General features: G+C 38.5%; 3 protein-coding genes and 3 pseudogenes across 13 annotated transcripts; 4 read left to right on the forward strand and 2 right to left on the reverse strand.

The window, feature by feature from the left end:
- Positions 1 to 1,144: 1,144 nt before the first annotated feature.
- On the reverse strand, positions 1,145 to 65,135 carry OR7D20 (olfactory receptor family 7 subfamily D member 20). Of its 11 annotated transcripts, XM_070272135.1 has the most exons (8): positions 64,923 to 65,095; positions 64,748 to 64,834; positions 62,155 to 62,328; positions 61,373 to 61,540; positions 24,619 to 24,804; positions 16,792 to 17,065; positions 4,479 to 4,588; positions 1,145 to 3,481 (listed from the first exon to the last, which is right to left on the reverse strand). In XM_070272135.1, the coding sequence occupies exon 8, from the start codon at positions 3,466 to 3,468 to the stop codon at positions 2,506 to 2,508; it is 963 nt and encodes a 320-aa protein (XP_070128236.1). In that variant the 5' UTR covers positions 3,469 to 3,481; positions 4,479 to 4,588; positions 16,792 to 17,065; positions 24,619 to 24,804; positions 61,373 to 61,540; positions 62,155 to 62,328; positions 64,748 to 64,834; positions 64,923 to 65,095; the 3' UTR covers positions 1,145 to 2,505. The 11 variants fall into 11 exon arrangements, with proteins under 11 accessions (XP_070128236.1, XP_070128238.1, XP_070128237.1 ...); XM_070272137.1 differs by lacking the exons at positions 16,792 to 17,065; positions 24,619 to 24,804 and having other exon boundaries at positions 65,095 to 65,135; XM_070272136.1 differs by lacking the exons at positions 16,792 to 17,065; positions 24,619 to 24,804 and having other exon boundaries at positions 65,039 to 65,104.
- OR7D4D (olfactory receptor family 7 subfamily D member 4D) lies at positions 16,129 to 17,049 on the reverse strand. Its single transcript, NM_001391130.1, has one exon. It carries the CDS (start codon positions 17,047 to 17,049, stop codon positions 16,129 to 16,131), a length of 921 nt encoding a protein of 306 aa, NP_001378059.1.
- OR7E244P (olfactory receptor family 7 subfamily E member 244, pseudogene) lies at positions 33,027 to 33,990 on the forward strand (annotated as a pseudogene).
- OR7E240P (olfactory receptor family 7 subfamily E member 240, pseudogene) lies at positions 115,283 to 116,212 on the forward strand (annotated as a pseudogene).
- On the forward strand, positions 125,409 to 126,296 carry OR7E227 (olfactory receptor family 7 subfamily E member 227). Its single transcript, NM_001391133.1, is given in 1 exon segment — positions 125,409 to 126,296. A coding segment is annotated over 1 exon segment (888 nt).
- On the forward strand, positions 141,000 to 142,015 carry OR7E235P (olfactory receptor family 7 subfamily E member 235, pseudogene; annotated as a pseudogene).

Below are 144,179 nucleotides of genomic sequence, written 5' to 3' on the forward strand. Positions count from 1 at the left end.
TATTGTATGTTAGGGCTGCTGCTTTTTAATCATTGGTGTATATCAGAATTGCTTGTGGATATTTGTTATAGATGCTCAGCTCACCCAAGAATTGCAAGTAGTTGAATTTAATAAGACCCACAGGAGATTTTTTTCAACACCAGAGTTTGAAAATGAACGTTGAAGGATACTCAGTCTCCTGCTAGTTTCTTGCTGTTTGAAGTATGGTCCCTGGATCAGCAGGACCAGCAGTATTAGCTTCACCTGGGAACCTCACACCAGACCTATTGAAGTAGAATCTGCACTTTAACAAGATCCACAGGTGATCTGTACGCAAATTAAATTTCAGAAGCAGTGTAATTGTGTAATTGACTCCACTTTTGAGGGTCAAAACAGAAAGCAGCAATTCAGGGCTGTAAGTTCTGGTGGGAATAGGGTACTCTCATTTGGATATCCTTCCCAGTGAAATTGAGTTTGATGCACCCTGGGAATTGGTTTTTTTAAAGGAAGAGTTATATTGGTGAATCTCTAAATCTTTTGAGAATCTATAGCGTTTCCTACTTTGGAAGGATTCTCTCCCCTCCTCTCATCCTTTCCCTTGTACCACTAGAAGGATAGCCTTAGAATAGGTTGTAGATGTGAAGCTTGAACCAGAGCTGAAGAAAACATGAGTACTTGCGTTTTGCTCCCAGACTTTTTTTTCATGCAGAATGCAAAATAAAAGTTTGCCTATTAAAAAACTGTTAAAAATAAATGTCTAAGATTTTTTCCTTAAATTACTCAAGGAGAGGTTAAATATTTTATCTTTGTTTTCCACAGTTCCTACTACACAGCAATATTATTATGCTCACCTCTCTGTATTGCAATCATTTGTACCTTTCTGGTCCCCTCCTCAGTTTGGACACGGTAGACAATAAACGTACATTGGATGAAACTTGTTGGAATCAAAGTGAATTGAAGCCACATCAAATAAGAAAATAATATCTTTTTTCTCTAAGATATTAGGACTTTTGAGTAATTTTTCAGTCCTTACTATATCTCCAATAATTAGTTCTTTTTTTCTCCAAAAGTTGCTAAATCCTTTCGTGATGTTGTCTTGAGACATCACAGTCTTTGTCATTCATGTTAGTTTAAGTTCCCACAGAAGCAGACACTGATGCAAGGATTCATGTGCAATCACTTTATTGGAAGGAGCAAAGAACATGGATGGGAGAGACGAGAAGTGGACACAAGGTGTAAAATACATCAAATTAAACTTGCATTAAGTCAGCTATGACTGTGATTGAGCAGAATTTTCATTCATTGGGGGAATTCTGGAAAATGGTACAAAATTCAAACCTCAGAATTACCCTAGTTAAAGGATAAAAGACAAGGCATACCCTAAAATGCTCCCTTAAGGGCTGCCTCTGATTGTGTATAATTCCCTGTCACTTCTCCCATGATGTATTGATTAACATAGGTTCCAGCTGGTCCTGGCCATTGGCAGTCATGGAATGGAGATGGTGAGATGATCCCAGGGAATGTGGGAGGAATGATGACAGCATCTACTACTCCATCTTTCGCTGCAGAATTAATTCTATAAACATTCTTCTCAAAAATTAAGCTAAGTTCTAAACACATTATACACATGTGTAACTAACATTTCTGATGGCAGCTCCAGAAAGTACCCCCCCAAATTAAAATTTCATGATGATGAAAATTCATCACGATCTTAAAATTTCAATGATGGTAAGTAAAGGTAAAAAAAGAAGGAAAGGAAGGAGGAGAAAAATGAAGGAAGGATGGATGAATGAATGGAAAGAAGGAAGAAAGAAAGGAAAAAGAATGGAAAGAAAGATCACAAAGAATGATGCAACATCTCAGAGTAATTCTCAATGGTATAGTTCTATGAATCATTTGAACAATACAGCTTTCAAATCTCCATTTCTGGTTTGAAGTTGAAAATCACAACACTGTTCTTATGAAAAGGAGGCTAGCAAAGTCAGTGTCAGTTAAGTAGGTTATAGTCCAACTCAATCTCAGTTTCTTCTTTTGAAAAGTGGGGTGAATGAAAGAAAATATCTCAAAGAAATGTTTTCAAGATGAAATAAAGTCATACGTGTGAAGAAACAAGCACAATCCTAAGTGGTAAGCACTTTGTTGAGATGGCAGTATGATTTTCATTACATTTCTTATAGGGAAAACAAGCACACCACCAAATGAAAGTGAAGAACATCAATGTTTGAGAGGATAATTTTGGAGAAACCACATCAGCACTTGATATGATAAGCACTTTAAATCTCAAGTAGGAAAACATAAGAATGACTAAATCAACCTGACCAAACATGAAACTTTATGGACAGCATATAGAGAAGAAAAGTCAAAAAGGAATTACTGAGGAGGTTGTTGAGGACAAATTAGTACAAAAATGAATGTGAAGTCCTGGGGTTTTTTTGGGAATTGAAAAGTTTAAGAGTGTCTTTTAGGGAGCAAAAGAAAAAGGAGATTTAAATTTGCAAGACTTACCATTGGAGCCCAAAATATCCACTAAGTTCTGAGGCCAGTGACCCACCATGGACTAGAGGCTACTGAGCCAAGGAGCCTTCCCAGGGCTCCCTTTACATCCTTGTTCCTCAAACTGTAGATGAAGGGGTTCAGCATGGGGGTGACCACGGTGTACATCACTGAGGCAATTGAGCTTCTCTGGGAAGAATGGGTCACAGCAGAACTTAAGTAGACCCCCAGGCCTGTCCCATAAAACAAGGTAACTGCAGAGAGGTGAGACCCACAGGTGGAAAATGCTTTATATTTTCCTCCTGCAGAGGACATTCTCATTAAAGAGAAGACAATCTGAGAGTAAGAAAAGATGATCCCGGTGAGAGGAAACACACCCAGCAGGGCAGTGGCCACATACAAGAAGATGTTATTGATGAGGGTGTCAGAACAGGCCACCCTGAGAACCTGAACCAGTTCACAGAAGAAATTTGGAATTTCAGTGCCTATGCAGAAGGTTAGCTGCATCATCAGTAGGATATCAATCAAGGAGACAGATAAAATGATGAACCAAGACATCAGGAGCAGGAGGCCACAAAGGCGTGGGTTCATGATGACCATGTAATGCAGGGGATGGCAGATGGCCACAAACCGGTCATATGCCATCACACTCAGAAGGCAATTATCCATTCCAGCAAAAATTGTAGAAAAACACACCTGAGCGAGGCATCCTATGTAGGAGATGTCTGTGCTCTGTGCCTGAATGTTCACTAGCATCTTCGGGATGGTGGTAGAAATGAAGCAGATGTCTACAAAGGACAGGTTGGAGAGGAAGAAGTACATAGGGGTGTGGAGGCGGGAGTCAGAGCTGACGGCCAGGATGATGAGCAGGTTCCCAAGCACAGTGACCAAGTACATGGACAGGGACACTCCAAAGAGCAGGGACTGCAGTTCAGGATCCTCTGAGAGACCCAGGAGGAGGAATTCTGATACTTCTGTGTGGTTTCCTGCTTCCATGTAGCTGGTATGCCTACCAAGGAAGGAGGAAAAAGCAGTGTTCCATGAACATTCAACTGATACCTCAGCAAATCTGCACCTCTTGATTCTACCTTTAGGTGGACAAACTTCACCTTTTGTTGAGTCTTTCCAAGGACAGTGATTCACTCATTCAAGTGATAGCCCATTTCCATCTCAAATATGTGTACCATTCAGACTTTCTTTAATTTTACAGAAATCTCTCTTCTTTGATCTCCTACTCATTGGTTCTTATTCTTCTATTTGAATCTTTGGACTTAAACCAATTTCTTCTTTGATATGACTCTTTCAAAATAATTACAGACAGTTAAGGTATTTTCTTTGATAATCCCCATACTTCTTCCATTCTAATAACCCTATGATAGTGATTAAGACATGGGTTTTCAGCCCAAACAATCTCAATTCTGTGACCTGATGCTTCCTATTATGTCACAGTTAACTCTCATGTGTCTTATATTTTTTTATTTCTAAAAATGTGGTTACTGCTATTATATTCTTTGTGAGGTTTAGAAATGCCTTTGATCACAGTAGAATCTCAATAAACTATAGCTATTATCATTATTAGTCTGTTCCTTTTATGGCAACTATTTTTGATACATAACTCTCCAAAGGTACAGAATAGAGCTGTGAATTAGAAAATTGGATCTTAAGTCAGACTTCCTAGAATAGAATTTTGGTCCATCAGCATACCATCTGTGTGAGCTTGAGAAAGTTATTTAGTCTGTCTTAACTGCAGATACCTCACCTCTACAATGGGAGTGGTAAATATTCCCTACAATGTAAGACTGATGAGTGAATTAAATGAGATGATGCATGTAATTTTTATAGTGCTATTCCTGTGACATATAGTGGACACTTGATTAATGTGAGCTTCTGTAGTTAAGGTCACAATAATTCAGTTTTCCATGGCTATCATTATTAATATTCCCCTTAAACTAAGGTAGCCATCAAAGATAGAATTATGTTCACTATAAACACAATGGGTCTGTTACCTCTTTTGACCGCCATGCAGCACTTCTAATTAATGAAGATCCCTTTGGCTCCCTCTTTCAGAGACTGCTTGCCAGGTGGATTCTTCCAAGAAGAGGGAAAAGCATGTGGACTACATAGGTAAGAGGAGGGAATAAAATCACAATACCGTTAGAATAAAATACACAGTATTTGTGCTCATGTGTACATGCTCGGAACTGGGAATATATAGTATTAACCAGTGGAGTTCATTGCTAAAACTATGCCTGATATATCTGACAAAAGTATTCAAAGCTTCTATAAATTAAATCATCTTAAAATTTAAAGGCAAATTTAAGATTTGATTATAATATTCTCCATAATAAAATAAAGATCCACGTCATTAATGCCTAGAGAATCCTACTTGAAGAGAGAAAAAATCACTGAGGACCAATTTATTCTGGGGAGATCGGTGAAAAAGCCTTCTCTAAAATATGGATATTTGAATTGTGTGAGGAAGGATGGTAATTGTAAATCAAGGGAAATAATAAAAGGGAAGCATTTTGGCTGAGAGAAGACAATTCATGGTCACCCTGAGTAGATGAGCTTGGGAATGGAAGGGATTTGAGAGGCCAGTTAGGTGGTGAGCAGAGAGTGGGGGTCAGGAGGACAGAATGGGTGAGACTCCCAAGTCCAACATCCTGTACTATTCACTGATGTGCTTCTAACATTAGAAATCTTAGGTTTGTTTGTGGGTCAGAGGATGCAAGTGTGTTTGCTCACCACTCTCTTTCCAGGGATTACATGGTGCCTACCACATACTAGGTAGGTGCTCAATACATGCGAGTATTAGGTGTATAATAAAGATTGAGACCCAGAGCATCAACTATAGCACAAAGTGATATCTTCAAGCTCCCATTTGCCTGCATGTAGACACAAAATAGAGTAATGAAGTTAAATCAAATGGATTCATATCTATTTTAAGAGAATGATACATCATGAATAAGTAATACCTAACCTAGGAATCAGAACCTGGTTTAATGCTAGGATGTTTGCTAATGTAATTCATCACAAAAATAGGTCAAAGAAGAGAAATCATAAGCATAATCACAATTAAAAATACTTTGAGAAAAGGTAACAGTCATTACTGTGGTTTGCAGCCCAGGCAGAGCCTCTCGCTAAATGAGGAAACCAAAGACAATTTCTAAACACAATAAACAGTTGTTGTTCTATAACTGCAGCCAACAGAATATTCTAAATTAAAAACACTAAAATATCTGTGTTAAATTCATGAACAGACCAAGTCATTCCAATCCAAGTTCAATCATTAGATATTCTCTTGAACATTTAAGGAGACTGGAAAGTGGAGAAAAGGAAACAGGTCTGAGTACCAAACATCAGAACTACATTACTTGTAGATGATGTTGTGAACACTAAAATGAATCAAAAATGATGGTAAATACAGAAAGATTAAGTGCTATCAGTAAGTCAAATCTGCTGTAAAAATAGCTAGGGAATATAATAGAAAAATCCAATCACATGAATAAAATAAACAATACCTCTTGCATGATAGATCTCCAGTAAGTAGTTAGTGATTGGACACAGGAAATCAAACAGGAGCCTGCAATTCTGAGAAAGAGTAGAGAAGAGGTGGAGACTCTCCAGAAAATAACTCTCATCACAGAAAGGCTCTAGTTTCCAAAAAGAGAGAGAGGAAAACGGAAAGAGAGCTGGAAAGGACTGGGTTCAGTAGGAACTAAAGCACCTTAAAAGTACAGAGACTTCACCATCGTAGACTAAATATATATGGGACTGTCCCAGTCTCATTACTCTAGTGGTGAAGCCCAGTTCCCAGTTTCTCTCCTCTTTTCCTTCCAAATCCACCAGTCCTCACTGGAGACACTGACTCTCTCTGATGGTTATCACTGCAGCTTTCTGTTCTCTGACATCTATGCCTGGGAAGCCGAATGGGGTTGCAATTGGCTAAGATCTGAGAATTATAGGTAAGGGGCAACAGAAATGTGTTTAATGTTTCCAGAGTCTCAAGAGTTGAATACTCAGAGCGTCCCATTAAATAAATTGTTCTATTGACTTTCTTCTCTCCAAACAATTCAGATCCCTTGTGGTACAAAGATAAGAGATGAAAACTTTTCAGGCAATGTAGTGTTTGTGCAAGCAGCAAATGTGGGGAATGGATTTATTTCCTTAAAGGAGAACCTTTTATTTCTTTGACTTGAGTTAAAACTTACAGGGTGTCTCCTAAAGAAAGTTTAATTTCTATAGGAATCTGTGCAATGCACCACAACATTCACTAGAGTCTATCACTTGAGACATTTGAATCACTTTTTTTTGGGTGGGTGAAGAATATTGGCCCTAAGCTAACATCTATTGCTAATCTTCCTCTTTTTGCTTGAGGAAGACTGTCTCTGGGTTAACATCTGTTGCAATCTTCCTCTGTTTTGTATGTGGGATATCACCACAGCATGGCTTGATGAACGATGCTATGTCTGAACCCTGGATCTGAACCTGTGAACCCTGGGCAGCCAAAGTAGAGTGCACTAAATTAACTACTGCGCCACCAGGCAGGCCCCCTGCATCATTTCCAGGAAGGTCCCCTGCATCATTTTTTTTAAAGTGAGATATAATCTATTTATAACACTAGAGTATAGTACAACATGATTCTATATTTATATATGTTTGGAAATGATCACCATAATCAGTCTAGTTAACATCATCACCACAAGTAGTTGGAATTTTTTTTCTTGTGATGAGAACTTTTTGTTTTTTGAGGAAGATTAGCCCTGAGTTAACATCTGCCGTCAATCTTCCTCTTTTTTTGCTGAGGAAGACTGTCCCTAAGCTAACATCCATGCCCATCTTCCTCTACTTTATATGTGGGATGCCTGCTACAGCACGGCTTGACAAGTGGTGCATAGGTCTGCACCCAGGATCCAAAGCATTGAACCCCAGGCTGCCAAAGCAGAAGGTGCAAACTTAACTGCTGTGCCACTGGGCTGGCCCTTGTAATGAGAACTTTTAACATCTGCTCACTTAGCAACTTTCAAATATACATTACATTGTTATTAACTATGGTTACATGCTGTACATTATATCCTCAGGATTTATTTATTTTATGACTGGAAGATTTTACCTTTTTTACCCATTCCTCACCCCCTCTGGCAACTACCATCTGTTCTCTGAATCCATGAGTCTGTTTTTTCATACTTTTGTTTTTAAGGCTGTCTTTATCAGTATGTTAAAGAACAATACAACATGGATCAATAATGCTTACCCCAGGAATCTAATTATGCTTCAACTTTAGGAAATCTATTTAGATTAATTTATTGCATAAATATATCAAAAGAAAACTGTCCAGTTCTATATGGGTCAAAATGTATTTGATAATTTTTAACAGCCATTGCTGCAAATGGTGGGCTGAATGCATGTGTGTAGGGGGGGTGGGAGGCTTGCAGGCTCTCAAAGTAGGAAAATAAGGATATGTCTTTCAAATTAAAAAAGTGTGTATTTCTCAATGAGAGATATTCTTTCAACATGGAAATGTTAACAAATGACAAAGAGCATGCAAGAATTGCTGCTAAGAACCTTAAGATTTAATATTATATTATTTGGATAATTCAAACAAATACAGAAGATGAAAAAAGAAAGTGGGCATGAGCTTTGTAAAGTCAAACATAAATGTACGATTATTAGTAGATAAAATTTTGGAGGTGAAAGGCCCTCATATCTGAAGATGCAGCCCCATGTGAGTCCTTCATCGTCCATTTTAACAAGGCCACTAGGGTAGTTGCTTTAAAATTTTAACCATGGTAAGTTCTGGATGGTTTATTGAGCACAGATGTCTGGCCCTGACCCTGGAATTTCTGATTGAGTAGATCTAGGATGAAGGACAAGAAGTTGAGTGTTTAACAAGCTTCCAGGGTTCACTGATCTGTTGGTCTGGAGAAAATCTGAGAGACACTTGTTTGTGCCCTTTGTACTCTGGTGTAATAAACGTTTCCTTCCACTTTTTACATTTTCCACCCACCCCCACCCCATACCCAGCTTTTACCAGGATACATTGGCTTTTTCAGATGGCATCATGGAAACACCTGATGACCCTAGCACTTTCTCCTACTACAACTTTTCCCAACGAAGCACAGAGAGCTGATACAGGCAGGAAATTCATCACCCATATCTCTGGGAAGACTAAGATTGTCTGCCTTGGGCACACTGTAATCTTATTTAAAGTTTCCAGGACCCTGGGGGCTGAATTCTCAGAGCATCTCTGAGAATTAAATAAATTGTTCAATTTTTTCTACTCTTTAAACAATCAAGCTCCCTTTGGGTAGAAAGAGAATAATAGAAAAAGAACTTTCTATCACTTCCATTTCCCTGAAGATAGTGATGGAGAGAGAGGAATTTTTTACTTCCTATTATTCCTTCTTTATCTGGTACGTTAAAACATTTACAGTCAACAAGATCATTCTCCTAGAGATTAAAAAAGTTTTTTTAAATAGATTTGACTCTCAGAATCCCATTGTCACAAAAATGAAATGCACCAGAAAGATCTTTATTTAAAGAAGAAGAATGCAGCAATTAGTGAGGTTGCTACAGAAAAATCAAGCATTTTGAAGAGTGGAAATATCCCTTAAGAACTTATTGGACACGTGAGGTTACTGCAGACCTCAATGAGAGCAATTTATGATGGAGGTAGGATGACACTGGATGAGTTGGTTGAAGAGAGAGTGAGCAGAGTGGAAATGGAAGTTGCAAACATAGACCAAATTCTCCAAAAGTTTGGAACAATACTCAAAGGGGAGTATGAATCTATATGTGAGTTTCATTTTCACTGAAAGAAATGTGAATGTGAAGCATTCCCATGACATTGGAAATTATAGGATTGCATGCAGACATTAGAATATAATGGATAAAGAAATGATAAGGGATATCATAAGTTCCCCCCAAAAGTTAGGAAGGGATGGGATTCAAAATTCAGATGGAAGTTTTTAAGAGGTAGTTATTAATAAAATAATTATGCAAATAATTATTTGATTATATGGTGGCTAATGTTGTGACGGATGGTATAGCGTCCAATAAGAGCATATATCCAGGGGCGTCCTATAAGAGAGAACTAAAGGACCATGCGTAGGATCCAGCGTAGCATCAGCTTTTTTTCCTAAGTGTCAAGTCTCAACAGGAACTTCTGTCTCTTTCTGTAAAATCACTTGATGTAGACTGCCACCTGTGCAGACTGATAATTGCTAGACCAATACATTTGATCTCTGATGTAATAGCATCAATGGGGAGTTCTGTTTGTCCCTCACCTCAGTGTTTCCAAGATTAAACTGATGTCTTATCCTCGCTAAAATGTTGCTTTCCCTGTTATTTCCATACTGTGAATGCTAACTCCATCAACTTTGGCACTCATGGAATTGTTCTACTCCAGTGGTTCTCAATCAGGCAGATTTTGCCCCCCATAGGACAACTGGCAATGTCTGGAGACATTTTTGGTTATCACAACTCAGTACTGGCATATAGTGGGTAGACCACAAGGTTCTGTTAAAAATCTGACTATACGCAGGACAGATCCTCACAACAAATACTTATATAGGCCAAAATGCCAATATTGTACTGGATTAGAAAACTCAGCAAAGACTGAGACTAATGTTAAAACTTTTATCTAAAAAATATCACATCAATTCTCTATTATTTATAATGATATTGAAAATATTTTCAGAAAGATCTCACAATCATTCTCCATTATTTTGTGCTACTTCATCTTTTTTTATTGTAGTTAAATTTATATAACATATGTAGAGGAGTAAGACAAATCCTCTACACACTCTAGGTCCTTCTGGCTGGGCTACAGATTAAATTCACATGAGACAGAATAACAGGAGAAAATCAAACAAAGCTTTATGACACGCCTACATGGGAGAATCTCAGGAAAACTGACAACTCAACAAAATGATGGAGTTGCCAGCTTAAATACTACCTTCAGCTAAAGGCAGAGGAGGATGTTGGGGGTAATGGTTTGGCTATTTCAGATGGGAGGAAGACCATTTATGTGGACATCGAAATGCATATGCTTGTTAAACAAGTTTGCTGGGCATAAAAAGGGCTTGTTGATGCATTTCTATCACATTTATTTTATGTTATACTACAGCTATTTTATGGTATTAGCTATTTCCTGGAATAGGCCTTCTGTGTTAAATTCTTTTAGGCAGTTTTGGGGAAAGGCAAATGTTCTTTCTGAGTCTTCTGAGCCTTTATTATCTTCAGCTTGAAATTATCTGTGTACCAGAGAGATGCATCTTGGGATGGCCTGCTGTGAACCCCATCACATACAATGTGCCATTTTAACCATCTCAAGTGTACAATTCCGTATCCTTGGCATTAAGTGTATTCGCACTGTTGGGCAACCATCAGCACCATCCACCTCCGTAACTTTTCCATCTTCCCACACTGAAACTCTGTCCACATTAAACACTAACTCACAATCCCCCTCTTCCAGCCCCTGGTACCCACCATTCTACTTTTTCCGTCTAAGAATTTGTCTACTCTTGATACCCCATATAAGTATAATAATACTATATTTATCCATTTGGGATATGTCAATATTGATTTCTCAAAACCTGAATTTCTGTTTCCCTCTTTCCTTCCTATGGAATTGAAAAAGATAATCTGTCATATTAAGGCGCTAAGATGGAGCTGGGTGGACATAAAGAGAAGAGGGACAAATTCTTCCTTCAGGATGAACTCTTGAACTCGTTATTGGCCTGAAATGTATCTGAACGTGTTCTCAGGGAAGGTAAAATGGTTGGGACAGTAACCTCATTCTTATTTTAATGGATTATGTCAACCTACTCTCGCCTCATGACTACTTTGTGCCTGTAATTTATTGGGAAACATTCTTTTTTCTTTTTTTCTTTGCCTTTGTTAGCTATTACTATAAAACCTTCCCTCTCTCTTCAATGGCCTGGAAACCATTGAAGTCCTATTTGAATCTGTGTTCCTGGGCTGTGGTCCTAACACACCCCAAATAAACTTCTTTTTGTTTAAAATCTATCAGAGTCTACCTCATAATTGGTCAACATCCCCAAATTTGCTCCACTCACAGCCCTACCTATTTCAATGGATGCGATTTCATTCTTTCAGTTGTTCAGGCTCCAAACCTTGGAGTCATGCTTATTTCCTCTCTCTCTTACACTGTATTTTGGCTGGCAACCAGTCCTCTGTGCTCTACCTTCAAAATATAGCCAAACTGACCACTTCCCAACCCTTACTCTACACTTCCCACCAAGATCCTAGCTACCTATATCTCAGCTGGCTTGCCGCAGTCAGCTCCAAGCTGGCTTCCTCACACCCTACAATCCATTCCCTACTTAGCAGCCAGAATGATCTTTTAAAATTCTCATCATGTCATGTGTCTGCTCCAAACCCTACGAAGTCTTCCCACTTCACTCAGAGTAAGTGAAATAAAAATCCTTCAATAGCAGGGAAAGCCTCACATTGCTAGCTCCTTATACATGTCCTTTTCTTCTATTGTGCTTATTCTCACTCTCTTTGCTCCAGCTACATTCCCCCCAGGCCAACTCTCACCTCAGGGTCTTTGTATTAACTTTACCATCTTCTTGGGGCACTCTTTCCCCAGATATGCACACACCTAAGTCATTTTCTGCCTTCGCAAATGCAACATTCTCAATGAGTTTGCTTAGATTGTCCTTTATTACATGACAACCTGCCTTCCCCACACTCTTGATCCTCCTTATCCTGTAGGGTTGAGCCTAAAATAATAACTACTGCATAGTAAACACTCAGTAAAATTAGGTTTGATAAATTGAATAAACAAATGTGGTTCTGAAGGGGCTGACAGTGACAATGTCTTCTGACAACAGTTGATTGGCACAAGGTGGAAAGAGAACTTGATTTTGTCAATAAAAATACTTTGCTGAGATTTTTTTTTTATATGCTGAAACAAAACAAGTTCCTCTTTAGAAGTGAACCTACCAGGTGTGAGTTGTGAGATCTGCTGTCTTCTGTGTCTGTTTCCATATGGGACTAGCAAGTCTGAGAAAATAAGGCTGATATTATGATTTGACACCTTCATAGTTTTTAAGCCACCTGTTTCCAATGTCCAGCTGAGCCTCTGCTCAGCTATCATCAGATGGACCAGGAAATTCTCTTCTATCACTTGCCACCAAAGCAGACCTGTCTGGTACAGCCTTATCTTTACATGAGCCAGGACCATGTGATGACCATGCCCAGTGAAAGTCAATAAGGAATGCCATGACAGACTCTCAATCTCAGTTCAGGGCCTTACTGATCAATTGTTTGAAAATTCTAACTGACACACATCTCTTCTAGTAGATTAAATAATAGCCTACCAAAGATGTACGTGTACTAATTTCCAGAATCTGTGACTATGTTACTATGGATGGAAAAAAACACTTTGCAGATGTGATTAAGTTAAGGATCTTGAGATGGGAAATTTTCCAGAATTATTTGGGTCATCTCAATGTAATCACAAGTGTCCTTAGAAGAAGAAAGGAGGTCTAGAGAAAGAGGAAGATGCTATACTGTTGACTTTGAAGATGTGGGAAGGGGTCATGAGTCAATGAATGCAAGGACCCTCTATAATTTGGAAAAGGTAAGGAAGCAAATAGTCTTATACAGGCTCCAGAAGGAAAGTAGCCCTTCTTAGACGTTTTAGACTTCTGACCTCCAGAATTGTAATATAATAAATTCATGTAATTTTTAGCCACTAGAGTTATGGCAATATTTTACAGTAGAAATTGGAAAGTAATACATCTTTCTTCCAAAATCTACCCATCCCATTGCCACTGGCTTAGGTCAGACCCCCATCATTTCTTCTCTGGACTATTTCCACAGCCTCCTAACTATTCCCTCTGCCTCACATTTCTCCCACACAGGAAAAACCTAAGAAGTCCTCATTTTATGAATATGATTCCAGCATGATTCTGGTTCTCAATTGTTTATAAAATTCTCCATATGTCAAAATAGACTCTCAATGGTCTGTCTTCCGTCTACATACTCAAGCTTATTTCTAATATTCCATAAGTTCCATATATCTTCCTGTTATTCCTCACTCTTGAATGTCTTGCAAACCTACTCCCTAGTTAAATTTCTACTCACTTTTTGTTATTCAACACTCAAGCATATTGTCTTTTTAGATGTTTTTCCTGAATGAAAAGTGTTGGCAAAGATGTAGAAAAATTGGAAATGTGATGGATTACGGATGGGAATGTAAAATGGTGCAGTCCCTTTGGCAAATAGTTTGGCAGTTTTCCTAAAAAGTTAAGCATAAATTAACATATAACAAAGTAATTGCATTCCAAGGTATCTACCCAAGAGAAATGAAAATTCATGTCAACACAGAGTGTTCCTGGCAGCATTATTCGAAATAAACTCAAACTGGAAATATCTGGATGTCCATAAACTGGTAATTGGGTTAGCAAAATGTGGTATATACATACAATAGAGTACAATTCTGTAATTGAAAGGAAGAAAACATTGATACATATTTCCATATGGACGAGCCTCAAAAACATTGTTAAGTAGAAGGAGATCAATAGAAAAGTCCATACGCTGTTTGATTCTCTTTATATAAAATATCTAGAAAAGGCAAATTTGTAGAGAGAGAAAGTGGTGAGTGGTTTCCTAGAGCTGAAGTGGGAGTGGGAATTCACTACAAATGAACACAAGGGTACTTCTTGAGGTGATAGTTATATTCTAAAACAATTGTGGTAACATTCATGTAATTCTATGTTTACTAAAATCATTGAATTTACATTATCATGGTTGAATTTCATGTATGTACATTACACCTCAATAAAAATATTAAAAAATAAATGTTTAAAGAGTTTTTCCTGGAATTACTCAAGGTAAGTTGAAAAGTTTTACCATTGCTTTCCACAGGACCTACCATGCACTAACATTATCATTCTAACCCTTCTGTATTGCAATCATTTGCAACTGTCTGGCCTCATCCTCAATTTGTACACAGTAGAAAATAAATGCACACTGGATTAAACTTAATGGAATCAAAGTGAATTGAAGCCATATCAAATACATCTTTCACTTGTAACAAATTACGATTTTTGAGCAATTTTGCAGTCCTTACTCACTATGTCCCCAATAATTAGTTCCATTTTTCTACCAAAGTCCTTTGTTCTTTGATGATATTGTCTTAAACGTCTCAGTCTTATCACCTGTGTTAGTTTTGTTTCCCACAGAAGCAGATGCTGAGCCAAGAATTCATGTACAAGCACTTTATTGGAAAGAGAAAGGAACATGGATGGGAGAGAGGAGTATGTATACAGGGAAGAAAATACATCCAATAAAGCTTGCATTAAGTCAGTTATCACTGTGATTGAGCAGAGTTTTCATTCAATGAAGAAATTCTGGAAAATGGCACAAAATCCAAACCTCAGAATTATCCTAATTAAAGGATAAATGAGAAGGTATACCTCACACCTCTCGCTCAGGGATTTCTCTCATAGGGCGTAATTCCCTATCACTTCTGCCACCATGTATTGGGCAAAGTAGGCTCCAGCTAGTGCTGCCCATGCATTCATGCAATGGAGATGATGAGATGATCCCAGAGAATGTGGGAAGAATGCAGACATCATCACCGACTCCATCCTTCACTGTAGAGTCAATTCTATCAGCATTCTTCTAAAAAGGTGATCTAAGTTCTGAACATGTTCCACAAATGTTTAACTATGATTCCTGATGACACCTCCAGAGAGTCTTAGAAAAAAAAAAGTAAACCATGTAAAAACCCCCCAAAAACTATGTTCTATTGTATTCATGACCACATGTTTAGGATCTTAGAGGGTGTATCTCTAAATTGAAATTATAGGAAATAAAGGTCAAATGAAAAAAGGAAAGGAAGGAAGGAAGAAATGAAGAAAAGAAAGAACAATGGAAGAAAGGAAGGATCACAAAGAATGAAACATCATCTCAGAGTTATTCTAGGTGGCATATTGCTATGAATAATCTGAAGAAACTAGTTTTCAAATATACATTCCTACTTTGAAGTTGAAAATCACGTCACCGTTCTTATGAAATGTAGGACAGCAAGTCAGTGTCAGCTAGCTAGGTTAGAATCCAACTCAATCTCAATCTCCTCTTTTGAAAAGTAGAGTGAATGAGGGAAAATACCACAAAGATTTGTTTTCAGGATGAAATAAAATCATACACATGAAGAAAAAAAGCACAGTTCTGATTGGTAAGCATTTTGTTGTGCTGACTGTATGATTTTAATTCCATTTCTTCTGGAGAAAACAAGCACTCAAACAAATGAAGGCAAATAACATCAGTGTTTGACAGGATAATTTTTGTGGAAACCATATCAGCACTTGACATGAAAAATGCTTTAAATATAAAGTTAGAAATCTTAAGATTTGCTATAAGAAAGCTGATCAAACATGGAACTTTAAGGACAGCGTGTAAACAAGAAAAGTCAAAGAGGGATTACTGAGGATCTTGTTGAGGAGAAACTAATATAAACAAAGTGAAATCATGGGCATTTTGGAAATTGAAGAAATCAAGCATGTCTTGTCTGTAATAAAAAGAACCAGAAGATTTAATTCACAATATTAGCATTTGGGGCCCACAATGCCCACCACTTAGTTCTGAGGTCAGTGGCCCATCATGGACAAGAGGCGATCACTTGAAGAGCCTTCCCAGGGACCCCTTCACATCCTTGTTTCTTAGGCTGTAGATGAAGGGGTTCAGCATGGGAGTGACCACAGTGTACATCACTGAGGCAACTGAGCTTCTCTTGGGAGAATGGGTCACAGTAGAACCGAGGTAGACCCCCAGGCTTGTCCCATAGAACAAGAAGACTGCAGAGAGATGAGACCCACAGGTTGATAATGCTTTATATTTTCCTCCTGCAGAGGACATCCTCATTAAGGAGGAGACAATCTGAGAGTAAGAAAAGAGGATCCCAGTGAGAGGAAACACACCAAGGAGGGCAGTGGCCACATACAGAGAGATGTTATTGACGAAAGTGTCAGAGCAGGCCACTTTGAGAACCTGAGCCAGTTCACAGAAGAAATGTGGAATTTCAGTGCCTAAACAGAAGGTCAGCTGCCATAACAGTAGAATATGAAGCAAAGAGACCCAGAACATGATGAACCAAGACATCAGGACCAGAAGGCCACAAAGGCGTGGGTTCATGATGATCATGTAATGAAGGGGATGGCAGATAGCTACAAACCGGTCATACGCCATCACAGTCAGAAGGAAATTATCCATTCCAGAAAACATTATAAAAAAATACACCTGAGTGAGACATCCTATGTAGGAAATATCTTTGTTCTGTACCTGAATGTTCACTAGCATCTTTGGGATAGTGGTGGAAATGAAGCAGATGTCTATAAATGACAGGTTGGAGATGAAGAAATACATAGGGGTGTGGAGGTGGGAGTCAGAGCTGATGGCCAGAATGATGAGCAGGTTCCCAAGCACGGTGACCAAGTACATGGACAGGAACACTCCGAAGAGGAGGGGCTGCAGTTCAGGATCCTCTGAGAGACCCAGAAGGAGGAATTCTGATACTTCTGTGTGGTTTCCTGCTTCCATTTAGTTAGTGTGTCTGCTGGAGAAGGAGGCAAAAGCAATGTTTGGTGAACATCCAACTGGCACCTGAGGTAGTCAGCACCTCTTGATTCCACCTTTAGGTGAACAAACTTCAACCTCTGTTGAGAGTTTCCAAGGATGATGATTCATTCAGTCAAGTGGTAGCTCATTTCTATTTTAAGTGTAATTATTCAGCCTTTCAAAAATTTAGTAGACATCTCTTTTATCATCTACTCACTGGTTCTAATTCTATTTGAGACTATGAATATAAACCAATTTTTCTTTGATATGACTCTTCTGAAATGATTTAAGATATTTAATATCTTTGATAATCTCCATGCTTACTTCTTTCAAATAGCTCTATGATGGTTAGTAAGATGTGGATTCTCAACTCAAAAAACCTTAATTCTATGACTTGATACTTCCTATTGATGTCATACAACTCAAGGACCTTGTTTTGTTTATTTCTAAAAATGTGGCTACTGCTATTACCTTCTTTGTGAGGTTTAGAAATAACTTTGTACACAGTAGGGTCTCCATAAATGATAGCTGTTACTGTCATTATTAATCTGCTCCTTTTATGACAATTAGTTTTGATATGTAACTCTCCCAAGGTGCAGTACAGAGATGTGATTTAGAAACTGGGATATAGAGTCAGACTTCCTAGAATAGACTTTAGCTTCACCAACTTATAATTTGTGCGACCTTGACAAAGTTATTTAATCTCTCTTAGCTGCCAACCCCTCACCTCTACAATGGGAGTAGTAAATATGCCCTACATTGTTAAGACTGATGAGTGAATTAAATTAGATGATGCAAGTAGTTTTTCTTGCGATTTCTGTGAAATACAGTGGGCACTTAATAAATGTCAGCTTATGTTCTTAACATCACAATAAATCTGTATTGTATGGCTATCATTTACTAATTTCCTTTAAACTGGAGCAGCCACCAAGGATGGAATTCTAATCTTTATAAACAAGTCTGGTGCCTCATTTCATCAGCAATCAGCACTTCTGAGAAATGAAGATTCCTATGACTTCCTCTTTCAGAGATTGAGTGCCAGGTGAATTCTCCCAAGAGGATAGAAAAGCATGTGAGCTACATAGGTAAGAGGAGGGAAAAAGTCAGAAAACATTTAAAATAAAATACAAGATATGTTTGAAAGTGTGTGCTAATGTGTACCTGCTCAAAAGTGGGGATGTGTTGTATTAACAATCAGTGCAGTTAATGGTAAAAGAATGATAGTTTTGATGAAAGTGTAAAATGTTACTATGAATCAAATCACCCTTTAAAAAAATCAAAGGGAAATTAAGATGTCAATAAATGTTTATATTCTCCATGATAGAAAAAATGTGTTATTAATGCCTAGAGATAGCAATTAATTTGAGAAAAAAATAATTGAAGACACATTTAGTCTAGGGAGGTTGGTAGAAAACACCTCTTTAAAATACACATTTTTGAGCTATCAGAGGAAGGATGAGTAATTGTTAACCAGGGGAAATTTTAAAAAGGCAAGTATTTTGGGCTGAGGGAACAGAATTCATGATTGCCCTGTGGATCAGTGAGTTTGGAAATGGAACAGATTTCAGGGGCCAGTGACATGGAGTGAGGGTCAGGAAGGATAGAGTGTGTGAGGCTCACAAGTGCAGCATCCTGTACTATTTCTTGATGTGCCCTCACACTGGTAATTTTTTGTTGATTTGTGGGACAGACTGCATGAGTGTTTTTGCTCACCATTGTCTTTCCAGGGACTTACATGGTGCCTGGTCCATAGTAGGTGCTCAGCACGTGCAAACATTAGATATATAATAAAGGCTGAGACCCAAAGGGTCAACTGTAACGCAAAAAATAAATCTTTAAGCTCACATATGCCTGAATGCAGAAACAGAATAGAATAATAAAGTTAAATAAAAAGCATTCATACCTACTTTCAGAGAATAATACGTCATGCATAATTAATGTGTAATCCAGGAATAGGAAACTGATTTAATACTGTGATATTTGTTAACATAATTCTTCACAAAAAATAGGTCAATGAAGAGAAATCATAACCATGATCACAAGAGAAAATGCATTTGAGAAAAGGTAACAGCCATTACTGTGGTTATCAATCACAACAGAACCTCTTGCTAAATGAGGAAATGAAGGAGAATTTCTATACTCAATGAAGAATGGTAAATTTAAAACTGAAGCCAACAGGATATTATACATTACAACACTAAAATATTTGTGTTAAATTCCTTGAGACAAAGCAGTCCACTCCAACTTCAATCACTCTATAGTCTCCTGAACATTTGAAGAGACTGGAAAGATGAGAAAAGGAAATTCAGCTGACTATCAAACGTCAGAAATAATTATATTATTTGTGGATGATACTAAAGTGAAACAATATCAAAAATCCACACAGAAACTACTAAGTGCTATCAATGAGTTGACATGGCTGCAAAAATAGTTAGGGTGTATAATAGAGAAACCCTATCACATGAAGAATAAAGTAGGTACTACCTGGTACATAATATATTTCCAGTAAGTAGTTATTGAATAAATGATTTGACACAGGAAATCCAATGGGAGTCTACAATTGTGGGAAAGAGTAGAAAAGAAGTGGAGAGTCTCCAGAAAATAACTCTCATTGGAGACAGCTCTACATTACAAAAAGAGAGAGAAGGAAACAGAACCAGAGATGAAAAAGACTTTCACTTCAGTGAAAATCAAGTACCTTCAAAGCACAGAGACTTCACCTTTCTTCGAGTAAATAAATATGAGTGTCCCAGTCTTCTTATTCTTGAGGTAAACCCCAGTACCCATTTTCTCTCCTCTTTGTCTTCTTACTCCACCAGCCCTCACTAAGACACAATGATCCTCTTTGATGGTTATCACTGAAGCTTTCTGTTCTCTGAGGTCTGCACATGGGATGCACAATTGAGTCTGCATTTGGCTGAGATTAGAGAATTAAAAGTAAGGAGCATGTTCAAAGTTTCTAGCATCTCAAGGGTTTAATTCTCAGAACTTCTCATTAAATAATTTGTTCTTTTGACTCTCTTCTCTCCAAACAATCCAGCTCCCTTGGGTTACAAAGATAAGAACATGGGTAATTTTCAGGCAATGTTATCTCTGTACAAGCAGCAAAGCAAAAGGATAAATTCTTCGTTCTTTGATTTGACTTGAAAATTACAGAGTGTCCCATGGGGAAAGTTTAATTTCTGTAAGAACCAAAACCCAGGAACCAACTTTCTGTGATGTTCTACTCTTGAAGAGTCTTGGAGATTTTATGGATCACTTGGTGTCCACAATGTCTTGAAGACAAAGAGATCCTTTCTGAAGAAAAGCAGAGTGCTTAATAGTTTTGGTTTTGTTGAAAAGACTAATCAAATGAGAACTTAAAAATATCCCTTGACATTTTCTGGTGACATGGAGTCCTTTGTTGATATTAGGGAGGGCTCCATTTATTACCTCTAACAGAAGGGCGGGGCAGAAATGATCCAAGTAGAGTGTGTTGAAGGATGAGTACTGAAGAAATACAGGTGGCAAATATAAATCATATATAAAGTTTGTCAGAGAAGGGGAGGACAGAGGTAAAATACAGCCTAAAGTGAGTATCGAATATGTAAGAGTTAAAAAAAAATAATGGAAGATATAGGAAGACATTTAATTTCAAAGAGAATGATTATATTTAGTGCAGGCATTTGAATACACAGAAAGTGCTGACTACAAAATTCACAAAATGCAGTATACACTCTAAATCAATGACAATCATCATGTGCTGTATCTCCAGCTTAGAGAATAAATGGGTCCATACGTCAAGGGTTGGAAGTGGAAGCAACCTCATCCAATCTCTCTTCGAGTGAGTCACTTGGATATTTATGCTTCAGTTCTTCACAGCTCCGGCCTCTGCATATTTAGAGATCTTGAATCCTAAAGGGATGATACTTCCATAGACATGGCAAAAGTCCCGTGAAACTTCAAGCTATGCTGCTGCTTGGAATTTTAGGTCTCTTATGCCAAGAAGAAGATTCACTGTCCTAGTAGGTGTAGTTGACCCTGGTCATCAAGGTCATTGTGTGACCATGACAATGGGCATGCACTGTTACCCTGCTGTGTTCAATCCAGTGGCTGGGAGGAACCTCAGTGCAAACACAGTGATGGATGCAAATGGCTTTCAGTCAGTTATGCTCCCACAGCAAGTGATCTGAGTTGTGTGACTTTGGGTGAGGCAGCTTCTTTTACCTGAGAATAATTCTCAAGGAGGGCTGAAGGGTGAGGGCTGTCAGATGGCTGCATTCCCCTGAACCTGAAGAACAAGCCCTTAAGTCCAAAGGAGGATCTGGGTAATGCAGCAAAGCATTTACTAGAGTCCATCCTTTGTGACATATGGATCACTTTCTTTTTTTTAAAATTTTTTAAATTGTTTTTTACTGTTTTTTTGAGGAAGATTAGCCCTGAGCTAACTGTTGCCAATCCTCCTCTATTTGCTGAGGAAGACTGGCCCTGAGCTAACATCCGTGCCCATGTTCCTCTACTTTATCTGTGGGATACCTGCCACAGCATGGCTTACCAAGTGGTGCCATGTCCACACCTGGGATCTGAACCAGCGAACCCCGGGCCACTGAAGCAGAACGTGTGCACTTAACCACTGCATCACTGGGCCAGCCCCTGGATCGCTTTCTTTTTAATTGAGATACAATTAACATATAACACTATATTAGTTTTAGGTGTACAACATGATGATTCAATATTTGTATATACTGGGAAATGATGACCACAATAAATCTAGTTAACATCCATTGCCAAACAGAGTTACAAATTATTTTTCTTGTGATGAGAACTTTTAAGATCTACTCTCTTAGCAACTTTCAAACATACAATACAATATTATTAAGTATAGTCATATGCTGTACCTTACATCCCAGGACTTATTTATTTCATAACTGGAAGTCTTTATCTTTTTATCGCCTTCATCCATTCCTCCTCCACTCAGGCAAACACCAGACTATTCTCTGTGTCTATAATTTTGTTTTTTGTTTGTTTATTTTTAAGACTGTCTTTACTAGAATGTTAAAGAAAAATACACCATGGGTCAATAAGGCTTATCCTAGGAAATTAAATATGCTTCAACTTTAGGCAATCTATTTATGTTCATTTATTTCAGAAATATACCAATACAAAAGCTGGCAAGGACAATACGAATCAAAATGTAGCTGATAATCTTTAACAGCCATTTCTCAAATGGCAGTGTTTACTTGTGTGAGGGGAGGATGCAGTCTCTCAAAGCAGGAAAATAAGGATATATCTTTCAAATGATAAATAACGTGGATTTTTCAATGAGAGATAACACTCAATTGAACATAGAAGTATTTAGAAATGACAATTAATAAACATGAAGAATTGCTGCTATTAACCATAAATATTTAAAATTATTCTAATTCAAATAAATGTACAAGATGGAAAAAGGAAACACAAGCATTGACAAATGTATCATTTGTCACAAGAGACAATGCAAGAGACAAATGTATCGTTATTAGTAGATAAGACTTTGGGTGTGGTGTTACCACACAAAAATAGGGTTCTTCTATCCATGTGCATAAATAAGTCAATTAATTATGGCATCCGCTTTTGGGAAGAGAAGTCAACTCTATTCTGCAAGATTGATATGCAGGGAGACAGGGAGCCTGTACCCTCAGATCTCTTTCCAAAATTAAGGATTTGAAGCAATCTTTAAGAGGTTAGGGACAGCAGACTGGCATGTGGAAATGCTGGTGGGACAGGTTTTCATTGGTGGGCTTCAATCATTGATGGTAAGATTCTAAACATTCATGATTAGGTTCTAAGCTTTTATGGTAAGGTTTTAAACATTTATGGTAAGGTGGGGAAGGAATTTTAACACCAGATCTTTCTGAATCATGGACCCTGGCTTCTGATAAGAGTTCTGACTTTTAAATTCCCCACTGTCCTTTGGTTCTGTGGGGAGGAGAATCTTTGGTTCTATGGCTATTTCAAGTCAATATTTCTTCTTCTGTGCTTACTCTGGCTATGTGATTTCTCAAATTTTCTGAAAGACAATTTCTTATTCACTGTGGGTAAAAGATGAGGTCTATTGAACAGGTCCTGGAGGGCCCATGGTTACAAATCCCTCCCTGCTTTTTGTTGTTCATTCCTCAATTCTGAGGGATATAAGGTAATGGCTGCTCTATCTTCTTCCTGCTGATAAGAGATGTAGGTTGTTTCATCTCATTGAATCAGTCTCTTAGCAAGTCAGTGATACAGCTGTTCTCTCAAAGTTAGGCTTATATTTTATAAATAAGTAACTAGGTATTTATTAGGAAGAATTTCTACAGAAACAGCAATAACAACAACAACAAACAAAGATAATAGGTTGAGAAAATTATAAGCCAGTGTCTGAGCCAAAGGGGCAGTCCATCAAGAAGATTTCTATAAGTCAGGGTCAAAGCATCTTTGGAAGCTTTAAATGTCTCTGATGATGTTGTTAGGTGTTCAGGTATATTTCTGAGTGTCTGACAAGCAACAGGCATGAATCTTTCTTGTTTATATTGAGTTGTCCAGGATCAGTTTGCAGGGCTTCAGGAAAAAGTGGTTTCAGTTCTCAATGATTCCAAAAGAAAAAGACGGAAAAAATGTAAAGCATGGATATTTCAGGAGGCTAGAATTCAGGACCCAGTCCAGTTTACAGATAGAAAACAAAAACCTCAAATACAATTGACAGAATGGGAATCCATGAATGTGTATTATAGTTTTTATTGAAATATATTTTTTCTCTAAAGTCACCCTCATTTTTACCAAACAGAGCAAAATTAAGACTCATTAGTTTGCAAAATGTCCAGTTTCAATAAACTTGGCCTAATTATTTACATAAGTACAAGAATAGCAATAGACAATATAGGCCGTTTTAAATCTGCTTTGCTGGAACTCTTGATAAGGAAACTCAGATGGAACTTTAAAGGCCACTGGAGCCAGGAAAACCAAGCCAAGGACTTGTCATCAGACTCAATCTGCAATACCTAGAGATTTGGGTGAATTCTTCTCTTCTCTTGAGGTTCCCCAAAATATCCTGAGGTTCTTTACAGCTTCCAGGGAATGCAGCTTCTTTACTAATCTAGTAAAATTTCTGGGAACCATCTAAGCAAGGTACCAGGCCAATATTTCCAAATGGCTTTATTTCATAAAGTCAGTCCTTGTCCCTTAAGTCTGTTTTGGTCATATCATATCTGAGTCTATGCATATTTTTCTCAAGTATGACATTCTAGTCAAAGCTTTGGTAATCTAATCAATTGTGTCCCATCATAAGGAGAACAGATTTTTATTGAACTTATGCAAATAAAGATATAGCCTGAAAATAGCAATAATTGCTAAGAGTTTCCAAATTCTGGAGGGATAAGGTAGGCATAAAAAGATAAATGTTTCAATTCTGATACAATCACCTAAAATAATTCTTACAAAGGTATAATTTGCCAAATGCTATAAGTCATAATTAGCTTAAGAGAAAAAGATTTCCTTAAATCTGGAAAAAGAAAACATTAAAAAATCAGCAGTACTTCAAGTGAAAATCATCCTCACCAGTTCATTCAGTTTCATGTAAACAACACTTGATCTTGATCTTTTGTTGGAAGTATCATGAAGTTGTAATTTTCTGTTAGAGTTCTGTAATTCCTTATCCACTTCATAAGAAAGTTTATCAGAAACCTGTATTCTAGAGTAAGTGTCAAAGTCCTTTCCATGAATCTCTCTTAAGATGAAAGACACCTAAAAAAACAGAGTAAAACAACTATCTGCAAATGACAAAAGACTCAAAAAGAGCAATTGACAGAGAAACTTAGCTATTTCTGTGACATACAACACTTCAAGATAATAACTACAATTAGGATTGATTACTGGGACAGATAAGAATTTTAGGAATGTTATATAATTTTTTAAAACACTTACATTAGTAACATTCACCCACAAAATATAACCTAAGATGGTTTATCATCACTTATTTGACAATGCTTCCCATGTAATTTAAGATAGCAAACAAGCCTAATTCATTTGATATCACCGTCTTTATAGAAAGAGAGAACAGATTTCTTTGAGAAGTCCTCTGAAAATTCTCAAAGTAAAAAAAATTCAGGGCTAAAGAAAGACTTCATTTGGGATTTGGATTTTGGGGGAAGCTTGTCAAAAATATCAAAAAGTTTTAAAACACTTGCTGAAGTAGGAAGCATGCTCACTGTGGAAGAATGCTTAATTATCCATTTAACCAAAGTGAGACTCACTCAAAAGTAAAGAAAACCTTTTATAACATCTTTATCAAGAGCAGATTGAAAGTTCCAGAAAATTATCCCTTTTAAGAGAAAGAAAACTGGTCTTTCTTCCAAGATGGTGGCATAAGTAGACTCTGAATTCATCTCCTCCCACGAACACAGCCAGGTTACAACTATTTTGGGGGAAATTACCCTGGAGAGAAAACTGAAAACTGGATAAAGAACCTCCACAACAAGGGACAGTCCTGACTAAGGACTGACTGCACGCTTAACTGCTGCACCACTGGGCTGGCCCCTCAATTGTTTTCTATACACTAACAAGGAAGTAGCAGAAAGAGAAATTAAGAATACAGTCCCATTCACAATTGCAACAAAAAAGAATAAAATACCTAGAAATAAACTTAATCAAAGAGAGGAAAGATCTGTACATTGAAAACTACAAACCATTGTTGAAAGAAATTGGAGAAGACGCAAAGAAATGGAAAGATATTCTGTGCACTTGGATTGGAAGAATTAACATAGGTAAAATTTCTGTACTTCCTAAAGCAATCTACAGATTCAGTACAATCCTTAACAAGGTTCTAATGATATCTTTCACAGAAATAGAACAAAGAATGCACAAATTTATATGGAAGAACAAAAGACAGCAAATAGCCAAAGGAATCCTAAGAAAAAAGAACAAAGCTGGAGATATCACACTCCTTGATTTTAATATATACTACAAAGCTATAGTAAGCAAAATAGTATGGTGCTGGCACAAAAACAGATACACAGATCAATGGAACAGAATTGAGAGCCCACAAATAAACCCACACATCTATGGGCAGCTAATTTTCAACAAGGGAGCCAAGAACATACAATGGAGAAAGGAAAGTCTATTCAATAAATGGTGTTGGAAGAACTGGACAGCCACATAAAAAAGAATGATATTAGACCATTATATTACACCATACACAAAAGTTAACTCAAAATTGTTAAAGACTTGAATGTAAGACCTGAAACCATTAAACTTCTAGAAGAAAATATGGGCAGTACACTCTTCAACATCTGTCTTAGCAGCATATTTTCAAGTACCATGCCTGACCAGGCAAGTGAAACAATAGAAAAAATAAACAAATGGGACTACATCAAACTAAAAAGCTTCCACACAGCAAAGGAAACCATCAACAAAATGAAAAGAAAACCTAACAATTGGGAGAAGATATTTGCAAACCATATATCAGATTAGGGGTTAATGTCCAAAATATACAAAGGACTCATATGTCTCAACAATAAAAAAAACCAACAGCCCAATTAAAACATGGGCAAAAGATCTGAACAGATATTTCTCCAAAGAAGATATATGGATGGCCAATAGACTCATGAAAAAATGCTCAACATCATTAGCTATCAGAGAAATGCAAATCAAAACTACAATGAGATATCACTTCACTCTGATCAGAATGGCTATAATTAACAAGTCTGGGAACAACAAGTATTGGAGAGGATGTGGAGAGAAGGGAACTCTCATACACTGCTGGTGGGAGTGCACACTGGCACAGCCACTAGGGAAAACCATCTGGAGATTCCTCAAAAAATTGGCAATAGAACTACCATACGATCCAGCTTTTCCAGTGCTGTGTATTTATCCAAAAAACGTGAAAACACGGATCTATAGAGATACACACACCCCTATGTTGATTGCAGCATTATTCACAATAGCTAAGACTTGGAAGCAACTTAGGTGCCCATCAAGGGACAAATGGATAAAGAAGATGTAGTATATATACACAATGGAATACTGTTCAGCCATAAGAAATTATGACATCCAGCCATTTGTGACAACATGGATGGACCTTGAGGGTATTATGCTAAGTGAAATAAGTTAGAGGAAGAAAGGCTTATGCTTTATGATCTCACTGATAAGTAGAAGATAAAAACATCACAATCACATAGAGACAGAGATTGGATAGGCGGTTACCAGAGAGGAAGAGGGGAGGGAGGAGGGTGAAAGTGTTGATTTGGCACATGTGTGTGGTGATGGATTGTAATCAGTCTTTGGGTGGTGAACATTATGTAATATACACAGGAATCAAAATATAATGATGTACACCTGAAATTTATATAATGTAAACAAATGTTACTACAATAAAAAACATTTAAATAGATATCATTATTCCTGATATTATGTCACCATTAATGCCATTTCAGTAAATCAAAATTGTAATTGAATTTTTAACTGGAAATAATAAATGCAATCTTTACAGGCTAGAGGAGGCCAAGTGAACTTCCTCCTAGGAAGAAGTAGGGCTCAGAAGTAGTTAAGATGGATCAGGGACACTGGCTTTTCTCCTCCTGTCAATCCTCCAAGATAGCGAGTTCTTCAGGAAATGGAGTTCATGGGCCAATTTGGCTAATTATGTGCTCTGTGCACTGAGCTCTCAAAGCCACACAACTGTATATTATCAGGCTGCATCTCCAGCTCTTCATGTTGCTGGCCCATGTCTAGCAGGCTTCACAACTGTGTCTCCTCCTCCTAGAGTAGTAATCTCCATCAGGAGGCCACATCCTCAGTCTGTCTTTCTGCCAGTCCTGAGGACAGAGCCTCAACCATCATTGCTCGCCAGGCAGGAGAGGGGCAGCAGATTGGTCCTCCTTGGTCATGCTCCAGCAGAGTCACAACACAGCCCAGTGAGTGTTGTGGGAGATACTGGATGGAGGAGGGACTGGGAGAGCAGTGTTTCTCATTGTCAGGATAAACAGGATGGTTGGAATAGACAAATTGTAGGGCACTAATATGCAAAGTTTCATTTCCAACCACTACGAAATTTATGTTCTTGGTTCTGGTGGTGGTGGTGGGGTGGTCCAAGAACTCTCATTCAGAATTCTTCTTTTCTTCCACACTGGTTCTAGCTCCCATAGGCATTACCCCCATGATAACAGACAACAGTCCCTTAAGTACTCCAAAATCATCAAGTGAGGATGAGGATGAGGATAAAGACATAAGCATGATATCATGAACCTTCCTCAAGGACTTCCTAAGTGCCAGGCTCTGAGCTAAGTGTTCTATGTAGCTTGTTTCTTTTTATCAGAATAATTACTCCCCAAGAAAGAGGAATGCATATAATCATCATTTTACAGTCAAATAAGTGAACATGGCATTTAAATATAACTTGCATTAGATCATGGGGTAAAATAGGAGCGAATTCCAGTTTGGATCCAGGCATCCACACTCCAGACACAGGGTACTTAACCAGTAGTTTCTCCTGCCCACCCAATCTGTCATTTCACTTGCCAGGTCACTCCAGGCAGAGACCCTATGTTCACGGTCATCTTCCTTTGGGAGTTCCCAGTAGACCTCAGCAGAGAGTGAGTGTCTCTTGCTGCATCAACTATAGGAAGTCACAGCTGAGATCAAGGCAAAGATCATAGAAGGATCCCCAGGTTATAATTTAAGACAGATCTCTTTCTTTCCCCTATTCACTCCCTCCATCACTCTTCAGTGCTTCTCAATCCCTAAAGGAAAAGTAAAGTCAGGGTGTTTCTTGACATTCTTAGTTAGGAAGCTGAAATCACTTAAAAGATGATCTTATCTGTAATTTTGGTTAAGACCTCTGGACTTCTGTGTTAAACTTTCTGAAGTGTGGGTAAACAGAGTGAAGAAGTTTATCGTATGAGCATCAGAGACCGATAATTTAATTGTGCCTGCTCAATTTATTATCTTGTGCAAAATGGAGCAGGTTCTTAATATCTCTGAACTTCAACTCTGCCATTTGGGTTAATTTTTAGTTGATACAACTGCATTGTTGCAAGGATTAAATTGTATAGTATGCAACTACATATGTAATGAATGTGTGTAGAAAGGGCAAAATAAATTTCAGATATTATTATCATTAATATTAACAGCCTAGATTCCTGCTGTTTGACTAAAATATTCTGTGATCTGAAGATATTGTTTCCCTGGATCTCTGACAGCACGTTTTATTTTGTCCTTATACAACTGGATATTGAATGTTTGGAGGGAAACAACTGAGTCTCATTCATTTCTGATTCCTCAGAGCTTATATTGTCTTTGGCACAGAGTAGGCAACAGAAACAAAACAAAATCTCTATTAAATATTAAATGTACCCTTAGTTCACATGAACTCGGAGTAGGCAATAAGGCTTCTACCCAGTCTGGTGGATTTCCTACCTGTTCTTTCATCCCTTCTAGCAATATCCCACAGGACTAGAGATGCATACAATAGGACTCTGTATTTCTATGGCATGTACTTTCTACAAGCATATTACTTCCCTTTGATAAGATATACATCATTTGATCACCAAGAGATTGTTGTAATCTTAAATAAAGAAAAATTTAAAGCACGAAGAAAGAGAAGGGGAGGATAAATCTTACATCATGGACTGAAACACTTTTAGGATTTTGCATTTAGGATGTGAAGTCAGACCATGCTCAAGTTCCCTGGGACAACAAAGGCTTTGAATTCTCTGCCATAGAATTAAATAAAAGTTATTAAATATTTATTGAGATTAAATTTATCCATAACTTGCTACTGCAGTAATAATTCAAGTCTGATTAAAATGCCATAACTGAATAATAAGTGCCAAATTTCTGAGGATATTACTCTCCCCATTTAAAGGTAAAGAATGCCATCAGAAAGAGATTGAGATATTGATACACCCTCCAAATTTAGTGTGTGAAAGATCTAGGACTCAGACTTTCATCTCCTGACTGCTGCCCTAGGGCTCTGTCACTTCCACTGGAGCAGAAATAATTTTTTCAAGCTTGCTTTGTTGCAGATGAGCAGATGGAGGCAAAACCATTAATTTCTCCTCTTGGGATTCAGTGAGGACATCTGTGAAATAAGGGGGATAGGAGAAGTGGTTCATAGTCGTCTTTCTGGCATGAATATTGTGGTCCACAGTTTTTCTATGAATAGTAATATTTTTTCCATTTCACTTTGGAAATCTGAGACATGCAAATATCATTTCTGCTACAAGTTGAGAATTTAACGTGAGCTATTATGGAATGACTATTACTAGACAGACTTGAGTGATATTCCTAATTATATATCTCACCACTAAGAGCAGATACTTCATTGTATCTTATTTTTTTTGAGGAAGATTAGCCCTGAGCTAACATCTGCTGCTAATCCTCCTCTTTTTGCTGAGGAAGACTGGCCCGGAGCTCACATCCATCCGCATCTTCCTCTATTTTATATGTGGGATGCCTACCACAGCATGGCTTGCCAAGCGGTGCCATGTTCGCACCTGGGATCCGAACTGACAAACCCTGGGCCACTGAAGTAGAACATGCTCACTTAACTGCTGCACCACTGGGCTGGCCCATATCTGATTTTTTATTGGGAAAAAATATGGATGCCTAATATTAAAATTAAATGTGTATGGATTTTTACAATGAAAATAACTATACTTTATATATGTAAATATCTTATAGATATTCTCACTTGTGTGATACAAAGAGGTAAAATAATTCATATAGAATTTCCATAATAACAAACGGAAGAATAAAATGAAGCGGTTCCCTCTGTCAATAATACGCATCAGCTAAAATCTTTGAACTAGATGCATATACTTCACAGAAAGACTTAAAACATAAAGTTTTTCAGGAACAATATGTATCGTACTTTTTAGCTAACTTTTCAGGAATACTGTTCATGGATACAAAACAAATGCTAACATCATGGATACATTGGCAGGAAAATATATCCACCAAATTCATGACAATGGTTGACTCTGTGGGACAGGTATGCAGGAGAACCGGATCATGAAGGGATGGCAAGAAAATTGAAATTTCATTGGTAATATTTCAAATCTCTATAAAATATAAGTTCTGAAGCAAATATTACTGGATGTTCACATTTTGAGACGATGAGTGAGTATTAATGATAATAATAACAGACAACATTAATGAAGTATTTACTGAATGTCTGGTAATATTCTAAGGCAATCGTTTTGAACTTTGGTTGTACATTAGAATCACCAACAGACTCACATGTAGAGGTTCTGATTTAACTCGTTCTAGGATGGAGCCAGGCCATCAGTATGTTTTAAAAGATCCAGAGGTAATCATAATGGTTAATCAGGAGTGAGAATTACTGGTTTAAGCACTTTATATTTATTATTTAACTTAATTTTTACAACAACACTATAAGGTAGGTTCTAATTTCTTCCCCATTTTATACATGAAGAAATGATCCAGGCTTTTGTTATATTAGTCTCTGCACTTTCATATTTTGCATTTTTCTCAAATTAAATCAATTACCTGACAGGAGAAATGAAATCCCAAGTTGCCTTCAGGGAGCTGATGTATGGAGTATTGGAATCCCTGTTTTCAAGAAGGATTGATGTGAAAAATTCTTAAGTAGACTTAATATGACTAGGTTTCAGACAGATGGGGACTTCCCTAGTTGTAAAACCTCAACTGTAAATAAGAGGGTTGATTTGATGAAGAAACAATGCTTCACACATTTTGGAGTTAGAATTATGTTTAAAACACTTTTATTAAGCCACTGCATGATGGAGACAAGAAAATCAAACAGCAATCTCAGACACTAAGCTCATCCCTCAGGTTGTGTACCATTGATACAGTAACTTTGCATAAAAAGCCTACTGTTAGGATTAATATTTGAAAAGACTTTTAAAAGACAACCCAGGGGTTGCCCTGGTATCATATTGGTTAAGTCCAGCGCACTCCACTTCTGCAGTCCAGGTTCATGGGTTTGGATCCCAGGTACAGGCCTACACCACTCATCAAGACATGCTGTGGTGGCAACCCACATACAAAATAGAGGAAAGATTGGCACAGATGTTAGCTTAGGGGCAATCTTCCTCAAGCAAAAAGAGGAAGATTGGCAACAGATCTTAGCTCAGGGCAAATCTCCCTCACCAAAAAAATAAATAAATAAAAGACAACCCACATATATGAGTGAGCACTTATTTCTATTGAAGGTGGATATCAGAAACCAAATAATGATGAAAATCAATGAAGATAACTCTTACAACAAAATTATAATTAATTAAATATATTTGACTTTAATTTAAAATATAAGTGATGTTACAGAGAGTTTATACATGGTCCAAGTTAAGGAACTTTCTTACACTGCATTTGAACAAATTAAACTCTATTTGAAGCTTTCTAGCACCTTTTAATTGGGGTGATTTTTTGTTAAAGATTTAATTTTTTTCCTTTTTCTCCCCAAAGCCCCCCAGTACATAGTTGTATATTCTTAGTTGTGGCTCCTTCTAGTTGTGGCATGTGGGACGCCGCCTCAGCGTGGTTTGATGAGCAGTGCCATGTCCGCGCCCAGGAAGTGAACCGACAAAACACTGGGCCACCTGCAGCGGAGCACGTGAACTTAACCACTTGGCCACGGGGCCAGCCACTGGAGTGATTATTTTAAGGAAGAAAGATATTTCCTTTTCCATATATTTTCTTCAACGGATGGGACTGATATTTTACTGGGTTCATAAGTTTAACTCCAAATTGGCTTGCTCCTCGATCACACTTTGGCTCACTGTCTCTAAAGTGAGTGTATATAAAAACAGGTAAATAACCAAGAAATCAATGTGGAACGAGTTCTAAGAGGAAATGAGTGCCACCACTGAGAAATATTGCTGAAGGTACTGGAGTGTATGGTCCTCAAGTGTGAATGCCTTACTTTGCTTGGCTTGAATCCAAAATATAGACACAATGCTGGCTGTATATTTGCTTGTTTCATTCATTCCAAGCCACTTTTCCCTTCCAGGAGAGGTCTTAGCAACATGGGACCAAAGAATCTAACACCTGTCTCAGAATTCTTCCTCATGGGGCTCTCAGATGACCTGGAACTTCAACCTTTGTTCTTTGGGCTATTCCTGTTCATGTACCTGGTCACGATGTTAGGGAATCTGCTCATCATCCTGGCAGTCAGCTCTGACTCCCACCTCCACACCCCCATGTACTTCTTCTTCTCCAACCTGTCCTTGGCTGACATTGGTTTCATCTCCACCACTGTCCCCAAGATGATTGTGGACATCCACACTCACAGCAGAGTCATCCCCTAGGTCAGATGCTTGACACAGATGTCTTTTTTTACCCTTTTTGCATGTATGGATGATATGCTTCTGACTGCGATGGCATATGACCGATTTGTGGCCATCTGTCACCCTCTGCACTACCCCGTCATCATGAACCCCCGCCTCTGTGGCTTCTTAGTTTTGACATCTTTTTTACTTAGCCTTTTGGACTCCCAGCTGCACAATTTGATTGTGTTACAATTTACCTGCTTCAAGGATGTGGAAATTTCCAATTTCTTCTGTGACCCTTCTCCTCAACCTTGCCTGTTCTGACACTTTCACCAACAACATAGTCATGTGTTTTGTTGGCACCATCTCTGGTTTTCTTCCTATCTCAGGGATACTTTTCTCTTACTATAAAATTGTTTCCTCCATTTTGAGAGTCACCTCATTAGGTGGGAAGTACAAAGCTTTCTCGACCTGTGGCTCTCACCTGTCAGTTGTTTGCTTATTTTATGGAAGGGGCCTTGGGGTTTACCTCAGTTCTGCTGTCTCACTTTCTCCCAAGAATGATGCAGTGGCCTCGGTGGTGTACACTGTGGTCACCCCCATGCTGAACCCCTTCATCTACAGCCTGAGGAGCAGAGACATCAAAAGAGCCATGCAGAGGCTCCTCAGCAAAACAATCTAATATCGGTATCTGTGCCATTCATTCAGAGTGAAAGATGGGAAATGCAGCAAAACTGAACATCTAGATCTGAAAATCCTACCTCTCTTATCAAATTGTTTTGTAGCTTTCACGACTTTCACTTCTCTCCATTTTTAATATCTGAATATTGATTCTTTTGGTATGTCTTTAGTGACACTGGGAGTATATTCTGAGATCTTTTGTGTATCATACTCACTGCATGACTATGCAGTGTTTATATCTACGGGGTCTTCTGTAGTTTATCATTGATGATCCAGGCATCCCAGAAAGATGAACAACTTTCCTTTTGTATGTTTAAAAATTACATCTTTCCCACAGCTCTTATATATTTTCCATATGAATTTATAATTTACAAAATATATTTATGCAGGTTATGTGTGAGTTTGCATGTCACTGGTTCTCAGCCTTGGATTTACTGAAATCATCTGGGAAGCTTAAAAATACTGATAACTGGGTCTCACCACCAGAGATTATGATTTAATTGGACTGGAGTGTGGTTTGAGCATGAGGATTTTTAAAAGCCTCATGCTCAGGTGGTTCTCGATGCAGCCAACATTGAGAACTACTGATTTAAGTCAGATCTTTCACTCAAAGATGACCTGTATGTCTTGGATCCTAACAGCTCATGGGCAAATGCCAAAGATCCTAAAGAGATCATAGCTCCAAAAAGGAATATATGAAAAGCCTACTGTAGCAATAGATAATGTGTTTTCCCCATAATTCCTGATAATGTTTCTTCAAATATTTTCTCTGTGTACACTATACAGTTGGATGTATGCTAGTTATGAAACTATTGTCCCTCCAATCCAAACTTACACTTCTGTACTTTGCTTTGTGGTGCTGAGTTGGGGCTCTTGAAATCACTGTTGTATTTTCCATCTTGTGTTCACTTTACAAATTTTCAATAGTGGTCAGTAACAGTAATTATGCCCTAAAAGCTCAGCTTTTCCCTTTAAACCCCTCAAGCCCTTGGTGTGGTAGCTTCTTCCTTCACTTATGATTGCTATTTGCCACTCTGTCCTTTTTGGCCTTTCAATAACTTCAGTAACTATTTAACCAACTCACTATATTAAAATATCCTCATTAAAATGACTAGTTGGTTTCTCTTTTCCTGACTGAACCCTGGCTGATATTGTAACATGGTTTATAAAAGTATGTTGTGAGGTGTCTGCAGTTACAAGATTGCAAAAGGTGCCCAGGTAAGAAAGGTGGGTGTTAATGCTATGTCTTGGTCATGAGTATACAACTGGAAAATAGGGGTGCTATCATATTTCCAGTTGCTGTGTGGCTCTAATGGTGCTTGTGGATCATTAAGTCACCATGTCGCCAGTATAAATTTATCTTCTTCTACGTTACCCTAGGACTGTAAAGGACCATGTTGTCAGCAAAGTGGAGCTCTTTCCAGCAACAGCCTCGTTAGGACATCGCTTTATTATCAGGTCTTCTGTCATGATAACTCAGGCTTTGGTCTCCTTTTGAGTTCTACAAGATTAGTGTCCATCTTTCTTTAGAGATGTCAAATCATTTTTACAGTAGTAATGTTGACTATCTGAAAAGCTGTCCATAACTAGCTTAATTTACTTTTACTTTAAGGAAAATCGCCTACTGCTTCATTGATGAGAAACTTTGATATTAGAAGAAGGAACGCACTTGACAGAGAATGAATTCAATTCACACCAGTTAGCAGGAAAGTATTTCACCCAATAAAAACTATGAAAATATTATATTTGCGTATACATACATGCAAACCTAAGAGATAGCCAAAAAACGTTGGAAAGTGCTCAAGTAATGTGGCTTTTTTGTGTGTGGCTTAATTTCTAGTTTTTTTTTTTCAATTTGCTACCTCCTGCTTTCATATTACACCATCTTAAAATTCACAAAGACAAACGAATCTAAGAAATTATAAATCTGAAAGTATTATAATAGAAAATACACACCTGAGTCATAACCCTAGATTTTCTACAACATGCATGCAATGCCTTTCCTTAAAGTTCACAATTGGTAAAATGGGAATAAATACACTTGTGTTATAGGATTGGGTTGAACTCAAATTATACAACAATGTGAAAACTATTTAATTTTAAAATGTTCCCAGATGTCTAAAAAATGAGATTTTAGACTTAAATTTCAACTAGTCATACATGGCAGCCTTTTCTGACCAAAACATTTTATGTCTCCTTTGTGACTATTATATTATTCCACTAGCACTCCTGGAACAGTGATGAACATGACAACAGACATTATTCTGGAGGTGGATGTAGCTTGTTTGCAAATAAAACTAGAGAATTTGGGGTTTTTTGGTTTAGTTTTTCAGGGTTTTTCCCCCCAGTATTATTGACACATAACTGACATATAGCATTGTATAAGTTTAAGGTGTATAATATGGTATTTTGATCCACATACATATTGTGAAACATTTACCAAAATATGGCTATTTAAAACATCCTTTACCTCACATAACTACCACTTTGTTGTTGTTGATGTTACAGTGAGCACATTAACTCTACTGCCATAGCAACTTTCAAGCACACAGTAAAGTTAACTATAGTCACCGTGATGTACATTAGATCCCTGAAACTTATTCATCTTATAACTGGAAATTGGTACCCTTTGACCAACATCTCATCCTTTCCACCACCCTTCAGCCCCTGGCAACCACAAATCTATTCTCTGTTTCTATGAGTTCAGTGTTTTTGGATTCCACTTATTAAGCAAGATCCTACAATATTTGTCTTTCTTAGTCTGACTTATTTCACTTAGCATAATCTCAATTTCCATGCATGTTGTAGCAAGTGGCAGAATTTCTTCCTTTCTCATGGCTGAGTAAAATTCCATTGTGTGTGTGTGTGTGTATACATAGTCTGAGTGATGAAGTGCTTGGAGCACAATGTCCTTATAGAGGATGAAACCTATATGGTGGGCAGTATCTGAGATGACCCCGAAGAACATAAACTCCTAGTTTTCATGCCCTCATATATTTCTCTATCATGTGTGAGATGGGAATAATGACTCACTTCCAATAATGAGAATGTGGAAAAATGTTGGGAAGCCACTTCTGGGAATAGAGTAAAATAAATCAGGCTTTCCTTTTGCTGCCTCTCTTGCTCTCTTGGTTGTTTTGGTTGATGGGGCCCAAATGCAATGTAGTGAGCTGCCCCATCAAGAGACACATGTGTCAAGGAACTGAGGGAGTTCTCTGGCCAATAGCCTGTAAACACATGAATACTGCCAACAGTCCATGAGTGAGCTTGAAAGTGGACCTTTGCCAGTCAAGCCTTGGGATGACTGCAGCCCTAGCTGATTTAGACCTTCTAAGAAGCCCATCAAAGTATTAAATTAATCAGTTACCAAATAAATACATAAAAATCAACAGTTTTATAATACGCCAGTGTAGTTCAATTAGATAAAAAATTAAGTAATTTAGAACCGAAGACTCATTCAAATTAACAGCAAAAAACTCCTGTGAATCTCCAACATATAAAATGCCAACCCAAGCAAGAGCTAAGGAAATGGAAATAACAACTTATCCTTAAAGACAAATATTAACTGAGAAAACGGAAATATCACATTCTTGGTACAGAAAACCCAATTCTGCATAGATTTCATGATTAATACAATAGATTTAAAGATATCAAAATCACACATTGAATTGTTAAATTAAAAAGAAGTCTGAATTTTGTTTTAATATCCTGCAACTTGGATGTAAGAAGCAAGTACAGGTGAACTTCTTCCTGAGTAGAGGAAGGACCCAGATCCTTCCAAGGACATTCACTTGTGTCCTTTTCTTCTTCCTTGATATTGGCAAGCCCTCAGAGGTTGGGATGACCTGGACCAATTGACTATTAGCTTTGTGCATTGAGCCCCCAACGTCATATAACTGTAAATAATTGGTTCTATAATTTAAATAACTGGCTGCTGCCTCCTGCCCTTTGCTTTGCAAATTCTAATATCATGCCTCTGTGTCTGTGTCTCCTCCCTTTTTTGGCATCCACATCAGAAGGTACCAGCCTGAGTCCATCTTCCTACCAGTCTTGAGGAGAGACCATGAGCCTTCATCACACACCAGGAAGGAGAGGGGCAGTGAGTCCATACTCCTTCATCACACTCCAGCAGATATGCACCTCAGCCCAGTAAGTGCTGTGGGAGATGGTGATTGGAGAAGGGACTGTCAGGAGAATTATTTCTCCTCAAGAATACAATGGATCAATGGGAGGGCACCCATATACAAAATTTCAGATCAGAGACCTAAGAAATTTATGTTCTTCATTCTGCTGGGGGTGTGAGAACTCTAATTCAGTGTTCTCCTTCCACCCTCACTGGTTCTGGCTCTGAGTGGATTCTCCCCCACCATAGAAGCAAGTGAGTCTCTCTAAACTTGCCCCTAAGCACTTCCAAATGATCATGAAGGTTATGATGAGGATAAAGATGAGGAGAATGACATTAAGTATAACATCATGTTAATGAGGGCTTCGTATGTGCCAGTCTCTCAGGTACGGATTTTATGTATATTGTTTGATTTCATCTGCACATTATACATGCACAAGTATTATCATTTTACCTAAGAGGAAAGGAGCACAGTATTTTACATAACTTGTACAAGGTCATGAGTTGGAAAGACTTGAAAGAATGTGGGCAGTTTAACTCCAGACTCAGGGTGTCTGGCAAGTCTTCTCTGCCAAACCAAACAGTCAGTTCACTTTCCTGTCAGTCCTGGCAGAGACCCCCCTGCTCACTATGCTCTTCCCTTTAGGGTTTACTGGTAGACCACAATGGGGAGCAGTAGGTAGCACTTGCTGCATCAATTATAGGAAAGATGGCTGAGATCACAGGCAATGATCATAGAGAGTTGTCACATCATAATTCAAGAGAAATCTCTCTCTTTTGTCCCTGCTCCTGGATTCCACTTAAACTGTCCACTTTCTCCTCCATTCTTATAATCAGCCTACTCAATAACAAAGGAGACATAAAGCTAGAGTCTTGGGACTCATTCCTATCTAGGAAACAGTAAACTGCTAAAAAATGTGTCTCAGATATACCTGTGATTAAGACCTCTCTATCTCTGCTTAAAACTTTCAGAAAAGTCTGGAAACAATGATGTCGAGTGCATGGGACTCAGAGCCTGACAATTTAATTTTGAATCTTGTCTACTCCACTTATTATTAGTGTGTTATGGGGCATGTACTTAGTATCTCTTGGACTTAAGACTGTCATCTGAGTTGGTTCCTAGTTGATACAACGCCACTGAATAAGGATTAAACAAACAATGAATGTCCTCTGTGCAGTAAATGTGATGATTGTATAAAGTAAGGGAAAATAAATTTTAGACATTTTATTACAATAATGATAAAACTAGTTCTTATGTCTTTTGACTTAAATATCTTGTGACCTGAATTAATGGTGTTTCTACATCCCTGACAAGGCACTTTATTTTTGTTTATACAAGTACACCCTTAGCATACAGAAAGAAATGAGTGAATCTCATGTATTTATGGTTCTTCAGAGCCTCTACCTTTTGGCATACAGGAGGCATCAGAACCGAAAAAACTCAGTTAACTATTGAATAGAGGAGTGACGTCAGCATCATGGTGGAGTGAGCTCTTCCCTTGGAATCTCCTTACTAAAATACAACTAAAGGGACATGCAAATACCAACAGAGGACACACATACAACACAGGAAACGTCTGGGAGACCCACACAGTCATATGCCCGAAGGTGGTGGTGAGGCTGGATCCTCCAGAGGAAGGTGAAGCTGCTCAGCAGGAGCACTGTTCAGAGAGAAGACACACAGCTAGAGGAGGGGGGCACAGTTAAGGAGAGGTACTCTGTCCTGCCTGGCACTCCAGCCCAATGTTTGCAGGAGAGCACGTGGTGAGAGAGGGGCTGGTTTCATGAGTGGTTCAGCTGGGGAGCAGTGCTCTGTTCCCACCCTGTGCTCCAATCTCACATTTGCCAGGAGAGCCATACAGTGAGGGAGGGTCCAGTTAGCAAGTGGCTCAGGCGGGGTGGGGCACTCTGTTCCTCCCTGGCACTCTGGCCCCACACTCCAGCCTCACGTTTGCCAGGAGAGTGGCACAGTGAGAGAGGGGCTGGCTAGAGGAGTGGCTCAGCTGGGGAGAGGTGCTCTGGTCCTGTCCAGTGCTTCAGCCCTGCACTCCAGCCACACAATCACAAGCAGCATCACTCAGAGGGAGAAGCAGTGGCAGGTGCTACAGAGCACTACACAGAGAGACAGGCATCAGTTGGGGGAGGCATGCAGGTATGAGAAAGTGCTCCTTATCCCACCTGGCACACCAGTCCTGCTATCACCCAGAGCTCTGCACAGAGTGAGAAGTAGAGGCTGAGATAAGTATAGGAGAAGGCAAGCACCCCTCCCCCTGCCCAGTGCTCCAGACCTGCCATCAGCCAGAGCATCGCACAGTGAGAAAAGCAACCAGTGGCCAGAGCTGGGGATCCCCAGACCCTGCTGGACCCAGAATACAAACAGCCTGATCCTCACCTAGTGGAGGCACGTGACAGCAATGACCAGATAATAATACCATGCAAAGGCAAAAATCCACACCATCAAGCAATATGAAAAAGTATATTCAATCTCCAGACCAGAAGGAATATGACAAGTTCCCAGAAGCCAACCCTGAAGACACAGAAATCCATAACCTAAATGACAAAGAATTCAAAATAGCTATCATGAAAAAACTCAATGAGTTACAAGAAAACACAGAAAGACAAATTAAGAAATTCAGGAGCTTATTCAAAAAAGAGATTGAAACTTTAAAGAAGAAGCATTCAGAATTGCTGGAGATGAAAAATACAGTGGATGAGATTAAAAAAATCTGGACTCCCTAAACAACAAAACTGACAATATGGAAGACCAAATTAGCAATTTAGAAGACAATACTATAGAAATCCTTCAGAGTGAGGAGAAGAGAGAACTAAGACTAAAAAGAAATGAAGAGGCTCTCATAGAAATATCTAACTCAATTAGGAAGTGCAACGTAAGAATTATAGGTATTCAAGAGAGGGAAGAAAATGAGAATGGAGCAGAAAGCTTGTTCAAAGAAATAATAGCAGAGAATTTCCCAAACCTGGGAAAGGAGATGGAAATCCATGTAAAAGAGGCTACCAGAACTCCCAACGATGTTAACGTAAAAAGACCTACTGCAAGGCATATAGTAGCAAAGCTGGCAAAGGTCAATGACAAAGAAAAAATATTAAGGGCAGCAAGGCAGAAGAAAATAAGTCACAAAGGAACCCCTATGAGGCTTTCAGCTTATTTCTCAGCAGAAACTTTACAGGCTAAGGGAGAGGGGAATGATATATTCAAAATTCTGAAAGACAAAAACTTCCAGCCAAGAATTCTCTATCCAGCGAAAATCTCCTTCAGATATGAGGGAGAAATAAAAACTTTCCCAGATAAATAAAAGCTAAGGGAGTTCATCACCACAAGACCACCACTACAAGAAATCCTCAAGAAGGCTCTCATACCTGAAAGGAAAAAAAGAAAAAAAAAAAAAGAAACAGGAAAATGGCCACAAAGCCCTCAGCAAGGAGATGAATAGGTATGCAACAATCAGAAGTCAGCAGCTGTCTATCAGATCAAGTTGGTAAACACTTAATTCTTACATCAAAGATAAAGAAAAGAAAACCACCAAAATAAAAATTATATCATCACCTTAACCACAAACTCACAATACAAGATAGAATAAGATATGACAAAAATAAATTAGAAGGGGAACAGGAAACGGATGGAATCAGTATAGTCTAAGGAAATAAGAAGCAATCAGAAAATGGACGATCTCATCTTTGAGACTTTTAATATGAACCTAATGGTAACCATTAAACAAATAATTAGAACAGAGACATATACAATAAACAAGGAGAAAATGAATAAAACCAACATAGAAAACTACCTAATCAAATTGGTAGCCCGATATACATGGGACAAGAAACAAGGGGTATGCAGAAGAACCAGAAAACATGCAATAAGATGGCAGTATTAAGCCCTCGTATATCAATAATCACTCTAAGTGTAAAGGGACTGAATTCTCCAATCAAAAGACACAGAGTGGGGCCGGCCCCATGGCTGAGTGGTTGGGTTTGCGTGCTCCACTGTGGTGGCCCAGGCTTTCACCGGTTTGAGTCCTGGGCGTGGATGTGGCACTGCTCATCAGGCCACGCTGGGGTGGCATCCTGCATGCCACAGCTGGAGGGACCCACAACTAAAAGTGCACAACTATGTACTGGGGGGCTTTGGAAGGAAAAATAAAACCTTTGAAAAAAAAGACACAGAGTGGTAGGATGGGTTAAAGAACAAGACCCAACAACATGCTGCCTCCAGGAAACACATCTCAGTTCTAAAAACAAACATAGGGTCAGAGTGAGGGGGTGGAAGACAATACTCCAAGCTAATGGCAAACAAAAGAAAGCAGGTGTTGCCATACTTATATCAGACAAAGTAGACTTCAAGATAAAACAGGTAAAGAGAGACATAGAGGGGCAGTATTTAATGATAAAAGGGACTCTCCATCAAGAAGACATAAGACTTATAAATATATATGCACCCAACACAGCAGCACCAAAGTACATAAAGTAACAATTAACAAACCTAAAAGGAGATATTACCAACAACATAATAATAGTAGGGAACCTCAACACCTCACTTATTTCAATGGATAGATCATCAAGACAAAAAGTCAACAAAGAGATAGTGGAATTAAATGAAAAACTAGACCAGATGAACTTAATAGATGTATAGAGAGTACTCCATCCAAAAACAGCAGAGTATAGATTCTTCTCAAGTGCATATGGAACTTTCTCAAGGATAGACCATATATTGGGAAACAAGGCAAACCTCAATAAATTTAAGAAGATTGAAATCATATCTACTATCTTCTCTGAACATAATGCTATGAAACTAGAAACCAACTCCAAGAAAAAAGCTAGGAAAGGAAATAATATGTGGAGACTAAACAACATGCTACTGAACAATCAATAGGTTGCCAAAGAATAAAAGGATAAATAAAAAAATATTTGGAGACAAATGAGAATGAAAACACACCATGCCAACTCACATTGGATGCAGCAAAAGCAGTTCTAAGAGGGCAACATATAGCAATACAGGGCCATGTTAACAAAGAAGAAAAAGCTCAAATAAACAATCTTAAACTACACTTAACATAATTAGAAAAAGAAGAACAAACAAAGCCCAGACTCAGTAGAAGTGGGGGAATTGATAAAAATTAGAGCAGAAATAAATGAAATTGAAACAAAAAAGACTGTTAAAAGGATCAATGAAACAAGGAGCTGGTTCTTTGAGAAGATAAGCAAAATTGACAAACCCTTAGCCAGACTCACTAAGAAAAAAAAAGAGAGAAGGCTCAAATAAATAAAATTAGAAATGAAAGAGGAGAAATTACAATGGATACCAATGAAATACAAAAGATTATAAGAGAATATTATGAAAAACTATACGCCAACAAACTGGACAATCTAAAAGAAATGGATAAATTCTTAGCCTCTTAGAACCTTCCAAGACTGAATGAAGAAGAAAGAGAGAATCTGAATAGACCAATCACAAGTAAAGAGATTAAAACAGTTATCAAAAACCTCCCCAAAAATAAAAGTCTAGGACCAGATGGATTCTCAGGAGAATTCTACCAAACATTCTAAAAAGATTGATTACCCAGTCTTCTCAAACTATTCCAAAAAATTGAGGAATATGGAAATATTCCTAACACATTGTACAAGGCCAACATCACCCTGATACCAAAGCCAGATAGGGACAACACAAAGAAGGAAAATTACAAGCCAAGATTGCTGATGAACATAGATGAATAAATCCTCAACAAAATATTGGCAAACCAAGTACAGCAATAGATTAAAAAGATCATACACCATGATCAAGTGCGATTCGTACCAGAGACACAAGGATGGTTCAACATCTACAAATCCATCAACGTGATTCACCACACTAACAAAATGAGGAACAAAAAACCACATTATATCCTCCATAGATGCAGAGAAGACATTTGACAAGATCCAACATCCATTCATGATAAAACACCCTCAATAAAATGGGTATAGAAGGAAAGTACCACAACATGATAAACGCCATATATGACAAACCCACAGCCAACATCATACTCAATGGGAAAAAAATTGAAAGCCATCCCTCTGAGAACAGGAACAAGACAGGGGTGCCCACTCTCACCACTCTTATTCAACACAGTACTAGAGGTTTTGGTCAGAGCAATTAGGAAAGAAAAAAAAAATAAAAGGAATCTAGATAGGCACTGAAGAAGTGAAACTCTTGCTGTTTGCAGATGACATGATTTTATATATAGAAAACCCTAAAGAATCCATTGTAAAGCTGTAGAAATAATCAATAACTACATCAAAGGTCAACTTACAAAAGTAAGTAGCATTTCTATACTCAAATAATGAACTAACAGAACAAGAACTCAAGAATATAATTCCATTTACAATCGAAACAAAAAGCATAAAATATCTAAGAATAAATTTAACCATGGAGGTGAAAGACCTATATAAAGAAAACTATAAGCCATTACTGAAGGAAATTGATAATGGCATAAAGAAATGGAAAGATATTCCATGCACGTGGATTGGAAGAATAAACATAGTTAAAATGTCCATACTACCTAAAGCAGTCTTCAGATTCAATGCAATCCCAACCAGAATCCCAATGGCATTATTCACAGAAATAGAACAAAGAATTTTAAAATTCATCTGGGGCAACAAAAGACCCCAAATAGCCAAAGCAAGGCTGAAAAACAAGAACAAAGCTGGTGGTATTGCAATCTCTGACTTCAAAATATATTATAAACCATAGTAAGCAAAACAGCATGGCACTGGAACAAGAACAGACAGACAGATCAATGGAACAGAACTGAAAGCCCAGAAATAAAACCACACATCTATGGACAACTAATCTTTGACAAAGGAGCCAAGAACATACGCTGGAGTAAGGAAAGACTCTTTAGTAAATGGTGCTGGGAAAACTGGACAGCCACATGCAAAAGAATGAAAAAGTAGACCATTATCTTTCCCCATACATAAAAATAGACTCAAAAGGGACCAAAGACTTTAAGGTAAGACCTGAAGCCATAAAACTTCTGGAAGAGAATATAGGCAGTACACTCTTTGATATCAGACTTAAAAGGATCTTTTTGAATACCATGTCTACTCAAACAAGGGAAATAAAAGAAAAAATAAACAAGTGGGACTTCATCAGACTAAAGAGCTTCTGGAAGGAAAAGGAAACCAAGGTCAAAATGGAAAAACAACCCACCAACTGAGAGAAAATATTTGCAAATCATAGATCTGATAAGGGGTTAACCTCTATAATATATAAAGAGCTCCCACAAATTAACTACAAAAAACAAACAACTCAGTCAAAAAGTGGGCAGAAGACACGAACAGACATTTTCCCAAAGAGACATACAGATCGCCAATAGGCACATGAAAAGATGCTCAACACTACTAATCACTGGGGAAACGTAAGTCAAAACTACACTTAGATACCATCTTACACCCATTAGAATGGCCAGAATCACCAAGACAAATAACAAATTTTGGAGAAGTTGTGGAGGAAAGGGAACACTCATCCACTGCTGGTGGGAATGCAAACTGGTGCAGCCACTATGGAAAACAGTACAAAGACTTCTCAAAAACTTAAAAATAGAAAACCATATAACGCAGCTATCTCACTACTGGGTATTTACCCAAAGAACTTGAAATCAACAATTCAAAGAGACTTATGCATCCCTATGTTCATTGCAGCGTTATTCACAATAGCCAAGACCTGGAAGCAACCTAAGTGCCCATCAACAGATGATTGGATAAAGAAGATGTAGTATATATACACGATGGAAGACTACTCAGCCGTAAAAAAGACAAAGTCATCCCATTTGCAACCACATGAATGAAGCTTGAGGACATGATGTTAAGTGAAATAAGCCAGACAGAGAAAGACAAACACCATATGATTTCACTTATATGTGGAATATAAACAAACTTACAAACAAAGAGAATAAATTAGTGGTTACCAGGGTAAGGGTGGGCAAAAGTGGTGAAGGGGCATACTTATATGGTGTATGACAAACAATAACGTACAACTGAAATCTCGCTATGTTATAAGCTATTATAACCACAATAAAAAAATATTTTAAAAAAGACCCAACAATATGCTGCCTCCAGGAAATGCATCTCAACTCCAAAGACAAACATAGGCTTAGATTGAAGGGATGGAAGACAATACTCCAAGCTAATGGTCAACTAAAGAAAGCAGGTGTTGCTATACTTTTATCAGACAAATCAAACTTCAAGTTAAAAAAGACAGTGAGAGACAAAGAGGGGCACTATATAATGATAAAAAGACATTTCACCAAGAGGACATAACACATATTAATATATATGCACCTAACACAGGGGCACCAAAGTACATGAAGCAATCATTAGTGGACCTAAAGGGAGAAATTAACAGCAACACAATAATAGTAGGGGACCCAATACCCCACTTACATCAGTGAACAGATCACCGAGACGAAAAGTCAACAAGGAAATAGTAGATTGAAATGAAACACTAGGTCAGATGGACTTAACAGATGTATATAGAACACGCCATCCAAAGACACCAGAATATACATTCTTCTCAAGTGCACATGGATTATTCTCAAAGATAGACCAGATGTTGGGAAACAAGGAAGCCTCAATACATTTAAGATGATTGAAATCATCCCAACCATCTTTTCTGACACAATGCTATGAAGCTAGAAATCGACCACAAGAACACAACTGGGAAATTCAGAAATAGGTTGAGACTAAACAACATGCTATTGAACAAACATCGGATCATTGAAGAAATCAAAGGGGAAATGAAAAAATACCTGGAGAAAAGTGAAAATGAAAATACAACATACCGGCTCCTATAGGATGCAGCAAAACCGGTTGTGAAAGGGAAATTCATAGCAATACAGGCCCACCTCAACAGGCAAGATAAATCTCAAATAAATAATCTTAAAATGCACCTAACAGAGCTAGAAGAAGAAACACAAACAAAGCCCAAAGTCAGCAGAAGGAGAGAAATGATAAAAATCAGAGCAGACACAAATGAAATAGACTTAAAAAACAGTAGAAAGGATTAATGGAACTAAGAGTTGGTTCTTTGAGAAGATAAACAAATTGACAAACCTTTAGCCAGACTCACCAAGAAAAAAAGAGAGAAGTCTCAAACAAACAAAATTAGAAATGAAAGAGGAGAAATTAAAACAAATACTCCAGAAATACAAAGGATTTTAAGAGAACACTATGAAAAACTATACACCCACAAATTCGATAACCTAGAAGAAATGGATGAATTCCTAGACTCATACAACCTCCCAAAACTCAAGAAGAAATAACAATTTGAACAGACCAATCACAAGTACAGAGATTGAAACAGCAATCAAAAACCTCCCAAAAAACAAAATCCCAGGACCAGATGGCTTCTCTGGAGAATTCTGCCAAACAGTCAAAGAAGATTTAGTACCTATCCTTCTCAAACTATTCAGAAAAACTGAAGAAGACGGAATGCTTCCTAACACATTCTATGAGGCCAATATTACCCTGATACCAAAACCAGACAAGAACACAAAGAAGGAAAACTACAAGCCAATATCACTGGTGAACTTTGATGCAAAAATCCTAACAAAATGAAGGCCAACTGAATACAGCAATATTTTAAAAGCATCATAGACCAAGATTAAGTGGGATTTATTCCAGGGACACAGGGATGGTTCCACATCCACAAATCAATCAATGTGATACACCACATTAACAAAATGAGGACTAAAAATCACATGATCATCTCAATAGATGCAGAGAAAGCATTTGACAAGATCTGATATCCATTTTTCAAAAAATCTCAATAAAATAGGTATGGAAGGAAAGTACCTCAACATAATAAAGGCCATATACAAGAAACCCACAGCCAACATCATACTTAATGGTGAAACACTGAAAGCCATCTCTGAGAACAGGAACAAGGCAAGGGTGCCCACTCTCACCACTCCTATTCAACATAGTCCTGGAGGTGTTGGCAAGAGCAATTAAGCAAGAAAATGAAATAAAAGGAATCCAATTTGGAAAGGAAGAAATGAAACTTTTGCTATTTACAGATGACATGGTTCTCTATATAGAAAACCCTAAAGAATCCACCAGAAAACCATTAGAAATAATGAACAACTACAGCAAAGTTTCAGGGTACAAAATCAATTTTAAAAAAATCAGTTGCATTCCTATATGTTAACAATAAACTAGCAGAAAGAGAAATCAAGACTACAACCCCATTTACAATTGCAAAAAAAGAATAAAATACCTAGAAATAAACCTAACCAAAGTGGTGAAAGACCTGTACACTGAAAACTATAAGACATTATTGAAATAAATTGAAGAAAACATAAAGAAATGGAAAGATATTCCATGCTCATGGGTCCAAAGAATAAACATAGTTAAAATGTCCATACTGCCTAAAGCAATCTACGGATTCAATGCAACACCAATCAGAACCCCAATGACATTTTTCACAGAAGTAGAACAAAGAATCCAAAAATTTATATGGAATAACAAAAGACTCCAACTAGCCAAAGCAATCCTGAGAAAAAAGAACAAAGATGGAGGCAACACAATCCCTGACTTCAAAACATACTACAAAGCTATAGTCATCAAAACAGCATGATACTGGCACAAACACAGGCACACAGATCGCTGGATCAGAATTGAAAGCCCAGAAATATAACCACACATCTATGGACAGTTAATCTTTGATAACAGAGCCAAGAACATACAATGGAGAAAGGAAAGTCTCTTCAATAAATTGTGCGGGGAAAACTGGACAGCCACATGAAAAAGAACGAAAGTAGACCATTATCTTGCACCATACACAAAAATTAACTCTAAATGGATTAAAGATTTGAATGCAAGACCTGAAATCATAAAACATCTAGAAGAAAATATAGGCTGTACAGTCTTGGACATTGGTCTTAGCAATGACTTTTCAGATACCATGTCTACTCAGGCAAGGGAAACAAAAGAGAAAGTTAACAAATGGGACTACATCAGACTAAAAAGCTTCTGCAAAGCAAAGGAAACCATGAACAAAATGGAAAAGACAACCCACCAACTGGGAGAAAATATTTGTAAATCATTTATCAGACAAGCGGTTGATCTCCAAAATATATAAAGAACTCATACAATTCAACAACAACAAAAAAACCAAACAACCTGATCAAAAAATGAGCAGAGGATATGAACACATTTTTCCAAGGAAGATATACAGATGGCCAACAGACATATGAAATGATGCTCAACATCACTATTAGGGAAACGCAAATCAAAGCAACAATAAGATATCACCTTACACGGGTCAAAATGGTTATAATTACCGAGAAAAAAACCAACAAATGTTGAAGAGAATGTGGAGAAAAGGGAACACTCATACACTGCTGCTGGGAATGCAAACTGGTGCAGCCACTACGGAGAACAGCATGGAGACTCCTCGAAAAATTAAAAACAGAAATACCATACAATCCAGCTATCCCACTACTGAGTATTTATCCAAAGAACTTGAAATCAATGATCCAAAGAGATTTATGCACCCCTATGTTCATTGCAGCATTATTCACAATAGCCACGTGAATAGCATGTGGAAGCTACCCAAGTTCTCTTCTACAGATGAATGGATAAAGAAGATGTGGTGTATATATATACAATGGAATACTACTCAGCCATAAAAAAGACAAAATTGTCCCATTTGAAACAACATGGATGGACCTTGAGGGTATGATGTTAAGTGAAATAAGCCAGACAGAGAAAGATAAATACCGAATGAGTTCACTCATGTGTGGAACATAACAAATTCATGGGTAAAGAGATCAGATTAGTGGTTACCAGAGGAGAAGGGGGTTGGGTGGGTGGTGGGTGAAGGGGATAAAGAGGCACATATGTATGGTGATGCATAAAAATTAGACTACTGGGGGTGATCGAGATGAAGTGTATTCACGAATAAATAAACAATAATGTACACCTGAAATTACACAATGGTATAAACCACTATAATCTCAATAAAATTACTTTAAAAAGATACCCAGGAAAAAATTTTTTAAAAATAAAATACAATAAAAATTGGTTATTGCTATTACTTTCTTTGTGAGGTTTATAAATGCCTTTATGCAAAGTAGGATCTCAATAAATGATAGCTATTATTATCATTATTAATCGCTTCCTTGTATGACAATTATTTTTGATATATAACTCTCCCAAGGTACAGTATAGAGATGTGATTTAGAAAATGGGATCTTGAGTCTGAGTTCCTAGAATAGAATTTTGCTCCACCAGTTACTATCTGTGTGACCTTGATGAAGTTATTTAATGTCTCTTAGCATAGATAGCTCACCTCAACAATAGGGTTAGTAAATACTCCCTACCTTGTAAGACTGTCAAGTAATTGAATGAGATGAGGTATATAAATTTTGTGTGTGAATCTCATGACATACAGTAGACACTTGCTAAAAGTGACCTTCCATTTTTAGGTCACAATAAATCTGTCTTGTTTGGCTATCATTTATCGAATTTCCCTTAAACTAGCATAGTCATCAAGGATGGAATTCTGATCATTATGAATGCAACAGGTCTGTTACCTGTTTTGACCACTGTGCAGCACTTCTAATTAATGGACATAACAGTGTCTCTCTCTTTCAGAGACTGCCTGCCGGGTGGATTCTTCCAAGAAGAGGGAAAACACACAGACTACATGGATAAGAGGAGGGAAAAAAGTCACAATACCATTCAAACAAAATAAAAACTGTGTGTGTTCGTGTGTGATCATGTGTACATGCTTAAAAATGGGGACATATTGTATTAAAAATCAGTGGAATTCATTGCAAAAAATGTGATTGATAGATTGAATAAAAAATACTCAAAACTCCTATAACTGAAATCATACTAAAAATTGAAAGGCAAATTTAAGGTTTGAAAATAAATGTTTACATTCATCATGATAGAAAAAGCTTCAGTGTTATTAATGTCTGGAAAATTCTAATCAATTAAAGAGAGAAAAAATCACTGAGGGCCAATTTAGTTTGGGCATGTGGGTGGAAAAGGCTTCTCTGCAATATGAACGTTTTAGCTGTGAGAGGAAGGATGATTAATTGTTATCCAGGGGAAATAAGGTAGGGTAAACATTTTGGGCTGAGGGAACAGAATTCACGGTGCCCTATGGGTCACTGAGCTTGAGAATGGAAGGATCCGAGAGGCTAGTGAGATGGAGAACAGAGAGTGTGGGTCAGGAAGACAGAGTGGGGAAGGCCCAAAAGTCCAGCATCCTGTACTATTCCTTGAGGTGCCTCTCACATTGGTAATTTTATGTTTATTTGTGGGTCAGAGGATGTGAGTATTTTGCTTACGCTTTTCTTTCCTGGGACTTACAGGGTGCCTGGCACATAGTAAGTGCTCCACACATACAGGTGTTAGATGTATAATAAAGATTGAGAACAAAAGCATCAACTATGACACAAAAAAGAAATCTTCAAGCTCACAAATGCCTTAATATAGACACAAAATTGAATAGTAAACTTAAATCAAATGCATTCACATTTATTTAAGAGAATAATACATCATGAATAAGTAATACCTATTCTAGGAATGGGAAGCTGGTTTAATACTGTGATGTTTGTTAACACAATTCATGACAAAATAGGTGAATGAAGAGAAATGATATCCATAATCACAATAGAAAATGCATTTGAGAAACTGTAACAGCCATTACCGTTGTTAGCAGCCAGGACAGAATCTCTTGCTAAATGAAGACATTAAGGACAATGTCTTAACCCAATAAAAATGGGTTGTTTTACAACTACAGCCAACAGGAGATTCTACATTAAGGCACTAGAATATTTGTGTTAAATTCATGAACAGACTGAGGCTATCTGCTCCGACTTCAATCATTCAATTGTCTCCTGAACATTTAAAGAGACTGGTAAGATGAGAAAAGGAAATTTGGTCTAAGTACTGAACATCAGAAACAATAATATTATTTGTAGGCGATATTAGGGAAACTAACAAGACAACAACAGAAATAAATACAGAACTAGTAATTGCTATGAGTGAGCTGAATCTGCAGCAAAATAGTTAGGGAATATAATGGAAAAATACAATCCCATGAGGAATAAAATAGACAGTACCTGGTGCATAATAGATCTCCAGTGAGTGGTTAGAGAATAAATGATTGGACACAGGAAATCCAACAGGAGCCTAAAGTTATGGAAAAGAGTAGAGAAGAGGTGGAAACTTTCTGGAAAATAACTCTTATTGAGGAGAGGCTCTAGATTCCACAGAGAGAGAAGAAAACAGAACAAGACCTGGAAAAGACTGGGTTCAGTAGAAACTAAAGTACTTCAAACTACCAGAATTCAATCTTCCTACACTAAATAAATATAGGACTGTCCCAGTCTCATTACTCTAGAGGTGAAGCTCAGTACCCACTTACTCTCCTCTTTTTCTTCTTACTCCACCAGCCCTCACTGGACACACTGACACTCTCTGATGGTTATCAGTGAAGTTTTTGTTCTCTGAGGTCTGTCCCTGGGAAGCCTAATTGGGTTTCACCTAGGCAGGGATCAGGGGATTATAGGAAAAATGACAACAGGAACATGTTCTTATTATCTCAAGGGTTGAATTCTCAGAACTCCTCCTTAAATAAATGGTTCTATTGACATTTTTCTTTCCAAAAAAAATCAGATCCCTTGGGGTATAAAGACAAGAGAATGGAAAATGTTCAGCCTATGTTGTGTCTCTTTAGGCAACGGGGGGAAAGAAGAAAGTATTTTCACCAAGAAAAATTTCCTCTTTCTTTTGTTTGACCTAAATATGACAAGGTGTCCCGTAAGGAACATTTAATTTCTATAGGAACCAAATCCAAATACCAACTGTCTGTGACATTCTTCCTTTGAAGAATCTTTGGAGATTTCATGATTGCTTGGTATCCACAGTGTCACGGAGGCAAAGAGGTCCTTTTTGAAGAAAAGCTGAGTGGTTAGTAGTTTTGGTTTTGTCGAAAGGACTAAACAAACGAGCGCTGAAAAATATCCCTTGACATTTGCTAGTGACATGGAAGCTTTCATTGATATTAGGGAGGGCTACATTTATTATTTGTAAATAGAGGAGCAGGGGCAGAAATAATCCAGGTAGAGTGGGTCACAGTCAGTGTTGAGGCAACATAGGTGGCAAATATAAATCACCTATAAAATTTGTAAGGGAAGGGGAGGACAGAGGTGAAACATAGCCTAGAGGGAGTATCAGGTATGCTTAGTTAAAACAAATTCTTTAATGGAAGATGCGGGAACATGGTTAATTTCAAAGAGAATAATCATATTTATTGTAGGCCTTTGAATATACAGGCCATTGTGGCTACATAATTCACAGGATGCACTATATACCCTAAATCAATGACAATCATAATGTGTTCCTTCTCCAGTTTATAGAATTCATGGATCTAGAAATCAAGGGATAGAAGCAGAAGTGTCTGCACCTAGCATCACTCCCAGAGAGCCAGTTGGGGAGTTTGTGCTTCAGGTCTTCATAACTCTGGCCTCTGCATAATTTGAGGTCTTGACCCCTAAAAGGGATAAAACTTTCAGAGACACGGTGAAAGACCCATTAAACTTCAAGCTATGCTGCTGCCTGACATGCCAGGTCCTTCATGCCAAGAAGAGGAGACAACATTCCGGCAGGTGTAACTGACCTTGGTCCTTAATGTCATTGTGTGACCATGGTAATTGGTATGCACTGGAACCAGTTACTGCTGTGCTCACTCAGTAGCTGGGAGCAGCCCAGGAACAACCTCATTGGAAACACAGTGATGGATGCAAATTGCAGTTGGTCAGTTATGCTCCCACAGCAAAATATCTGAGTGGTGTGACCTTAGGTGATACAGGTTCTTTTAGCTGAGGGCAATTCTCAAAGAGGGCTGAACGCTGAGGGCAGTCAGATGGCTGTACTCCCTGCTTCTTCTGAATTAAGAATAAGCCCTTACTTCAGAAGGGAGAAGTGGGCAACACAGCACAGGATTCACTATAGTCTATCCATAGCCATTTGGATTGTGAGCTTTCAACAACATATACAGTATCCCATGAAGCCTTATTTGTGATGCATGAGGATCTGGAGTTGGGAAGGACACTCCTTAGGTGGTGAGAGCTAAACTGAGAACTGAAGGATCACAAGTAAGACTCAGCCAAGCACAATCCTGTGCTCCTGATCTGCTTCATTGTAAACTCAATTCTCTCTCCCAATACTGCCCTTAAGACAGAACACCAGACGACACATGCCCCTGCCAAGTGGATAATATTACTGGGGTGTTTCACAGGCACAACAAACTGAACCTTTACAAGAACAAACTCAACATTTTTTCCTTCATTCCCATTTTCCTTCCTACCTTCCTCCTAAACACGTTATATCAGAAAGAGTAACAGTATTGACAACATCGACAGATCCACAGATGGAATTGCCCTAGATGGTTAAGTAACAATAACATTATGTTAAGATGTGCTTCATAATTAGACTTTACGTTTTTGTTAGCACTTATCACAGTCTCTATTTTTACTATTTATTTATATATTAGTTTATTTTATTTCTCCCAAAGAATGTAAGCTCTATGAAACTTGGGCCTTTATTTTGTTTCAAACTTCATACCAGTACCTGGAAGATATCAAGTAATAAATATTTAAGGCATGAATCAGTCAACCACACCAATGCTAATACTAGAATTAGAAATCAACTTGGCAGTGCAGATATGTTTCCAATTTTCTCTCTCTCTCAGTCTCTGCCTAATAGCAAACATCATCTACACAAACTGAACATTTGTAATCGTTAGAAATTTGTACAATGAATTTCTTCTCATTTGTTCCATTAATCCACATGTTAATTTCAGAATGTCTTGTTTTTCATATACATTTTACTGACATCTAAAATTTAGGTAATTTGCCTGTTTTAATTTGCCTGATTAAAGCAAAAACCCAGACCTAAGCGTAGTGTAAATAATGGAATAGAAAAGGAAACAAGAAGTATGGTTTAGATAGCATGTTTCCCACATGATTATTAAATGGGAACAGCTGCATGAGGGTATATTAAACACAACTTGGCCACTATTATGGACTGAGTGGTGGCGCCCCTATATTCATATGTTTAAACCCTAACCCCCAGTACATCAGAATGTGACTGTATTTGGAGAAAGTGTCTTTAAAGAGGTAATTAAGCTAAAATGGGGTCATTAGGGTGGGCCCTAATGCAACCTGACTGATATCTTTATAAGAAGAGGTGATAGGTCACACAGAGAGACACCAGGGGCATTCGTGCACAGACACATTGACCATGTGAAGAGGCAGCAAGACAGCCAAAGAGAGAGGCTTCAGAGGAAACCAAGCCTGCTGGTTGCTTGTTATATAAAAATATCATGAACAACCTGTCAGTCACTAGGGAACTCCTTAGATAAACGAGGGAACATTTGTACGATGTAATACTGTGCAGCCAAATAAAAGCAAGATGTATGGTTAATCTACACACAAACACAAACACACAGACACAAAGAACTCTAGCTAATAAATTCAGCAAGGTCGCAGGGTACAATACCAACACAGAAAAATCAATGTGTTTTTAATAGACAACAATGAACAACCTGAAAAGGGAATCCTAAAAACTCCACTTACAATTGCATCATAAAGAATAAAATACCTAGGGTATATTTAACCAAGCAGGTAAAAGCCTTGTATACTGAGAACTACAAAACTCTGCTGAAAAAAGTTACAGAGGACCTAAATAAAACAAGGATGAGATACAACTACACGCCAATTAGAAAGAAAGTATTATACGACTTCATTTATGTGAAAAGTCTAGAAAATGAAAACACAAATCTATGAAGACAGAAAGTAGGTCTGTGGCAGCTTAGACATTAAGGGAGTAGGAAAATGGGAGTATGACAGCCAAAGGGTACTTTTGGACTGATGCAAAGGTTCTAAAATTGTGATGGTTGCACCACTATGTGAACATATTCAAAAACATTGAATGGTATAGTTTTAAAAGGGTAAATTGTATGGCATGCAAATTATATCTCAGTATAGCTGTTGCAGAAAACAAACAAAAGAGAAAATCATGATAGTGTCTACACCATTGCGAGCATAAAACATTTAATGTTTCTGAAGCACCTAGAGCATAAGATGCAACAACCTTTTGCTACCATTATATTTTTACTTCTGAATGTTAAAACAATATAAAACTATTGTAATCTAAAGAGTATGATATGGGCATAAGTAAATATTACTGGCACATAATAGTTTAGAAATTGATACAGGGATATATACGAATTTATTGTTTAATAAAGGCGAAATTTCAAATCAGTAGGTCAAGCATAGTTTATCAATAAAGCATATTACAACAAGTGGTCATCTTTCTGGAGGAAAAAAGAAACTGGATCCACTACCCCACACCACATGCCAAAATACATTCTTTGAGGAATAAAGACTAAAATGTCACTAAAAATAATACATTTAGAAGAAAACTAGGAACTCTGAATGTAATCTACAGTTTGAAGAGAATTTTTAAAACAAGCCAGGAAACCCAGAATATTTTTTAAAAAAGAGTATTTTAGCTACACAAAAATTAAACATTTTGTACAGCAACAGAAGAAACATTCTCAAAGCAAAACAGTTATCAATTCAATAGATGCATAAAACACATTTACTAGTGCACATGAATAATTCTTGGTAAAATGTGTTGGCAAATCAGGATTTTAAAAGACTTTTATTAACTTCCCTAGGGCCACCCACTGAAAACCACAGCAAATATTATCACTGGAGAAACTTTAGAACCATTCCTGAATAAGTGAGGAATGCCTGGTATCAGCGCTATTTCACACTTTAATATGGGAGGCCCTGGACCATATGGTAAGATCAAAAAAATAAAAAACAAAACTACATATTTGAAGAAGACATAAAGTTACAGAAATAGGCCGTTATATTCAAAACACAAAGAAAGCAATGACTAGAGTTTAGCATGGTGTAGTGGACAGATTTTTGGGACCCCTCTCCCTGGTCTAACAGGCAAATCTAGCAAGCAAACTGCATAGGCTTTGAGTTATACAATAAAATCCATGCTGTACTGTGAAGCCGCCATGCAGACCATCTTCAGCCTGTGTCAAACGACTTTGTGACCCCACATCTCATGACTGAAGACACCAGCTGGACAGATCCACAACAGGAACATATAAAGGGGTACCTTGCTCTCACATTCCCCAGCTGTATTTCTTAGAGATTGAGGGACTAATTAACAACCCCGGTCCTTGCCTCCCTCCACATATAGGTAACGTCAGCATCTCTGAACTTATTTGATGTATAACCAAAAAATTCTCATGTATGTTACCTTCAACATATACTCTGGAGAAAAGCCCAGATGTACTCTATCCCCTCCGCGCCTTTTAAAAAAACATATATGAACTCTAGTTGTAAGGTTTTTCTTTTCCTCTTCCCTGCATGTGCACTGTTTTGTGAACGAGATATAAGCTGCACTACACACCTCGGAGCAGCTCCAACAGTTCACTCTGTTGAACTGTTTTCCTGTGGATCACACTCCTCACACTGATTATTGAATCAACTCCTTCACTAATATCATCTAGACTCTTTAATTCAGTCCACTTCTAGCAAAATCGTTACCAATTTAATAGATGCATAAAACACATCTGATAATGCACATGAACAACCCGATAAAATGCGTTATTAAATCAGGGTTTATACTCGTTATTAACCCCACAGAGGCCTTCCACTGAAAACCACAGCAAACGTGATTACCTGGGAAACTTTAGCTCTATTCTTGAATAAGTTAATATCCAGGACAAGCGTTATTTAAAAAATAAATAAATAAATAAAAAGAGAAATATATACTAGAAGAAGAAAAAAATAAAACATTTGCAGAAAATGTCATTACATTGAAAACCCAAAGGAATCAACTTTAGAGTTTACAATTTAGCATGGTGTCTATTTCAAATAAAGGCGTAAAGATAGGATTTATTGGAGACAGATCACTTCACGCATTGGCGGGATTATCAATACGGGAGAATCACTGTAAGGGCTCTCGGAAAGAGGGGAGACAAGGGAGATAACCTTTTGAAGCGCTCGCTGGGGGCTGGGTCTTAACGCGCCGCCTCGCCCTTCAGGCTTGACTATGCAGCATCCAAACGCGCGTTGGGTCTCATCCCACCTCCAGCCCCGCCCTCAGGGATCGGCCGCGCCCTCCGTCCGTAGCTCCGCCCATCGGGCTCGTTCGAGACTCAATCTTGTCCCTGGGGCTGATTAGGGGTCAACCCCCGCGCCCAGCCAACCAGGCACCCATCCACACCCACGCGGGAGGAAACCAGAATTTCTGTATCTGACCTGGCCGAGCGGGGCCAGTTGGCCCCAACGCCGGAGCCCCGCCCCTTCCCGCCACCCCCCAAACAGGAAGTGGAAATGACGTCACAATCGGCCACAGTCTGTGCCGTTACTGGCCCATCTTGAAGTCGTGAGTGTTGGTCGTTGTCCTGCCCGGATCGGCTTAGGCGACGCCGGCATGAAGGAGCGGGAAGCGGGCTGAAGAGGGAGTCACAGGACGTGCTTGGGCGGCCGCCCGGGACCTGCTCAGAGGGGCCTGGCGCGCGCCGCTCGCTTCCGCCGGGGCCGCGGGGCCTCGCGGCAGGGCCAGGTCCTAGAGGCCGCTGGGCCGTCGTGCCCCGGGAGGAGCCGGATCTGCAGTGGGGTGGGGGCGCTTCTGTGGGGTCGCGTCATCCTCTGTGCTCCTCCCTCCAAGGCTCCAAAGCAGCCTTGTGACTTTTCTCCAGGAGGAAGAGGATTTCCGGTTTTCCGGTGGGTTGACTGCGGTCCGTGTCCGCGTCCTCAAGGACCTGGTGCTTCCGGTGTCTCCAGTGAGCACCGGGGAAGGGTGGGTCCAGAGGCCTCTGTCTCCTTTTGTACGTAAAAGAATGCTTGATCTGAGATTTGAGTTCATCTTTGCACGGTCTTTATTTATTTACACATTATTACACGGTATTTATTTACACATTATATTCGGGTAGGAATATGATGTACTTTCTTAGATGTCTATGGTGTGCATGTTTCTGTATAGAAATGTTAGCATATTTAGACCATAGTCTGTCTACTAAAGAGAAACAAGAATACTCACCTCTGTCTTCATCTGAATTTCCTAAGCCTGTTCCTCCCCACACAACTTCAAAACATGAGCCAATCAGAGAAACGGATGGAGGAGTTTTTGCCCTAGTTCTAAAATCATGGAACTTCCCCTAAACAGGATGTTTGAACTAAGTATCATTTTTGCCACATTTTTTGTTTGAAAAATCTTAAAACTAAATAAAGTGTGTACATCTATTACAATGAATGCCCACTGAAGTAGATTCACCTATTTTTAACTGGGGTTATGTATCTATTTCCCATTATATTCAGATTTGGCATCATGAATGTGGGAACACAGTAAGTACATAATATTTATCTGTTCTCTAAGAGGTGACAAGGAATGATGGTGGCCTTACTTGCTGTGACCAGGTTCTGGCAGTTCTCCAGCATCAGGTCTTTGTATAGGTTTCTCTGAGTGAGGTCCAGTAATGTCCACTACTGGGTGAAGTCCACAGTCACATTGTCAAAGGTCATTGAATCCTAAACCATCACACACATGCTGGTGTTAGCTAAGAAATATCTCCACTGATTATTCACTGGAGAATGAGGATAGAAGATCCAGTATCTATGCAGGGTTATGAGTTCTCTCATTATCTTCCCAGGTTGCTATGGTTCTATCTTCTTTTCTCTATCTAGATTCACTCATTGCTGGTCTTCACTCATATGGCTTTAATAGCATCTCTTAAAGATGACCTTATCTCATCAAAACCAAAGTAGGAGGTCTTGCCTTATTTCCCTCTATTGCGGCATACTCCAAAGTATTCTACGGACTCTTAATAACAGTGTAGAATGATCGATTCTTTGAGAAGAGGAATTCAAATCTTCTTTATCATATGTCAGAGCAAGCAGCAAGTAAGAAACATGTAGTTGACATCCATGAAGTTCAAGATTGATTAGAGATTGAGGAATCCCTCTTCAATATGAGAGGTTCCACTTCCTGGGAAATTCAACTGGGGATTTAGTCCTCGTAAGGAGTTCTTTTTGCTTTAGGAAGCTCTGGACACAGGCATGGGTAGAAAGAATGTATCCACCTGGTAAATTTCAAGATGTCATTCACTAGTATATGATTTTTTCTTATCTGCTGACAATTTTTCAGCCAGACAGCCACCAACATTTCTGCCTCTGTGTTCCCCTCATGAAGAGAGGATCCCTAGAAATATCTCAGAGAAAAGAAGGCATACATCAGAATGCAGAATGACCATATTTCCCAGATTTATCTAACTGAAAATTATTCCATCCTAGTTTGCAAATCCCATATATCCTTACACACTCAAGCAATCTCACACAAATACACACAAGTGTCATAAAACGCCAGAGTAGTTCTGTCTCACCTGGAGCCAGTAAAGGGGATTTTGAGCCATGCTGCCCATGAGGAAAGGGAATGGTCTTATTTACAGGTACAGCAACTAAAACCCTGAGAAATATGATTCTTCATTTGCCCAAGATGATAAAACTCATGAATGGTGTTATGCAGACCTGGTTCCCAAAGCACACATGCAGGAAGCTGAGTTAAATCACAGCATTCTCTGGCATACTTCAGCTGCTTCTAAATGAACCAGCAGCATGACTGCTCAGGCTCAGACCACTGGACTCTATATTGTGCAGGGGTGACATTTAGCATACTCTAAAAATGAGGATCAACAAGGACTTACCAAGGGTCAAATCAATGGCTGCTATCCTTGGAGAGTAATGCTAAAATATGCCTGAGGGTTATGTGAAGCCTAGGTCCCTTCATTGCAACTTAGTATCTAAGTGGATATGACAGTCTTCATCATTCTTGACATGGGTCATCTGGAGTCCTGTTTCAGTATCAATCATTGATCAAAAAGCATTACTTGTTAGTCATCAAACATCATACAATAGCTGTCTCTCTGTACATGATATACATGAAATTCACTAAGAATAGTATACTCTATAGCATGAATGTTAGAAACATCAATTACTATTTACTGAAAACCAGTACATGACAGAAGTCTGAATACAAGCTTTACATATATAAGCTCATTTAATTATTATAAGAACCCTTTATAATGGATATCATTACCCCTATTTAATAGCTGAAAAAAGCTAGATTATGATAATACTAATAATTGGTCCAACATCACCCAGTTAGGAAGTGGAGAACCGGAACTTGAATGCAGGTAAGTTTGTCTCAAAAGCTTGATCTCCTGAAGTTATTTTCATTCCCAAACATGACCAGAAGCTGGTGTAGACCTGCACTGTCCATTACAGTAGTCACTAGCGACATATGCTGTTGAGCACTTGATATGCGGCTAGAAAAGAGAATTTTAAATTCTTATTTTAATTAAATTTTATATTTAAAATATGTTACTAGATTCACTTATTTGAAAACTGAAATGTTTGGAAAAACTTGGATACTCGCATCTACTTTCTCAACTGCAATTTTTACATGATGCAAACACAAAAGTACATGTGATGAAAATTTCATGTGCTAAGGGTGCCAGACCAAACAGAGTGGAATATAATAATAGATTGGACCAAATTCATTGACATGGGTGCACTGAATAGACAGTCTGGATTTAATATATTAGCTCCTGGACCTGGGAATGGCTCTAACAGCTTACTTGTTTGGACTGAAACTCAGACTCAATGGGGGCCTACAGTAATGAGCTGATATGCCAGAGATTCCCCAGCAAAATGCAATAGAGTGAATCTAGAGATATGGGAATGTTGCACCGAATTTATCATGTGTGTACAGCCCCCATTCCCCATTCTATGTTGGTGGAATGTTAAAGACTCTGTGTTCATAAAGATATTGATAAATAGATCAATAATTGGAGCACCTCCATCCTTGGAAAGCTCTGTGGGTATTTTCCTTTATAGGCTGGGTATGACTGTAGAGGATACCATCATTGAGATGAATTACCTGATTTCACAGGGCATGAAGAGAACCCAGAGCAGCAGAAATCAAGTAGGTAGCACTTAATTTCCAGAGACAAGGTGGAACATAAACTGTCAAGGACAGTGGGAATGAAGCAGGAATCAGAATGCTTTGGTCTGCAGAGATCTTTAGTATAACTGACCCCAGGCTAGTTGGTTCCTGGCAATGAAACAGACATGCAGCCTATTTAGGACAAGGGTCAAGAAACAGCTCCAAAAGTCCATATAGCTAATTTTAGGCTTTGTGGTTCAAAAGGTCTGTTTTGCTAAACTCAACTCTCTCATCGTAGTATGAAAGAAGCCTCAAACAATATGTAAACAAATGAATATGGTTATGTTCCTATAAGACTTTATTTACAAAAACAGGTGGAGGGCCAGATTTGGCCCAGTATCTGTAGTTCTGCGAATTGTGTACTAGAATTTTGCTTGATATCTATAACAAGAAGTCTCAAGTCTGGTAACCAGAAATCTGACTTAAGCCACTACAGTGGAAAAACACAGCTCACTACCCAATTCCAAGACAGATCAACTCACAAACTTAGAACCCCTTCATCAAAGGAAAGACCCTGCACCATCACCACAATGTATAGTATAAATCTTCCTTCAAACCCTCCACAAAGGGACTTGCAGTCATTTACTAGAGTGACTATGCATCGGGGAAAATGAAATACCCAGAATGGCTCTAAGATGACATTAATTACTGAGGATCCAAAATACCATTGTGGCCTTCCACCACTCAAAGTGGAGGCTTATGCTTGTCAGGTGATGGATCAAGTCTTAACTCCACTGAACTCTTACTGGACCCAGCTGAACTAAGGACCCACCCTGTGGTTATTTTCCCAGTTCCTACATGTATAATTAGACTACAGATATTCTTGGCAATTAGCAGAATTCTCTTAAATTAGCTCTCACCTATGGGGTGAGGACCACTATGGTAGGAAAAGCTAAATGGAGGATCCTAGGATTCCCCACCACCTGACATAATAATCCAGAAATAATACAACATTGCTGAAAGAACTGCAAAAATCAATGCCAACATCAAACTTGCCTAAGGGCAGGGAAATTGGGAGGAATTGGTCTTGAAATAAACCATAGGTATCAACAACAACCTGGAGACCAATTCTACAAACATAAACTGTAGTAGTTCTGCATGTTTTCTCTATGCTTTTTATATGTATATGTTTCTTTACATGCATATATTTGCATATGCTAACCATCCACTTCTATATCCTTCTCATTTTATTAATATGCAAGTTACAAGAACACACTACAATTTAGTCTTTAGGTAGCAGAATATTCATGGGATTGTAACCAAATCTGAGGAGTACTTACTGTGGCCTGTGTCGGGGATAAAAATGACTCGACATAAATTTATAACTTCCTGAGAAAATGCAATTTTAAGTGCACTACATCATCTACATAAGACTTTCTAAATGATCTTTTGAAGCATTTAGATCAGAAGTTGGAAAACTACAGCTCACAGGCCTGTTTTTGTAAAGAAAGCTTTATTGGAACAAAGCCATACCCTTCTATTTACTAAGGCTTATGACTGCTTGTGCACTACAGAGGCAGAGCTGAGTAATTACAGACCTTCTGGCTGCAGAACATACAGTACTTTCTACCTGGACCTTTTCGGAGTAAAAGTTTGCCAATCTCTGTACTGGACCCAATTACTAGTTTACAGGAATTACAAGAAATGAAAGAAATATTTAAGCTCACCTTGCAAATAAAATCACAAACATCAAAAAGCTTGAGTTTCTAAAAGAATATGTGATTCCTCAAAGTCAATTTTTGCAGAAACAATACCTCTGGTGTAGGTTAAAAAGACTAAAAAACACACAGAATTATCATACATAAATCTTGATTGGCTCCCAGATCCAAAAATGTATTTTGGAACAATGTGCAGAACTTTAATTTTCACAGAGTAGATATTAGATGACATTAGTTTTAATTTCCTTGGGTGAAATAATAGCATGATGGTTTTAGTCCTTATCTTAAATAGATGTATTACCAAGTAATTAAATGGCAAGCATCATGTCTGCAACATATTTTCTACTGACTCTCAAAGAGTTAACCAAAATATGTAATTATCTAGAGAGAGAGCAAACATGCAAAATGCTAAAATGGGTGAATCTACTTCAATGGACACTCCTTTTATTAGTTATTTACATTTTCTTTAAGATTTTTCAAAAGAAAAATGTCGGGAAAATACCGTCAGTCCAAACATCCTGTTAATGGGAAATTTAATTATTCTAGAAGTAACGTAATGAAGCCTCCATTCCTTTCTCCTGGAGGCCGCTGTTCTGAAGCTCTGTGGAGATGTACAGACCTAGGAAATTCAGATGAAGAAACAGGTAATAGCCTTGTTTCTCTTTAGTAGAAAGACATGTTCTACTTACTTTCCTAATTGGAAACTAAAATATGCACCCATAGACATCTAAGAAATTATATTTCTACTTGAATGTAGTGTGTCAAAAAATAAGAAACCCTCAAATACAAAGCCAAATTCTCAGATGAAATATTCTTTTGTATACATAAGGAAATGGGCCATTTTGAAGCAAGTTTCCCTGAGTGCTCACCAGAATATGCCTGAATCGCAAGATCCCTGATGAAGCAAGCACACGGGGGCCAAGTCAGGGTCACTCCAACAGCAGAAACTTTTCCTTCTAGAGAAAAATCACAAAGGTTGTTTTGGAGGCTTCTGAAGAGGGGTGCAGGATGGGCGGAAAGACCCCATGGAAGTGCCTTTCCCACATTTTCCGACCCTGGGTATCCGGGGACCTATGGCACCAGCGGGCTATCATGCAGCCTAGGCGGATGCGAACAGTGCAGGCCAGGCCTTTCTAGGCACGCCCCTCAGCGGCCCTCACCCAACCCGTCCTTGGATTCCTCTCCTTTTCCTCCCTCTCCTTCGTGCGAGCCTCACCAGAGCTCACAGAGGCTGGAACACATGAACTCGATATTCTCATTGTGCAGAGTCAGGCAAGGGAAAAGAATGCAATGAACAAGTGACTTCATTTCCGCTTCCTGCTTTGATCCCGGAATGTGCAAGTCTTCGGCATTTGAGTCATCAGGTAAGTTCCACCGTGTCAAACACAGAAATGGTAGATTTCTTCTGCGTGGTTGTGGTTGGGCTGCGAGTCTGGTCATCGTGGGGGCTGAGGAGAGGAAGAAGTGCAGAAGCCAAGGCTGAAGCTGGAACCAGGTACATGGGCTGGGCTACGGGTGGAGGGCGGGGTCCATACCTGGAGGTGGAGGTGGAGGCAGGACGAGGCCCATCTCCTGTTTGGAACATGGATGTGGAAGGCTGGGGTTGGGCGTTAACCTTACAGCCTGCACAAGAAAAGCTTTTCTGCTTTCCTCTCCCCACGTTCATAGAGTCTTTACAATGATTTTCCCTTGTCAGTAATCCCGTAAATCTATGAAATATTCTGTCCTCCATTCAGTCAATCTCATCTGTAGGGCTTTATTTAGACACCAAGCCAAACTCATCATTGATTTTTTGCATTTGCAATATAATGACATTTTCTGTAAATCTTTTATTGTTCCGTTTCAAATATGTTTCCTTTTTTTAATTTTTATGACATAGCACTGATACCTGGCATTCTTCACTTATTCAGGAATGGTTCTAAAGTTTCTCCGGTAATCATGTTTGCTGTGGTTTTCAGTGGATGGCCTTTGTGATATTAATAAAGATCTTTTAAAATACTGATTTTGTAACACATTTTATCAAAAGTTCACGTGCATCATAAAATATGTTTTATGCATCTATTGAATTGATATATTTTGCTATTAATTTCATATTTTACTTACAAATCATTTAATTATACTGTAGCCAAAGAAATTGGCTTTTAAAAATATCTGGATTTCGAGGAGAGGGATCCAAGATGGCGCCGTGAGTAGTCCTCTTTGTCTCTCCCTCTTCGAGTCTACAATTATTTGGACACTTATCGCTTAACAAAGGATATCCAGACAGCATGTCAGGGCATCTGAGAGACCCATGTGACTATACATCAGAAGGCGGACGGACTTTCCTCCGGGAGGATGTGGAAATAGGTGAAAACTCTCCGACTCCGACTGAACAGCCTAGTACCTGCAAGCGGCTTTCTTCCAACAGACACCCCCAGAAGATCAACACACATCTAGGGCAGGAGCGAGCACACAACAGAGGAGCGACGGTGGAAACAGGTGACCAGAACCCTACCTAAACCCCCTGCAATTACTCCTAAATGCAGAGGGAAACTCTAGAGTTACACACCTGAGCCCGCGGGGAGAGTCTCTCCCCGCCATTGGTGGGGAGATCCCGCCTAGTGTTCACAGCGCCCGGAGGGTCCCAGAGACAATCACTGAGGGTACGGAGCTCCCCAGGCTGCCACTGCCTGCACCGTGGGGCAAGGGATTGCCGGAGATCTCGGAGCGGACTGGGGCTGGATGAAGCTTCAGAGGCCGGCTCCGCGCCCTGGAGGGGAAGCTCCAGAGTTCCGCCCTGGCAGCAGACAAAACTCTCTGTCTGCCATTAGCGGAGGGGCCATGCCCAGCATTCAACTCCGGGAAAGTCCCGGAGAGAATCCCAGAGGGCGGGGCGACCCCCGGCTGCCATTGCCCGCCCCATGGGGCTAGGGATTGCCAGAGATCTCGGAGAGTACTGGGGCTGGGTGAAGCTCCAGAGGCCGGCTCCGTGCCCTGGAGGAGAAGCTCCAGAGTTCTGCCCAGGCAGCAGACAAAACTCTCTGTCTGCTATTAGCGGAGGGGCCACCCCCAGCATCCACAACACCGGGAGGGTCCCAGAGAGGAGAATATCAGGCAGGGCAGCAGCTGACCAGCTGCCACTGAAATCAGGATCTCCGGCTATCCCCCAAGACAGGGCAAAGGGCTCCCCGAGTTCCTGGGGAACAGGACTGGGGCTGGGGGGAGTTCCAGCAACCCAGCTCCGTAGCCTAGGGGGAAACCCTACAGGCTCACAGCAGCCTCAGGGAAAGCCTCTGCACAGCACTAGTAGAAAGCACCCATCTGGCAGCCACAAGGCTGGAAGACCCCGGGACAAAAGTAGCATAGCTAGGTGAACTAACCACTGACTGTAGAAGATGCCAATAGCTCTCCTGCGACCATTAGTGGACAAGTGAGATTTCGTGGGTGCCAACAGTGATGGAGCGGCAAATATAAGTGATCCTACCCCTGGCCGCTGGAAAACCCCATAACACCGTTGCAGACCCCAAGGAGGGAGCACATCTAGGTGGGCTGCAACAGTAGTCACCAGCAGCCTGAAGCCCCCCTGTGACGGCCCCCACGGCAGAGGAGGGAATCCAAAGGACCACTGTGACTACAAGGAGGGGCCCAGGCCCAGTTAGCAACTGCGAATAGGGTTCCTGGTTGGTGGAGTATAAACAGCTTCTCCCCCACCGCAGCAGCAGAAACAAGTGAAAGGAGCAGCTAAACTCTATCTCTATGCGGAGGCACAAATCAACGACATCAAGCAATGTGAAAAATCCATTAAATCTCCAGAACAGAAGGAAAATAACAAATACACAGAAAACAATCCCAAAGAAAATGAGATATATAACCTAAATGATGATGACTTCAAAACAGCCATCATTAAAATACTCAATGAGTTAAGAGAGAATTCAGATAGACAAGTCAACGAGTTCAGGAGTTATGTCACAAAAGAGTTTGATACGATAAAGAAGAACCAAACAGAAATATTGGAAATGAAGAACACAATAGAGGAGATTAAGAAAAATCTAGATGCTCTGAACAGTAGGGCCGATAATATGGAGGAAAGAATTAGCAATTTGGAAGATGGCAATATAGAATTGCTGCAGGCAGAGGAGGAGAGAGAAGCAAGACTAAAAAGAAATGAAGAAACTCTCCGAGAATTATCAGACACAATTAGGAGATGCAACGTAAGGATTATAGGTATACCAGAGGGAGAAGAGAAGGAGAAAGGGGCAGAAAGCCTATTCAAAGAAATAATGGCTGAGAACTTCCAAAATCTGGTGAGAGAGATGGATCTTCAGGTGACAGAAGCCAATAGATCTCCAAACTTTATCAAGGCAAGAAGACCAACTCCATGGCATATAGTAGTGAAGCTAGCAAAAGTCAACGACAAGGAGAAAATACTAAGGACAGCCAGGCAAAAGAAACTAACCTACAAAGGAACCCCCATCAGGCTATCAGCAGATTTCTCAGCAGAAACTTTACAGGCTAGAAGAGAGTGGAATGATATATTCAAGAATCTGAAGGACAAAAATCTACAGCCGAGAATTCTCTACCCAGCGAAAATATCCTTCAAATACGATGGAGAAATAAAAACTTTCCCAGATAAACAAAAATTAAGGGAGTTCATTGCCACAAAACCTCCTCTTCAGGAAATCCTCAGGAAAACCCTCATTCCTGAAAAATCCAAAAAAGGAAAGGGGCTACAAAACCAAGAGCAGAGGAGATAAGTAGAAGGACAACAACAGAGAGTAGCAGCTTTTCATCAGAGCAGATTAAACCATGGGACGAGAAACAAAGGAAATTGAAGAAAACCGGAAAACAAGACATAAAATGGTAGTGGTAGGCCCCCACATCTCAATAATCACTCTAAATGTAAATGGATTGAACTCCCCAATCAAAAGACACAGAGTGGCAGGATAGATCAAAGAACAAGATCCAACAATATGCTGCCTTCAGGAAACACACCTCAGCCCCAAAGACAAACACAGACTCAGAGTGAAGGGATGGAGAACAATACTCCAAGCTAATAATGAACTAAAGAAAGCAGGTGTCGCTATACTAATATCAGACAAGGTAGATTTCAAAGCAAAACAGATAAAGAAAGACAAAGAGGGACAGTATATAATGATAAAAGGGACTCTCCACCAAGAAGACATAACACTTATAAATATATACGCACCCAACAAAGGAGCACCAAAATTTGTAAAGCAACTCTTAATAGAACTAAAAGAAGACATCAACAACAATACAATAATAGTAGGGGACCTCAACACACCATTAACACCAATGGACAGATCATCCAGACAGAAAATCAACAGGGAAATAATAGAATTAAATGAAAACTTAGACCAGATGGATTTAATAGATATATATAGAACACTTCATCCCAAAACAGCAGGTTACACATTCTTCTCAAGTGCGCATGGAACATTCTCAAGGATTGACCATATTTTGGGAAACAGCAAACATCAATAAATACACGAGAGTTGAAATAATATCAAGCATCTTTTCTGATCATAATGCTATGAAACTAGAAATCAACTACAAGAAAAAAGCAGAGAAAGGTGCAAAAATGAGGAGACTAAACAACACGCTTCTGAACAAACAATGGATCATTGAAGAAATTAAAGAAGAAATCAAATATTATCTGGAGACAAATGAAAATGAGAACACGACATACCAAATCATGTGGGATGCAGCAAAAGCAGTTCTAAGAGGGAAATTCATCGCAATACAGGCTCACCTCACTAAACAAGAAAAAGCTCACATAAGCAACCTCAAACGACACCTAACAGAACTAGAAGAAGAAGAACAAACAAAGCCCAGAGTCAGTAGAAGGAGGGAAATAATAAAAATAAGAGCAGAAATAAACGATATTGAAACAAAAAAGACAATAGAAAGGATCAATGAAACAAAGAGTTGGTTCTTCGAAAAAATTAACAAAATCGACAAACCTTTCGCCAGACTCACCAAGAAAAGAGGAGAGAAATCGCAAATAAATAAAATTAGGAATGAGAGAGGAGAAATCACAACATATACCAATGAAATACAAGAGATCATAAGAGAATACTATGAAAAACTATATGCCAATAAATTGAACAACCTGGAAGAAATGGACAAGTTCCTAGACTGCTACAATCTCCCCAAACTGACAGGAAGAAATGGAGAATATGAATAGGCCAATCACAAGTAAGGAAATAGAAACGGTAATCAAAAACCTCCCCCAAAATAAGAGTCCAGGACCAGACGGCTTCTCTGGAGAATTCTACCAAACATTCAAAGAAGACTTAATACCTATTCTTCTCAAACTGTTCCAGAAAATTGAGAAAGATGGAGTAATCCCTAACACATTCTATGAAGCCAACATCACTCTGATCCCCAAATCTGACAAGGACAACACGAAGAAGGAGAACTACAGGCCGATATCACTGATGAACATAGATGCAAAAATCCTCAACAAAATTTTGGCAAACTGAATACAGCAATACTTCAAAAAGATTATACACCATGATCAAGTGGGATTTATACCAGGGACACAGGGATGGTTCCACATCCACAAGTCAATCAACGTGATACACTACGTCAACAAAATGAAAAACAAAAACCACATGATCATCTCAATAGATGCAGAGAAAGCATTCGACAAGATCCAACACCCATTTATGATAAAAACCCTCAATAAAATGGGTATACAAGGAAAGTACCTCAACATAATAAAGGCCATATATGACAGACCCACAGCAAACATCATACTCAATGGACAAAAACTGAAAGCCATCCCTCTGAGGACAGGAACAAGACAAGGGTGCCCACTTTCACCACTCCTATTCAACATAGTACTGGAGGTGTTGGCCAGAGCAATTCGGCAGGAAAAAGAAATAAAAGGAATCCAAATAGGTAACGAAGAAATAAAACTCTCGCTGTTTACAGACGACATGATCTTATATATAGAAAACCCCAAAGAATCCATAGAAAAACTATTAGAAATAATCAAACAACTACAGAAAAGTAGCAGGGTATAAAATTAACGTACATAAATCAGTAGCATTTCTATAAACTAACAATGAACTAACAGAAAAAGAACTCAAGAACTCAATCCCATTCACTATCGCAACGAAAAGAATAAAATACCTTGGGATAAACTTAACCAAGGAAGTGAAGGATCTATACAATGAAAACTACAAGACTTTCTTGAAAGAAATTGACGACGACATAAAGAGATGGAAAGACATTCCATGCACATGGATTGGAAGAATAAACATAGTTAAAATGTACATACTACCTAAAGCAATCTACAGATTCAATGCTATCCCAATAAGAATCCCAAGAACATTCTTCACAGAAACTGAACAAAGAATCCTAAAATTCATATGGGGCAACAAAAGACCGCGAATTGCTAAAGCAATCCTGAGCAAGAAAAACAAAGCCGGCGGAATCACAATCCCTGATTTCAAAACATACTACAAAGCTACAGTGATCAAAACAGCATGGTACTGGTACAAAAACAGGTCCACAGATCAATGGAACAGAATTGAAAGCCCAGAGATAAAACCACACATCTATGGACAGCTAATCTTTGACAAAGGAGCAGAGGGCCTACAATGGAGAAAAGAAAGTCTCTTCAACAAATGGTGCTGGGAAAACTGGACAGCCACATGCAAAAGATTGAAAATTGACCATTCTTTTTCAGCACACACCAAAATAAATTCAAAATGGATCAAAGACCTAAAGATTAGGCCTGAAACAATAAGTCTTCTGGAAGAGAATATAGGCAGTACACTCTTTGACATCAGTTTCAAAAGAATCTTTTCAGACACTATAACTCCTCAGTTGAGGGAAACAATAGAAAGAATAAACAAATGGGACTTCATCAGGCTAAAGAGCTTCTTCAAGGCAAGGGAAAACAGGATTGAAACAAAAGAACAGCTCACTAATTGGGAAAAAATATTTACAAGCCACTTATCCGACAAAGGGTTGATCTCCATAATATACAAAGAACTCACACTGCTTAACAACAAAAAAACAAACAACCCGATCAAAAAATGGGCAGAGGACATGAACAGACATTTCTCAAAAGAAGATATGAATATGGCCAAGAGACACATGAAAAGATGTTCATCATCGCTAATCATCAGGGAAATGCAAATCAAAACTACACTAAGATATCACCTTACACCCGTTAGATTGGCAAAAACATCCAAAACCAAGAGCGACAAATGTTGGAGAGGTTGTGGAGAAAAAGGAACCCTCATACACTGTTTGTGGGAATGCAAACTGGTACAACCACTGTGGAAAACAGTATGGAGATTTCTCAAAAAGTTAAAAATAGAAATACCCTATGACCCAGCCATCCCATTACTGGGTATCTATCCTAATAATCTGAAATCAGAAATCTCAAGAGTCCGTTGCACCCTATGTTCATCGCAGCATTATTTACAATAGCCAAGATGTGGAACCAACCTACATGCCCAGAAACTGATGATTGGATAAAGAAGATGTGGTATATATACACAATGGAATACTACTCAGCCATAAAAAAGACAAAATTGGCCCATTCACAGCAACGTGCATGGACCTCGAGGGTATTATGTTAAGCGAAATAAGCCAGTCAGAGAAAGACGAACTCTATATGACTCCACTCATAGGTGGAAGTTAGTATATTGATAAGGAGATCTGATCGGTGGTTACCAGGGAAAAGGGGGGGTGGGGGGAGGGCACAAAGGGGGAAGTGGTGTACCCACAACATGACTAACAAAAATGTACAACTGAAATCTCACAAGGTTGTAATCTATCATAACATTAATAAAAAAAAAAATCTGGATTTCCTGCCTTGCCTTAAAAGGTTTCTTCAAACTTTAGATTACATACAGATTTCATAATTTTCCTCTTAAATGTATTATATTTAAAGAGACTTAGGTCCTTAATCCTTATGGAATACATTTTGAAATGTGATATGGGGTAGTAGATCCAATTACTTTTTTTCCTTCAGAAACTATTGCTAATTGCTTTAGTACTGCTTGTTGTTAAACTGCTCTTGATCTACTGATTTGAATTTCCACCTTAAACAATAAATTCTGTATCAGTTTCTAGACTCTTCTGTGCAAGTAATATATTTATGTCCCTATCACACTCTGTTTATTATAGTGGTTTTATATAAATTTTAATATTTAGTGGTAAATACATAATGGTAGGTAATATTTATTACTATTTATTTATTTATTTAGGTAATATTTATTTACTATTTAGGTAATATTTATTACAGTAATAGTTATTACTGACTGCTTTAGGTGCTCAGCTTGAGGTGCTTTATGAGTCAGCTGATAATGTGTGCAAACAGATGGGCTTACTGTTGGAATCTGCATTTGAAGGAGCAAACACCCATTTCAGCCTTTATAGACTGCTTTCACTAGATAAGGAATGTCTCCTGTCTGGTACATGAGCTGATGGCTTTGCCTTTCGGATCATAGTCAAGTAGAGTTGGACAGTGGTCATGTGCCTACTGCCATATCTGTAGTGGGGTCTGTGGTTGGCAGCCCTGTTACCAGGGATATCAACCCTGTCTGGTCCCCTGAGAGGACAGGACTGCCTCCTCTTTATTAGTGAAGGTGTGAGGTGTGGGTTGTGAAAGTTACTAGTTTATAAGTCTCTTTCCATGTGAGAGAAGCCAATTTGGAAATAAAGCTGATAATCTGAATGGAAATCTTCACAGTATTTGAGCCCCTGTGTCACTCAGCTATGTTTAGATGAATCAGGAAATTCTCTTTATCACTTGCCTCCAAAGCAGACCTGTCAATGCAGCCTTATCTTTATGTGAGCTTGAACCATGAGATGATAATGCCCAGTGAAAATCAACAAGGAGTGCCATAGCTCCTCCACCTTCTCAGCTCAAATGCTTATCAGTCAATTGTTGGCTCACACACATCTCTTGTGGTAGGTTGAATAATAGCCTCCCAAAGATGTTTGAACATGTGAATATGTTACCTTAGACGGCAAAAGGCATTTTGCAGATATCATTAAGTCAAGAATCTTGAGATGGAGGGATTATCCTGAATCTGGATGAGTTCAGTGTAATTAGAAGCATCCTTATAAGGGAGGCAGGAGAGCTGGAGAGAGTATTGAAGATGCCATACTGTTGACTTTAAAGATGGAGGGAGGGGCCACAAGCCAGTGGATGCAGGGCGCCTCTAGAATTTGAAAAAAGGCAAGGAAACAGATTCTCCTCTAGAACCTCCAGAAGGAAAGCATCCCTGCTGACATGTTAGATTTCTTACCTCCAGAATTGTAAAATAATAAGGTTGTATCATCTTAAATCACTAGACTTAGGGCAATTTGTTACAGGAGCAATAGGAAATTAATACATCTTTCTTTTAAAATCTGTCCATATCATTGCTGCTGGCTTAGGTCAGGTCTCCGTCACCTCTCCCCTGGACTATTTCAATAGCCTCCTAACTGTTCCCTCTGCTCCCAGTTTCTCCCACTCAGGGCAAACCTCAAATCCTCAAATTATACATCATGACTCTGGTTCTCAATTGCTTATAACATCCTTAGTATATCAAATTAGACTCTCATTGGTCTGTCCTCCATCTGCGTGTCCCAACCTTATTTACAATATCTCAGCCATAAGTTCCACATGTCTTCCTGATGTATCTAACTCTTGAATATCACCCAAATATATTCTCTGGCTAATTTTCTGCTTATTATGTATTATTCAACCTCCAAGCATATTCTCCTTTTAGATGTTTTTCCTGAATACCAAATGTTGGCTAGGAGGTGGAAAAACTGGAACCTTCATGTGTTCCTGGTGGGAATGTAAAATGAGACAGCCACTTTTGGAAAATAGTTTGACATTTTCTTAAAAAGTTAAGCATTAATTTACCTTTCAGCCCACTAATTGCACTCCAAGGTATCTCCCCAAGAGAAATGACAATGCATGTCAACACAGACACAAGCCAAATGTTCATGGCAGCATTATTCATAATAACCTCAAACTTGAAATGTCCAAATGTCCATCAGCTGGTAATTGGATAAGGAAAATGTGGTATTTACCTACAATAGAATACTGTTCTGCAATTAAAAGGAACAAAATATTGATACTTACTTCCACGTGGATGAGCCTCAAAAATGTATGCTTAGAAGAAGTCAGATACAAAAGACCACATATTGTATGATTCCATTTGTTTAAAATATGTAGAAAGGCAAATTTAGAGGCAGACAGTGGTAGGTAGTTTCCTACAGTTGAGGTGGGAGTAGCAATTAACTGCAAATGGATACAAGGTTAGTTTGGAGATGATAGACATATTCTAAAACTAAATTGTAATAATTGCATAGTTATAAATTTAGTAAAATCTTTGAATTTACGTTATCGTGGGTGAATGCTATATATGTGAATTACGCCTCAATGAAATGTTAAAAAATAAATGTCTAAAGAGTTTTCCTGGAATTACTCAAGGTGAATTGAAAACTTTTACCTTTGTTTTCTGCAGGATTTATTACATATCAATATTATATTCCTCACCACTCTGTATTGCAATAATTTGTATCTCTTTGGTCCCCTCCTCAATTTGTACACAGTAGACAATAAATGCATGTTGGATTAAACTTAAAGCCTTCAAAGTGAATTGAAGCCACTTCAAATAAGTCTTTTGTCTCTAACAAATTATGATTAATGGCAATGGCTGCTTTGGAGGACAGCTGTACAGGGCAATGGAATTATGCAGTGATTTTTAAAAAATATTTTATTGGTAATATTTCAAATCCCTATAAAATATGAGTTTTGAAACAAATGTTATTAAATGCTCATGTTTTTAATACAATTGGGCGTTAATTATAGTAATAATAGGTAATATTAACTGAATGTTTTCTAAGAGCCTGGCAATCTTGTAAGGCATTGTTCTTGACCCTGGCTTTTACATTGAGACTACTAAGAACTGTGTGTGTAGAGATTAGTATTTAGTTGGTTTTAGGCTCTGGCCAGGGCATCAGTACATTTCACAATATTCACTGGGAAGTACATTAATCAACTAGGATTGAGAACCATGGGCTTTATGTTTTATTTAATTTAATTTGTTAAAACAACCTCATAAGGGAAGTTCAGTTATTTTCTCCATTTAACAAATGTGAAAACTCCCCAGGTGTTTGATATTTCCACCTCTGTTCTTTTATCTTTTGCATTTCCCCCAAATTGACTCATAGTGTAAAATGAAGGTGAAAGTTGCCTTCAGGGAGTTGATTTAAGGAGAACTGTATTTAAGGAGAATTTATTGAAGGATAATCGTTGTTTCAGTACAGATTGAAGTGAAGGGGCTATAAGAAGGCTGGGTTTCAGAGCTACTTTGGGGGCCTCCCATGGTCCTAAATTCTTCAGTTGGAAATGAGAGAGTTGGATTTGATGAGGACCCAGAACTTCAAGTGTTCAGGAATAGAAATAAATGCAAGTACTTTACCAAGCCACTACAAAACAGAGATGAAACAACAACAAAAAATGCCATGTCAAACACCAGATGTTTCCCCAATTTTATGTAAGTTGATACATAATCCTGCATAAGATGAGAAATTGGAAGAAACTTTTTTAATATTATTTTTAAAATTGTGAAGTATATTGTACACTAATGTCATCTATGGGATCAATGATGCTGCATGATTTTGTGCATTCACCAAAACACGTTTAGCAACATTTGAAGTCTACCAGGCCAAGGTTAGGAGTTATATTTGAAAACACTTTTAAAAGACAACAAAAATATTTGATTGAGTATGTATTTCCATGGAGGTGAGAAGTCAGAAAATGAAAGGATGATTAAAACCCAGAAAGATAACTGGTACATTAAAAGCAAAGGCTTTTTGATTATGAACATTTGACTTTAATTTAGAAACCAGATCATGTAGTTCTAGAAATTATGCAGTTTATCAGTATTCCAAATAAAGGGAATTTCTTGCACCATATCTGAATAAAATAAATCTGCTTCTAAGCATCATTTAATTAGGAGGGTTTTTTTTTCTCCTGGAAGGGGAAGGATATTTCTTATTCAATGTATTTCCTTAAAAGAGTAGGCTTCTATGGTGTTCATGGATTTGTTATCTCTAAATGTCCTTGTTCCTATAACATTCTTCATGGGAGAGTCTCTAAAGTAAGTGTGTATAGAAAAGATGAGTAACACTCAAACCTATGAGGAAGAATTCTAAGCAAATTGGATTTGAGAAATATTGCAAAGATATTGTGGTGTATGACTTCACAAGTGAATTGCTTAAATCTATAATATGGACAGAATACTGGGTGTCCATCTACTTGTTTCATTTTTTCCAACCCTCTTTTCCTGTCGAAAGGTGTCCAAACTACATAGAACTGCAGAATCTAACATGATTCTCAGAATTTTTTCTCATGGACCTCTCAGATGATCCAGAATGCAACCTGTGCTCTCTGCTCTGTTCTCCTCCATGTACCTGCTCACCACGTTGGGGAACCTGCTCAACATTCTCGCCATCAGCTCTGACTCTGTCCTCCCCACCCCCATGTACTTCTTCCCCTTCAACTTGTCCTTGGCTGGTGTTGGTTTCACTTCCAACACAATCTCAAAGATGATTTTGGATATTCACACTCACAGAAGAGTCATCTTTTATGTGGACGGCCTGATTCAAATGTCTTGTTTTATGATTTTTGTATTTTTGGATAGTCTCCTCCTGACTGTGATGGCATGCGGCTGATTTGTGGCCATCTGTCACCCCTGTACTCTTCCGTCATCATGAACCCAAGCGTCTGTGACTTGTTGATTTTTTTGTCATTTTTAATTAGTATTAGTCAAATACTCAACCTTGCCTGTTCTGACACCTCCACCAATAACATAGTCAAGTATTTTTTGGCAGCATCTCTGGGTTTCTTCCTATCATAGGGATCCCTTTCACTTACTATAAAATTGTTTCCTCCATTCTGAGGGGCCCTCTCATCAGGTGGGAAGCACACTGACTTCTCCACCTGTGGCTCTCACCTATCAACTGTCTGCTTATTTTATGAAACAGGCATTGGAGTTTACCTCAGTTTCGCTGTTTCACTTTCTCTCAGGATTGATGCAATGGCCTCAATGATGTACACTGTGGTCACTCCCATGCTGAACCCCCTCATCTACAGTCTAAGGAACAGAGACATCAAAAGAGCCATGAAGGCTCCTCCGCAAAACAATGTAATATCAGTACCTGTGCCATCCATTTGGAGTGAAAGTTGGGAAATGCAGCACAACTAAACATCTAGATCTGCAAATCCTAACTCTCTCATCACATTGTATTGTAGCTCTCCTGGCTTTCACTTCTCTCCTTTTGTAATATCTGAATAATTGGTTCTTTCAGGTGCCTTTAGGGGACTGTATTTTGAGACTCTTTTTCGTATCATAATCACTGCATGACTAAATTCTGTTTATATCTATGGAGCCTCTGTAGTTTATCTTTGATGACCCAGGCATCCCAGAAAGATAAACAACTCTCTTTTTATGTTTAAAAGTTACATCTTTCCCAAAGCTCTCATGTATCTTCCATAAAAATTTCTCATTTATCAAATACATCTATGCATGTTATGTGTGAGGATGCATGTCGCTGGTTCCCAACCTTGGCTTTTATTGAAATCATCTGGGAAGCTTAAAAATACTGATAACTGAGTCTTGCCACCAAAGATTCTGATTTAATTAGACTGGGATGTGGCCTGAGCATGAGGATTTTTTAAAACCCCTAGGTGGTTCAGGTATGCAGCCAATACTGGGAATTATTTTTTTTATTGCAATAACATTAAACAAATTTCAGGTGTACGTTGTAATATATTTTGATTTCTGAGTAGACTACATCGTCTTCACTACCCAAAGACTAATTACAATCCATCACTGCGCACATGTGCCTAATCATCCTTTTCGCCCCCCTCTCTCCCCTCTTTCCCCTCTGGTAACCTCTGATCCAATCTCTGTCTCTATGTGTTTGTTGTTGTTTTTATCTTGTATTTATCAGTGAGAGCATATGGTATTTGACTTTCTCCCTCTGACTTATTTCACTTAGCATAATACCATCAAGGTCCATCCATGTTGTCATAAATGGCCAGATTTTGTCATTTTCAAAGGCTGAGTAGTATTCCATTTTGTATACATACCACATCTTCTTTATCCATTCATCCCTTGATGGGCACCTAGGTTGCGTCCAAGTCTTGGCTGTTGTGTATAATGCTGTGATGAACATAGGGGTGCATGTATCTTTATGCATTCATGTTTTCATGTTCTTTGGATAAATACCCAGCAGTGGAATACCTGGATCAAATGGTAGATCTATTCTTAATTTTTTGAGGAATCTCCATACTGTTTTCAATAGTGATTGTACCAGTTTTCACTCCCACCAGCAGTGTAGAAGGGTTCTCTTCTCTCCACTCCTCTCCTGCATTTACTGTTTCCTGTCTTGTTAAATAGCCATTCTGACTGGAGTGAGGTGATATCTCATTATAGTTTTGATTTGCATTTCCCTAATAGTTAATGATGCTGAACATCTTTTCATGTGCCTGTTGGCCATCAGTATGCATTCTCTCAAGAAGCGTCTTTTCAGATCTTTTGCCATTTTTTTAATTGGGTTGTTAGTTTTTTTTGCTGTTGAAGTGTATGAGTTCTTTGTATATTTTGGATATTAGCCCCTTATCAGATATATGGTTTGCAAATGTCTTCTCCAAATTGTTAGGTCATCTTTTCATTTTGTTGGTGGTTTCTTTTGCTGTGCAGAAGCTTTTTAGTTTGATGTAGTCCCATTTGTTTATTTTTTCTATTGTTTCTGTTGCCCGATCAGACATGGTACTTAAAAATATGCTGCTAAGACCAATGTCAAAGAGCATACTGTGTATGTTTTCTTCTTGAAGTTTAACGGTTCCAGGTCTTACATTCAAGTCTTTAATAAATTTTGAGTTAATTTTTGTGTATGGTGTCAGAAAAAGGTCTACTTTCATTCTTTTGCATGTGGCTGTCCAGTTTTCCCAGCACCACTTATTGAAGAGACTCTCCTTTCTCTATTGTATGTTCTTGGCTCCCTTGTTCAAAATTATCTCTCCATATATGTGTGAGTTTCTTTCTGGACTCTCAATTGTATTCCATTGATCAGTGTGTCTGTTTTTGTGCCAGTATCACAGTTTTGGTTACTATTGCTTTGTAGTATATTTTGAAATCAGGGAGTGTGATACCTCCAGGTCTGTTCTATTTTCACAGGAATCCTTTGGCTATTCGGGGTCTTTTGCTGTTCCATATAAATTTTAGGATTCTTTGTTCTATTTCTGTGAAAAATGCTGTTGGAACTTTGATGGGAATTGCATTGAATCTGTAGATTGCTTTAGGAAGTATGGACACTTTAACTATGTTAATTCCTCCAATATAAGTGCACAGAATATCTTTCCACTTCTTTGTGTCTTCTTCAATTTCTTTCAACAATGTTTTATAGTTTTCGTTGTACAGATCTTTCACCTCTGGTTAATTTTATTCCTAGATATTTTATTCTTTCGTTGCAATTTTAAGTGGGAGTGGAATTACTGATCTAAGCCAAATATTTCATTTAAAGTTGACCTGTGTGTCTTGGGTCCTATCTGCTCATGGGCAAATACCAAAGATCCTAAAGAGTTCCAAAAAGGAAAATATGAAAAATCTACTGTAGCATTAGGCAATAAGTTTCCCCCATTATTCCTCATACTGTTTCTTCAAATATTTTCTCTCTCTGTACTCCATACAGCTGGTTACGAACCTGTTGTCGCTCTGCTCCGAACTTACACTTCTGTACTTTGCTTTGTGGTGCTGGGTTGGAGCTCTTGAAATCACTGCTCTATTTCCCATCTTGTGTTCACTTTACGTACTTTCAATACTGATCAGTAAAAGTCACCCTGCCTTAAAAGCTCAACGTTTCTCTTTACACCCCTCAAGCCCTTGGTGTTGTAGCTTCTTCCCTCATTTATGATTACTGTATTACCACTTCATCTTTTTTTTTTGCTTCTCAGTCCTTCAATAGCAACTTAAGTAATTCCCTATATTAAATTCTCTTCATTAAAATGACTAATTGATTTCTGTATTCTTGAATGAACCCTGACTGATATTGTAACATTGGGTATAAAGATATGTTATGAGATGTCTGCATTTGAAAGATTGCAAAATATGTCCAGGTAAATATTGTTTCTCGGCCGTGGATATACAACTGGAAAATAGGTACTGATATCATATTTCCGGTTGCTAGGTGGCTTTAATGGTGATTGAGGATCATTAAGTCACTCAAGTCATCACAATAAATTTATCTTCTTTTACATTATTCAAGGACTGCAAAGCACCATGTTGTCAGAAAAATGGAGCTATTTCCAGTAACAGCCTGATTAAGACTGCACTTTATTGTTATGTCTTTTGTCATGATAACTCATGGGCTCCTTTTGAGTTCTACCAGATGGGTTTCCATCCTTCCCTAGAGATGTCACACATCCTTTTTGTGGTAGTAATCTTAATTCTCTGAAAAGATGTCCATAACTAGCTTAATTTCCTTTGCCTTTATGGAAAATCACCTACCAACTACATTGATGAGAAACTTTAAGGTTAGAGAAAAGAATGCACTTTGAATTCAATTCCTGCCAGTTAGTGGGAAGAGATTTCATGCAATAAAAATTACTAAAATGTTATCTTTGCATTTCTGTGTATACACACCTAAATGATAGACAAAAAACCTTGGTAAGTGCTAAAGTCATGTTGATTTTTGTGTGTGTGTGTTAATTTCCAGTTTATGTTTTGTTAAATTTACTGCCTCCTGTTTTCATATCACATCATCTTAAAATTCACAAAGACAAATTGATACAGGAAATTTTAAATCTGAAAATATTATAGTAGAAAGTACACACCTGAGTACTAACCCTTGATTTTCTACGTGTGTGAAATACCTTTCTGTAATGTTCACAATTATTAAAATAGGAGTAAATACACTTGTATCACAAGATTGGGTTGAATTTAAATGATAACAATAATGTTAAAATTATTTAATTTTAAAATTTTCCCAGATGACTAGTAAATAGGATCTTAGACTTACATTTCAATTTGTCATACAGGGCATCATTTCCTGACTGAACCATTTTGTGTCCTCTTTTCTGGCTCTTATATCACTCCATTAGTACTTCTGGAACAGTGGTGAGCAAGGTATCAGACAATTTTCTGGGGGTAGATTCACCTTGTTTTTTTGTTTGTTTAGTTTTTCAGTTTTTTCCAGCATTAATGAGACATAATTGACAGATAACATTGTGTAAGTTGAAGATGTGTAATATGATGTTTGATAAACATATATATTTTGAAATGTTTACCAAAATAAGATTAGTTGACCTTATCTGTTACCTCACATAACTACCATTTTGTTGTTGATGTTATGGTGAGAACATTAATGCTACTCTCATAGAAACTTTGAAGTACAACACAGTATAGTTAACTATAGTCACCATGATGTACGTTACATCCCTGGAACTTTTTCATCTTATAACTGAAAGTTTGTACCCTTTGATCAACAACACCCAAATTTCCACCACTCCTCAGCCCCTGGCAACCACCAATGTACTCTCTGTTTCTATGAGTTAAATGTTTTTAGATTCCATATATAAGGGAGATTGTCCAATATTTGTCTTTCTCTATCTGACTTATTTCACTTATCAAAATGCTCTCAAGGTCAATCCATATCAAAGCAAATGGCAGGATATCTTTATCATGGCTGAGTGTGTGTGTGTGTGTGTATCCATGACCTGAATCTTCAAGTGCTTAGAGCACAAAAGCCTTATAGAGGATGAAGCCTGTGTGGTGGGCAGTATCTGAGATGCTCCCAATGATCCTTAACTCCTTGTTTTCTTGCCCTTGTATATTTCCTTCACATTAAGTGTAAGATGGACATGATGACTCACTTTTGACAATGAGAATGTGGAAGAAATGTTGGGAAGTCACTTCTGGGAATAGAGTGAAATAAATCTATTTTTCTTTTTTCTGCCTCTCTCTTGCTCTCTGTTGCTCATATTGATGGAACCCAACTGCCATGTTTTGAACTGCCTCATAAAGAGGTTCATGTGTCAAGGAACTGAGGGAATTCTCTCACCAATAGCCAGAAAATACATAAATCCTACCAACAGCCTATGAGTGAACTTGAAATGGTCCTCAGTCAGTCAAGCCTTGGAATGACTGAACCTCTAGCCAATACCTTGATTACAGTCTTCTCTGAGGTCCTCTGAAGTTTTTATGTAAAGTATCAGTTGCCAAATAAATATGTAAAAATCAGTAGCTTTGTAATATGTCAATTTAGTTCAATTAGATAAAACATTTACCATTGAAGTCTCATTCAAATTACCAAAAAAGAAAAATTCTTGCAAATCTCCAACAAATAAAGTGCTAACCCAAACAAGAGCTAAGGAAAGAAAAATAACAATTTATCCTGAGAGACAAATATTAATTGAGAAAATGGAAATAGTATTGATACGGGGACGGCTAGCCAAAGAGTTGAAAGAAAGATTTCTTGGACTCTCAAGGTCTAGCAGTAGTGCTCTTTTATTTAGAGAATAGTGTGGAATAGCATAGGGATAGGACCCATGGGCAGTAAAGAGCTGCTGCTGCATGGGGACAGGACCCATGGGCAGTCAGAGCTGCTGCTGCCCTGAGTTGAGGGTTAGGGCTAAATTTATAAGGCAAGGGTACGTGACTTATTTTTACTGGAAAAAGAAAAGATGATGTAAAAAGTCATTAAATGATTTCAGTGCAGATGGGGTCTGGTTATCGTGTGGTCGTATAACTTTAGATATGAATCTGGTCATATAGATCGGCATGTAGGCAAGGATGCCCTGGGCTTCTCTCCCTGGGGCAGCCCTAATTCACACCATAAAAATCCATCGGGTCATATAGATCGGCATGTAGGCCAGGTCACCCTGGGCTTCTCTACTTGGGGCAGCCTTAATCCACATCAGTATCACATTCTTGTTATAGACGACCTAATTCTGCATAGACTTCATGATTAATACAATGATTTACATATATCAAAATCACACAATGAACTGTTAAATTGGAAAGAAGCCTGAATTTTATGTTAAAATTCTGCAACTTGGAAGTACAAAGCAGGAGTACAGGTGAACTTCCTCCTGAGGAGAGCAAGGACCTAGATCTTTCCAAGGACATTCACTTGTCTCTTATTCCTCTTCTATTAATACTAGCAAGTCTTTGGAGAATGGGATAACATGGCCCAACTGACTAATTATGAGCTTTGTGCATTGAGCACCCAAGGTCATACATGTGTAAATAAATGGTCATACAATTGTAAATGAAAAAATAAAGGACTCCGGGCTTTAGTTTGCTAGTTCTATTATCATGCCACTGTGCCTGTGTCTCCTTCCTTCATGGCATCTGTATCAGAAAGGCTCAACCTGAATCTGTCTTCCTGCCAGTCCTGAGGAGGGACCCTGAGCCTTCATCACACACCAGGCAGGAGAGGGCAGTGAATCCATACTCCTAGGTCGTGAGCCAGCAGAGATACAGCACAGACCAGTGAGCACCCGAGGAGATGGTGGATGGAGGAGGGACTATGGAGAATCTTGTTTCCTCATTATCAAGACAAGGAAGACAATGGAGATAGCCAGATGGGAGGGCATCACTATGCAAAGTTTCAGCTCAGAGGCCAATGACGTTTATGTTCATTTTTCTGTTGGGGATTTCAGAACTCTCATTCAGAATTCTGCTCTTCTCCACCTTTTCTAGTTTCCTTAGGCATCATCCACACCTGACCAGGAAATGGATCTCTCCAAACCATCCCCTAAGCACTCCAAAATGATCATGAATGTGATGATTATGATCACGATGGGGATGAGGCATAATTATAATAACATGAAACTATTGAGAGTTTGGTTTGACAGGCTCTGAGCTACGTGCTGTTCAGCTTTTAAATTTTTATCTGCATAATCCCCGCAAGATACAGGTGAATACATTATCATAATTTTACAGTTGAGGAAAGGAGTATGATGTTTTCACTTAATTTGTACCAGGTCCTGGGGTAAAAAGGGATGAAGTCAAGTTTGGCTCTGAGCAGTGAGACTCTATTCACAGGGCACAGGACAGCGCCTTTCCCTACAAGTTGGTTTCATGTGGCTGTTGAGCCCTTGAAACGTGGCTAGTCTAAACTGAGATGTGCTGTTAGTATAAAATACTAGACTTTGAAGATGCACAAAAAAAGAATGTAAAATATCTCAATTTTGTATATGGTGTAATTACAATATTTTTGGTATAGTTGGCTAAATAAAGTGTTAAAGTTAAAAAAACGAAAACCAACCTACTCAACCTTCCCTTTCTCTTCCCAGGTCGCTCCAGGCAGAATTTTCACAGGGAAATGACTGAGTTTCATGCCTTTCTAGTTCCCCAGAACCTACACTGTGGTTGGCACTGCATAGGCAACCAAAACAAAATATATATGTGTATAAAAATCTTTGTGAAATATTGATCACCCTTCATTGGTTCACAGGAAAAGAGTAGTCAAAATGCTTCCACACACTGGGGGCTTTCCTACCGGGGCTTTCAGACCTTGCAGGGATGTCCTGTGTGACTAAAGAAATAAATGAGATTGGTCGTTTCTCTCCAGGCACTCTTCCCAGAGTGATAAATTAGTTGAACCTGAAAATGGGTCATGGGGACCTCCAAATTGTAGCCAAGTCAGACAGAAGTTGGGACCTGCTACTTATGATTGGCATCTGAAGCAGGAGCTTGTGGGGCTGAGGAGTCATGGGACTGAGCCCTTAACCTGTGGGATCTGACAGTCCAGGCAGATAGTGGCAGAATTGAATTAAATTGTGGGACACTCAGCTGATGTCATGGAGAATTGCTTGATGAGGGAAATGCCCCCATATTTGGTGACCAGAAGTGTCAGAAGTGAAGGGTTTTGTGTGAAAGTAAAGGAGACATAACAGGAGGTGAAAACCTGGGTAGGTTTTTCCTACATAATGCCGAACACTTATTGTGATTTTAATTTAGTCAAAATGTTCATGTCCACTATTGGATCTCTGATGGCAATGCATGCTATTGCGGTGGGGAATTTGGGCAAGACAATAGTTCCAATGCTGAAGGTGAGGGATGCTGTTTCTCCTCTATTTTTATAGAGGAGAACTTCCCTAAGATTATAGAGAGTACTTTCTTTAAATTTAGTAGGATCTCCAGCTATTACTGTAATTTGAGTCCCAGTACTGATTGAGAACATGAAGGTTTGCCAATTGATGCATTTCAGCACATAGTAAAGTGAATTCAGAACCTAAGTTGAAGAGATGCAAAAGCTAATTGATGCCTTTTTTGTTGTTGTTCTATAAATTCTTCTATTAAATTTTGGACTTTCATTGAGTCAAATGGTAGACTTCTGTTTCAGTTTTTGTTTCCTCTCTTACATCTGGGTTTCTTTCTTTTTACTTTTTATTTTATCACTGGGTAGACTTCAAGTGAGATCCTCTCTACCCTCCTCATACTTATAAATTTCTTTCTCCAGAGAGCCTCAAATCAGTATCTTCAGTGTTAGGGACCTCCTCCAAGATATTGGGTGTTTTATAGGGTTTATATACCATATGCTTAAATCAGGTTTGAATAAAGCCTTCCACTGTGCTACAGGGGTGCCATGGGTGTTTCTCATATAATCCTGAGAATCTGGATCTTTGTTGCAACAAAGGCATGGGGCAACAGTAGCAGCAGAGATATTAAAACGTCCTGGTCTGTTTTTAGAAGTTCACACCTCAGCATGACATCAATGGCTGCTTTTCTTCTTGTTCTTCCTCTCCTTTTCTTCTTCCTCTCCTTCCTCTCCTCCTCCTCTTTCTTCTTCTTCTTCCTCCTCTTCTTTTTTCTTCCTCTTTCTCTTTCACTTCCTCCTCCTCCTCCTTCCCCTCCTTATTCTCTCTTCTCCTTCTTCTCCTTCTCCTCTTTCTCCTTCTCTTCTCCTTCTTCTCTTTCTCTCTCTCTCAATTCCCTAATGACCAGTTTTTCATGAGCAATCATCCTATGGAGCTATAACTTCCTCAGTATATTCTTTCCCCTGAGCATTCACAAGAGCCATTGCCTGGTTGAAACACACAGCCAGCCATCAGAATAAGACTCTTTCCTCTGACCCTAATGTCAGTCACAGCTTCATTCTAAGATATACAGATAGCTCAGATAGGTCTGGGCCAAGACACAAGACCCAGGGCCACAATAAAGACGTACCAATTCCATACTCTTGTCTCTAATATCTAAGTAATTATCAAAAGATCTAAATTAGGTAAGTTAGATACATATGAGAAGATTGGAAGGACACATAAAATGCAGCACAGTCCAAAGTGCAAGCTTCTAGCAGGTAGGAGCTCAAAGAGTATGCCTGTCTTCAGGCAGCAGAGCCAGGGAGCAAACCAGAAGAAAAGAAAGACCTTTGAGGATGGTGGTCATTGTCTGAGTGCCCCACTCACTGAATCAAGAGGAGTGGACACTCTGCAGAAATAGAGTGGACTCCCACTCAAAATTTGGCTTGGATGTCGAGGCTGATAATGCCACACACACGCACAAGAGAGTACACAAACTTTTATTCCTCATATAAAGGTCTCCTTCTCTGGGCAGAGCTTAGCAGGGAATCTAAGCTGATCTGAAATGACGGAAGAGTGCAGTGAAAGTGGCTGGCTTAGGATTTTTATTGTGGTTAAAGTGTGGGTTCACAGTGAAAATTCCTGCATATATGCATGGGCTTGCTAGGTTTGAATCTCTCGCTGTTGCCAATGGAGGGATGACCCAGGCTTGCTTTTTTTTATTGAGATATAATGAAAATCTAATATTATTTTAGTTTCAGTTGTACAATTTAATGATTCAGCATTTATATATATTGTGAAATGGTCAGCACAATAATTCTAGTTAACATCCGTTACCATACCTAGTTACAAAATTTTTTTTTCTTTCGATGAGAACTTTTAAGATCTACTAACTCAGCAACTTTCAAATATGCAGTACAATATTATTAACTATAGTCACCATGCTGTACATAACACCCCAGGACTTATTTGTCTTATAACTGGAGGACCAAGTTGTCTTATCAGCTAGCTAGATGTTTGGGAGAAGAGTAAGAGAGAGAGGTGTGACTTAAAAACTTAGCAGCCAAACATCACATTCAAGAAATGGAGTCAGACACTTTGTTAAATAGTTCTTAAAGGGTGTTTATACATAGTCCAAATCAAGGGAATTTATTTTGTGTCCTTTAACTAAAACATTTTTCTTCTTTAAGACAGATGATATTTGTTATTCCTTTTTTCTTCTTTCAAAGGAGGGAACTGATATATTAGTCTGTTTATAGATTTTTAAAATCTTTAATTATCCTTACACCTCTAATTTCTTTAGCTCAGTCTTTCCCAAGTCGATGCATATACAAACAGGTGAATGAAGCAAAAGCCAATGAGAAGGAGTTCTAAGAAGAATGTGTTTGCCACAACCAAGAAGCTTTGCTAAAGTGGTATGGCCCTCAAGTGTGAATACTTTATCTTTGAATTGCTTGAATCCAAAACACAGACACAATGATGGGTACCTGTATACTTGTTTCTCTTACATCAACTCATTTATTTTCCAAAAGGTGTCTCTGCTCTGTGGAACCCCAGAATCTAATAGTTGTCTTGGAATTCCTCTTTCTTGGGTTCTCAGATGATCCAGAACTGTGGCCTCTAATTTTTGGCCTGTTCCTGTCCATGTACCCATTAATCATTCTGGGGAATCTGTTTGTTATCCTCACTGTTAGCTCTGATTCCCACCTCCAAGCCCTCGTATACTTCTGTCTCTCCATCCTATCCACGGGTGATATCAGTTTTACTTCTACCATCGTCCCAAAGATGATATTGGACATTCAAACTCATAGCAGAGTCATCTTCTATGCAAGCTTCCTGATTCAGTTGTCTTTTCTCTTTTAATCTTTTTGGATGTTTGGACAGTTTACTCTTAACTGTGATGGCCTATGATCTGTTCATAGCTATTTGCTATCCCTTACACTACCTTGTCATAATGAATGCCCTCCTCTGTAGCTTCCTGGTTCTGGTATCATTTTGATCAGACTTTTGTACTCCCAGCAGCACTGTTTAATGATGTTGCAACTAACATTTTGCGCAATTGTGGAAATCCTCATTTCTTCTGTGATACTCCTCAACTCCTCAAGCTTTCCTGTAATGATGCCTCCATCAATAAAATGTTAATATATTGTATTGGTGTCATCTTTGGCAGTATTCTATTCACAGGGATCCTTTTCTCTTAACTCAAATTGCTTCCTCAATTTTGAGAGTCTCATCAACAAGTGGGAAGTACAAAGACCTCCAGGTGTGGCTCTCACCTGTCAGTTGTTTGCTTATTTTGTGGAACAACCTTTGGGAAATACCTCAGTTCTCTGGGTTCACATTCCCCCAGGAAGGATGCAGTGGCCTTGGTGATGTACACTGTGGTCACCCCCATGCTGAACACCTTCATCTACAGCCTGACAAACAGGGACATTGAGAGGGCCTTGAGAGTCTCCTCAACAAAACAGCCTAGTCTCAATATTTGGGCTTTTTTGCTGTTGTGGTTGTTCAGTGGATTACAAATTATTGCAAAGCCAAAGATCTGGAATTGGTAAACCTTCCTCTTTGGTATCATAATTTTTGTAGCTCATGGTTTTCACTCCTCTTGATTTATCATATCTGAAAATTACTTATGTTGGTTCATCTTTGATGGGATTAAAGAAGTATTCTGGGATCCTACATGTGTCAGAATCACTGCACAGTTGAATCTTTTTACCTCTATGGAATCCTCTATATTTTTCACCTATGACCTGGGATCCTGTAGAAATTCAGAACACTCTTTTAAATATATATACAGTTTTCAACCATTTTCACTGTCCATATCTGTTTTCCATAAAACTTTGGCTTTGATCAAATCAATTGATGCAGGTTGTATCAGAGAATGTATGTCTTTAGTCCTCAATCTTGGCTTCATACTAGAAGTATCTGATGAGCTTTAAAATCCTCATGCCTGAGTTACCACCATAGATTATGATTTAATTGGACTGGAAAGTGAAAAGAGCAAGATCAGTTTTAACAGCACCCCAGGTGGATCTAATGTGCAGCCAAGGTGAAGACCTGTTGAATTTTGTCAGGTGTTTCCTTGAAATGTGACTTGTATGTTTTCAGTCCTTTACTGTTCATGACCAGGTCTTGAAGATCTTAAGGTGATCAGAGTTCATAAAGGAGAAGATATGAATAGAGTTTGCCTTAATAACAAGCAATGCAATTTTTTCCCCTCATATTCCTAGTAATATTTTTTCATATGTCTTCTCCCTCCATGCTCTACAGCTGGTCCTATGTGCTGGATCTTAAGCTATAATTTTTTGCTCCAAACTTATGCTTCTCTAATTTAATTTGTGATGCTGTGGTGGGGGGCTGGGAATCTTTTAACTGCTTCTCTGATTTTCTATCTGGTTTCCCTTTAGACTCCTCTAATATCATTAACATTAACTTCACATGCATTAATGCCCAACTTTTTCCCTTTACTCCTTAACCTGTGGCATTGTCACTACATCCAGCAGCTATGACTCTGTTACTGTATTTTTTCTTTTAAGCCTTTCATCTTTTAATTACCATTAACTATACCTGTATTAAATTGTCTTCATTAAAATAACTAGTGTGGTTTCTCTTTTCTTGATCAACCCCTGCCCAATAAATCATAAAGTTACATTGTAAGGTGCAACTGGAAGATTGCAAAGTGAGCTCAGGTTAAAAAAGTGATTGTAAAGATATCTCCTGGTCAAGGGTGTGCAACTGCAGTTTAAAGAAATGGTATGATATTTCCAGTGGCTGTGTGGTTCTAATTGTGCCTGTAGATCATTGCCAACCAAGTCATTATTAATAAATTTAGTTCTATCTTCATTTTTATTACTCAAGGGTAACAAACGACCACATCCACAAAGGGTAGATCTTTCCTTTCACTAGTGACAGCCTCTTTAGGATTCCATTTTGTAACCATACTTCCCTGTCTTCTGTTATGATCAATGTTTCATAAGCTCTTTGTGCCTCTGCACACACCAAGGTACCTGTGTACATATCAGTCTTTCCTTTAGAGGTGCTACACGTAGATTCTGAGGTAGCCATCCAGACTTTTTGAAAGGCTGCCTAATAACTTTTACCACTTAGCTAAATCACCTACAAACTTAACTGACAATGGTCCTCATATCTGATGGGCTCTTCTCATTATGAAATTACTTCAGTTTAACATTATATTTTTCCTCTTGCCCAAACATTCTAAAATGTCTCAACACTCAAAATTCTTTATAATCCCACCATTTCATCATTTGGGCTCCCTAAAATTTTCCTCTGCCATTGATGCACACACACATAATTAGCATACTTTCTCCCATACCTAATTTAATTAGGAAAATATTTGTTTTTTTCCTGTCAGTTAATGAGAAATCAGTCTCTGAGTTCCTCATTCAGATAAATTTGAGGCATGAGGACTGCAAAGATAAGCTATAGACATTGCCACAAATCATGATTCCCATACATTCCACTTTATCTCACTATGTAAGCCAAAATCACCTGTTTTTAAAAAAGACTTGAAGAGTTAAAATACAAAGATTCCAAAGAAAATGTATTTGGAGGGAGATGAGCCCTTACTAGTTGAGCAGAGATCAGAAGCCTCTAGAGATGCTTGCTGAATTGGTCCTGAAATGGCTGTGACTTCTCCTGGCAAAGATGAAAGGACTCTGTTGGTATAAGAGAGCCCAGAGACGCTTCTTCTTATGACATGGCCAGGAGCAGCATGTTGGAGTCTGCAGAATTACCTAAAAGTGAGCAGGCTCTTCTATTTGCCAATTATCCAGTAAAGTTTTGTTGAGAAGATAGTGATGTGATGAGTTGAGAACTATTCAGGAAAGCAGAGATAAATCTCTAGAATCTTTTTGTGTTTATAGCCCCAATTCCTGATAAGAAAGTGTGGCCTTGGGGTGGGCAGCTTCTAAGATGCTCTCAATATCCACTGCTTCCTATATTTATACCCTTGTATTTTTCCATTTCCAACTGGGCTGGACTGTGTGACTTGCATCCAATGAAAAAACTATCAAAAAAATATTGGAACATCACTCCAACCTTAAAGTTCAAATAGACTCAGACTTCCAACTTGCCAGCCCTCTTCTACTCTCTCACCAGTTCGTTCTGATGGAAGATAGCTGCCATGTTTTCAGCTGCCCAGTGGAGAAGCCCATGTGGCAAGAAACTGAGAGATGACTGTAGCCCTACGTTTAGAATGCAGACATTTGTGAAACTCCCTGTAGTATTTAAGGAAACTGACAATTTAATAAGTATTTCAAATTAGATAGTTAATGTACCAACATGCATAAATTCTACAGATAAATTAAAACGTTGTCATTCAAAATAGCAAAAACCATAAATCTCCAAACATAAGATCCAAAAGTCCAAAGCAGGAATACAGAAATAAAAATAGAAAGTTCTCCTTAAAGACATAAATTTCAATTGAGAAAATAAAAATTGCATTACAGTCTTGGTGTAAACGACATAATTCTTCCTACATGCATGATTAATTCAATGAATTTGTAGATCTACAACTCACACATTGCTTTTTTAATTGAAAAACATCTGAATTTATAAAATTCCTGCAACTTGGAAGCCAGAAGTGAGAAGTATGGATGAGCTTCCTCTTGAAAAAAGGAAGGACTCAGACTCTTCCTAAAACATTCTGTTTTCCGTTTTCCTCTTCCATTAATAATAGCAAGTCCACAGAGATTGCACTAACACAGACTAATTTTGCTAATTATGAGCTCTGTGCATTGAGCTCTCAAGGCCATACAAGTGTAAATAATCAGCCTGTGCCTACAGCCCTTCAGGTTCTTGGTCCCAGTCTGTCTTTTCTTCCCAGAATCACCATCTGGATCAGGAGGCCTGTGACTAGCTGTGTCTTCCTGCCAGTCCTGAGGATGCAGACTAAACCTTCACCACTTTCCAGGCAGGAGAAGGGCAGCAGATTCTCACCCGTGGTCATACTCCAGCAGAGACACAGAACAGTCCAGTGAGTACCGTGAAGACGGTGGATAGAGACGAGACTTTCAGGAGCATTGTCTTTTCATAATTAAGACAAATAGGAGAGTTGGACAAACAGGTGGTAGGGCACCAAATGCAGAGTTTCAGCTCAGAGCCCCATGTAGTTTATATTGTTGTTTCTGTTGGGGACCCCAAAACTCTCAATCAAAGTTTTCATTTCTCCCTCATTGGTTCTGCTGTCATATGTATCTCTCCCATGACAGCAGTAGTAAGTCCTTATAAACTGTTCTCTAAGCACTGAAAAACAATCGGGAAAGTGATGTTGGTGATAATGATGAAAACGATGACAGTACCACAATGTGACATACGTTTACTTAGGGATTTTAAGTGCCAGGCTCTAAGCTAAGTTTCTTTATATAGCTTATTAGTTTTTATCTGCATTCTCACCCCAAAAAGAGGGAAATATGCATTATCATCATTTTACAGTTCAGGACAGAAGCACAGCATTTTTATTTAATTTTATCAGGTCCTGGAGTCAAAAAGGGTAAAGTCAGGTTTCAATCCAGACAGTGAGATTCCAATCACAGGGCACCTAAACAATATTCTCTTCTACTAATCCGACCTGGAATTTCTCTTCCTTTCGTTCCATGCAGAGGCCCCCCTCACTGTGCTCTTCTCTTTGGTTTTCTTCTAGACCACAGTGGAAAGCAGTGGGTTGCCCTGGCTGCATCAGCTATAGTATGGGGGAGATCACATGCAGGAATCACATGATAATTCAGAGCAGATCTCTTTCTTGTCCCTGCTCTCAAATTTTCCTTCAATTGTTCCACTTTCTCCTTCACTCTTGTAATTTTTCCCATCTTGATCTAAGGGAGGCATAGAGTCAAAGTGTTGGGTTCCATTCTTAGTCAGGAAACTGTTAAAATGTATACCTCAGGAAGTTTGCAATAGACTTCTGGAAGACTGCTTAAACTCTCCTTGTTAAACAGTGAACAATTTCTGTGCATGGTACTCACCCTTTAATTTTTAATCTTACCTGTCCTATGTGGCACTGGGCAAGTTTTTAGTATCTCTGAGCCTGAAGCTTGCCATCTGAGTTGATCTCCAGTTGATAAAATTGTACTGAGTGAGAATTAAACACAACGGGTGCTGATCATGTGAATAAAAACGTGATGGGGTCTTGCCCGATGGCACAGCGGTTAAGTGTGCACGTTCTGCTTTAGCGGCCGGGGTTCGCCAGTTCAGATCCCGGGTGTGGACATGGCACCGCTTGGCATGCCATGCTGTGGTAGGCGTCCCACATATAAAGTAGGAAAATGGGCATGGATGTTAGCTCAGGGCCAGTCTTATCTCATGAAAAGAGGAGGACTGGCAGCAGTTAGCTCAAGGCTGATCTTCCTCAAAAAAAAAAAAAAGAAAGAAAAAATGTGATGGATGTATACAGTAGAGACAAAGTAAATTTTAGGCATTTTTCTTAGTACCAAGGCTAAGCACCAGATACCAACTAAATGATCCTGTACTCTGCTGGTTTGGTTTTCCCTAGATCCTGAGAGAACATTTTGTCCTTATGTATGCAGACTTTGATGCGTGATGAGAAACAACTTAGTCTCATTCAATTCGGCTACCCCAAAGTCTATCATTGCTTGGCACAGTGTAGGCTACAAGAACAGTAACAATCTCTGTTATATACTGAATAGAATCTTCCTTGGTTCTCAGGAACAGAACATGGTCAATATGGCTTCCACACACTGGGCACTTTCCTGCCTTTACTTTCATTCCTTCCAGTGATGTTACTTAGGACTAGGCAAAAAATAAAACAGTGTTTCTTATCTATGTCACATATTTTCTAAGGGAGCCATTGTTTTCCATGTAATATAGTCTACAACATTCAATTGTAAAAAATGTGGATATTTTCTTTAAAATGACAGCAAAAGAGAAAGAGAAAGGGAAGTAAATCTTGCTGTGTGGACTGAGACACATGTTAGGATTTCCACTCATTCCATGAATAGATTCCCTAGGACATGATAGAATTCTCTCTCTGCCATATAATAGAATAAAAGGTTATTAAACCTTTCTTGGGATTGTGTTTCATCAATAAACCCACTATTCCAATAATGATTCAAATTCTGATTTGAAAATCATGAATGAATATTTATTATGTGCAGACCTCTGTTTGGTGCCACATATATCCTAGAAATGGACATTATTCTTCCCATTTCTGGTTAAGGAATTCCAGCACAGAAAGTTGGAGAGATGGACGTGCACTCCACTTTTAGTGGGTGAAAAATGTGGGACTCAGACAACAGTCTCCTGACACCAATCCCAGGGTTCTGTCTTCTTGAACAGAGCAGAATATCTCTTTTCTTTTGAAAGCTGCTTTAGTCCCAAATGGACACACAGAAACAAAGCCATAGATTCATTCTCTTGGGATTTGGTGAGTTCGTCTGTGAATTAGGGGAATGGACAAAGTGGTTTGCAGGGGACTTTAGCACATGAATATTGCAGATCACAAAGTCCTCTATGAACAGTAATACATTTTGTAGCCCATTTTGGAAATCTGAGATATGGAAATATTATTCCAAGATGGAAATTTTCATGTGTCTGTATCATGCAAGCAGACTTGAGGGATCTTTCTGATGCTATACCTTGACAATAAGAGCATGTAGTTGATGTGTCTAAATTTTCTATTGGGAATAATTTTAGATAAGAGTAAAATTTACAACTCAAATAATTATCTTTCATGCATATACATTATAGAAATTCTTACTTGTGCGATATGGAGGTGAACAGAAGAGTTTATTAGGAATTATCTCCTACTTATTAGGAGATGAGCATTAGGAGTTTTATTAGGAAATATTGTAATAAGAAATTGAAAGATAAAATGAAGTTCATCTCTCAAGTAATACTATGCCCATTTAAATTGTTTGAAATAGATGTATGTACTTCACAGAGGCTCAAAATACAATATTTTTGTAAATGAGAACTTCTCAGGAAACAGAACGTGTATTATGATACAATTTAGGTAGGCTTTCAATAAAACTGTTTATTAATGCGTGAATCTGTTTATGAATACATAAACTCAATACTGATATCATAGAAACATTGAAATGAAAGTACATCCACCAAATTCATAGCAGTGTTTGCTTTTGGGCAACTGAAGTGCAAGACAATGGGATCATGCAGGGAAAGAAAAAAACCCAATTTTATTGGTAATAAATATGAGTTCTGAAGCAAATAGGATTAAATATTTTTATGTTTAATGTGAGTAGTAGGCAATAATAGCAATAATAATAATAGGTAACATTAATGGAGCATTTACTAAGTGCCTAGCAATGGTTCTTCACCCTGGCTATGTGTTAGTATGACCAAAGTATTTATGTGTAGAGGTTCTGATTTAGTTGGTTGTAGGTTGTGACCAGCACATCAGTAAAATTTTAAAGATCCACAGGTAATTACAATGAGCAACCAGAATTGAGAAAAACTGGCTAAGCACTTTATAATTATTATTTAATTTGATTTTTATAGCAACCTGATGAGATAAGTTCAGTTAATATACCCATTTCATATACAGAACTTCCAACTTCTCAGAAGGTCAAGGACTTATCCATCAATTGTTGGCAAATTCTAAGTCACACACATCTCTTGCAGTAATTTGAATAATAGTTTCCCAAATACATCCATTTCCTAATCTCCAGAACCTATGACTATGTTACCTCATGGCAAAAGGCACGTTGCAGATGTGATGAAGTTAGGCATCTTGAGATGGTAAAATTATCTTGAATTATCTGGTTGGGCTCAATGTAATAAAAAGCGTGTTTATAAGAGGGAGGAAAGAGGGCCAGAGTGAGAATTGAAGATACTATACTGTTGACTTTGAAGAGGAGAAAGGGGCCGTGAGTCAATGAAGGCAATAGGCCTCTAGAATTTGGAAAAGGCAAGGTAGCAGAATCTCCTCTAGAGCCTTCAGAAGGAAAGCAGCTCTGCTTGTACATTTTATACTTCCGAGCTCCAGAATTGTAATATAACAAATTTATGTCATTTTAAGCCACTAGACTTGGGGGAATTTGTTACAACAACTAATACAACTTTCTTCCAAAATCTACCAATCTCATTGCTACTGGCTTAGGTCAGGTCCCCATCATCACTCCCCTGGACTATTTCCACAATATCCTAACTGTTCCCTCTGCCTCCAATTTTTCCCACTCAGGATAATCCTAAACTCCTCATATTATACATATGATTACACCATGGCTCTGGTGCTTAACTGCTTTTAAAATCTTTAGTATGTCAAATTAGGCTCTCAATGATCTGTCTTCCATCTAGATATTCAACCCTATTCCTAATATCTCAGCCATAGGTTAAATACATCTCACTCTTGAATGTCTCTTGAATGTCACCCATATCTATTCTCCAGTTAAATTTCTTCTCTTTTTTTTCTATTCAACTTTCAAGCGTATTCTCCTATTAGAAGTTTTTCCTGAATAGCAAGTGTTGGCAAAAATGTGGAAAAACTGGAAGCTTCATGCTTTCCTAGTAGGAATGTAAAATGGTGCAATGACTTTGGAAAGTAATTTGGTAGTTTCTCAAAAAGTTAAGCATAAATTTATCATATAGTCCAATAATTGCATTCCAAGTTATCTATGGAAGAGAAATGAAAGTGAATGTCAACATAGAGACACAGGCAGAAATGTTCATAGAAGCATTATTCATAATAACCCCAAATTGGAAATAATCAGATGTCCATCTGCTGGTCAATGAATAAGCGCAATATGGTATACACATACAATAGAATACTATTCTATTACTATCTAAAAGGATCAAAATATTGATACATACTTCCACATGGATGAGCCTCAAAAACATTGGTAACTAGAAGCAGCTTGATACAAATGAAGAAATATTGTATGATTCCATTTATATAAAATATCTAAAAAAAGGCAAATTTATAGAGGCAAAATGTTATAGGTGGTTTTCTAGGGCTGAAGTCAGAGTGGAAATTAACTGCAAATGAACTCAAAGGTAACTTTTGATATGATAGACATTGTCTAAAACTGGATTGCGGTAATGATTGCATAACTCTATAAATTTACTAAATTCATTGAATTTACATTTTCATGAATGAATTTCATGGCCTCAATAAAAATGTTTAAAAGTAAATGTCTAAGGGATTTTTCCTGGAATTATTCAAGGTGAGTTGAAATCTTTCACCTTTGTTTTCCACAGGATGCCTTACACACCAATATTATTATGCTCACTCCCTCTATATTGCAATCATTTGTATCTCTCTGGTCTCCTCCTCAAGTTATACACAGTAGACAATAAATACACACTAGATTAAACTTAGTGGCATCAAAGTAAATTGAAGCAGCTTCAAATAAGTCTTTTGTCTGCAACAAATTATGATCTCGAGTAATTTTGCAGTCCTCAGCATGTCTCCAATAGTTACTTTCCCTTATTCTCTCAATGTCATTAAACCCTTCTGTGATATTGTCTTGATGCATTACAGTCTTTATCACCTGTTAGCTTTGGTTCCTACAAAAGCTAATGCTGAGTCAAGAATTCATGTACAAGCACTTTATTGGAAGGAGCAATGAATGTAGGGAGACAGGAGGAGTGGACACAGGGATGAAAATACATCTAATAAAGCTTGCATTAAGTGAGCTACCACAGTAAATGAGCAGAGTTTTCAACATGTGGGGAAATTCTGGAAAATGGTTCAAAATCCAAAACTCAGAATTATCCCAGTTGAAGGGTGAAGGAGATGGTGTACCACACACCTCTCCCTCAAGGGCTGTCTCTGAAGGGGCATGATTCCCTGTTACTTCTGCCACTACATATTGGGCAAGGACGGTTTTAGCTGATGCCAGCCATTGGTAATCATGAAGTGGAGATGGTGAGAGGGTCCCAGGGAATTTAGAGGAATGTTGACAGCATCTACTACTTCATCCTTCCCTGCAGACTCAATACCATAACATTCCTCTCAAAAAGTGAGCTAAGTTCTCAACATCTTCCATACGTGTGTAACTGTGATTCCTGATGGCACTTCCAGAGAATCCCAGAAAAAAATTAAACCATGTGGTAAAACAGCTCTGATTCTATTTTATTCAACATTATATGTTATAGGATCTTAGAGGGAGTACCTCAAAATTCCAATGATGAGAAATAAAGATCAAATAAAATAAAGGAAGAAAAGAATGAAAGAAGGAAGAAAGGAAGGACCTCAAAGAATAAAGTAACATCTCAGTGTTAATCTAGATAGTATACTACTATGAATCATCTGAACAAGCCAACGTTTAAATCTATATTCCTCCTATGAAGTTGAAAAATTACATTAGTGTTCTCATGACAAGTAAGATACCAAAGTCACTGTGAGTAAGCCAGGTTAGAGTCCAAGTCAATGTCAGTCTCTTTTTGAAAAGTGAAGTGAATGAGATAAAATATCTCAAAGATATACTTTCAAGTTGAAATAAAGTCGTATATGTGAATAAACAAGGGCCATCCTGATAGATAAGCATTTTGTTGTGACAAATGTATGATTTTCCTTTCATTTCTCCCAGAGAAAACAAGTGCACCACCAAATGGAGGTGAAGAACATCAACGTTTGAGTGGATAAATTTTGAGGAAACCACATCAGCAGTTGGTACAATAAGCTCTTTAAATCTATAGTTAGAACATAGCAATTTTTATCTTTCAGATCCGTTCATGTATGTTATATACAGGGATGCATATGACTGGTCCTAAACTTTGGCTTCATATTGGAGTCACCTGGGGATCTTTAAAAATATTAATCATTGCTTCTCACCACACATTATAATTGAATTGGACTGAGGTGTAGCTTTAGCTTGTGGACTTAAAAATCATGCCGTTTGGTTTTCATGTAAAACCAAGGTTGTGAACTACTGATCTAATCACATATTTCATTCAAAGACGATTAGTATGTTTGGATCTTTTATTGCTCATGAGCAGATGCTGAAGTTTTTAAAGTCCCCCTAGCTCACAAGAGGGATGATATGAAAAATTTCACCCTCACAACAAGCACTGTGACTTTTCCCACCATTCCTGATATTTCTTTATGTATCTTCTCCTTCTATACCATACAACTACTCATCTGTGCTGGCTAATAAGATATTGTCACCTTGCTCCAAACACACCCTTCTATACTTTACTTGAGCAAAGCATAGCTATTTCCTTTCACTAGTAACAGTATCTTTAGGACTTCAATTTGGAGCTATTCTTGCCTGTCTCTTGTCCTGACACATCTGTCTTTGGGCTCTGATCTGTGTCCACTCTACGGGTATCCATCTTTCCTTTAGAAGTATTGCACAGAGTTTCTGAGGTAGTGATCTGGGGCTCTCTGAAAACCTGCCTACTAACTAGTTTAAATTCTTTGGCTTCGGCCATGAAGCTCAATCATCCGCCAAGTTCACACATCAGGAACTTTGATACTGGAGAAGGGAATGCCCTTTACAGAAGACAAAGCCATACCAGCCAGTGAGAAGAGATACTTTCCATTAAAAATGAGTAAATTAGGGTTTTTACTACTTAGGTTTCAAAGAAATGAAATGAGACAGTTTGGGCCTGATCTACTCCGGAGTAATGAATGGGCTCTGTCTTCATTTCTGAAAACCTAAGTAATGGACTAAGGCCTTGGAATTCACCCCCCCCCCTCCTTTTTCTTTTTGAGGAAAAATTAGCTCTGAGCTAACATCTGCCACCAACCCTCCTTTTTTTGCTGAGGAAGACGGGCCCTGAGCTAACATCTGTGCCCACCTTCCTCTACTTTTTATGTGAGACTCCTGCCACAGCATGGCTTGTCAAGCAGTGCCATGTCCGCACCCGGGATCTGAACCGGTGAACCACTGGCTGCCAAAGTAGAATGTGTGAACTTAACCTCTGTGCCACCAGGCTGGCCCCAAAGGCTTTGGAATTTGTCAAGGTAATTATGATGGTTAATTTTATGTGTCAAATTGGCTGGGCCATGGTGCCCAGATATTTGATTAAACATTATTCTGGATGTTTTTTGGCTGAGGTTAACATTTAGATCAGCGGCCTTTGAGCAAAGCAGATGACTCTCTATTACGTGGGTGGGCTGCCTCCACTCAGTTGAAGGCCTTAATAAAACAAAGACTGATGCACTGGAGGAAGAAGAAATCCTGCCAGCAGATTGCCTTTGGACTTGAACTGCAACTCTTCCCTGAACCTTCAGCCTGCAGGCCTACCCTGCAAAATTTGGGCTTACCAAGACTCCATAATCACAAGAACGACTTAAAATAAATCTCTATGTATCAATATATACATAATGAGTGCTACTAATTTATTAATGCTATGAAACAGGGGGGAGACTTGGTAGAAATATGCCAAAAAGAACCATGGTAACTATCTAGGAGTGGTGCTACTATCCTTGATATGAGAGAGGCATCACAGAGAATAGAAAAGGTATAGGATTTGAAGACACATTCCCACCTAGTCTTCACAAAAATTTGATACCTATGGCAACTGAGTGCCCCTCACATTCCTCATCAGTGAAAAGGTAACCTATGGAATGAGAGAACAGTTATGCAAACCATATGTTTGATAATTGGTTCATTTCCAAAATATATAAGGAACACCTATAACTCAATAGTAAGAAAACTAATGACCTGATTAAAAACTGGGTTAAGAAATTAAATAGATGTTTCTCCAAAGAAGACATACAAATGATTAACAGGAATATGAAAAGGTACTCAGCATCACTATTCCTTGGGGAAATACAAATCAAAACCACACTGATATCTCACCTCACACCAGTCGGAATGTCAATTATAAAAAAACTATATAAGACAAGTGTTGGTAAAGATGTGGAGAAATTGAAATTCATCCGCTCTATTGGTGTTCATGGAAAATGTGATAGCTACTATGGAAAACAATATGGAGATTCATTAGAAATTTAAACATAAATCCACTATATGATCCAGCTACTCCGCATCTTGGTATTTACCCACAAAAATTGAAACCAAGTTCTCAAAGAAATAGTAGCACTCCTATGTTTATTGCAGCACTATTCACAATACACAAGATCTGGGAACAACCTAGATGTCCATTAGAAATGAATGGATAAAGAAACTGTGATACATATGTATTAAATTATTTATGGATATGTATATTATATATGTAATGAAATACTATTCACCCTGCAAAAGAAGGAAATCCTGTTATTTGCAACACCATGGATGAATCTTAAGGATATTACATTAAACAAAAAAAGCCAGTCACAGAAAGACAAATACTGCATGATTCCAACTACATGATGTATCTAAAATAATCAAATTCATAGAATCATAAGGTCAAATGGTAGCTACCAGGATTTGCAATAGGTGAAAATGGAGAGTTACTAATCAAAAGGCAGAAAGTTTCAGTCAAGCAAGAGGAATCAGCTTCCGAAATCTGCTGTACAACATCGTACCTATTGTCAATAATAACACATGAACACTTCAAAATTTGTTAGGAGGGTTGATCTCATGTTCAGGGTCTTTTCCACAATAAAAAATAGCTGTTCTTAGAGACACAAATGTTAACTGAGAAAATAGAAATACTATCAGATTCTTGATGTAGAAGACCTAATTCTTCCTAAATTACTTAGTCATTTGAATGCATTTGATGTTGATAAACTCACGTGTTGATGTGTGTTAATTTAAAAAATTTTACTAAGAAATATGAAACTTGAAAGTCAGAAGGAGGACTAAAGACAAGATTCCCCCTGAGACCTGGAAAGCCTCAGATCCTACAAAGGACATTTACTTTTCCAATAACCTGTTCGATTAATCTTAACAAATCCTCAGAGACTGGGATAGCAAGGACCGATTTGGCTAATTATGAGCTCTGTGCATTGAGCTCTCAAGCCAACATAACTGTAAATAATCAGCCTGTGCCCTGCAAATTTTCAGTTGGCTGGTCCCGGTATACTTGGATCTGTATGTGTGTCTTCTCTTCCTAGAGTTATTGTATGCATCCAGGGGCCCTTGCCTGAGTCTGTCTTCCTGCCAGTCCTGAGAACCAAGCCTAAGCCTTCATCACTCACCAGTCATAGGAAAGACAATGGATCCTCATTCCCCTGTCACACCTCGGCATACAGGCAGCACAATCCAGTGAGTGCCATTGGAGTGATACTAGATACTACATACGAGATACTAGATACTAGATACTAGATACTAGATACTAGATACAAGAGTGACTGGGTGAGCATTGTTTCTTTATCATCAGGATAAGTATGACAGCTGTAGTAGCCAGATCGGGGGGCAGCAATATGCAATTTCAGCTCAAGGCCTATGAAGCTAGTGTTCTTGGTTCTGGTTGGGATCAGGAGAACTCCCATTCAGAGTTCTGCATTCTTCCCATATTGGTTCTAGCTCCTGTAGGCATCTCTTTCACTGAAGAAGGAAATGAGTTCCTCTAAATTGTCGCATAAGCTCTCCAAAATGATCATGAAAGTAATGATGGAGATAAGTGGGAGAATGATGCCAGGTGACCATGTACATGATATCATGAAAGTGTACTAAGGATTCCCAAGTGCTGGGCTCTGAATTAAGTGCTCAACGTAGCTTGTTTCTTTTCATCTGCATAGTCATTCCTAAGATATATGTGCACACATTACTGTTCTTATACAGATGAGGAAAAGATGACAGACTTTTAATGTAACTTTATCTGGGATAAAATGGAATGAAGCCAGGTTTGAATCGAACAGTCTGACTGTAGACACAGGGCCTCTGGCCAAAATTCCCCCCTGTGAAGCCAACCAGCCATGTAACATCTCTGATCTTTACCCACACACACACACACCTGGTTTACTGTGTTCTTCTTCTTGGATGTTACTGGTAGACCACTGTGGAGAGCAGTGGAGAGCACTTGCTGTATCAACTATAGGAAGGAGGGCTGAGATGACAGGCAGGGGTCACAGAAAGAGCTGGCTCATGACAATTTAGGGCAGATCTCTTTCTTGCCTCTGCTCCCAGATTTTGCATTAGCTGTCCACTTCCTCCTCCATTATTATAATTTAACACTTCTCCATTTCAAAGAAAAACTTAATGTCAATGTCTCAGATACATCCATACTTAGGAAACTAGAAACGGTTAAAAGAGGTACAATAGATGTGTCACTGGTTAAAGAACTGTGTATCTCTGCCTTAAACTTTCTGAATTTTAACAGAGCCAAGAAGTTAACTGTGTGTGCCACAGTGATCCATAATGTAATTTTATGTCCTATCTGCTCTGCTTATTATCTAGTAACATAGATCAAGTTCTTAGTCTCTCTGAGCCTCAAGATTGTTATGTGAGTTGATTCCTACTTGATAGCACTCCACTGAGTAAGGTCTAAGTAGCTAATGAATACTACTTTTGTGATTAAATATGTGATAGATACATATAAGGGCAAAATATTTAGATTTATTATTATTATTGTTAATAGCACTAAGTATCATTTGTGCAATTTGACGAAAATATCTTGTAATCCAATGATTTGGTTTTCAATGGATACCTGACACAACATTTTATTTTTGTCCCTATACAAATAGATACTGAACACTTGGAAGAAAATGACTAAATCTCATTCATTTTTGATTCTCCAGAGTTTACGTTGTCTTTGGTACAGAGTTGGTAACAACAATAACAACCACAAAAAGTCCAAAATACCTTAAATATTCAATGGACCCTTTTATTCAGAGAAACAGAGCATAGTCAATATGGGTTGCACACAGTGGCGCTTTCTTGTCTGTGCCTTCATCCACTTCAGGGATGTCACATAAGACAGGAGACAGAAAATAGCACTTGTTTATGTGTATGTCATAGACATTCAATAAGATCTATTATTTTCCATTCAATAGCATCTACAACATTCAATTATTCAAAAACCACCACAGTGATTTTCATAAATATGAAAAAAAAGTGGCAGAATGAGAATAGGAAGGTACATTTTATTGTGTGGGCTGAGACACATTTTAGGATTTCTAGTGCCCTGAGACAAGAAAGCCTGCAGATTCCCTACTTTAAAATTAAATGCAAGGTTAGCAAAACTTTCTAAGTGCTACGTTTCATCAATAAACCCCTTGTTCCAGTATTGATTCAAATTCTGGTTACAACAAAATGACCAAACATTTATTAAGTCCCACCTCACTTGGACGCCACATGTCTCTGGAAATGGCTGTAGTTCTCTTAATTTCCAGATCAGGAACACCAGCACAGAGAGTTTGAGAGACTTACACACATTTCTGTGAATTAGAATAATGAACTAGTGGTTTTAGGGGCACTCATTATACTAATATGGTGGATTATTGGATTTTCTATGAATAATAATTCACTTTCCAGCTCAGCTTGAAAATCTGAAATATGGGAATATTATTCCCTATATATGACGTGAATTTTCATATGGAGCTATCATGGAATGACTACTATTAGATACTTGAGAATATTTCTGATTCTATCCCTTAATAGTAGCATATAACTGATAGCAACTGATTTTTCTATTGGAAAAACAAATCTAGGCAATAAATAGTAAAATTGAACTGGCGTTGAGTTTTACAACACAAACAACCATCTTCTAAGCACATATCATATAGAAATTGTCACATGTGTGGTATGGCGAAAGGCAAAAGAATTTTCATAGGCTTGTTGAAATAAGGAATCAATAAATATAATTAAGTTCATTCCTCAGGTAAAACCATACACCAGTTAAATTATTATATCTAGTATTACGTACAATGTTGTAAACAAGAATGCTTTAGAGGTAAGATGTATAATAATATACTATTTAGGTAAATTTTCAAGAAAACCCATTACATGTACATAAGTAAATACCAACATGATGGAAACACTGACAAATACATACCCACTAAATTAATGGCAGCGACTGCTTTGGAGGACTGATGTGGAGGGCAATGGAATCATGCAGTGATTTAAAGAAAACCACCAAAGAAAACTCAAATTTGTTTGGCAATGTTTCAAATCCCTATAAAATATGATTTTGGAATCAAATAGCATTAAATACTATGTTTTAATATAGGTATTGTGTATTAATTAAGTAATAATAGGTAATATTGACTGAATATTTTCTAAGTACCCAGTAACATTAAGGCATTGTTCTAGACCCTGGCTGTATGTTGTGACCACTAAGAACTGTCTGTGTAGCGACTGTTATTTAATTGGTTCTAGGCTGTGGCCAGGGCATTGGTGCATTTTACAATATACACAGGTAAATACAATAATCAACTAGGGGAACCATGGGTCTGAGCACTTTATGTTTAATTTAATTTAATTTCTTAAAACAATCCTATAAGGTAAGTTCAATTATTATTTCCATTTTACCAACATGGAAACTGCCCAGATGTTTGATATATCCATTTCTGTTCTTTTCTCTTTTGCATTCTTCCCCAGATTAACTCAGTGTGATCTATCAAAAAAAATGAAGATCAGAATTGCCTTTAGGGAGTTGATCTAAGGAGAAATTGATTTAAACAAGAATTGACTTAAGAAAAATCCTCTCTGTTTCATTGCAGATTGAAGCGATACAGACATAAAAAAGCTGAGCTTCATATCTGACTTAGGGGCCTCCCATGGTCTTAAATTCCTCAATTGTAAATAAGAGAGTTGGTATCGTTAAGAACCCAGGAATTCCAAATGTTTAGGATTAGAAATACATGTAAGCATTTTTACCAAGTCACTACAAAGTTGAGACCAAAGAAACAAGAAGCAGTATCAAACATCAGATGCTTTCCTGAAATTATCTAGGGTTGATATATAACCCTGCATAATATGAGAAATTAGAAGAAACTGTATTTTTAAAAGTTAATGTTGAATGATTGAGAGGTACTTTGTACACTAATGCCATCTATAGGGTCAAGGATGCTGTATGATCTTTTGCACTTAACCAAAATATATTTATCAAAATTTGAAATCTACTAGGCCAAGGTTAGGAATTATATTGGAAAAGACTTACCCCCCGTTTTATTGCGATATAATTGACATCCAGCACTGTATAAGTTAAAGGTGTGCAGCATAATGACTTGACTTACACATGTTGTGCAATGCTTACCACAATGTCTAGTTCACATCCATTATCTCATATGGAGACAGAAAAAGAAGGAAATTGGGGTTTTTTCTTATGAGAACTTTTAGGATTTACCCTCTTAACAACTTTCAAATATAGCACACAGCAGTGTTAAGTAGAGTCATCATGTTGGACATTTCGTCCCTTGTACTTACTCATCTTATAGATGATTTGACCACCTTCATCCAATTCCCTCACAACCTACTCCCCACCTCTGGTAACCACAAATCTGTTCTTTTTCTATGAGTTTTTCTTTTGAGATTTTTTTTTGTTTTGAGATCCACATATAAGTGAAGTGAGGTCATTCAATATTTTTCTTTCTCTCTCTGACTTATTTCACTTAGCATGATGCCCTCAAGGTCCATCCATGTTGTCACATATGACATGATTTCATTCTTTCCTATGGCTGGATAATATTCTATTATATATCATATTCTATTATATATCATGATATATATATATATATATATATATATATATACACATAGACACACATATATATGCCACTTTTTTTCATCTATTCATCTATTGATGGACATTTAGGCTGTTTTTGAGTCTTGGTTATTATAAATAATGCTGCTATGAAAATGGAAATAAAGATATCTCTTCAACATAGTGATTTTGTTTCCTTCAGACATACTCCCACAAGTGGAATTGCTGGATCATATGGTAGATCTGTTTTTTTTTTATTGTGTTCATAATAGCTTATAACATTGTGGAATTTCAGTTGTACGATATTATTTGTCAATCACCATATAAGTGTGCCCCTTTGCCCCTTGTGCCCACCCCCCAACCCCCTTCCTCCTGGTAACCACTAAACTGTTCTCTTTGTCTGTAAGTTTATCTTCCACAAATGAATGAAATCATACGGTCTTTCTCTGTCTGATTTATTTCGCTTAACACAATATCCTCAAGATCCACCGTGTGAATTGTTTGAGGAACCTCGTATTATTTTCCATAGTAGGTGTACCAATTTGCAATCCATCAACAGTACATAAGAGTTTCCTTCAAAAGACTTTTTTTTATTAATGTTATGATAGATTACAACTTTGTGAGATTTCAGTTGTACATTTTTGTTAGTCATGTTGTGGGTACACCACTTCCCCCTTTGTGCCCTCCCCCCACCCCCCCTTATCCCTGGTAACCACCGATCAGATCTCCTTGTCAATATATTAACTTCCACCTGTGAGTGGAGTCATATAGAGTTCGTCTTTCTCTGTCTGGCTTATTTCATTTAACATAATACCCTCGAGGTCCATCCATGCTGCTGCAAATGGGCCAATTTTGTCTTTTTTATGGCTGAGTAGTATTCCATTGTGTATATATACCATATCTTCTTTATCCAATCATCAGTTTCTGGGCATGTAGGGTGGTTCCACGTCTTGGCTATTGTAAATAATGCTGCGATGAACATAGGGGTGCAAGGGACTCTTGGGATTTCTGATTTCAGGTTCTTAGGATAGATACCCAGTAATGGGATGGCTGGGTCATAGGGTATTTCTATTTTGAACTTTTTGAGAAATCTCCATACTGTTTTCCATAGTGGCTGTACCAGTTTGCATTCCCACCAACAGTGTATGAGGGTTCCTTTTTCTCCACAACCTCTCCAACATTTGTCGCTCTTGGTTTTGGATGTTTTTGCCAATCTAACGGGTGTAAGGTGATATCTTAGTGTAGTTTTGATTTGCATTTCCCTGATGATTAGCGATGATGAGCATCTTTTCATGTGTCTATTGGCCATATTCATATCTTCTTTTGAGAAATGTCTGTTCATGTCCTCTGCCCATTTTTTGATCGGGTTGTTTGTTTTTTTGTTGTTAAGCCGTGTGAGTTCTTTGTATATTATGGAGATTAACCCTTTGTCGAATAAGTGGCTTGTAAATATTTTTTCCCAATTAGTGAGCTGTTTTTTTTGTTTCAATCCTGTTTTCCCTTGCCTTAAAGAAGCTCTTTAGTCTGATGAAGTCCCATTTGTTTACTCTTTCTATTGTTTCCCTCAACTGAGGAGTTATAGTGTTGGAAAAGATTCTTTTGAAACTGATGTCAAAGAGTGTACTGCCTATATTCTCTTCCAGAAGACTTATTGTTTCAGGCCTAATCTTTAGGTCTTTGATCCATTTTGAGTTTATTTTGGTGTGTGGTGAAAAAGAATGGTCAATTTTCAATCTTTTGCATGTGGCTGTCCAGTTTTCCCAGCACCATTTGTTGAAGAGACTTTCTTTTCTCCATTGTAGGCCCTCTGCTCCCTTGTCGAAGATTAGCTGTCCATAGATGTGTGGTTTTATCTCTGGGCTTTCAATTCTGTTCCATTGATCTGTGGACCTGTTTTTGTACGAGTACCATGCTGTTTTGATCACTGTAGCTTTGTAGTATGTTTTGAAATCAGGGATTGTGATTCCGCCGGCTTTGTTTTTCTTGCTCAGGATTGCTTTAGCAATTTGGGGTCTTTTGTTGCCCCATATGAATTTTAGGATTGTTTGTTCAATTTCTGTGAAGAATGTTCTTGGGATTCTGATTGGGATAGCATTGAATCTGTATATTGCTTTAGGTAGTATGTACATTTTAACTATGTTTATTCTTCCAATCCATGTGCATGGAATGTCTTTCCATCTCTTTATGTTGTCGTCAATTTCTTTCAAGAAAGTCTTGTAGTTTTCATTGTATAGACCCTTCACTTCCTTGGTTAAGTTTATCCCAAGGTATTTTATTCTTTTCTTTGCGATTGTGAATGGGGTTGAGTTCTTGAGTTCTTTTTCTGTTAGTTCATTGTTAGTGTATAGAAATGCTACTGATTTATGTATGTTGATTTTATACCCTGCTACTTTGCTGTAGTTGTTGATTATTTCTAATACTTTTTCTATGGATTCTTTGGGGTTTTCTATATATAAGATCATGTCGTCTGTAAACAGCGAGAGTTTTACTTCTTCATTACCTATTTGGATTCCTTTTCTTTCTTTTTCCTGCCCAATTGCTCTGGCCAACACCTCCAGTACTATGTTGAATAGGAGTGGTGAAAGTGGGCACCCTTGTCTTGTTCCTGTCCTCAGAGGGATGGCTTTCAGTTTTTGTCCGTTGAGTATGATGTTGGCTGTGGGTTTGTCATAGATGGCCTTTATTATGTTGAGGTACTTTCCTTCTATACCCATTTTATTGAGGGTTTTCATAAATGGGTGTTGGATCTTGTCGAATGCTTTCTCTGCATCTATTGAGATGATCATGTGCTTTTTGTTTTTCATTTTGTTGATGTACTGTATCACGTTGATTGACTTATGGATATTGAACCATCCCTGTGTCCCTGGTATAAATCCCACTTGATCATGGTGTATAATCTTTTTGATGTATTGCTGTATTCGGTTTGCCAAAATTTTGTTGAGGATTTTTGCATCTATGTTCATCAGTGATATCAGCCTGTAGTTCTCCTTCTTTGTGTTGTCCTTGTCAGATTTGGGGATCAGAGTGATGTTGGCTTCATAGAATGGGTTAGGGAATACTCCATCTTCCTCAATTTTCTGGAATAGTTTGAGAAGAATAGGTATTACGTCTTCTTTGAATGTTTGGTAGAATTCTCCAGAGAAGCCGTCTGGTCCTGGACTCTTATTTTTGGGGAGGTTTTTTATTACCATTTCCATTTCCTTACTTGTGATTGGCCTATTCAGATTCTCCATTACTTCCTGATTCAGTTTGGGAAGGTTGTAGGAGTCTAGGAATTTGTCCATTTCTTCCAGGTTGTTCAATTTGTTGGCATATAGTTTTTCATAGTATTCTCTTATGATCCCTTGTATTTCATTGGTATCTGTTGTGATTTCTCCTCTCTCATTCCTAATTTTATTTATTTGTGATTTCTCTCTTCTTTTCTTGGTGAGTCTGGCTAAGGGTTTGTCGATTTTGTTAATTTTTTTGAAGAACCAACTCTTTGTTTCATTGATCCTTTCTATTGTCTTTTTTGTTTCAATATCATTTATTTCTGCTCTTATTTTTATTATTTCCCTCCTTCTACTGACTCTGGGCTTTGTTTGTTCTTCTTCTTCTAGTTCTGTTAGGTGTCGTTTGAGGTTGCTTATGTGAGCTTTTTCTTGTTTAGTGAGGTGAGCCTGTATTGTGATGAATTTCCCTCTTAGGACTGCTTTTGCTGCATCCCAAATGATTTGGTATGTCATGTTCTCATTTTCATTTGTCTCCAGATAATATTTGATTTCTTCTTTAATTTCTTCAAAGATCCATTGTTTGTTCAGAAGCGTGTTGTTTAGTCTCCTCATTTTTGCACCTTTCTTTGCTTTTTTCTTGTAGTTGATTTCTAGTTTCATAGCATTATGATCAGAAAAGATGCTTGATATTATTTCAACTCTCTTGTATTTATTGATGCTTGCTTTGTTTCCCAGAATATGGCCAATCCTTGAGAATGTTCCATGTGCACTTGAGAAGAATGTGTAACCTGCTGTTTTTGGATGAAGTGTTCTATATATATCTATTAAATCCATCTGGTCTAAGTTTTCATTTAATTCTATTATTTCCCTGTTGATTTTCTGTCTGGATGTTCTGTCCATTGGTGTTAATGGTGTGTTGAGGTCCCCTACTATTATTGTATTGTTGTTGATGTCTTCTTTTAGTTCTATTAAGAGTAGCTTTATAAATTTTGGTGCTCCTGTGTTGGGTGCGTATATATTTATAAGTGTTATGTCTTCTTGGTGGAGGGTCCCTTTTATCATTATATACTGTCCCTCTTTGTCTTTCTTTATCTGTTTTGCTTTGAAGTCTACCTTGTCTGATATTAGTATAGTGACACCTGCTTTCTTTTGTTCATTATTAGCTTGGAGTATTGTCTTCCATCCCTTCAATCTGAGTCTGTGTTTGTCTTTGGGGCTGAGGTGTGTTTCCTGGAGGCAGCATATTGTTGGGTCTTGTTCTTTGATCCATCCTGCCACTCTGTGTCTTTTGATTGGGGAGTTCAATCCATTTACATTTAGAGTGATTATTGAGATGTGGGGGCCTACCACTACCATTTTATGTCTTGTTTTCCAGTTTTCTTCAATTTCCTTTGTTTCTCGTCCCATGGTTTAATCTGTTCTGATGAAGAGCTGCTACTCTCTGTTGTTGTCCTTCTACTTATCTCCTCTGCTCTTGGTTTTGTAGCCCCTTACCTTTTTTGATTTTTCAGGAATGAGGGTTTTCCTGAGGATTTCCTGAAGAGGAGGTTTTGTGGCAATGAACTCCCTTAATTTTTGTTTATCTGGGAAAGTTTTTATTTCTCCATCGTATTTGAAGGATATTTTCACTGGGCAGAGAATTCTCGGCTGCAGGTTTTTGTCCTTCAGATTTTTCAATATATCATTCCACTCTCTTCTAGCCTGTAAAGTTTCTGCTGAGAAATCTGCTGATAGCCTGATGCGGGTTCCTTTGTAGGTTAGTTTCTTCTGCCTGGCTGTCCTTAGTATTTTCTCCTTGTCATTGACTTTTGCTAGCTTCACTACTATATGCCGTGGGGTTGGTCTTCTTGCCTTGATAAAGTTTGGAGATCTATTGGCTTCTGTCACCTGAAGATCCATCTCTCTCACCAGCTTTGCGAAGTTCTCAGCCATTATTTCTTTGAATAGGCTTTCTGCCCCTTTCTCCTTCTCTTCTCCCTCTGGTATACCTATAATCCTTACGTTGCATCTCCTAATTGTGTCTCATAATTCTCGGAGAGTTTCTTCATTTCTTTTTAGTCTTACTTCTCTCTCCTCCTCTGCCTGCAGCATTTCTATATTGCCATCTTCCAAATTGCTAATTCTTTCCTCCATATTATTGGCCCTACTGTTCAGTGCATCTAGATTTTTCTTAATCTCCTCTATTGTGTTCTTCATTTCCAGTATTTCTGTTTGGTTCTTCTTTATTGTATCAAAATCGTTTGTGACATAGCTCCTGAACTCATTGAGTTGTCTATCTGAATTCTCTCTTAACTCATTGAGTATTTTAATGATGGCTGTTTTGAAGTCATTGTCATTTAGGTTATATATCTCATTTTCTTTGGGATTGTTTTCTGTGTATTTGTTATTTTCCTTCTGTTCTGGAGATTTAATGTATTTTTCCATATTGCTTGATGTTGTAGATTTGTGCCTCTGCATAGAGATCGAGTTTAGTTGCTCCTTCCACTTGTTTCTGCTGGTGTGGTGGGGGAACAGCTGTTTAAACTGCACCAATCAGGAACCCTATCTGCAGTTGCTAACTAGGCCTGGGCCCCTCCTCGTAGTCACAGTGGTCCTTTGGATTCCCTCTTCTGCTGTGGGGGCTGTCACAGGGGGGCTTCAGGCTGCTGGTGCCTACTGTTGTAGCCCACCTAGATGTGCTCCTTCCTTGGGGTCTGCAATGGTGTTATGGGCTTTTCCAGCGGCCAGGGGTAGGATCACTTATATTTGCCACTCTGTCACTGTTGGCACCCACAAAATCTCACTTGTCCACTATGGGTCGCAGCAGAGCTATTGGCATCTTCTACAGTCTGTGGTTAGCTCACCTAGCTATGCTACTTTTGTCCCAGGGTCTTCCAGCCTTGTGGCTGCCGGATGGGTGCTCTCTACTAGTGCTGTGCAGAGGCTTTCCCTGAGGCTGCTGTGAGCCTGTAGGGTTCCCCCTAGGCTACGGAGCTGGGTCACTGGAACTCCACCCAGCCCCAGTCCTGTTCCCCAGGAACTTGGGGAGCCCTTTGCCCTGTCTGGGGGATAGCCGGAGATCCTGATTTCAGTGGTAGCTGGTCAGCTGCTGCCCCGCCTGATATTCCCCACTCCGGGACCCTCCTGGTGTTGTGGATGCTGGGCGTGGCCCCTCCGCTAATAGCAGACAGAGAGTTTTGTCTGCTGCCTGGGCGGAACCCTGGAGCTTCCCCTCTGGGCTGCAGAGCCGGCCTCTGGGGCTCCCCCCAGCCCCAGTGCTCTCAGAGATCTCCAGAAATCCCTAGCCCCACCAGGCGGGCAATGGCAGCTGGGGGTCACCTCGCCCTCTGGGATTCTCTCCGGGACTTTCCTGGAGTTGTGAATGCTGGGCGTGGCCCCTTCGCTAATGGCAGACAGAGAGTTTTGTCTGCTGCCCAGGCGGAACTCTGGAGCTTCCCCTGGGGGAGCGGAGCCGGCCTTTGGAGCTTCACCCAGCCCCAGTCCTCTCTGAGATCTCTGGCAATCCCTTTCCCCACCGTGCAGGCAGTGGCAGCCGGGGGGCCGCCGTACCCTCAGTGATTCTCTCTGGGACCCTCCGGGTGCCATGAACACTAGGCGGGATCTCCCCGCCAACAGCGGGGCGAGACTCTCCCCGCAGGTTCAGGTGTGTAACTCTAGAGTTTCCCTCTGCGTTTAGGAGTAATTACGGGAGTTTTAGGTAGGGTTCTGGTCACCTGTTTCCACTGTCACTCCTCTGGTGTGTGCTCACTCCTGCCCTAGGTGTGTGTTGATCTTCTGGGGGCGTCCATTGGAAGAAAGCTGCTTGCAGGTACTAGGCTGTTCGGTCGGGGTCGGAGAGTTTCACCTATCTCCACATCCTCCCGGAGGGAAGTCCATCCGCCTTCCGATGTATAGTCGCGTGGGTCTCTCAGACATCCTGAGATGCTGTCTGGATATCCTTTGTTTGATGAGTGTCCAAATAATTGTAGACTCGAAGGGGGAGAGACAAAGAGGACTACTCATGGTGCCATCTTGGATCCTCCCTCCTCCTTCAAAAGACTTTTAAAGACAACTCACACGTGTGCAAGCTCATATTTCCATGGAGGAGAGATGTAAGAAAACCAAAGAAGGATGCAAACCTAAAAGATAACCAGCACATTAACAAAAAGGCTCTCTGGTTATGAATATTTGACTTTAATTTAGAATCCAGACAATGTAGTTCTATCAATTCTAAAGTCTAGCAGTATTCCAAATGAAGGAAATTTCTGGCACAGTATCTGAAAATAAATAAGACTGCTTCTAAGTTTCCTTTAAATAGCAGGATTTTTTTTTCTTAAAAGGCGAAGAATATTTCTTATTCAATATATTTCTTTAAAAGAATAGGCTGTATTTTATGATGTTCCTGGATTTGCTATGTCTAAATATCTTTACTCCTGTAATATTCTTCAAGTGAGTGTCTCTAAAGTATGTGTGTATAGAAAGAGATGAATAACACAAAAACCAATGAGGAAAGAGTTCTAAGAAAATTGCATCTGAGACACTGAGAAATATTTTGAAGGCACTGGTGTGTATGACCTCACAAGTGAATTGCTTGAATCCAAAATATGAACACAGTACTGGGTGTCCACTTGTTTCCTTTTTTCTAACCCTCTCTTATTTTTCAAAGGTGTCCAAGCTACATAGAACCACAGAATTTTACACGTGTCTCAGAATTCTTCCTCATGGGACTCTCAGATGATCCAGAACAGCAGCCTGTGCTCTTTGCTCTGTTCCTATCCATGTACCTGGCCACCATGTTGGGGAACCTGCTCATCATCCTGGCGGTCAGCTCTGACTCCCACCTCCACACCCCCATGTACTTCTTCCTCTCCAGCCTGTCCATAGCTGACATCAGTTTCACCACCACCACAATCCCCAAGATGATGGTGGACATCCACACTCACAGCAGAGTCATCTCCTATGAGGGCTGCCTGACTCAGATGTCTGTTTTTACTCTTTTCGGATGTTTGGACAGTGTACTCTTGGCTGTGATGGCCTACGACAGGTTTGTGGCCATCTGTCAACCCCTGCACTACCCAGTTATCATGAACTCACGCCTCTGTGGCATGTTGGTTTTGGTGTCTTTTTTCACTTGCTTTTTGGACTCCCAGCTGCACAGTTTGGTGGTGTCACAGCTTAGGTTCTTCATGGATGTGGAAATCCCTCATTTTTTCTGTGACCCTTCTCAGTTATTCAACCTTGCCTGTTCTGATACTTCCACCAATAACATATTAATCTTTTTTATTGGTGCTATCTTTGGTGGTGTTCCACTTACAGGGATCATTTTCTCTTATACTCGAATTGTTTCCACCACTCTGAGAGTCTCATCACCAGGTGGGAAGTACAAAGCCTTCTCAACCTGTGGCTCTCACCTGTCAGTGGTTTGCTTATTTTATGGTACAGCCCTTGGGGTCTACCTCAGTTCTGCTGTTTCACATTCTCCCAGGAAGAGTGCTGTGGCCTCAGTGATGTACACTGTGGTCACCCCCATGCTGAACCCCTTCATCTATAGTCTGAGGAACAGAGACATAAAGAAAGCCATGCAGAGGCTCCTCAGAAGAACAGTCTAATCTCAATACCTGTGCCATCTTTTTCAGTGTGGGTTGGTAATTCAAGTAAAACCAAACATCTGGAATTTGAAAACCTGCCCATTTGCTTACATAATTTTGTATGTATTGTGCCTTTCAATATTGGCAATCTTTCATATCTGAATATTGCTTCATTTGGTACATCTATAATGAGATTGAGGTAGTGTTATGGGATCCTATCTTCATTATAATCAGTGCATGATTGAATCATATTACAGCTCTAGAGTCTTCTTTATTTCTCATCCTTCTCCCAGGCGTCCTGGAGAAATGTATAACATTTTCTTTTAAATAATTGCAATTCCCAGCCCTTTAAAAAATGTATTTCTGTTGTTCATGCAACTTTTGTATCTTTCAGATCTGATCATGCCTTTTATGTATGAGAATACATGTTACTGGTCCTCAAATTTGGCTTCATGTAGGGGTCACCTGGAGATCTTTAAAAATATTGATGACTGCTTCTCACCACAGATTATAATTGAATTGGACTGAGGTGTAGCCTTAGCATGAGGATTTGAAAATCATGCCAGTTGGTTCTCTTGTATAACCAAGGTTATGAACTACTGATCTAATCATTTGTTTTGTTCAAAAATGACTAGTATATTTGGATCATCTACTGCTCATGAGAAGATGCTGAAGTTCTTAAAGTCCCCCTAGCTCACAAGAGGGATGATATGAAAAATTTCACCCTCACAACAAGCACTGTGACTTTTCCTACCATTCCTGATATTTCTTTATGTATCTTCTCCTTCTATACCATACAACTACTCATCTGTGCTGGCTAATAAGATATTGTCACCTTGCTCCAAACACACCCTTCTATACTTTACTTCAGCAAAGCACAGCTATTTCCTTTCACTAGTAACAGTATCTTTAGGACTTCAATTTGAAGCTATTCTTCCCTGTCTCTTGTCCTGACAAATCTGTCTTTGGGCTCTTATCTGTGTCCACTCTACGGGTATCCATCTTTCCTTTAGAGATGGTGCACAGTTTCTGAGGCAGTGATCTGGGGCTCTCTGAAAACCTGCCTACTAACTAGTTTAGTTTCCTTGGCCAGTTGCAACTAAGCTCAATCATCTACCAACTTCACTGATCAGGAACTTTGTTATTGGAGAATTGAATGCGCTTTACAGTCAATGAAACTCTAGCGGCCAGCGAGGAAAGATACTTTCCACTAAAAATGAATAAATTGGGGGGTTGATTCCTTGGTTTTTATGAACTGAAATGAGACAGTTTGGGCCTGATCTACTCTAGATCAATGATTAGGCTGTGTCTGCATTTCTGAAAACCTAAGAAATGAGCAAAAGCACTTGGAATTTGCCAAGGTAAATATGATGGTGAATTTTGTGTGTCAATTTGGCTGGGCCATGGCCTAGATTTGGTCAAACAACATTCTGGATGTTTTTATGAAAGTGTTTTCAGGCTAGGATTATCATTTAGATCAGTGGCCTTTGGGTAAAGGAGATGACTCTCTATAATGTGGGTGGGACTTCTCCACTCAGTTGAAGGCCTTAAGAGAACAAAGACTGACCTCCTGGAGGAAGAAAAAATCCTGCCAGAAGACTGCCTTTGGCCTTGAACAGCAACTCTTCCCTGAATCTTCAACCTGCTGGCCTACTATGCAAAATTTGGGCTTACCAAGCCTCCACGATCATACAAGCAAGTTACTTAAAATAAATCTCTGTGTAAATATATACATATCCAGTTGATTATTTTTATCTGGAGAACGTGACTACTAAAACAATGTTGCCTTTTGATTTTATATTTTCCCCAGGGTTCATCCTTGTTTTTTCCTTTTTAAACTTCGACAATTATAATGACTGATACTAATTGATTAACACTATGTATGAGGGGGGAGCCTCAACAGAGGTATGCCAAATAGGGCCACAGTAACTATCTAGGAGTGATGCTACTATCCTTGATATGGGAGAAACATCACATGTACTAGAGAGGATATGGAATTTTAAGACAAAACTCCACCTAGATCGCAGCAAAAATTTGAGACCTGTAGCAATTCAGTGCACTTCAGATACCTCATCAGTGAAAAGGTACCTATGAATGGGAGAAAATATTTGCAAATCATATGCCTGATAATTGGTTAATTTCTGAGATATATAAGGGACTCCTATAACTCAATGGTAAAAAAGCTAATAACGTGATTAAAAAATAGTTGAAGGACTTCAATAAACAGTTCTCCAAAGAAGACATATAAATAGCCAACAGGTATATGAAGAGATGCTCAAGATCACTATTCACCAGAGAAATGCAAATCAAAACCACAGTGAGGCATCACTTCACTTTTGTCCGTCTAGCTACCATATAAAAAACAAAAGGCAACAAGTGTTGGCAAGGATGTGGAGAAATTGGAACCCTTGAACACTGTTGATGTAAATTTGAAAATGTGATAGCCACTATGGAAAAAATATGGGAGTTCTTTAGAAAATTAAAAATAGTACTACATTATCCAGACATTCCATTTCTTGATATTTACCATGAAAAAATTGAGACCAAGATCTCAAAGAGATAGTAGCACTCCTGTGTTCATTGCAGCACTATTCACAATAGCTAACATATGGGAACGATCTAGGTATCCATTGAGAGATGAATGGGTTAAAAAACTGTGATATATATAATGGATTATATACGTATAATGCAATACTATTCACCCTGAAAAGAGAAGGAAACCCTGCCATTTGCAACAAAGTGGATGAACCTTAAGGGTATTATGCTAAGTGAAATGAGCCAATCACAGAAAGACAAATACTGCCTGATTCCACTTACATGATCTGTCTAAAATAGTTAAAATCACAGACTCATAGGGTGATATGGTGGCTGCCAGGGGCTGGCAGGAGGGGGAAGTGGAGAGTTACTAATTAAAGGGCATAAATTTTCAGTCAAGCAAGATGAATAAGCTCTAGAGATCTGTTGTACAACATTATCCTATAGTCAAAATAATATATGAACACTTCAAAATTTGTTAAGGTGGTAGATCTCACGTTGTGTTCTTTCCATAACAGTAAAAAAAATGTCCTTAAAGACACAAATTTAACTGAGAAAATGGAAATTTTATCAGATACTTGGTATAGAAAACCTAATCCTCCTTAAATTTTTTGGTCACTTGAATGCTTTAGATGATAAATTCACATATTGATGTATGTTAGTTTAAAATGTAAGTCTGAATTTCTAATTAAAATGTATGAATCTTGAAAGTCTGAAGGAGTACAAGTGAGATTCCTCCTGAGAAGTAGAAATCCTCAGATCCTACAAAGGACATTTACTTTTCCCATGAGCTGTTCCATTAATCTTAGCAAATCCTCAGAGACTGGGATAATAATATGGACCAATTTGACTAATTATGAGCTGTGCGCATTGAGCTCTCAAGCCCACACAACTGTAAATAATCAGCCTGGGTCCTGCAAACTTTATTGCTGGTCCTAGTTCAGTTGGATCTGTATATACGTCTTCTCTTCCCAGAGTTATTGTATGCATCCAGGGATCCATGCCTGAGTCTGTCTTTCTGCCAGTCCTGAAAAGTGAGCCTGAGCCTTCATCGTTCACCAGGCATGGAAAGAATGATGGATCCTATTCCTTAGTCATGCCCCAGCATAGAGGTGGCCCAAGCCAGTGAGTGCTGTTGGAAATACTGGATTCAGGAAAGACTGGGGGAGTATTGTTTATTTATCATCAGGATGGGTAGGACAGTTGTAGTAGCCAGATGTGAGGACACCAATATGCAATTTCAGCTCAGAGGCCTATGAAGGTTATGTTTTGGTTCTGATGAGGATCCAAGAACTCTCATTCAGTGTTCTGCTTTCCTTCCACATTGGCCCAAGCTCTTGTAGGCATCTCTCTCACTGGAGCAGGAAATTAGTTCCTCTAAAATGTCCCCTAAACACTCCAAAATGATCATGAATACAATGATGAAGATGAGTAGGGGAATGATGCCAGATGTCCATGTACATGATATCATGAAAGTTTTTTAAATATTCCCACATGCTAGGATCTGAACTAAGTGCTCCATGTGGCATGTTTCTTTTCATCTGCCTAGTCATCCCTAAGATACATGCACATACATTATTGTTCTTTCACAGATGAGGAAAGAATTATAGACTTTTAAAGCAACTTGATCTGGGGTAGAATGGGTTGAAGCCAGGTTTGAATCAGTCCTACTCTAGACACAGGACCCCTGGCTAGAATTTTCCCCCTTCCAACCTGACCAGCCATGCCACTTTACTGGTCATTAGATGTAGATACCCGCTGCTTACTGTGTTCTTCTCCATGGCGGTGACAAGTAGACCACAACAGAATGCAGTTGGTGGCACTCACTGCATCAACTATAGGAAGGATGGCTGAAATGACAGGCAGGGACCACAGAAAGAACTGGCTTATGATAATTTAGGACAGATCTCTTTTTTGACTCTCCTCCTAAATTTTGCCTCAGCTATCCACTTCATCCTCCATTCTTATAATTTAGCCCTTCTCCCTTTCAAATGGAGGCAGAAAATCAATGTGTCAGATGGATCTGTATTCAAGAAACCAGAAGCTATTAAAAGATGTATAATACATGTGTCATTGTTTAAGACCTGTAAATCTCTGCCTTAAATGTTCTTAATTTTAACAGAGTGAAGATGTTAACTGCACATGCCTCAGAGATCCATAATGTAATTTTAAGTCCTATCTGCTCTACTTATTATCTAGTGACATGGAGAAAGTTCTTAGTATCTCTGAGCCTCATCATTGTCATCTGAGTTGATTTGTAGTTGATAGCAGCCCACTGAGTAAGGACTAAATAGATAATGAATTATGCCTATGTAATTAAATGTGTAATAGATACATATACAGGTAAAATATTTAGATATTGGTGTTATTTATGTTAATAACACTAAATTTCATTTATATTATTTGACCAAAATATCTTGTGATCTGAAGATTTGGTTTTCAATAGATAACTGACAGCATTTTATTTTTGTCCCTATGAAAATAATACTGAGCCCTTGAAATGAAATGACTATGTCACATTCTTTTGTGATTCCAGATTCATCTTTGGCATAGAAGAGGCAACAACCGAACAACTACAAAAATCCCACAATATATTAAACATTGAACATACTCTCTTTTGGTTAAAGAAACAGAGCATAGTCAATATGGCTCACACACTAGTGTCTTCCCTACTGTGCCATCATCCATTTCAGGGACATCTCCCAACTGTGCCACCATTCATTTCACGGACATCCTACAGGACAGGAGACAAGATAAAATTAGCACTTGTTTGCCATAGACATTCAATAGGATCTAGTATTTTCCATTTAATAGCATCTATAGCATTTAATTATTCAAAAAACATCACAGTGATTTTCATAAATATGAAAAATAAGAGGCAGAATGAGTAGGGGAAGGTAAATTCTATTGTGTGGGCTGAGACATATTTTAGGATTTCTAGTGCCCTGAGATGAGAGAGCTTTCAGATTCTCTGTGGTATAATCAAATAAAAGGTTATTAAAATATTGTGTTTCATCGATAAACCGACTAGTCCAAAAATGACTCAAATTCTGGTTACAAAATCATGACCAAATATTTATGAATTTCTGCCTCTGTTGCATGCCGCATATCTCTGGAGATGGCTGTTACTCTCTTCATTTCCAGATCAGGCATACTGGCACAGAGACATTCAGGATTTACACGCACTTCTGTGAATTAGGGTAATGAACCAGTGAACTTATGGCACTAATATGGTCGAGTATAGGATTTTCTATAAATGGTAATGTATTTTACAGCCCAGTTTGAATATCTGACATACGGAAATATTCTCTATATAAGATGTTATTTTTCATATGGAGCTGTCATGGAATGACTATTATTAGATAGTTAAAAATATTTCTGATTCTATCCCTTAATAGTACCATGTAGTTGACAGCAACTGATTTTCTATTAGAAAAACAAATGTAGGCAAGAAATAGTAAAATTGAACTCACATTGATTTTTACAGCACAAACAACCTCCATGCAAATATCATATAGAAATTCTCATTCGTATGATATGGAGAGAGGCAAAAGAATTTTCATAAGATTATTGAAATACAGAATTGATAAATAAGATGGATTTCATTTCTCAGGTAATACTATGTATCAAATTATTATATCTAGTTTTAAAAGCAATCTTGTAGGAAACAAGAATGTTTTAGGTGCAATAGGTGTAGTAATATGCTATTTAGGTAAATTTTTGAGAAAACCCTCAAGAAATACGTAAATAAACACTAAAAGTATGGAAACACTGACAGAAAATATATGCACCGTATTAATGACAGTGGTTGCATTGGGGGACAGGTGTACAGGGCAATAGAATCATGGAGGAATATAAAGAAAACTCAAATTTTATCGATAGTGTTTCAAATCACTACAAAATATGTTTTAAACAAGTACTATTAAATGCATATATTTTAAATATAGGTATTGGGTATTATAGTAATAACATATAATATTAACTGAACATTTTCTAAGTGCCAGGCAATATTCTAAGGCATTGTTCTTGACCCTAGCTATATGTTGAGACCACTAAGGTCTGCATGTGTAGAAATTATTATGCAATTGGTTCTAGGCTGTGACCAAGGCATCAGTACAATTTACAATATTCACAGGTAAACACAATAATCAGCTAGGATTGAGAACCAAGGGTCTGACCTTTTTACGTTCTATTTAATTTACTTTCTTAAGACAATCTTATAAGGTAAGTTCAATTATTATCTCCATTTTTACTGATCTGGAGATTCCCCAGGGGTTTGATATATCCATCTTTGTTCTTCTTTCTTTTGCATTTTTCCCCAAATTAACTGATAGTGTGAAGGAAAATGGAGATCAGAGTTGCCTTCAGGGAAATGACTTGTGGATAATCGGTTTAAAGGAGAATTGATTTAAAGAGATCCCTCCCTCTTTCAGTAAGATTGAAATGAACTAGGCATAAGAAGGCTGGGTTTCAGACACAGTTTGGGGGCCTCCCTAAAGTCTTCATTTGTGAATAAGAGAGTTGGATTTGATGGGGACACAGCACTTCCAAATATTTAGGATGAGAAATACATGTAAGCATTTTTACCAAAACACTGCAAAATGGAGACCTAAAAAACAAAGAGCAGTGTCAAACACTAGATGTTTCTCTGAGATTACGTAGGTTTTGTACGTAATCCTGAATAAACCAAGAAATTGGAAGAAACTAGTTTTTTAAAAGTGAATTTTTGTTGAATGATTGAGAAGTGCACTGTACATTAATACCATCTATGGTGTCAATCATGCTATATATTTTTGTGCATTTACCAAAGCAGATTTATTAAAATTTGAAGCATATCAGGCCAAGGTTAGAAGTTATATTTGAAAAGACATTTATTTCCAGTTATATTGAGATGTAATTGATGTACAGCACTGTATAAGTTTAAGGCGTGCAGCACAAGGACTTGACTTACATATATTGTGAAATGATTATCACAATAAGCTTAGTTAACACCCGTCATCTCCTATAGATACAACAATAAATTGCTGTTTTGATAAGCACTTTCAGTGTTTACTCTCTTAACAGTTTTCAAATATACCATACATCAGTGTTAACTACAGTTATCACACTGTACATTACATCTCCAGTACTTATTTATCTTATAAGTGGAGTTTGTACCTTTGGGCTGTGTTCATCCAATTCCCCCACCTGCTATCCAGCCTCTGGTAACCACAAATCTGATCTCTTTTTCTATGAATTTGTTTTTGTAAGATTCCACATGTGAGATCATACAATATTTGTCTTTCTCTGCCTGACCTATAACACTTAGCATAATGCCCTCAAAGTCCATCGATGTTGTCATAAATGATGGAATTTTATTACATTTTATGGCTGAATAATATTCCATATATATACATATATGTAGAATAATATTCCACATATATACATATATGTATATATATACACACACACATATATATATAGCACATATACATATACCTCACATTTTCTTTATCCAAACATCTATCAATGAACACTTGGGTTGATTCTATGCCTTGGCTATTATGAATAATGCTGCTTTGTATGTGAGGGCACAGATATCTCTTCAACACAGTGTTTTCTTTTCCTTTGGATATAATCCCAGAAGTGGAATTACTGGATCATGTGGCAGTTCTATTTTGAATTTTTTGAGGAACCTCCATACTGTTTTCCATAGTGGATGTACCAATTTGCAATCCCAACAACAGTGCACTAGGGTTTCCTTGAAAATACATTTAAAAGACAACCCATATATTTGCTTGAGCACGTCTTTCCAGGGAAAAGATAAATCAGAAAACAAAGAACGATGGAAACACAGGAAAATAACTGGCACATTAAAAGAAATATTTTCTGGTTATGAACATTTGACTTTAGTTTAGAATCCACATATTGTAGTTCTAGTAATTACACAGCTTATCAACAATAATAAAAAATATTCCAAATAAAGGGAATCTCTTGCACTGTATCTGAATGAAATAAGACTGCTTCTAAGTGTCTTTTAATTAGAATAGTTGTCTTTTCCTAAAGGGAGAAGCCTATTTCTTATTCAATGTTTCTTTCTTTTGTTGAGGAAGATTGGCCCTGAGCTAACATCTGTTGCCAATCTTTCTCTTTTTGCCTGAGCAAGATTGTCGCTGAGCTAACATCTGTCCAATCTTCCTCTATTTTGTATGCATGTATCCACAGCATGGTGTGATGAGCAGTGTGTAGGTCTGTGCCCAGTATCTGAACCCATGCACCCAGGGCTGCTGAAGTGCAGCACGTGAACTTCACCATTACACCATTGGGTCAGCCCCTCAATGTGTTTCTTTAAAAAAGTAGGCTGTATTTTATGGTGTTCATGGATTTGTTATCTCTAAATGTCCTTGATCCTATAACATTCTTCAGGTGAGTGTGTCTAAAGTAAGTGTGTATAGAAAGAGATGAATAACATAGAAACCACTGAGGAAATAATTCTAAGAAAATTGGATTTGGGACACTGAGAAATACTGCTGAAGACACTGGGGTATACAACCTCGTGAGTGAATTGCTTACATCTAAAATATGGACACAAAGCTGGGTGTCCATTTACTTTGTTACTTTTTTCAAGCCTCCCTTCTTTTTCAACAGGTGTCCAAGCTATACAGAGCCTCAAAATCTGACAAGTGTCTCAGAATTCCTTCTAATGGGACTCTCAGATGATCTGGAAATGCAGCCTTTGCTCTTTGGGCTATTCCTGTTCATGTACTTGGTCACCATGTTGGGGAACCTTCTCATCATCCTGGCAGTCAGCTGTGACTCCCACCTCCACACCCCCATGTACTTCTTCCTCTCCAACCTGTCTTTGGCTGACATCGGTTTCACTACCACCACAATCCCGAAGATGATTCTAGATATACAAACTCACAGTAGAGTCATCTCCTATGTGGGTTGCCTGACTCAGATGTCTTTTTTTACTATTTTTGGATGTTTGGATAGTTTACTCCTGACTGTGATGGCCTATGACCGGTTTGTAGCCATCTGTGAACCGCTACACTACTCACGCATCATGAACCCATGCCTCTGTGGCTTGTTGGTTTTGGTGTCACTTTTCATAAGCTTTTTGGTCTCCCAGATGCACAATTTGTTTGTGCTACAACTTACCTACTTCAAAAATGTGGAAATTTCCAATTTCTTCTGTGACCCTTCTCAACTCCTCAACCTTGCCTGTTCTGACACCTCCACCAATAATGCAGTCATGTATTTTATTGGTGCCATCTCTGGTTTTCTCCCTATATCAGGGATCCTTTTCTCTTACTATAAAATTATTTCCTCCATTTTGAGAATCCCCTCCTCAGGTGGGAAGTATAAAGCCTTCTCCACTTGTGGCTCACACCTGTCAATTGTCTGCTTATTTTATGGAACTGGCCTTGGGGTGTACTTCAGTTCTGCAGTCTCACTTTCTCCCAGGAAAGATGTGGTTGCCTCGGTGGTGTACACTGTGGTCACCCCCATGCTGAACCCCTTCATCTACAGTCTGAGGAACAGAGACATCAAAAGAGCCATGCGGAGGCTCCTCAGCCAAACAATCTAATATCAGTACCTGTGCCATCCATTTGGAGTGTAGGTTGGAAAATGCAGCAAAAGTAAACATCTGAACTTGCAATCCTACCTCTGTAATCACATCATTTTATAGTTCTCATGACTTTTACTTCTCTCCTTTTGTAATATGTGAATATTGCTTCTTTTTGTATGTCTTTAGTGGAACTCAGGGCATGTTACGGGATCCTTTTATATCATAATTACTGCATGACTGAATCTTGTTTAAACAGTTTATCATTGATGACCCAGGCATCCAAGAAAGATGAACAATGCTTTTGTATATTTAAAAGTTACATCTTTCACACAGCTCTTGTGTGTTTTCCATACACATTTCTTATTTATCAGGGCCAGCCCAGTGGCATAGTGGTTGAGTTCACATGCTCCCCTTCAGCAGCCCAGGGATCATGGGTTCAATCCTGTGTGCATACCTATACACTGCTCATCAAGCCATGCTGTGGCAGCATCCTACATACAAAAAAAGGAGGAATATTGGCACAGATGTTAGCTCAGGGACATCTTCCTCATGCAAAAAGAGGAAGATTGTCAACGAATGTTAGCTCAGGGTTGATCTTCCTCACCAAAAAAGAAATTCTCATTTATTAAATATGCTTATGCAGGTTATGTGTGAGGATGTGTGTCACTGGTTCTCAACTTGGCTTTTATTGAAATTGCCTGGTAAGCTTAAAAATACTGATAACTGGATCTCACCACCAGAGATTTGGATTTAATTGGATTGGAATGTGGCCTGAGCGTGAGGATTATTTAAAGCTGTCAGGTGGTTCTAGTGTTCAGCCAATGATGAGAACTGCTGATCTAGGTCAGATCTTTCATTCAAAGATGACCTGCATGTCTTAGGTCCTAACTGCTCATGGGCAAATGCCAAAGACCCTGAAAAGATCAGGGCTCCAAAAGGAAAGATACAAAAAGCCTACTGTAGCAATAGGCAATGTGTTTTCCCCACTATTCCTGATAACGTTTTTTGGGATATCTTCTCTCACTACACTGTATAGCTGGGCATATGTTCTGCTGATGAAGCTGTTGTCCCTCTGCTCCAAATTCACAATTCTATACTTTGCTTTGCTGTGCTGGGGTGGGGCTCTTGAAATCACTGCTCTATTTTCCATCTTGTGTTCACTTCACATACTTTCAATAGTGGTCAGCAAGAGTCATTATTCCCTAAAAGCTCAACTGTGTTGCTAAAGTTTCCCAAGTGGTCCCCTGAGCTATTCCAGAATGTTTTTTTTTTTTTTTTGAGGAAGATTAGCCCTGAGCTAACTACTGCCAATCCTCCTCTTTTTGCTGGGGAAGACTGGCCCTGAGCTAACATCCATGCCTATCTTCCCCTACTTTATATGTAGGATGCCTACCACAGCATGGCTTTTGCCAAGCAGTGCCATGTCTGCACCTGGGATCCGAACTGGCAAACCCCGGGCCACCAAGAAGTGTAACATGCGAACTTAACCACTGTGCCACCAGGCCAGGCCCCCAGAAAAGTTTGTATTCAGGGATAGCTTTCTAATTATTGATCTTTGTTGGAGGGGCAGAGGCTGGGGAGTCTCTTACTTCACCTAAATGGTTTTGTCTTAGGGTCACATGTGAAGAGATGCACTATAATTAGTGTTCGGGTAGTGAACATGATGTAATGTATCCAGAATTTGAAATATGATGTACATCCGAAAACAAACAAACAAAAGATAAATGGTTTTGTCAAGTTTCTTCATATCGTTAATGACAAACCAATTTCTGAATTCCTCATGCAAAGACCTCTGAGTGAGGAAGACTGAATGGGGAGGATGTAGAAGGTTGTAAAGGACCATCATTTTCTTATAACTCACTTTATCAACTAGAAAAAAACCCAGACATTCCAAAAGCACATTTATTTAGACCTTGGGATCTGTGAACACAAAGTAATCTAAAGTAATGGAGTAAATGAGCTCTTCTCAATGAGCAGAAATCAGAAGGCACTGGGCATTTGTTGAATTTGGGCACAGAAAGGCTGTAGCTTGGTGTGATGCCAACGGAGGGACCTTGTTGATGGAAGAAAAATCACATTGGCTTCTTCTGAATGCATGTCATCAAACAACATGTTGGGGTCTGCAGAAATACAATATCAGAGGCAATTTCTACCCATGTACCAGTTCATGCTCAAGGAAATTTTGCTGAAACCATTGTGGTGTGAAGGGTTGTGGACTATGTTGGGAAGCAGAAAGACATCTCCAGGGTCTTGTGGTACCTAGAGACCAACATCCTTATAGAGGGTGAAGGCTTCATGGTGGGAAGATTCTAATATGCTCCCCAAAACCTCTGCCTCCTGTATTCACTCCACTGTGGAGGCCTATCCCCTTGAGTGTGTCCCTGATGATTTGCTTCCAACCAACCCAACATGGCAAAACTGATGAGATGTCATTTATGAGATTAGGGTAGAAAAAGATTCTGGCTTTCATCTTCCTGGTCTTTGCTTCTCCTTCACTGGCATGCTTGTTCTCATGGAAGCCACCTGTCACGTGTGATCGTTCCCATGATAATCTTGTAGCATAGAACTGAGGAAGTCCTCTGGCCAACAGTTCACAAGAAACCCTTCCAGCAGCCATGTGAGAGGGCTTGGAAACACATCCTGTTCTGGTTAAACCTTGAGATGACTGCAGACCTAGCTGACTCTTTGATTGCACTGTAATCTGACACCAAGATTGCAGTCTTGTAATATACCCTGGTTTATTTAAGAGAAGTAACAAATTACAAATAAGAGTATAGCTGTCAATAGTTTTCTAATATATCAACATACACTAGTGAAAGAGAAAACTTAGAACTTGGGATATCATTTAAATAAGCAAAAAAAAAAAAAAAACCCTAAAAAAGGGAAATAGAAAGTTCCTCTTTGAGACAGAAATCTTAACTGACAGAATGGTCATAATTTCTGCTTCTTATTATAGAAGACCTACTTCTCCCTAATTTACGTGATTAACAGAATGTACTTGCAGATGTTAAAGTCAAAAAGATATAGATTCAATTGAAAAAGAAAAGAGTCTGCATTTTATGTTAAGATCCTTGAAATTGGAAGTCGGAAGCAAAGAGTACAGTTGAATTTTCTCCTGAGAGGCGGAAGGGCCCAGCTGCTTCTAAATACATTCACCTTTCTCCTTTTCCTCTTCTGTTAAATTAGGAAGTCCTCAGAGATTGGACTAATTTTACTAATTATGAGCTCTGTGCACTGAGCCCTCAAGGTCTTACAGGAGGGAATAAATATCCTGTGCCTCCAGCCTTTCAATGTATCAGTCCTAGCTAGGCTTCATACCTGTATCTCTTCCTCCCAAAGTCATGGTCTCCATCAAGGTATCTATGCCTGAGTCTATCTTCCCTCCAGTTCTGAGAACAGAGATTCAGCCTTCATCATTAACCAGGCAAGAGAAGGCAATGGATCCAAACTCCTAGGTCATGACCCAGCAGAGATACAGCACAGACCAGTAAGTACCCAGGGAGATGGTGGATGAAGGAGGGACCATGGAGGATCTTGTTTCTTCATTATGAAGACAAGCAAGACAATTGAGATAGCTAGATGTGAGGAAATCAATATGCAAGTTTCAACTCAGAGGCCAAGGAAGTTTATGTTTTGTTTTCTTTTTTTCTGTTGAGGATTTCAGAACTCTCATTCAGAATTCTACTCTATTCCACTACCATTTCTAGCTTCCTTGGGCATCACCCACACCAGAGCAGGAAATAGATCTCTCCAAACTATTCCCTGAGCATCCCAAAATGATCATGAATGCAATGATTATGTTCATGATGGGGATGAGAAGAATAACCATAATATCATGAAAATTTATTGAGGGTTTCCTATGACATTCTCTGAGCTATGTGGTATGCAGCTTTTAAATTTTAATCTGCATAATCACCGCAAGATATAGGGGCACATATTATCATTATTTTACGGTTGAAGAAAGGAGTACTGTATTTTTATTTAATTTGAACTAGGTCCCGGTATAAAAAGACGTGAAGTCAGGATTGGATCGAGTAGCGAGACTCTATTCACAAGTCATAGGACAATGTCTTTCTGTACAACTGAGTTTCATATGACTATTGAGCCCTTGAAATGTGCCTAGTGTAAATTGAGATTTGTCTTCCGTATAAAATACCAGATTTTGAAGACGTAGAATAAAGCAACGTAAAGTACCTCAACTGTGTATATTGGTGAAATTATATTTTTGGTATAGTGGGTTAAATAAAATGTTAAAATAAAATAAAGACTCAACTATCCTACTCAACATTTCCTTTCTCTTTCAAGGTCACTCCAGGAAGAATGCTCACAGGGAAATGACTGAGTCTCATTCATTTCTGATTCCCCAGCACCTACATGGTGGTTGGCACAGTGCAGGCAACCAAAATAAAATATATATAAATCTCTGTTAAATGTTGATTACCTTGTGTTAGTCCACAGGAACACAGCATAGTCCATACAATTTCCACACTGAGAGCTTTCCTGCCTGGGCTTTCATCCCTTTCAGGGATGTCCTGTATGACTAAAGAAATTAATGAGATTAATCATTTCCCTCCAAGCACTCTTCCCAGAGTGACAAATTAATCACACCTGAGGAGGGGGTCATGAGAACCTCTGATTTGTAGCCAAGTCAGACAGAATTTATGGGTAATCTGGGGACCTACCACTTATTATTGGCACCTGAAATGGAAGCAGTCTTGAGGGACTGATCTCGTAACCTGTGGGATCTGACACTCCAGGCAGATAGTGTCAGAATTGAATTAAATTGTAGGACACTCAGCTGGAATTGTGGAGAATTTCTTAGCGTGGGGAAAATCTCCCACATTTGGTGACTAGAAATGTCAGAACTGAAGGGTTTCATTTGAGGGTAAAGGAGGCACAATTAGGAAATGAAAAACTGGGTAGATTTTTCCTATACAGTGCCAAAGACAATTTTAATTCAGTCAGAATGTACATGCCCCTTATGGGATTTTTGAGAGCAAGGGGAGCTATTGCAACAGGGAATTAAGGCAAGAAAATAGTTCCAATTGTGAAGGTGAGGTATACTGTTTGTCCTCTCTTTTTGTGTTCACGAACCTTCCTAAGATTATAGAGAATTCCTTGTTGAAATTTAGTGGGATCTCCAGCTAACTACTGTAATTTGAGCCCCGATATTGACTGAAGACACATAGGTTTGCCAATCATGGTTTGAATTTCAGCAGATATTAAAGTTAGTTCAGAACCTATGTTGAAGAGAAACAAAAGCTAATTGATGTCATTTTATTTTTTGCTCTATTAATTATTTTAGTAGATGTTGGACTTTCATCTTGCCCAAATTGTATACACCTGTTTCAGTTTTTTGTTTCCTCCTTCATATTCAGGTCTCTTTCTTTCTCTCCTTTTTCTCTTCTTATTTATCTTTTATCACTAGATATATGTCAAGGGAGCTCCTTTCTATCCTGCTCATATTTAATGAATTTCTTTATCTGGAAAGCCTCAAATCAGTGCCTTCAGGGTTAGGGAACTCCTCTGTGATAATGGCTGTTTTACAGTTTTCATATACCCTATACTTTAATTGGGTTTTAACTAACCCCTTCATTGTCCTACAGGAGTGCCATGGGTATTTATCCTGGTAGCCCTGTGGATCTGGATCTTTGTTGTGACAAAGGCATCTGGCAACAATAGCTGCTGGGGTTTTTAAAGGTCCTGGTATGTTTTTAGGGGTGGATACCTCAGCATGACACACGATGGCTGCTTTTCTTCGTCTCCTCTTCCTTCTTCTCCTTCTCCTTCTTCTTCTTCTTCTTTTTCTTCTGCTTCTGCTTCTTCTGCTTGTCCTTCTCTTCTTCCTCCTCCCCCACCATCTCCTTCTCTTCCCTTCTCCTTTCCTTCTTCTTCTTCCTCTTCCTGTTTTTCTTCTTCCTCCTCCTCCTCCTCCCCCTCCTTCTTCTTCTCTCTTTCTCAATTTCCTGATGACCACTCTTTCTTGAGAAACCACCTCATGAACCTATATCTGGCTCAGGGTATACTTTTTCCCCAAACACCCCCAAGGGCAAATTCCTGGCTGAAACAAACAACCAATCAGGGTAAGAGTATTTCCCCTGACCTTACTGTCAGTCACAGCTTCATTATAGGACATACAGATAGGTCTGGGATGAGACACAAGGCCCAGGGCCACCTTAAGGAAGGACCCAATCTAAACCTCTTGTCTCTAATAGCCAAGTAATTATTGAAACATCTTAAGTAGGTGAGTTAAATTTTTAGGAGAGGATTGGAAGGACTCAAAAAATGCAGCACAGTTCAAAGTGCAAGCTTCTAGCAGGCAGTAGCTCAAAGAGCATGCTTGTCATCAGGCAGCAGATCCAGAGAGCAAGCCAGAGGAGGAGAAGACCTCTGAGAGTAGTGGTCATTGTTTCAATGCCCCACTCTCTGCATGAAGTGTAGAGGACACTCTGTAGAAATAGGATGGACTCTGACTCAAACTTTGGCTTGGATGTTGAGGCTGATGATGCCACACACACAAGAAGGTATAAAAAGTTTCATTCTTCATATAAAGATCTCCTGGTCTGGTGAGAGCATAGCAGGCCTTCTAAACTATTCTGAAATTACATGAGAGTTCAAGGAAAGTGGCTGGCTTGGGTGTTTTACTGTGATTTTTTTGTGAGTTCACAGTGAGAGTTCCTGAACATGTGCATGGGCTTGTGAGGATTGGACCTCTCATGGTGGCCAAAGGAGGGAGGACTCAGGCTTTCTTTTCTTTAAATTATGTTTAATTGACACATAACATTATATTAGTTTCAGAAGTACAATATAAATATTCAGTATTTGTATATATTGTGAAATGATCACCACAGTAAGTCTAAGTAACATCCATCAGCATCCATCGTTATACAATTTTTTCCTTGATGAGAACTTTTAATATCTATTCTGTTGGCAACTTTCAAATATGCAATACAGCATTGTTAACTATAATCACCATGTTGTATATTACATCCCCTGGACTTATTTATTTTATAACAGAAGGATCCAGGCTTCTTTATCAGCTACTTCATATGTTGGGCAGAAGGGGAAGAGAGAGAGATTTGGCTTAAAAACTGTTAGGAGCCAAACTTTACACAGAGAAAATGGAGTGAAACACTTTATTACGTAGTTTTTATACTGTTTATAAATAGTACAGATCAAGGGAATTAATTTCCATGCATTTGGATAAAATAAATTACATTCAACTGCTTATTAGTGTCCTTTATTTTTTTTTCTTCAAGGGAAAGGATATTTCTTATTCCTTTTGTTTCCTTCAAAGAAAGGAACTGATATGTTAGTGGGTTTATGGATTTTTTAAATCTCTAAATATCTTTGCTGAGAGTTGATATCAAGATAGTGGTGTAGGCAGACTCTTAACTCACCTCCTCACACAGACATAACCAATTTACAACTATTCTTGGAACAATTACCCCTGAGAGAGAACTGAAAACTGGATAAAAAGAACCCCTGCAACAAGGGATGGTCCTGACTGAAGTGGGAGAGGCAGAAATTCCTTTATGGAGAAAAAAGAAGCCACCTTTGCAAGCCACGGTGCTTCACAGCTGGCCAGGAGAAATCCTAAGGTACACAGCCTTCTCAGGAGAGGCTGAGGACCTGAGCAGGGGAGCATTACCTCTATAAGCATCCTTTGGACTCAGCACAACTGAGACGAGTGTCATCATATCTGTCTTTGCTAGCTACTAACAGCAACAGGGAATATCCCCAGGAAAGCTATGAGTCATAAGAGGGGGAAAAGCCAACTCTTAAAGGACCCATGCACAAATTCATCTGTTTTGGAAAACAAGCTAAAATCACCATAAAGAAAGGTGCACAATCCTTTCATGAAAAAAAAAACCTCACCTGATAGGCTCTGGGTGACTTTCAGTTAGAGGTGAGGCCTCTCCAGGGACTGAGATACTGGAAGCAGCCATTATTGTGACCTAGTACAAGTGTGCTAACACAGATGCTGGCAGTCACCATTGGAGTACTTCAACTGGCCTGTAGGCCCAGGTTCTGCCCCCCCCACTAGAACACCAATTTAATCCAGTTCAGCCAGGGCAGAACTAGGGACTGGCCTAGGGACTGACCCAATCCAACAGCAAGTCCTTGGGCAACTCATGGGCCTGTATAGGCTGGGTGCCTGGATCCTCTGCAGTTAAGGCAAGTGGGTCCACCTCTGTGGGGCAAGCCATGGGCGAGGGGCAGGTGGAGTGTGTGGGGCATTGGTGGAGTTTGTGGGGCCTCTGCAGTGGGGTTATTGGTTCTGCTTCAGGGGGTTGGGGTGTGCCCCAGGGAAGGACTGTGTTGACACTGTGTGTGGCCCTGTGGGTGGTGGGGCCTGTCAGTGCAGAAGACATGTGTTTTTCAAACAACCACATAGTAGATATACAAACTCTGAAACAATTGAGTGCTCCCATGACTGGGGCCAGCCCCAGTCAGTTGCAATCCTAGGACAGCTGAAAAGAGCCTCAGTGGCTGGAGGCCTACAGCAATTGTAAGCCCAAGCCTAGCAACCAGCAATGTTGGGGGCCTACTCACATAACAGAAAAACTTCAACAAAAGTGTGCTATTGGACCTTGCAGCCAATTTTTCTGGGCCTCCCCATGCCCGGCAAAGTGACTTTAGGGTCCATGGCAGCCACACAAAGCTGAGCATTGCAACCACCCAGCCAGGGGAATAGCCTAGCCTCCCTGGGAACCTACTGCAAATGCAACCCTGCCACAACAGAAGGACACATGTAGCCCACACATAGGACACCCGGGGAACATTTGGAACTGGTGTCAAGAGGGAAGCACAGTGCTGTGCCTCATGAGGCATCTCTTACGTAAGGCCACCTCTCTAAGATCAGGAGATGTAGCTGACCTGCCTAATCTATAGATATAAGCACAGAGAAAGAGGCTAAAAGAGGAAGTAAATGAATAGGTTCCAAGTAAAGGAATAGGACAAAACCCCAGAAAAAGAAATAAATGAAACAGAATTAAAGAATCTACCTGACAAAGAGTTCAAACAAAAAGTTGTAAGGATTCTCACTCATCTTGGGAGAAGAATGGATGAACCCAGTGAGAACTTCAACAAAGAATTGGAAAATATAAAAAAGAATCAATTAGAAATGAAGAATATAATACTTGAAATGAAAAATTCACTAGAGGGACTCAATACCAGAGTAGACGACACAGAAGAACAGATTAGCAACCTGGATGAGGGACTAGAGGAAATCACCCAAGCTGAATAGATAATAGAAAAAAGAATTAAAAAGAAGAAGAACAGTCTAAGGGACCTCTGGGACAACAACAAGCACACTACCATTCATATTATAGGTGTCCCAGAATAAGAGAGAGACAAAAGGGCAGAGAATCTCTTTGAAGAAATACTAGCTGAAAACTTTCCTAACCTAAGGAAGGAAACAGACATCCAGGTATAGGAAACACAGAGAGTACCAAGAAAGATAAACCCAAAGAGGCCCACACCAAGACATATTATAATTAACACGTCAAGGATTAAAGATAAGGAGAGAATCCTAAAAGCTGCAAGGCAAAGGCAACAAGTTGCATAAAAGGAAACTTCATAAAGCTATTAGTTGACTTCTCAGTAGAAACTTTACAGGCTAGAAAGGAGGGCCATGATATATTTAAAGTGCTGAAAGGAAAAAAAAAAGTACAGCCAAGAATACTCTGCCTGGCAAAGTTATCACTCAGAATGGAAGGAAAGATAAAGAATTCCCAGACAAGCAAAAATTAAAGGAGTTCATCACCAAGAAACCAGTCTTACAAGAAATGATAAGGGGACTTATTTAAGTGGGAAAGAGAAGACCACAAATAGTAGTAAGAAAATTATCAGGAAAAAAAAGAGCAATAAAATCACTGGTAAAGGCAAAAATACAGTAAAAATAGCAGATCAGCCACCTAAGAAGACAACATAAAGGTCAAAAGGCAAAAGAACTAAAATTAACTATTTCTATGATAGGAGGGTAACAGATGCACACACACACACACACAAAGAGGTGAAACATGATATCAAAAACATAAAATGTGGGAGGAAGGGAGTAAAAGAGTAGATATTTTAGTAAGAGGTCAAACTAAAGAGACCATGACCTTAATATAGATTGCTATATACATAGGTTATTATAAATGAAGCTCTTGGTAATCACAAACCAGAAACCTATAATTAACACACAAAAAATTAGAGAAAGGAACCCAAACATAATACTAAAAAAAGCCATCAAACCACAAACAAAGAGACCAAGAGAAGAAGAGAACTACTGAAACACCCGGAAAAATAGTGACAAAATGGCAATAAGTGCATACTTACCAACAGCAACTTTACATGTCAATGGATTAATGTTCCTATCAAAAGGCATAAGGTGGCCGATTGGGTTAAAAAACAAGACACATATATATGCTGCATACAAGAGACATACTTCAAACCTAAAGACACTCGCAAACTGAAAGTGAAGCAATGGAAAAAGATACTCTATGCAAATGACAATGAAAAGAAAGCTGGGGTAGCAACACTTATATCAGACAAAATAGACTCTAAAACAAAAACTATAACAAGCGACAAGGAAGGTCACTACATAATGCTAAAGGGAACAATCCAACAAGAGGGTAAAACACTTGTAAATATCTATGCACTCAATGTAGGAGCACATAAATATATAAAGCAATTATTAACAGACATAAAAGGAGAAATAGACAGAAATACAGTAATATTTGGGGGCTTTAGCACTCCACTTACACCAATGGATAGATCATTGAACAGAAGATAAATAAGGAAATAGCCTTAAATGCCCATTAGACCAGATAGACTTAGGAGATATATACAGAACATTCCATTCAAACCCCACAGAATATGCATTCTTTTCAAATGCACATGGAACATTCTCCAGGATTGATCATATATTTGGTTGTAAAACAAGTCTTACTAAATTCAAGAAGATTGAAATAAGACCAAGCATCTTTTCTGACCACAACAGCATAAAACTAGAAATCAATTACATGAAGAAAATTGGAAAAGCCACAAATATGTGGAGATTAAACAAAATGCTACTGAACAATGACTGGGTCAATGAAGAAATCAAAGGCATGAAACTACAACATGCCAAAATCTATGGGATGCAGGAAAGGTAAGTCTAAGAAAGAATTTTATAGCAATACAGCCCTACCTCAATAAACAAGAAAAATCTCAAATAAACAATGTAACAGTGCATGTGAAGGAAATGGAAAAAGAAGAACAAAGCCCAAAATCAATAGAAGGAAGGAAATAATTAAAATCAGAGCAGAAATAAATGAAATAGAAACTAAAAAACAAAAATAGAAAAAAATCAATGAAACCAAGAGTTGGTTCTTTGAAAAAATAAATAAAAACGTCAAACTTTTAGCTAGACTCACCATGAAAAAAGGAGAGAAGCCTCAAATAAATAAAACCAGAAATCAGGGGCCAGTCTGGTGGCACAGTGGTGAAGTTCACATGTTCCACTTCAGTAGCCCAGGGTTTGCCAGTTTGAATCCCAGGTGCAGACATGGCACTGCTTGGCAAGCCATGCTGTGGCAGACATCCTACATATAAAGTAGAGGAAGATGAGCACGGATGTTAGCTCAGGGCCAGTCTTTCTCAGCAAAAAGAGGAGGATTGGTGGCAGATGTTAGCTCAGGGCTAATCTTCCTCAAAAAGAAAAACCAGAAATCAAAGAGGAGAAATTACAACAGACGCCTCAGAAATGCAAAAGACTATAAGAGAATACTATAAAAAGCTACACATCAACAAATTGGATAATCTAGAAGGAATGGATAAATTCTTAGAATCATACAAACTTCCAAATTTGAATCTAGGAGAAATAGGAAATTTGAATAGGCCAATCACCAGTAAGGAGATCAAAACCTCCCAAAAAATAAAAGTCTGTGACCAGATGGCTTCCCTGGTGAATGCTACCAAACAGTCAAAGAATTAATACCTATCCTTCTCAAATTCTTCCAAAAACTTGAAGAGAAGAGGAAGCTTCCTAACTCATTCTACAAAACCAACATTACCCAAACACCAAAAACAGACAAGAACAACACACACAAAAAATAAAATTACAGGCCAATATGACTGATGAACATCAATGCAAAAGTCCTCAACAAAATACCAGCAAATTGAATACAACAATACATTAAAAAGATCATACACCGTGATCAAATGGGATTTATTCCAGGTATTCAGGGATGATTCAATATCCTCAAATCAATCAAAATGATACATCACATTAACAAAATAAAGAATAAAAGTCACATGATCATCTCAATAGATGCATACAGAGCATTTGACAAGATACAGCATCCATTTACAATAAAACCTCTCAATGGAGGAAAACTGAAAGCTACCCCTCTAAGAACAGGAATCAGACAAGGATGTCCACTTTCACCACTGGTATTTAACATAGTATTGGAAGTCTTAGTCAGACCTTGTAGGCAGGAAAAAGAAATGAAAGGATCCAAATTGGAAAAGAAGAAGTGAAACTGTCATTATTTGCAGATGACATGATTTTATATATAGAAAACCCTAAATAATTCACTAAAAATCTTTTAGAAATAATAAATGAATACTGTCAAGTAGCAGAATACAAAATCAACATACAAAAATCAGTTGCATTTCCATATACTAACCACAAAGTAGCAGAAAGAGAAATTAAGAATACAATCCAATTTACAATTGCAACAAAAAGAATAAAATATCTAGGAATAAACTTAGCCAAAGAGCTGAAAGATCTGTGCGCTGAAAATTATAAAACATTATTGAAAGAAATGGAAGAAGACACAACGAAATGGAAAGATATCCCGGGCTCTTGGATTAGAAGAATTACCATAGTTAAAATGTTCATACTTCCTAAAGCAATCTACAGATTCAATGCAATACCGACCAAAGTTCCAAAAACATTTTTCACAAAAATAAAGTATCCTAAAATTCTTGTGGAACAACAAAAGACCCCGAATAGCTAGAAGAATCCTGAGAAAAAAAAGAACAAAGCTGAAGTTACCACACTCTCTTATTTCAAAATATACTACAAAGATACAGTAATCAAAACAGTATGGCACTGGCACAAAAACAGACACACAGATCAACGGAATAGAATCAAAAGCCAAGAAATAAACCCACACATCTAAGGGCAACTAATTTTCGACAAGGGAGCCAAAAACATGCAATGGAGAAGGGAAAGTCTCTTTGATAAATGGTGTTGGGAAACTGGACAGCCACATGCAAAAGAATGAAAGTAGACCATTTTCTTACACCGTGTGCAAAAATCAACTCAAAATGGATTAAAGATTTGAATGTAAGACCTGAAACCACAAAACTTCTAGAAGAAAACATAGGCAGTATGTTCTTTTGACATCGGTCTTAGCAGCATATTTTCAAGTACCATGTCTGACTAGGCAAGGGAAACAATAGAAAAAATAAGCAAATGGGACTACATCAAACTAAAATCTTCTGTACAGCAAAGAAAACCATCAACAAAATGAAAAGACACCCTAACAATTGAGAGAAGATATTTGCAAACCATGTATCTGATAAGGGGTTAATATTCAAAATATACAAAGAACTCATACATCTCAACAACAAAAAAAACTAACCCAATTAAAAAACGGGCAAAAGTCCTGAACAGGCATTTCTCCAAAGAAGGATACAGATGGCTAACAGGCAAATGAAAAGATGTTCAACATCATTAACTATCAGTGAAATGCAAATCAAAACTATAATAAGATATCACCTCACTCCAGTCAGAATGGCTATAATTAACAAGACAGGAAACAACAAGTGTTGGAGAGAATTTGGAGAGAAGGGAACTCTCATACACTGCTGCAGGAGTGCAAACTGGTGCAGCCACTATAGCAAACAATTTGGAGATTTCTCAAAAAACTAAGAATAGAGCTACAACATGATCCAACTATTCCACTACTGAGTGTTTATCCAAAGAACATGAAAACACAAATGTGTAAAGATATATGTACCCCTATGATCATTGGAGCATTATTCACAATACTCAAGACTTGGAAGAAATCTAGGTGCCCTCCAAGGGATGAGTGGATAAAGAAGATGTATATGTACACAATGGAATACTAGTCGGCCATAAGAAATGATGATCTCCGGTCACTTGTGAAAACTTGGATGGACCTTGAGTGTATTATGCTAAGTGAAATAAGTCAGAGGGAGAAAGTCAAATACCATATGATCTTACTCATAAGTAGAAGATAAAAACAATGGCAAACAAAGACACAGAAACAGAGAGTGGATTGTTGGTTACCAAAGGGGAAGGGGGGAGGGAGGAGAGTGAATGGGTTGATTAGGCACATGTGTCTCATGATGGATTGTAATTAGTCTTTGGGTGGTTAACATGATGTAAGCTACACAGAAATCTAAATATAATGATGTACACCTGAAATTTATATAATGTTATAAACCAATGTTACTGCAATAAAAAATTAATTAATTAATTAAAAATAAGTAAAAATAAATAGATATCCTTTCTAATTTCTTTAGCCCAGTATTTTCCAAACTGGATTCATATAGAAACAGGCAAATGGAGCAAAAACCAATGAGAAAAGAGTTCTAGGAAGAGTGTGCTTGCCACACTGAAATATTGCTAAAGGAGCATGGTCCTCAAGCATGAACACCTTACTTATGAATTGCTTGAATCCAAAATATAGACACACTGATAGGTAGCTGTATAACTGTTTTCTTTATATCATCTCTCACTTATTTTCCGAAAGATGCCTCTGCTAAGCGGAACCACAGAATGTAACAAATATCTTGGAATTCCTCCTCTTGGGTTTCTCAGATGATCCAGAACTGCAGCCTCTAATATTTGGCCTATTCCTGTCCATGAACCTCATCACCATGCTGAGGAGTATGCTGATCATCCTGCCCATCAACTCTGACTCCTACCTCTACACCCCCATGCACTTCTTCCTCTCCATTCTATCCATGGCTAGCATCAGTTTTACTCGTATCACAGTCCCAAAGACGATTTTGGGCATTCTAACTGATAGCAGTGTCATTTGCTATGAGGGATGCCTGATTCAGTTGTCTATTTTTTTAATTTTTTTGGCTGTTTGGACAGTTTGCTCTTAACTGTGGTGGTCTATGATTGATTTGTAGCTATTCATTATATCTTATACTACCTGGTCACCACAAACATGTGCCTCTGTAGCTTGCTGATTCTGGTGTCTTTTTTGATCAGCCTTTTGGACTCCCAGCTGCACTGCTTGTTGGTATCACAACTTACCTTTTCCACAAATGTGGAAATTCCTCGTTTCTTCTGTGATCCTCCTCAACTCCTCAAGCTTACCTGTGACAATACCTCCACCAATAAAATATTAATGTAAAAATTAATGTAAAAAATATTAATGTATTCTTACATTAATATTTTATTGGTGTCACTTTGATGGTATTCCGGTCTCAGGGATCCTTTTCTCTTGTATTCAAATTGTTTCCTCCACTCTGAGAGTTCCGTTAATGGGTATGAAGTACAAACCTTCTCCACCTGCGACTCTCACCTTTCTGTTGTTTGCTTATTTTATTGAACAGCCCTTAGGGTGTACCTCAGTTCTCCTGTTTCACGTTCCCCCAGGAAGGATGTAGTGGCCTTGGTGATGTACGCTGTGGTGACCTCAATGCTGAACCCCTTCATCTACAGCCTGAGGAAAAGCGACATCAAGAAGTCCATGCAGGGCTGGCCCCGTGGCTGAGTGGTTAAGTTCGCGCGCTCCGCTGTAGGCGGCCCAGTGTTTCGTCGGTTCGAATCCTGGGCGCGGACATGGCACTGCTCGTCAGACCACGCTGAGGCAGCGTCCCACATGCCACAACTAGAGGAACCCACAATGAAGAATACACAACTATGTACCGGGGGGCTTTGGGGAGAAAAAGGAAAAAATAAAATCTTAAAAAAAAAAAAAAAAAAGAAGTCCATGCAGAGGCTCCTCAACAAAACAGCCTAGTCTCAATATTTTGGCCATTTTTTGGTCTCTGGTTTAGAAAAGATTACAATACTAAACATCTGGAATTGACAAACATGCCTCTTTTGCCACATAATTTATGGAGTTCAAGGTTTTCATTCCTCTTGACTTACCATATCTTAAATTTTTTGGCACATCTTTGGTGGGATTAAGTGAGTATTCTGAGATCCTACGTATGTCAAAATCACTGCACAATTGAATCCTATTATATCTATGGAATCTCCTGTATTTATCACCTATGATTCAGGCATCCATAGAAATTCAGAATTCTATTTTATAATATATAAATACAATTCTTAACCTTTTTCACTGTCCATGTCTGTCTTCCATAAAACATTGGCTTCTATCAAATCTATTGATGCAGGTTGTGTGAGAGAATGTATGTCACTGGTCCTCATTCTTGGCTTCACACTGCAAGTGTCTGATGTGCTTTAAAAATCCTCATGCCTGAGTATCACCACCATAGATTAAGATTTAATTGGACTGGAGTGTGAAAAGAACATGAATGGTTTTAACAGCACCCTAGGTGGGTCTAATGTGCAGCCAAAGTGAAGCACTATTGACTTTTGTCAGACCACCTTTCATTCAAAGATGGCTTGTATGTCTTGGTTCTTTTGCTGTTCGTGATAAGACCCTGAAGGTTTTAAAGTGATCAGAGTTCAGAAATGGAAGGCATGAAAGAGTTTGCCTTAGTAACAGGCAATGTGAGCTTTTTCTCATATTCCTGGTAGTATTTTATCACATATCTTCTCCCTCCACACTCTATAGCTGGTCCTATGTGCTGGACATTAAACTACCATTTTTCTGCTCCCAACTTACCCTTCTATAATTTAATTCATGATGCTGTGGTGGGGGCTGGGAATCTTTAAAATGCTGCTATGATTTGCCATCTGGTTTACCTTTAGTTTCTTCTAATAATGGCCAGTAAAGCTCACACACACTAATGCTCAACTTTTTCCCTTTATTTCTTAGCTTGTGGCATTGTTACTACATCCTCAGCTATGACTCTGTGTTATCATATTTTTTTAGTTTATGCCTTTCATCTTTTAATAACTATTTAGCCCTAGTAGTATTAAATTGCCTTCATTAAAATAACTTGTGTGGTTTCTGTTTTCTCAATGGACCCTTGACTGGAAAATCATAAAGCTGCATTGTGAGATGCAATTGGAAGATTGCAAAGTGAGCTCAGGACAAAAAAGTAATTGTAATAATCTGTGTTGGTCAAGTGTATACAACTGAGGTTTAAAGTAATGGTATGATATTTTCAGTGGCTATGTGGCTCTAATTGTGCCAGTAGATCATTGTCTCCCAAATCATTATGAATAAATTTAACTCTATCTTCATTTTCATTACTGAAGGGTAACAAAAGACCATGTCTTCAGCAAAAGGAAGATATTACCTTTCACTAGTAACAGACTCTTTAGGATTCCACTTTGTAACCATACTTCTGTGTCATCTGTCATGATCAATCTGTGATCAGTGCCTTATGTTTTATGCTACTCACCCAGGCACCCACGTACGTAAAAATCTTTCCTTTGGAGATGCTACACATAGTTTCTGAGATAGCAATCCAGGCTTTGTGAAAAGCTGTCCAATAACTCTATCACTAACCTAAATCACCTACAAACTGCACTGAAAATGATCCTAGTATCTGATGGGCTCTTCGCATTATGAACTGACTTCAGTTTAATATCAGATTTTTTCTTTCTGCCCAAATATTCTAAAATGTCTCAACACTCATAATTCTTCTTTTACGTACACTATTTGGTCATTTGAGCTATCTACAATTTCCCCCTGCCATTGATGGACTCACACAGAATTAACATACTTTCTATTATATCTATTTTAATTGGGTAAATATTCAAATTTTCTTCATATCAATTAATGAGAAATCATT

The sequence above is a fragment of the Equus caballus genome, chromosome 7 (genome assembly GCF_041296265.1).
Source record: "Equus caballus isolate H_3958 breed thoroughbred chromosome 7, TB-T2T, whole genome shotgun sequence".
NCBI lineage: Eukaryota > Metazoa > Chordata > Mammalia > Perissodactyla > Equidae > Equus > Equus caballus.

Coding starts and splice junctions, on each gene's coding strand:
- OR7D20 (XM_070272137.1), bottom strand. CDS start 3,468: ATGGAAGCAGGAAACCACACAGAAGTATCAGAATTCCTCCTCCTGGGT.
- OR7D4D (NM_001391130.1), bottom strand. CDS start 17,049: ATGGAAGCAGGAAACCACACAGAAGTATCAGAATTCCTCCTTCTGGGT.